The following is a 139,679-nucleotide window of genomic DNA, read 5'->3' as shown; positions in this document are numbered from 1 at the left end:
GATCAGGCTTCTTTGGTAGAGTCGGTGCTGGTTTTTGGTGCAAATTTTCAGATTTTTAAGGTATATGTTTTGTAGCATATGGCTGGCAATACGTGTGAACCAAATTTCTGCATCAGAACAGCATTTTCTTTTCATTAATCCATCTGTAGACCACGTCAGAGCCTGATGCTAATGAGTGGTTTTTCTTTTTATTTTTTCGTCTGAGATCGTAGCCTGTTCTTTGTGGGCATTTTTTTTATTAAGTAAGATACCAGTGGAAGGGACAGTGAATCCAACACTTGTTGAGAGGGTGGTGGTGGTGGTCTGCTTTTTGTGGGTGGCTTGTTTTGAAATTCTCCTAATAAATCTGTTCTGTTAGAAGTTGTCTGTCCTTAACAGAAACGTCCTGAGCTGTAAAATGTTATGAGCAATATAGTTTGAGCTTCCTCTCGCGTGTAATCTGTCCCAAAGTTGGGTATACTTAATCTGTTTTCCTAAATTTATAAAGCACAAAGGTTTTGTAAATTGCTCGCTTAGAAATTTCAAATGAGTTCAGCATTTTTACATTGTCCTGGCAAGATGAAAGATATTTTTTCTATGAAAAAATGAAGTTTGGGCATCAGCATTCTCCCGGTTTAAACAGGAATTTGAAAGGATTTTAAGATTTTATGACAAACTGTGAGACACGTTGGGGTAAAAATTGTGGAAGATGCTAGTATGTAAAAACAGGGTGGATGCAGGAGTGTATTGCAAAGAATTGGGCATTTTGAAGTACAGGAATAGCACAGTTACTTATAAAACACTTCTGCAAAAGTACCATTATCTTTAATGTCGTGTTTCTGGTGCTGTAGCAAGGCTTCCAGTTGCTGAATATGGTTTTGGAGACCCCTAGGAAAAATCTGGACGCTTTTGAGATGCGTAGTGAATATCGTAACTTCTCAATTCTGCAGTGGGCTGGCTGGATGAATCCACCTTTTGTCCTTTTTTTATGACTGGGATTTGTTGGAAATTGTCTGCAGCAGTCCAGGACAGAGAAATCCACAGCGTAGCTGTTTGGTTAAAGGGAAAGATTCAGCAGAAATAAACAGAAACGAGGTACGGCTTACGCTGCTGGACCTGTGCTCGGTGCATGGGACAAGCCGCATGCGACAGCAGAACTGACACCCTGAAAGCTGGGCCAAACAAGTTAGGGCCCTAATCAGCAAATTAAACATCAAAGCTGATAAATTCGGTGTTAAATACCAGCTGGCCTGCCGTGGGGTTTTCCTTATTAACAAAGTGCTAAGGAAGGAACTGGATTTGTGCATTTAGTGGCTATCGAGGGGTGAGCTGTGGGTTTTGTCTTTTACTTCAGAAGCCATTTCATACCCCACCAAAAGATGTGCAGAAGCTGTTACTACTATGCCATGGTGTAGGGGGACTTCTTACCTTATAGTGTCAAGTATGAGATTTCTGGTTTCCTCCTGACCCTTGCCAGTATATACCAGTAAACCAGCCAGTCCTATACTGGGGTACAGAGATCCAAAGGCGAGTTTGTAGTCAGAGGAGTATTGCACACCGGTTTTGTTCTCACTGGCTTGTAAATGCTGTCGTGGAACAGTTAAAAGAGACTTTAATTCCAAGAGTGGGTTGTGTTGTAGTGCTGGATCATTAACGAACTAGTTCTGGCTAACCAGTGAGTAATTAATGCCAGGCAGATCACCGTGTGATGGTCCGTGCGCTAGTTACCGAATCCAGTGGGTGTGTGCCACGCTGAGTCAGGTGAACCTCCCCGGCCAGGGTCCCTGGCAGCCGAAAGCAAAACAGGGTGACGAAATTGCTGTTGACAATCCTAATCTGCAAAGTCATTGCTCTGATCATCGGGATCTTCTTGAGCAAACTAAGGCTGAGTTCTTGAGAAAGGTAGGAGCCAGCTTCCTGGTTTTATCCGTCTCCGGAGCGGGACAGGTCGCTCTCCGTTGGTACCCCAGTCGAATGGGTCTGTTTGGACTTCTCTTCCTGGTGTTTGTCCTAAAAACTCCCCATTTAACGTCACTTCTGCATCTTTCAGTCATTTCTAGCGTTCCCCGCACGTACACGAGAGATCCAGGGAGACTTGAGCCTTATAAAACCAGGGCACAACGTCTCCAGAGCTCTGGGAGTGCTTGCCTACTATTTTTGGAACCCGCTCTATTGCTTCTATAATAGGAAGGCTTCTGGAAGCTTTCTCCTTCCCCTCGCCCCAAGAAAAGTAGCCTTTCAGCCGAGCTTTCATTAATTCCCCATCTGCATAGCAAAACAAATCGAGTTTTACATGCTAAAGAACTCAGACCTGGCTCACCCATCACACGGCCCCCAAATGCGGGGCATGGCAGCCTTTTCCCGGACCCTATAACCCAAGAGCCCGGCAGCTGCAGCCCCGCTGGGGGACGTTCAGCCACCCCCTGCTTATCATTCGGGGCACACCACACGCTCTGCGGGGACAGCAAGTGCCAAAGGGGGTGGCAGCTCTCGAGAAAGCGGAGTAATGTGGGATCTCTGCCTGTTTGTCACCCACACCACAGCAGCGCTGGCACCTACCGGGTTCCCCGGTTTTGTTTTCCTCTTGGATCAAGCAGAACGGATTGAATGAGCCAGCTCTCAGCTTCCCCCCCTGGTTGAACAACAGGTGATGTCCTTAAGCGAATTGGGCAGGGCAGCTGAAGCCTTTCAGGAATAGTGGAGCAAGGGAAGCGTTTTCTTGTCGTCTCCAGTAATAAAGTAGAGGGTCAGCAAGGGGCAGCAGAGCTGATCTTTCCCTTTTTGTCCCTTTTGAGATTTTCCTTTTGAGGGGAAAGGGGACAGCATTATCGTTCCAACACTCACCACACCTAAAGGAGAGAGAACACGAGAGCTACAAATCGGAAACCTTTCATTATTTATTGACTTGGTCTTGGAGGAGAAGACGGGCTCTCCCTGTAGAGCTTCGTTAGGACGAGCACTTCATGTGCTTATTGCTCCGACAGGTAGTGATGTTTGGTGGTGGCGAGCAGTCAAATGTTGCTTTGGAGCCCAGACACTTCCCCTCTTCCAAAGCTCTCTATTTTGCGTTCAAAACTTTATTTCCATTGACTGGAAAAAATATAGAAACCCTTTTTGTGGCGGATGCTTCTCCCAGCGTGATTCAAGGTGTGGATTTGATAGGGTTGAACCCAGCCTCAGCTACTGAGGACCTCATCCTGCTGTGCTACTGCCTGCTGGGCACAGGGAGCCTGCCTCTTGGGGTTAATTTCCTCCTCGTTTGGCCCCTGGAGCTGCTTCAGGTGGGAATGGGACAGCCCTGATACAAGTGTTGGGAGGAAGAGGAGGACGAGAGCCTGGCATGGCAGGAATTAGGGTGAGTAAAATGGCTGTGAGGCCGTGCTGTGTTCCCCAATACCCTGCCTGATTCAAATACAGGTGGGAATCCTCACATTTTGGTTAAATTTTGGTCATTTTGGTTAAATAAACACTCTTTCTGGTGTGATCTGGGGAAAGGAATGTGGGCAGGAGCTTGGAGGAGAGCTGGGGTGAATTTTGTGGGGAGCAGACCCGAGGGCAGAGGTACTGAGAGCCTGCCACTGGGGCTGCTCTGGCTTTTAGTAAGGAGAAGCAGCGGTAGCAGCAGGTTTTAGTGTGCAAATAGACAGGAGGCTGCACCTGGAAACACAAATGTGAGGTCACTGTAAAACTTGTAAGACGTTTTTAGCTAAAACACGCTTGTTTTCTCTGCTTAAAACTGTTCTGTTAACTAAATAAAACCCAGCTGATGAACTCGGTGTTAAAAAGTCCTTCTCTAAGGTGCCTACAATAGGTCGGTATTAGCGTGCCTTTCTTTTTAGCTGTGTTTTAATATGGTTTTCCCCAAGCCGTCTTCTTTTCAGACTTCTGCTGTGGGGTTGGGTTTTGGTATTTTTTTTTCCCCTTCCATTTTTTGCTTTGTTTTTAGCTTGCAGGGAACCAGGCTGGGAAACAAACTGGTTGAATAAGCTGGGAGAGTGGTTCTTCCTGCCCCTGCTGGAACAGCAACGCTTTGGTTTGACGTCAAATAAAACACGGCATTGAATCCACCCTGTGAAATCCCAAATCCTTGCTGCATTTGACTAGAAAGCAACAGGGTTTGGGTGCAGGGGCTGCCACGGGCTGTTTGGTGTTGGCCAGACATAGCTGTGTGTTACAAGGCCTCAGCACTGGTTAAGTCCCTTCCAGTGACTGTATTTCAGTATTAATTCATCTGAGTTTCCCCTAAAAATTCTTTCCTTTGCTTTCTTCTGCATCCTGGCTGTGGTGGAGGGCTCAGCCCTCGGTCCTACACCGCTGGAGGGCATCCCAAAGCTGGTCCCTGTCCCCTCAGGCGGGCAGAGGCCGCTCTGCTTCTACCAGCAGTGGGATTTCTCCTCCAAACTGCAGCCCAATATCCCTTATTCCATCTCGGTGAGCGCATTTCTTCTCCCAGCAGCACTTCCAAACTGATGATAAAACGGGGAGCTCGGTGGAGCCGCTCCGTGCATCGCCGTCCATCGCTGCGGGAGCGTGATGCTGCCCGCTGCCAAAATCCCCGTCCTTCCCACATCTCAGGCATTAAGGCATATGTTTGGGGGTGGCTTCGGAAAGGGAGAACAGCGAGATTAGGTTCTTATTTTCCTCGTCTGCTCTGTTCCTCTGTGCATTTCGATTTTCAGGCTGTGCCCAACTCTGCAAAACTAAAGCAAACGACTGAAGCACCTCCTGCAAAGGATCAGCCTCGGTTCAGAAATGCTGTGGTAGTTAAAAGGCAGTGAGTATCTCTGGGCTAGCTTGGAAGCTGTTGCTTTTTTTATTTATTCTTTTAATTTTTTATTCACAGGCACAGCTTTTTGCCGCTCACACAGTAGGAATTTGTCAGGCTGGCATTAATAGCCCGTTTCAGCTCTGCTCTGCAGACCAGCAGCTAGAGGAGGGGGGGAAAAAGCCTGCTTTGTATAGAGCTGTGCTGGTGCTGCAGTGCCCGGGCGAATCTTTCTGTGCCTGTTTTTGTCAGCTTTTGCTTTCCTCTAGTAGGTGCTGCTCCTTTCTTAAACACATGGCATCCTGCAGCGTGATGCCTGTGCTCGGACTGAGCTCGTGGCTGCCCAAACCCGAACGAGTTTGGTGGTTTTGCTTCTCAAACTGCTGCAAATGAGATCTTTGTTTGCTTTTTCCTGGCTTTTTATCGCTCATTTTTCAGCTTCTCATTATTATTATATTTTTTTTTCATTCTGATCTGCAAAGGGATAGGACTGAGGCAAAACATCTGATGTGCTTAGCCAGGAATACATCGGGAGTTTTAACCAGTTGGAAAGTGCCTGGCATTCCCGGCGTGGTATGGCTGCATTTATTTGGGTGTGGATGTTTCTGTGATACAGTTCCTGCTGGGTCTGAAATGCTAGTGTCAGTAAAGCCAGAAGGAGAAGCCAGACAAAAGCTTGGATAGAAGTCAGAATCTCAATGCCTCTTGCTGGTGGTTGATGGGAAAGTAACGATTTTGTGTTTAACTTTGGGGTTTTCATAAAGCACATGCTTTTTCCTGTGGATTTCTGTTAGTAAATATCCATTTGTCAGCCTACAAAACGTCCCCAATGAGTGATTTTTGTGCCTAGGTTTCATTCTTGCGGGTCAGTTCTTGGTTTAGGCTCTGGGCAGCCTAACAAAGGGGGCGTTTAACCGCAAAGCCTTGAGTTTTGGTGTCAGCCTAACGTCTTGTCCTCCTGAATTCGTGGAGCAGGGGGCACGCTCCCGTCCTCCAGCTCTGCCAGGGCACCACCTCGGTCTGCTCAGCTCACTTTGCGTCGTGCGGAGCTCAGCAGGGACTTCTGCACGCAGCCTGGAATGCGTTTATACGATATTTTCGGTATTATTTTAGGCTCCTGCCTGCTCAAACGCGGGCAAATGATTAACCTCTCGTTCCCCATCGCTAGAGGAATTGTGAAACCGCTTCAGCAGGCGGAAGGTCGGCTGGATCGAAACCAATTCCTGCCGCCCTGCTGGGGAAGCCGTCCGGAATCGCTTTCTCAGCACGTGTGGCTAACGAGTTGGAGAGGGTTTCCCAGGCCAGGAGAGCTTAGTGGCAGCCCTGAGCTGTAAAGCACCAGGGCCAGGCAGTAACCGAGCTGTGCACAGGTCCGTGCTCCCCTGCAGGGCAGATTTTTCTCAGGCAGATGTTGCTAAAAGAGGGGAGACGTGAGAGGCTCCATCTCTGTGCCCCTGCAATGCCAGGTTGCGGAGATGCTGCTGCAGGAGTGGGCAGCACTAAGAGCAAAAGCTGCTGACAAGGAGAACCACCTGCTGCCCTAAATCCCAAATGCTGTGGGGTCAGAGCTCTGCAGTTAGCATCTTCAGGCAGCGTGCCTTTATTTTGGCATCGCTGCGCTTGGACCTCCGGAGGGAAGGAAGCGAGCAACCTTTAAAACAATTTACCGGCAACTCAGGCTTGAATATCTGAGTTTTTCCAGGGCTCTTTTGCTGTGTCACTTGTTCCTTTTGTGTTCCAACGCGTTGCTTGTTGTTCTTTCACCGTCAAAGGCCGTCACAGCGCCGGTAAGAGTTGGCTGTGCCAAGGACAAGGCGTAGAATGCGGCAGCCCAGTGTGAGTGAGAGATATTGCAGCACAGCCGTGTTCTGCTGAAATCCTCTCTCTTATCTGCGTGTGATGCAAAGGCAGGGCAGCCTCCCTGAGCTTTGGAGGCTGCGTGGTGGCACGTTTTTTTTTTAAATTTGAGGAAATCAGCCACACTGTTGGGACGAGAAGGCTAACCTAACTCCTGGCCAGCATCAAATCGTGCCGCTAGTTGCCCTCCAAAGCCTGGCGCCGTGCTAATGAGCAGGGAGATCTTAACGAGCCCAGTTTGCTGGGAAGACAGCACATCCTGGGGGGGCTGTGGTCACATTTAAGGGGAAGCACAGTGCAGGCAGGTGGTGTTGGGGGCGTCCAACTCCAGCTGCACTAATGGCATGATGTTAAGTATAAGATGTTTAAGTTGTTTTACATTTATATACGTGGATGTGAGCGTATTTATATATGTATAAATGGGTGTGCACATCTATATGTGTGCTATGCATATAGATATTTAGGTTTTATATCTTCCCCCCCACTTATTTGGGAAGGGGTCCTTGTCCTGATCATCCGTGCCTCAAATCGCTGCCGTCCTCCAACCCATTCTCCTTGTTTCTCTCCTCTTTTTTCAGTTCCTAGGTGGGAGAGACACGGTGAGGCTCTGTGCGGGGCAAGGAGCGCTGATGAGGGAGCCTTGCATGTGAACCAGGATGGACTGGCTGTGACGGCGTGCCTTAGCTGGAGAGGTGGTTACGATGAAGAGTTCCTGCAGAGCTGGCCTCCACAGGGAACCGCTGAATTCCTCCTCTTCCACCTTCCATCAAGTCAAACGGTACGAGGAGACCAGCTGGTCCGCCTATAATTAAATACTTAGTACCCATTTGGCCTTCTGCTTACTTTCTTGTCGTCTCGCGTGTCACTTTGTTGGTCTCAATTCTTCCTTTTGGATGCTCTTTAAGTGAAACCTCATAATGGCCTAAGGGCAGAAGTGGTTTTTGACACTTTCATTTGATAATGACAGCTACAGGCTAACTACAGCTGGTGCTGCGCTTGGTTTGTACTTGATATTTTCTAGCAACAGCTGTAAATTAGTTTGGGAATATGGCTTTGAAGTAAAACTCACTTGGAGGATGGCTTGTCCTGGTAGGCTTTGATACATGCAGTCAGCTTACAGCAAGTGGAAACGCTGGCGATCGTTTTTGTGGTTTGTCTCACTCCGGAGTAAGTAATTGCATTAGTTTAAGCTTAATTTTTTGTATCGCTGGCTCTCCTGTGTCTCTTATTCAGAAGAAGCGCACGATTGATTTCAAACACTTGTGCTTATGTGACAATGAAGCGAACGCCTCTCACTGTGTCTCGTTATAGGAACACCGTGCAGAACAACTTGTGCTTATGCAAATGCAAGGACGTGCTAGTTTGGTTGAGTTCAGGCTACTTGGAGAGAGGGAAAAAAAAAAAAAAAAGTATTTTTTGAAACCAAGACTCTTCAACTTCCTCAATCCGGAGGAGGAGAGCCAGCTTTCTCGTTTCCAAAATTTGTGTGGTTTTAAAGTAAACTTTAACCTTTGTTCCTTGTGGTTATGCAGACAACATATACTTGCTGTGTTAGCCTTGTAGTAATTTAGTGCTGGAAAAGACTGCCTGGGTTGCTCAGCGCCTTGCTTTCCCAAGCAGTATCTCATAATCCCTTCTGTAAACTCAGAATTCCAGCCTAAAAACAATGACACCTCTTCTTCTCCCATAGATCAGCCGTTACTGAAGATGACAGATCTAACTGGGATCCTTCTTCGGATTCCCAGACTGGACATTCATGCCAGCTTATAGATTTGTTTGAGCTTGCGTTGTCTTTATTTTATTTTACTTTTCTGCATAAGGACCACTTATTTTCAGTGGTTTATCTCCTTTGCTGCAGTCAGGGAAATGCAGTTGTATTCCCTCACCTCTGGTTTTGCTGCATGAAATGACCCCAGTGTTTTCAAGGAGCTCCTTGAACAGTGACTGCTGCTCTTCTCAGCCTGGGTGAGTCTCCTCTGAGTCAGAAACTGTGCTGAACTCCAGAGGAGCCCTTGTAGGAGGGCTTTGAAGTGATGCCTTGAATGTATCACAGGTTTGCCTCGGTGCCGTAGTGCAAATCCAAACAAACCCAAATCGTTCCCCAGGCTGATTCTGGAGGCATGGCTTTGCTTTCCAGGCTGGTATTTTATTATTCAGCATCACCTGGGACTGTCTGCTGTTAAGCCAGCTTCTTGGTTTGTTTTACCTTTTCTTTCTCAGTCTGTTTTAACCAGTAACTCTCCTCGTGCCCCCTGAACCCCGTATCAATAAACCACAATATGTGGCATTGTTCAAGAGAGATCTTTTTTGGAGAACCTTCAGGTTAGTCTTGCATATTGAACTCTTCCTTCCCCCCCCTGCTTATCTGTGGCTTTGTAATCCTCTTTTCTTGCAGAACACCTTTTTGTGTTGAAGTCAGCCTCGCAGGCCTGGAGGTGCCGTGATCTCTCTCCCTTCTCTTTCTCCCCTGCAGCACCATGTTTTATTAACACTGAATGTTGCCTTTCAAGAGCTTTATAAATCTTGCTCCTGGCCCTGCGGTTTACGGATCTGTTTTGGAATCTAAAATTGAAAGGAGCCATTCCTTGCAATTTTCATGATGCTTCTTAATCTTCTCACCCTGCCGTCTCCCAGTGTTCTTCTTCAAATCGACCCCCTGGCTTGTGGCCTCGTGATCATCCTCAGCACCCCTCTTGAAAAGAATATAAACTCAAATTTAGTGCTTTGTGCTGAACCTGGAGTCCTCTTGACCTCTGCCCTGACCTTGCTTGCAGCCCTGTTTCTCTCCCTACCCTTTCTCACAAACTGGAGAACCTTCATTATCTATATAATAATGGTTATATATTTTATATATCCATATAAATATGTCTATATAATATATAATTGCATATATATAAAATATATAATCATTATCTATAGTAGGTTTACTATTTCTTTGCCTATATGTTTGCAGGGACTAACCCTGCACCAGTTCTTAAGCTTATTCCTAGACGTTTTGATTTCTCAAGTCTTAACTTTCCGGGTGATCCTGACCTGGCGATTTGAAACTTGTGGTTGTTTCTTGTATCCTTCTGGGAGAGGGAATGTGTTCAAGTGGAGTTTCTTTAGTTCTTATTTGGGATGTGTTCCTTATAATGAAAACACCTTTTGGTTCCTGGAGAATGCCTCCTGGGCTGCTCTGTCTGCAGTGAAATCCTCCCTACCGCAGCGTGGCCCCCTTTGTGAACCAGCTCCTTCAGGTCTTGAGTTTCAAAAGAACAAATTGGTGACTTGCCTTCAGGTCTCCTTCGGCTTATTCTGTCCTCTGAGCTCTGAGTTTCTCACTGATGGCGCAATCCAAGGTTAATTCCTACAACCTTTCACGTGTCCTCATTATGTGCGCACAAAACCGAAGACTCAGTAGCATCCCTTGGTGTTGAAGTGTTCGAAGAATTCTGTTGTGCCATCATACCCAGAAGGATCTTGGTCCTGTAGCAGCAATAAATAAGAGAACAAGGCTTATATCAAGAAAGGTAACGTTTCCAGGAGGAAACGTGACTATTTCTGGAGAATTGGGGAATGTCTGTGCTGCTCTGAGCAGCTTTCAGCAGAAGCCTGATAAAGCCAACACTTTTTTTTCCTTACAAATGACTCCACCTCTGTGATTCCTTCTTTGTCCTTGTCTGTTGCACCACAGGCACGCGTGCTATCCCATCATCTTTGAGCTAAATGTTTTTGGCCCAGCTTTGAGTAACTTTGAACACCAGATCTTTCACTTGGCTTTGTTTCCCTCCGCTTGGTCATCCCTGTGTCATCTGTAGTGTGGCTGGGAAGTAGGGGACGTGCACTTGAGCTTCTTGAGGCTCAGCAAAAATTGGTTCTACATCACTCAAGTGATGGGAAGAGCTTTTATACGAAGGACTGGCAAAGAAATGTCACTTTTTTCGTGTCTATAATGTTGGAAGCAGTGGAGTACACCACGGTTCGTGTGAACCTGCTTACTCGGAAGTCTGTTCCCACCTTATCGATGGGTGGGAGCCCTCAAACCTGAGCTGCCTGCGCATCAGGCTGGGACGTGCAATCTGTCACCCGCAACTTCTTGCTGAGGAAGACATTTTTTGCAAGACTCTTATCTCGTGCGTGTAGCTAATATTGGAGTGGCGTCACCCCACGAGTTATTTGATCTCCTGCAGCGGCTGAACACGCTGTGGGGGACCCAGGGTTAAGAATTGGGCATTTACTTGGCGTTTAGCTCCTCTGCTGTCTCGGGCCAACCTTGATCCGTGTGTGCATGCCTTGCTCGTGCTCCTCACTTCAGCCTTTTGTCTACCTGCAAAGCCTGCAGCAATCCTCTGGCTGATGCAGGAGGCAGTTAGACAGGCACGGGGGGATGCTGAGCTTCAGCCTTTCAGCTTGAGCATGAAGTTAGCGTGGCAAAGGAGTGGGTTTTCGAGAAATAAAATACTTCCACAGCTGCTGAGGTTGAACCAGCCCCGTTTTGGAGCATCGAGCTTCCCAACACGACTCTCCCCAAGCTTGGACGTTCGCCACGCGCCAGAACGAGCTGCAGTGAGTAGCAGAGCATCGTCCAGCCTGGCTGCTACGCTGCTGGGACTTTCCCGGCCCGGCAGAATCCCTGGAATGCCTTTGAAGCAGCTCTCCGTCTGCTCTGCCTGCCCCAGCAGCGCCAAGGGGATGGAAACGGTGCTGGAGAGTGAGCCCAGAGGACCCCCGGAGCCCTTCCAGAAACAACAAGTGGTTGACCATGGTTGAACTCGGTGCTCCGTCCTCCCTAATCTGCGCTGAGGAGCTCAGCTTTATGTCAGGATAAAAAAAAAAAGGGATGCCAGGGAGGAGACGTGCCCTGCCAGAGGTTATGCTTGGTGTGGCTTTTCATTGTTGTTGGCTTCTTCTTTCTCGTCTTTTTTTGGCCCGTGCCTCGTGCTAGCGTGTCCTGAGGGTTTTTTCGGAGCTGGAGTTGGCACGGCGCGTGCAGTTAGCAGCCCTGGGAGCTCTTGCCTACTGCAGTTAGTGTTTACAGAGAGAGATTCACAGGAAACTTTGGGGTTTTGATGGAAATTTTCGCCTTAATAAAACCTTCCGGTGCTTTGCCCAGAAAACCCAGTGTGAATGTGCTGCTGGAGTGGGTTCTGTTGTTCTTCTTCTTGCTGGCCAGAGGAAACCTTTTGGCTTCATGGGGCGCTGTGGGAGCCCAGCCCGAGGTGCAGGACAGGACATGTAGGTTCCCTGTGCTCCCAGGAAGCTGGGAAAATTGAGTTTTCCCCCATTGGAGCTTCTACTGAAGGCAAGATTTTATTTTTAGGCTGCTGTGAATTAGAAGAGAAATACAAAGGCAGGAGGATGCAGAAGGATTCTGCTCAACTTGGCGCAGTAGCTGATGGATCTCCCCTTCGGTAGGGAGAGGAGAGGTGTGTGTGCATGAATAAAGGTGTATATAGAAATAAATATATATTTTATATATATTTATGTATCAGTCCAGTGTGGGAACCAGCAAGCTGTAGTGAAAATGAGCTGGAGTTACAGCTTGTAAAAACAGCGGTGTCGTTCCAGAGCTGTAAGTATCCTGTTTTCCTGCGTGCCTAAGGCGCTGCTGATTAGAAATTAAAACAAAAAAAAGCTGTGTCCCTTTTTATTCCGCTGGCTTAGGGATGGAATAACAGAGGAGAAGGCAGTTGGTTCGGTGCTGATGCTTCCTGGCAGAATTATCTCTTATCAGCGATGCAAAACGGCACGCTTGGGATTGGAAACCTTTCATGCTGCCTCGGTGAAGTGCTGAGGAGTCGCTGTCTCTAAAGATAAAATTAGCAAGCTCGGTAAGTTGAAGGGTGGAGGAAAGCAAACAGAATCACGCTGAAGCATCAGAGGGAATTGTCAGCGACTTCGCCTTTTAACAACTATTTTTGGTGGTGTTAAAATATTTAAAAACTTCACCTGCAGCTGCCACAACTATCTGCTTGCCAGCACTGGAGTGGTGCAGAAATCAGGTAGGCTGGGGGGGGGAACACACCGCGCTCTGCCTTCAGATTGCTTCGAATTGCTCTTCAAAGCAATTTCTGCTGGGGATCCGTGCTCTAATCCTGGGAGCTAGAAAGGAAACGTGCTGCTGGCACGCGGGGAAGGAGTTCTGCATGTTTCAAAGTCCCAACTTTTTAATGTTTGCAGCAAAGAGCGTGAGTGGTGGTGGGGGCGAGGCTTTGTTTTTTTTTCGGAGCAATGCTTTCAGGTAAAGTTTGTAACCAAAATCCCTTTTCGGGCAGCAGGGAAGGGAAAAATTTGTAAAACTGTAAATTTTGTAAAATTTGGAGGAGGTGGCACTGGTGTTTGGCTGGTTGGAGGGAGTCAGCAGCCCTCGTGTAGCTGTCTGAGGCTGCTCCATGTAGGTTTTCTTTAAATCCGGATCCATTAAAGCGCTGCAAGGAGCGCTGAATTCGAATGAGGCAATTACCCTGGCAGGAAAATTTCTGACTAAGGCGGAATTTTGTGATGTAAATCGTAACTTCTAAACCTTAAAAGGTATTGTTGGCCTAGCCGGGGACTAACTGCAAGGCAGGAGGAACCAGAGCCTTAAAGGAGCGATGCGCAGGAGGTGAGGCGTAGCTCTCTGCCCTTTGTCTTTCTCCACAGAGCAGAACTAGCTCTGAGCAGCTGAACCAACTCTGCAGGCTGAACGTGTCCTCTGAGCACGTTGGGGTAACCAGGTTAGTCCTGTTCTGGTTCGGGGAGCACCTTGAATCTCACCTTCATCTGCAGCTCCTCTTAACGAAGGGTGCCGAGCTGATTGGTAAGGCCGGATTCCTGAAAGTGGCTCCGAGAAAGCCCTTTTTAACCCAGAATCGGGCTCATCATCAACACCCTGGCACGAAAACTTGGGACTGGAACCTGACCTTCCCTTCCTGAGGTCAGACCCAAACCCATCGGTGGCCTGACCCCAACCAGCCCTGAGGTGCAGCAGAGATGACACAGCCCCTCCAGCAAACTCATGGCAGCCTCGAGTTCCCCTTCTCTCTTTCAGCACCCTGACGCTCCAATTTTAGGCCATGATTTCAGTTTTTAGCATCCAACCAAAACCAGAACAGCTCCGTTGCATGTCGCAGAGGAGCCTAAATCGGGAAGTGCCCCAATTCCTGCGAGGGGCAGGGGCCAGGTCGGTGCACCCACGGTGACGGGAGCTCTCTTGTCCCCGTGGCTGAGATGAAGCTGGCTTTGTTAACGTAACGATTCCCAGATTGCCATGGAAACCTAACCTATAGTTAGTTCTGAAACGTGCTTACGTGGGGGCTCTGGGGGAAGAGCCTGAAGCCTCCTGGTGCTGGGATTCGAGGCGGCGGGGCCCTGGGCTCCTGTGTTTTTGTGAGCTTTGCCTTGGAGATGAGCACGGGGGCGTAGCAGAAATTAGGAATGGAGAGCCCGGGGCTGTCCATGAGTGGTGCCAGCAGCTTGTAGGGTCCTGACCATCAGGGAGCTCACTTGGAAGGGGTTCTCCATCCGTACCTGATGCTCCTGCCACTTTTCTGGAGCAGGCATCGTACGGATAGCACAGGAACCCTGATGGGCGAGCACCCCCCTCCTGATGGGCTAAAGGAATTAGTTTCAGGTGGTATTAGGAATATGGACACCGACCAGGCTCGCTGTTAATCAATATAATTGCACTTACTGACTTCCCTTTTCAGCTTTCACTGTGCTTTAGGATTTCTCCTTGGAGAAACAAATTTCTCTAGCGGGGAGATCTCTGCCACCCTTCAGATGTTAATCCCCTTGCGAGCCGTGAGTGGAAGCTCTCCGAGGGTGAACGTCGCAGCCCGGCTGCTGCTGCTCCTGTTTCATGTGGTTTCGTTTGAGGTGTGGGCTGCTTGATGTAGGGCTGGAGACATGCTGGTGCCTACTCGGGGCCTTCTCCTCTAATTCCAGGCAGGCGTATTTTGCAACTATAATTTCTTCCCTTTCTGTTCTTCTTTTTTTTTTTCTTTCTAGGGTTTCTGGTATGCACTTAAAGCCATATCTCAAGTTACAGAAGAAAGAGCGATCTCCAGAAATCAGCCAGGATTCCCTGAGAGGCCCACCTGGGAGCCGCCAGAGAGCAGCACCCGAAGAAAAATACAGCAACGACCGCACCTTCCCCAAACCCTCCCTCCTGGCTCCCTCGCGAAAGCTCCTGGGGGTTTTGTATCCCAATAACATGTGCAATATGAGCGGGAAGTGTCCGGCGGACGGCCCGAGCGCCAGGGAGAAGAAAAACGCCACCATCCACCAGGGGGAAGAAGGGGAAGGGCCTCTGGACGTCTGGGCCGTGGTGAAGCCCGGCAACACCAAGGAGAAGATCGCCTTCTTCGCCGCCCAGCAGTGCAGCGGCAGCAACCGCCTGGGCTCCATGAAGATCAAGAGCACGTGGGACATCGACGGGAGGACGGCCAAACGCCGGAAAAAATCCTTGGATCTGAAAAAGGCCAAGATCCAGCTGGAGCGCGTGCGGGAGGCCGGCGCCCGCTGCGCTCCTCCGGAGCCCTTCGCCTGCGGCATCGAGCACTGCTCCGTGCACAACGATGGTGGTGAGGGAGCCTTCCCGGGCCGCTCGCTGTCGGTCATCGAGATGGTCGCCTTCCTGGAGCAACGAGCCAGTGCTCTGCTGGTGGACTGCGCGAAAACCTGCTCCCCGGCGCCCTCCGCGAGGCCGAAGGGAGCGCTGCCCGGCTCGGACGCTTTCCCCTCCGCCGGGGCGTGCGAGGTGCACGAGAGAGGGGTTTGTGGTGAGCAGCAGCAGCAGCAGGGAGAGCCGGTGCGTGTGCTGGACATGGTGGCCAGGCTGGAGTCGGAGTGCCTGCGGCGTCAGAGCGAGCGGGAGGCCGGCGGGCTGTCCCGCAACAACAGCTTCCGCAGGAACGTGGGGAGGGTGCTCCTGGCCAGCGGCACGCAGCCCGGCGGCGAGGCAGGCAGAGCCTCCTCCTCCTCCTCCTCTTCCTCCTCTTCTTCTGTCCTCGGGCAGGGCGAGGGGCTGGGAGGTGCTGGGGTGGCCGAGGCCGGGTGTGAGGCCACGGAGCCGTTCCCTGCTGTGCTGGAGGCTCGCGTGGGGAGTGCGGGCTCGGGACTTGCTCAGGCGGTGTTGGCTTTGACGGCGAGCAGGAGCGATGCCGACAGGCGGGGGGAGCTTCCCCAACCCCTGCCGGCCACCACCAGGGTGCCTGAGGATGCCTCGCAGAGCAAAAGTGGTGAGTGTGCATCGAAGGAGGCCGGGATTGTCCCGAAACAGAGCCCGCGCCCTGCCAGGAAGGAGCCCTTGTGCATCAGCATCTCAGTCACCAAGACCGAGAAGGGCTGCAGGAAGGAGAAGCTCTCTCGCTCCGGTGAAGACCAGCTCCCGGGGAGGTTGTTCTTCCTCCAGCCCAGCCAGCCTGCCCCGCACGAGCAGCAGCCGCTGCGGGAAAGCCCCCGAGAAAAGGCAGGAGGAGAAGCAGCCCGAAACGAGGATGAGGATGCTTTGGGGTCTGACCGAGCACACATCAAAAACCACCTCTCCCCGGAGCCGCTTGCCCTCTCCGCTCCCCAGCCTGAAGGCGCTTTGCAAGCGCTCGACGCCTCCTGCCTGAAGAGGCAGGTCTCGCATGACTTTTTGGAGACCCGGTTTAAGATCCAGCAGCTCCTGGAGCCCCAGCAGTACATGGCCTTCCTGCCGCACCACATCATCGTCAAGATCTTCGGCTTGCTCCCCACCCGCAGCCTGGTGGCCCTGAAGTGCACGTGCTACTACTTCAAATTCCTCATCGAGTACTACAACATTCGGCCGGCGGACTCGCGCTGGGTCCGCGACCCCCGCTACAGGGAGGACCCCTGCAAGCAGTGCAAGAAGAAATACGTCAAAGGGGACGTGTCCCTGTGCCGCTGGCACCCCAAACCCTACTGTCAGGCTTTACCTTACGGCCCCGGGTACTGGATGTGCTGCCACAGGTCTCAGAAGGGCATCCCGGGCTGTAAGCTGGGTCTGCATGACAATCACTGGGTTCCCGCCTGCCACAGCTTTAACCGGGCTCTCCACAAGAAGAGCAGAGGGGCCGGAGGCGAAGGGGAAGAGGAATATTAGTGCACAAACACTTTTCCTGTGAGATTGTTTGGGGGAGGAGGAGATTCTCATGCCTTGTGCTGTTTACAGTGTACATAATTGTCATGTTATTTTTTTTTTTTCACAGGGCTATGAAACTGCACATCCTTAAACACAAGAGCCTTTACCTGTTAGATGAGAGAGAGCTTTTAGTCCATCTCTGTAAATAACGCTATAAAAAAAACCCTAATTGTACATACCGAGTCTCCAGCTGGCTGAACAACGTCCTCACTACAATGCAGCTCCGATAGTGTTGCGGCTATAGTTGTGTGTGTTTTTAAGTGTCTCGTTTCGAAATCTGTATATCCTGTATAATATATGAATGTTCCCGAGAGGAAACTCTAAATAGGTAAAGGCCACCTTGTTTAAAGACCCTTCAAACAATTTAACTGGACGACCTTACAAATTAGCCTAGAGCAGATCCATTATAGTAGCCTTGGCAGTGAATAAAAAGAGATGAATATTATTGTATAGTCAGAATATAAAAAGTTCTTGCCTACCTTACCCATGTTGTCTGTTTTTTTTTTGTTTTGTTTTGTTTTGATTTTTTTTTCTTTTTTTTTGATTTTTTTTTTTTTACTTAAATAAAACGTGCATTCCAGATCTGCCTTACCTGCCTTTGTCTTGTGAAACTTCTACCCCAAACTCAAAATCCTGTAACCCATGAGCAAAATCCTCCTCCTGTACCACCGAGCAGCTGCTTTATGGCGAGATCTCCCTGCTGTGACCTTCAGCTTCCAGCTTTTTCCTCTCCCTCCTGTTGGCTTCTCCCTCTGCAGTCCCATTTCTCACCCACCTGAAGCGGCAGCACCCTCGGCTTGAGGACGGAGCCTGGGGCAGGAGGGATGCAGGTGAACTCCTGGGGCTTGCTGGAAGTTGGCTGCCCTCTGACTTTTTCCTGTGTGCAAGGAATCCTTGCAGCGTTTTGCTCTGGCTTCTGGTGCCAGCATCAGCGCTTTCAGCAGGGACAGGGGAAGATTTGGGGCAGAAGTGCTGCTGAACGGTGACTGATGGAAGCTGAGCGTGGCACCTCGGAGTATTTCCACCAAAACCTTCCTCCTGCCAGCAGCAGCCGCCTCGTGCTCAGCTCCCAGAGGCTTTACAGAGGTGAGCGATGAGGCTGGTGCCTTTGCCTCGAGTCCTTCCTCTCCCTGCAGGCTGTGCCCTCACCCTTTCTCTGCCCTGTCCGAGCAAGGATGGACTCATGGAAGCGCTCACCATGCCTGGAGCAACTCCTGCCACAGCCTGCGGTTCCCTGACCTCGGGTGCGAGCCCACGCGGAGCAATGGGTGAGGAGCGCTGGCTGGAGAGGTGCCCGTGTCCCCGCTTCACCTGTACTGGCAGGATGAATCAGCTCGTTTTAAGGGCCTGGAGTTGTTTTGTTTCTCAAGGAACGTGCTTTAATTCTTGCTGTTAGCAGGGTACGGGGAAGAAAACCGAGCCCCTGCTGCCTGAAAGGTGTTGGGGTGAGCGCAGTGTGCTCGGGGGCTGCTCCTTCGCCTGCCCTCCCTGCTGTACCCAGCGCCTGGCTCCCTCCCCGCGCTGCTCAGCCCTGCCTGCAATGCAGCAGACGTGCTGAGAAGCAGGAGGAATGAAATTAGAAAGCTGGAAGGAGGGCGCGGCCGCCTCGCCATCAGCCGGGAGGGGAACAGCGAGATCCCCTGCTCGCCTTCGTTTCCTCGCAGGCTGCACCGGGACGAGCAGAAAAACCAAACCGAAACCAAAAAAAACAAACCTGGAAGGAGCCGGATTGCCCAAACCAGCAGGACCAAAGCCCTTCAGCTTCGTTTCGATGAAGGAAGAAGGGGAAGAGGCAGCTTTCCTGCCCCCCACCCAAGACTCTGGAAAACTTGAGCTAACCCGCGCGGCGCTGAGGAAAGTCCCCGGCGGGCTGCAATAGAAGCAGCCGAGGAAAATATTTTGTAACTAGATAAGGGGCGAGTGAGGTCATTTTTTTTTTTTTTTTTTGGCCCGGGGTTGTGAGATTCTGGTCACCTTCGCTGACCACGGCTGCCAGAAGGGAAACCAGAGAATAAAACAGTGGCACGGGGAGCTTTTAGTCCCTCAAAGTTCAAGGCAGAGGACACTTTGCTGGCTTCCCCGCCCTGCCCCCGGGCTGGTTGAGGAGCGTGGGCTGTGTTATAATCGCTGGGGATGCTGGTTGCAGAATGATCGAATCGCTCCGCAGAACAAACTTTTGCATCCAGCAGTGGGCTGTGCTGAAGGTGGCTTTGCTTTAAAAAAATAATAATTTAAAAGCAGCGACGTCAAGGGAAGGTTTCTGGTTCTTCAGAGGCCGTTCAGGGAGCCCCTGATGTGGGATGAGCACTTCCAAAAAACAAAAACAAAAACAAAAAAACAAAAACAAAACCAAAAAAGGTGATACTAAAAAATGTTCAGCGTTGGCTTTGGAGGACTCACTCAGTAGATTTGACTTCCCTGCCCGCAGCGCTTGGAGCTGGGGCTGGTTTCCAGCTCTGCCTGTGAAGAAACGTCCCTAACACACCTCTGTCATTCCCAAGTGGTCGTCAAGCTCCAGGGGGCTCTGAGCACCAGCAAATCTGCCCCCGGCTGAGGTTTGTTGCTGGTTTCTCGCTCCATCCTGCCTCCTTCTGCAGCGTTTTCCCCTTTCCTTGCTGTGTTTCTGCTCCCTGGAGCTGGGCTCTTCGGCACCCCGCAGCTCCCCATCACCGCTCAGCTGAGTGATCTGTGGGCTCACAGGGATCCGTCCTCCCTGGAGGGTCACTGGCCCCAAAACGTGTGCACCAACAACCTAATGACTGAAATAACAAGTAACTAAAATAACAAATAACCAAAACAACACGTAACCAAAATATCAAATTAACCCCCTACCTGCATTTGGCAACGTACAAAAAATTGGCACCCAGCCTTGGAGGTGGCGATGTCTCAGTTCACACGTACAGAGGTGTGTGCTCTGCAGGACCTCTCTGCCTGCCCCCATGGAGATGCAGTTATTTTACATAAGATTGTTATTATTTTTTTAACTCATATCAAATATTTTAGTGCTTTACAATCGCCCTGTAACAGGTCTGGTGCCCAGGAGGCTTTGAAGGCTGGAAATTGTTCTGTATTTCCCCAGCATGTCTACGAACAAACCGCACAGGAGTAACGATTACAAACATACAACTTTAAAAAAGAAAAATCCTGTTAAAGATTTATTGCAATAATACAATAAAATTTAGAAAAAAAAAAATCGTGTTTAGTTACATCGAGTTTGGAAGTCGCAGAGAGAGGCCCCGAGTTCTGCCAGCCCCGCACCTCCCGTCCCAAACCTACCGAAGGCGCCCGATTTCGGCCGAGGGCTGGGATCCCAAAACTGTCTCTTCCTTGGCAGCTCGTGTGGGCCACGGCCTGGGATGAGATCCCTGCACTCGTGCTACGCAAATTGTTTTGTAAACTCTCAGCTGGCCGTCTCCAACTATCTCTAATTACAGATATCGCCTCCCTCCCTCCCTCCCTCCCTCGCCCCCCCCAAAACAAGCTGGAAAACTAATCCTGTCGATTGCACTCAAGGTTTGGACACACACAATTAATTCTTCCTTAGCTACACATGTGCAAAACACTTTAAAAAAAAAACAAACAACAAAGCCCACAATCTGTTCTGTTAAAAAACCTCTCTCGAAAGGAGCTCTCTCGATGCATCTGAACGCCCTCACAGTGCCGCTGTGCACCTCCAGAGCATGACATGGTTGTAAATAAATTATTTGGAGAACATGATGGGTAGGAAGGATATGGCTTAAAAGGTTCTGGGGGTGGTGGTTGTGTTTTCCCCTAAATAAGTCAAGGACAGCACACAAAGCTGAATCGCGGCCTGGCCTTTAGGGTTCTACGCAGCGCGAAGGTAGCGATGAAAGAGCGACTGAAATGTGTCTTAAAAAAGGAAAAGAAAAAAAAAGGAGGGAAGATATCGATATGGTGGGGTCCAGTGCAAAATAAATGAGGATCCAAAACGGGCTGTGCAATGCTGAGAGCCCCCCATGCAGTACTGCTATGTGCTGGCTGCTCAGAGCTGCGACGGGTTCCTAAAGTGCTGGCAGCTGAGCAGTGACCGAGGCCTCCTCTCCCTGTCCCTGTCCCTGTCCCTGCTCAGACCATGGTAGCCAACAGCATTTTGGCTGATTTCTCATCTGTTTCCCAACACGAACCTACCTTGGGCTCAGAACAACCAACTGGCAGCACCGAGGGGGCCCCCGCCTTGCCACACGCACGCTGTGGGTGCGGAGTTGAGGGTCTTTGGTTTAAAAAACCCAAGAAACAGCCACCACCAGCAAAAAAAAATACCAAAAATGGATCCCCGCTGCCAAAGAGAAAGGGCTGGGAGGCACAGTACTCAGCTGGTGTCCCTGGTGCAGAGCTCACCGGGGCGTTAGCACTAGTGCTGCTCTTCCACCCACTCGGTGGAGCCAGGTGGCAGCACTGGCTGGCCTAAAGAGGACCCACAGCATCCCAAAACCGTCCCAAAATGTCCCCAAAAACTCGACAGAGAACGGGAGGGCCGGGTAAGGCAGCCTGCAGCTGGGGTTTCCACCAGGCAGGAGGACGCTGCCTCGGATGTGCCAGCACGCCAGGCTGAAATCTTCCATCTCGGAGGGGTGGGAGGATGCTTCTACACGAGTCTGCCCCGCGGAGAAGTCAAAACGTCCCAGCTCTGTAAAATGTAAACCGTAAATGGGAAGCCTCGCTGAGCAGAGCCACCTTGAAGTCGTACGTACCGCGGGGCAGAGGGAGCGAGGAGCTCTGGTCAGCGAAGGCAGCGGTCAGCATCACGCCTCCCGTGGCTTTGCAAGCAGGCCAGCCGCCCTCAGAGCGCTTCTGCAGTGAAATGAAATCAACTTCTTGGCATCCAGGAACCAAGGGAAGAGCAAAGCCCACCAGAAACGTCAAACGCGACAGGGTTCACAACGCACGTAGTGTGGAGGACGCGGGACTTCGTCAAACGAGCCTGAAATGAGGTTTTCCTACGATTAAAAAGTGGCAACGTGGTGTAGCTGATGGGTATTATTGCAATCCTGTATCGGCGTCAATGTGGGTCTAGCTAAGAGAATGTCCAGTGTTTCTTTGGTGTATGATACTAGGAGTAAAGAGCCTGTGTGCTTCGGGCAGCACGACACGAAACTTTCCGACTACCTACCAGTGGAACCAGCATGAAACCAGCCAGTTTGCCATGGCGAAACTGGGCCAAGATCCACAGCCAAACCTAAAGTAAAAGAGCGATTTGTTGTGTGACTTCCTGCCCATGCTGATTCTTTGTATTAAAAATATGGCAACGGAGATTAGAAAACATGTTAAAAATGCATAATTTTCATGTCCTGAATGAAAAAAATTTAGAAATATGCATTTCTGTGCTACGCAAGACAGATTTAAAACACGCAAACATAAACCCTGCAAGGAGTTAAGAAAACGTGAACTGCATCTGCACCACTGTCCAGCCTGAACACCGAGCAGCCTTCCCTCTGTGCTCGTTCAGATCCACACACTCCAAAATCTGTTTCTTCTTTAGGAAGCAGAGCTGGAGCCTGCTGGGTCCTTCTTCTTCGCCACTCAACAATGCAGACAGAACCGAGACACCAAGTGCCCTGACAGAACCCGTCGGGAGGATGGAGCGAGCCAATTTACAAAACAGGGGGACCCCACGGGCATCGCGGGTAAAGAAAAAGGTTCTTCGGGTTTACAAAACGTGAAGTCCGACCTTTTCTTTGTTCCAGGCACTACTTAACTGAATACGTAAGGTTTACTACAGCATTGTTGGGGAGGGATTCCTTCCTCGCATCCTGTGATCCACGGATCCTCGCTAGCGGTGTCCAGTGTACGCCTTGAACCACGAGGTCACCGAGGCAGCAGCGGAGGAGATCATGCCTCCAGCGCTGCTGCTGGCGATGGGCTGAGACGCCTGCGTGCTCTGGCTCTGCAGCATCTCCACCTGCTGCGAGGGGATGTCGCAGAACCTGGGGCTCGGCAGGTTCTCCCAGTCTGTCCCCAGGTCCGTCTCTTCGTCGCTGACGTGCTCGTCCCCGCTCTCGTCTGTCTCGCCGGCGGCGCTGGGGTCCACGAACTCCATGGAGTCTTCGAGATCAGCGCTGATTTCGAAAGGCCCAGACCTGTGAACAGGGGCAGAACGCTGTCAGCTCAGTGGGTACCATGCAGGAGAATTAAAACACCTCTGTCTTTATCAGCTGGCTAAGAGAAAACTCAGTGGTTACTGGGATAACTACGCTATGACCATGATAAAAGGACAGCAGCTCAACAAGGGACTTACAGCTGGGTTCCAGTCCACAAAGCAGGGAAAACGGGAGAGCTCCTTCACCTGGGCAGTAGATGGTGAAGCACACAGAAGAAAAAGCTGTGGGTAATAACTCACAGCTCCACTGCTGGGAATCTCGGCTCGATGCGGAACAGCTTTTATTTTTCACGCCAGCTCTGCCAGCCAGGGCAGGGTGTAGGTTGCAGCCTGCAGCCGGCACAGCTCGCTAACACGCTGCCCCCAGCAGCACCTCGCCCCCAGCAAGATCTCGAGATCTTTTTTTTTTTTTTTCCAGGGCTCTCCAGCTCTCCAGAGGTCCTGCCCAAACTCATCTCCTCCTCACTGACTCCGAGTTCCCTGCTGCCACTGCCTGGTTGGAGAGGCAACTGCATCCTGCCCAGGCGCTCAGCCTTGTGCCAGGGAACAGGGAGACCAAATCCAAAATATCTTTACCGAGCATCTCCAGACACTTTCAGAGGCCTGTGGGCAGCCAGAGGGGTTCACGGAGGCAGTGAAAAGCTGATTCCCCACGGCCAGCAGGTCCCTGTCAAACAAATTTCAGCCCAGAGCACAAAGCTCTTACAGATTCTCAGCATAACAGGAGCAGGAATTTGATGTGGGTAACGGGGTTTCTCCACTGTGGTTCTCCAGCCTTATCTAGAAGCCTGAGGCAGCAATTTAGCATGGAAATTTTTAATCCAAACAATTAAAGCTTGATAAAATTATATGCATGCGAAAATAGTAGTTTATAAAGGAGGCTATCAGGCAACTGTAGGCTTGGAAGTCTGAAGGAAAATAAAACCAGCCGATTGCTGCAAACTTTGCAGGCAGCTGGGAAATTGAAGGTAAACGCTCCTCTTTCATCACACAGGAGGGAAGGAGAGCGCTGCCCTCTGGCAGTGGGAATTGATGTTCCCACTTTTCTCTAACCTCTCCTGTTACCACGTGGACCCAACTGATGCGAAGCGAGACCCATCTCTCTGCTCAGGCCTTTTACTTCCCACCCTAAGGAGCCATCAGGTTTAGGTTTTTGTCCACTGTGGCACTTCTCTCCTTTACAGCAGCTGCTTTCCAGGACTCTTCACTCTCTGGGTGTTTCCTGCCCTCTCCTTGTTTCCAGACAAGCAGCAGCAAGCACATCATTTTTTCCAATCTGAGCTAAGCTGGCTCCCCACAGCTTTGGGCTGACTAAGTAGGGATGGACTTGAACATAAGGTAAGTTTGCAGAGGCATGAATTCAGCTCCTCTTAGTGAGATTTTTAAATAAAACCAGTCCTGTACACCAGAACAAAGTGGAAAAGTAGATGTCAGAACACTCGTGTGTTTGAGGGGGAATAAAGCAGTAGAATAAACAAATATTTGCAGAGTGTCTCGGGCACAAGTGACTGGATTACCCCAAGAGGAAATCAATGTTGACTTTCTTACACTTAAGTTGTAAAAAGAAAGGGAGAATATTGAGCCTGGCGTGTGCAGCCTACAGAAACTGATGTTCATCACATGCTAAGTTAACAGGAAAGCTGTCTTTAATCTTAACGTACACAGAAATTAGTATAATTTGAGCGTGGACTTTGGCCTAAGGTGCTCATTGACTGAAAATATTTCGGGAAAGCCTGGGATGTGTGCTGCTGTCCTCTGGAGGGAAGGAGTTCCTGCAGTTCAGCCCAGGAGAAACAAGCCCACACAATCGTAACGCCACCAGCTGAGCCTGCTACATGCAGAACCACAGCATACAGATGTCTCTGAAATATAATTTCCTTCTCAGACCCCCCTTTTTCTGCCTTTTCCTGCCTCCTCCTTATAACCAGCCTGATGTGCTGAGGACTCAACCATACATAGAGCAGAATAAAAGCAGAAAAAACATATTTCCCTCATGAATAACAACACAAACACAACCCCACAAGGGATTCAGTTACAGGTGTGTTCACAAACTGCTTTTCTTACCTGCCCAAGTTCTCAGTGTCTGGGCTCACCAGGTACATAAGGTTCCTGAGCGTATGCAGTGGGTGCAACAGATCTAAATTTACATGCTACCATGGAGAAGGTAAGAAAAAAAAAGACACGATCAGTTACTGGAGGAAACCTGCAGGCACAGTTGCTGTTTTACAAGCTGTTTGAAGAATCCATACGTTCATTCCCCCTACCTGAGAGAAGCAAAGGTGAAGGATGTTGGCATTCAGCTTCTTCACTGCTCGCGTGAACCTGTGTTTGCTGAGATTCTCGCCGCAGAACTCGCTGTTGGAAGACCACAAACACACGTATGCACAAAGCAAAAGGCTGTGACAATACACGTACTGGAGCACCAGCATTCTGTACCCTGGCTTCCTAACAAACCCTGGAGTAAATATCCTCACAGTAAGCACTTGTTTAAGCTGTACAACCAGCTACAGAGTGCTCAGGAGATTGCTTTTTCACCTTGTGAGACCTTTAGAATTTTATCAACAAGCACAGCTTGCCCAAGTCTCACTGGTTTCAACAGGACAGGTGGTGTGAACCATACACAAACTCAAAGATCCACTGTGGCCAAGCCATTTTGGTTCTCCTTTTAAATCCTGCCTCATTTCCTGTTCCCAACCTTTTCTTCCTGCGATGACTGAGCAACCAAATAATAGCATAAAAAACTGCAGAGGTCCCACACAATGTGTGCCCTCACTTTGGCCATTGCTATTTTAAACACTTAAAAGAATCTCAGCAGCATAGCTGAGACCCCTGGAAGCTGAACCAAACCCACAGCTTTCCCAGAATTACTTCTGTACATCACAACTGGGGTTTATACAAGCACATGCTCCCAAACGTCTGGCTACATTCCCCATCAGTGTTTTAGTCCAGAGAAAATTACACCGCTGTCATGCCGTATTATAAGGCCTCATTCTACATCTCTTAATGCAGTGGAGCTATTCAGGATGACTAAGAGCTGCTGAGTTTGTAAAGCACAGTAGGGTCTCATAAAACAAGAAGTGCTATTCATGCACTGTCATATTTCACTCCAGTGTGAGGACGCTGAATAAATTGCTTAGCAAGTTGTCATTCTGAACTATGATGGCTGGGCTGTGCTCTCAGGACACAGAAAGAGAGGATGGGAGGGAGGATTAACTGTGGTCTAGATTCTAGACTTCCCTGTGAAATTAAATTGCACCAAAAAAAAGGGGGGGAGCCATCGACTATTGTCATAAAAGCTGTTCCAAATAATGACTTTGTTCAGAAAACCAAACTGAGCTAAGATCATTCAGAAGTGGTCACTGATCCACCTTCTCAGAGGCTTGGGTCTACTTGCCTGTTGCAGAGCTTCTTGGGAAGATTTACATCAAGTATGAGAGACAAAGTGTTAACAAGCTGGGTTGCATAGCACAATGCAGCACTGATGGTGTAAGCAGGGTTGTTATGTTCCATATCTGAAAGAAATAAAAACATCGTGAAAGTCACATTATAAATGAAGCCTCAGTGGGTGTGTTAATGTGTTACTGAAGTCTACTCTGGAAAATGTCATTTGTCAGTGCCGAGAACTGCTTGAATCCAGCAATCATTTACAGTGAAATCTGTCAGAAGCCGGTAGAAAATAGTAATTCTTGGAATTCCTGTTAAATCGACAGCATGTGAACCATGTCAAAACTGTGAATAATTAACTTTATCTCTCTTTCGCTCTGCACTGGGTCCCAACGAGCATTTCCTGCAGAAGAGGCTTTCAGTGGACTAATCTCTGTAGTGGTGTTCCTTTAATTCTGACCTGGCTCCTTACCTGGTCCTTGTGTAGTCTTCTTCTCTTCCACCCAGTTGTAATAAGCTGAGTAGTCTCCGTTATTCGGAAGGGTTATCCAAGGCCCTGTGATACTGATGCTGGTGTCCCCGTTGTGGTCATCACACACCCATCTCCCAGAGAGATACGTGGTTCTCCTGGCTTCTGCAAGCTTGCTCACAGTGCTAGAGGTCATGGCATTGTCGCTCTCAGAAGACACATCTGCAGGATCTCTGGAGCAGCCAGAGAAGAACAGGGTGTTTTTAAAAGAAGTTCAAAAATATGTACCTGGCAGGCACTTAATCAGATTTCACAGAGCAAAATGCTTGTAGAAACACTCCTGCTAAACTCCTCGTTCCCCGAACTACTTTGTTCTGGGATTTTTAATGATGTTTTTTAAGGTTAACAGTGGACACATACCTCAGATCTCTAAATGGGGAGATGCTAGCACCTCCACATTCTTCTGCTCTGGACTTCTACCTCTAGGTCAGATGCTTCGCCTTTGGAAACCACCTCCTTCTCCCCACAGATGCCAAGGGAGCCAGAGTGTCTAGCTTAGACTTACATGACTCACCTCTGAGTGTCTAAAGCTTGGAAAAACGAGTCCAAAAGGATAAGCCTCCCCTACCTCATGCTTGTCTTTACTTCTTCGATGGGAAATATGACTGATGTTAGCTCCAGGATATGCGTCCGCCGAAGGTTTGCCAGATGCTCGTGCTGGGTTTTCAAGTCGTAGGTTTTTTTCTCGACCAAGTCTCCCAGCCTGCGGTTGTGCCTCTGGATCTTCTCCTTCTTCTCCTGATGCCGCTGAGCCCTGCGATAATGCTTCTGGTTCTCCTCTTTGATTCTCAGAAGCCCTTCTGCATCTGTGAAGGCAGCAGAAGGTGTTAGCCTTGGAAAACGAGCTGTGAGGTACTTGTAGCGAGCCTGAGAAAGGCTTGATTAATATTTATAGAAAACAAGATCTACAGCAGCTTAAAACAGAAAACCCTGCCTCACCACTGACGCTTTCCAGCTGCTAAGTGGTACAATTTCTTAATCTTTTCTGAACATCGCAAAAGGGACTGAAATCGGAATTAATCTCTCCCTATCTTTCACCCAGCTATTTTTGGATCTGGAGCAGAAAAGCCAAGATTTCACAGTTTAATTAAACTTCTGGGGTAATCACCATGACAGAAATAGTTTGACTGTACATGCTCGCACGACGCTGGCCAAAAAGGCACGCATTGCTTGCAGCCAAAATCTAGTGCAGATAGCATCTCCATTCACAATTTCTGGCACCACTGCTTCCATTAGCTTGTGTTATTCGGGCTTTTGCTAACGTACGTCCTCTTGAAGCACTTGGATCCCAGTGGCACAGGCTTCTCCTTACCACGAGGGAAAGCTCCCTTTCCAGTCACAAAATGGCCAATGTGGTTACGCTTCTGAAAAGCTGCAACTGCCTGAATTTCCTCCGTGCATCAGGCACGCTAAGAGTCGGAAGAAAAATCCTTCAAGAGCATCTGCTGATTCTCCTATAAAATAATTCACTGCAGGAACGCTCCTGCAAACATATGGTGCTGCAGAGGGCGAGTTAACTGCCTCGGTCTTTCAAAAGCACGGGAAAACGTCTCTGAATGCACATTTAAAAATTGTAATGTACCCTAGTTTGAATAAGAGCCCCCATATACTCGTCGCTCCATTTCAGTTTTTATGGCTGAGGAGAAACAGCATTAGTCATGCTCTCCTAGAGCACAGCAGCCTACTCGCTTTCCTGTAATCAAGAAATGGGCTAACTGCCCCTTGCACAGAAGGCAGGCAGTAAGCCTGACATCATTTGTCTGATGGATTTGGATTGCGAGGCGCAGATGAGACCAGAGCTACAATAGCAATGTTCCGTGGCATCTGCTACTCCACGAAGCCACGTTACAGACTATTAAAACATCAGCTTTCCCAGAGGGGAAGCACAAAAATTGAAGTTACATAAAAAAAAAATGGGATCCACGACTGGTTCCCATCCCCTGGTACGTGCCCAGCCGTGCTCGGTCAGCACAGGACATCCCTGCTCCTCCTGGTTGTCACCTGTGCAGTTGGAACTGCAAGCTCAGGACTGCTGAAATAGCTATTATATATTGAAATTATATATTAAAACAGCCATTATATTATTATAATAGCTTATTACCATTAATAAGTCATTAGAAATAACTTAGCAGAAGTTATTTCTACTCATTTATCTGATCAGCGTTTGGTAGGAAGGATGATCTCATCCGTGGGAGACGGAAAGACCCAAATCAAAGCTGGTGAGACTGGCTTCCCCAGGCAGGTAGGAACTAATAATCCTCAGGTCCATAAAATAAGGAACCCCCTGTAGGAGGAACTGCAGGAGAATTTTTCTCTCAACAGCACCAAAAATTTCTACGTGCCAGCCTGCACTTCAGTTTCTTTTAAGCACTCCTGTAGTATCAACAGCAAATCAATTAATGCCTGCATTCGTATTCCCAAACCCTCCCTTTGCCCAGAGAATACGAAACAAAGAAGGAATAAAACATTAATTTGTTCCGTTTTCATTCATGTTCTACTTGCAAGGCTACTTTTTGCGCCGAGCGAGCTCCCTTATCTGCAGGGCCAACAGCAATTATCTGAGAACACTGCGAACACGTTTCCTCTTCAGCAGCCCTGCTGCAGAAACAACTGTCCTTTTTTTCAGCGCAGCAATTCTGCTTTATGACCCAGTTTACGAGGCAATTAAAATTTGTCCCCAGAAGTATTTCAGGACACCATCAAGCCCCACACATTCCCATTGCCTGCCCAGCAGCGAGCCACGCCAGGCATTCACAAGATCACCTCCTCAAATTGCTCTCTGCAGGCAGAAGGCAAAACACACACGTTTTAAAAGCTTATTTTCAGAAACACCAATTCTTGAAGTACCCAGGAGAGCCAGCTGAAAGAGCAGGAGCCCAGCGATCTAGAAATGTTTCCTATTTCAGTAAAGCCACCTACGCCACATCCAAGAGAAGAGAAAGAAGCCATTTACGTTTTGTAACGTGGTCTCCTCCCTAAGAGTGAGCCAGGTTGAGCTCCTGATGTACTGGCTACGTAGTAAAGCTGCAGGTTATAACTATTTAAGTATTAATTCATTTCACAGAATAACAGAAAAGTGGAGGAGCTCCACGCCCCAGCTGGTTCTAACGTTTTGCCACCTTCAGAGCTGCACTTTGAGAAAAGGTGGTTAAATTCCTCATGCAAAGTCACATTGACTTCCTCTTCTCCTTTCTCTACAGGCTAAAAAGAACAATTAGTTATTATTCCCTTCATAATAATCTTCTATCTACTGAAAAAATGCTCTTCTTCTTCATCTTTTTTTTTTTTTAAACTAAGCCCAACTGCAATTTTCTTGGCCACTCCTTGCGTTTTATTCCTAACGTTCCCTTCTGGACTTTCTCCAGTTGATTTGTATCTTACTTAAATTGCTCAAAATGGGCTCCAGACTCCCACTGAGGCAACGCCACTGCTGAGCACAGCAGGATAATCGCTTCCTTCTTAAATACAACGCCCGTGTTAGTATAACCCTGACTGAGGTCTGAACCTTTCTGGAGCAGCACTAGCTTGTTATTTGGTATTTAATTTGCAATTCCCCAGGTCCCACCCTGTCAAATCTTGCCAGCATTCCTCACCAGAGGTTTACGTGGTTCTCTTTCCTAAACAACGTGCACTGAACTTTGTTCGTTTCAGACGATGCAGACAATTTACCTGCACAGTTTTGAATTTGATCCTGTTCTCCACTGAGCTCGTATCGTCATCCACCTTCGGTTCCTCCACTCCACTTTCTGTTCTACCATGCGAGCTATTATGGAAAATAGCAAACAGAACTGGGCTCCACCTGCCTCACCTCCTCTGTTGGGCAAGTATCACTGCTCTCTGAATGTAGCCCTGCTAGAATTCTGTGGCATCCTTGCAGTGATTACACCCAGAACTGATTTATTTGCTTGCTCGTGAGACATCTTGGGGTAGATAGAGCCCAAAGGCAAGGTATCTTGCACCTTCTGCTTCTCCCTCCACTCGACCCACAGAGAAGGGTTGATCTGACGTGACCTACTCTTAACAAAAAGTGATGACTGTTTTTAATTATCTTCTAGGTACCTCAGGTACCTACAAGGTGGTCAGAAGCTGTGTCATCGGTGTAAGACTCCTGCAAACAGCTGCTGCTTCCACTCTGTTCCCTGGGACATCCTCTCTCCCTCATGTGTTCTCAGGTGCTCCGCTGCTGGCTCCTTAAGCTCCCTGGGGTGAATCTGATAAGGCCCTACAGACACAATCAAAATAATATTTAACTGGCTGCTTTCTTTCCTTGGCCTGAAGTCCTCTCTCAATCTCAAATTTAATCTGGCTAAACACCTGATCGCATTTTCTTTGTTAGAGGATGAAGCAAAGAAGGCACTGAATATTTTAGACTTCTCTGCAGTTACTCACCCCTCTTTCCTCTTAACTAGCCTGCTTGCCTTCTCCTTCATCTTTTTTTATTATACATTTCATACTGTGCTAGCCATCCTCCCTACTAAATGAAAATCATTTTGCACCTCAGCGTTTTTGATGTTATCACTGCAAGCCTGTGCTACTCCTTTATAACTATTCTCAGTTACACGCCTGTGCTTCCACTTTTTGTATGGCTCCTCTTGAATCTCAAGTCATTAAAATGCTTCAAATTCAGTCAACACAATCCTGCACATGCTTCCTATCTCCGTAGGTTGTAAGGAGTGCTGCTTATTCTTTTCTGAAAAATGACTCTACACATCTCCTGCGTGTAAAATATTTAATGAGTTTCAAAACCGAAGCTGCTGAACGTTAGCAACTCAGCAGCCTATGCCATATTTTGGTGATGGTCTTGCTCCAACAGGATTTTTAGGATTTCTAGACAGGTGTGGGTTAAAATTCAGCACTTAGATGAAATCCGTAGCAGCTGCAGAGCTGTTTGCTCCTTTTTATCAAGGGGAAGCGATCAGAGACGCTACACTGAATAAAGCCATCTCCAGGGACAAAGCCAAATTCATAGGCTGCTAAGCATTTACTTTTTAAGCTGTTGCAAAATTATATCCATCCAGCTGAATAATGTCTACTGTTTTCTAATTAAAACGCAAGCATAAAAGGGGTAAAGTCCATTCAGTGATTTGCCTCGGAAATCCACTATTTTCAAAAACATATCTCCTGTGATTGACTTTTCCCTCTTTAAGGCACAGTTTGACACGTTACAAAGGCACAGGCATTACTCACGTCTTGTCATTTCATCATTTTCTTTGCAAATGGTCTGTTTCAGCTGCTCGATCCTCATCTTGCAAGACATTATTTTCCATCTCTGCAAAAGAACATTCGGCAAGCGTAGGGCACAAACCATTTCCAACACACTGACTAATGATTAACAACAAAGCCAGCAGCTTTCGTGCAAAAGGAGCAGGATGTTCTGAACTGAATCAGACCAATAAATAAATATTTCATACACCGGTTTGTGCACAGAAGAATGCCACAAAGAAACAGAATATTTCGTATAAAGTCAATTGGTACAATAAGTTATTGAACAAATACCTAGTAGGAAATTAAAAATATTGAGGGTTTGGAGTGCTCAGCTTGCAGAGCCCATTTTGCCTTTGCTTACAACAGGTTTTTTAGGAAAGCAATGCAATGCCCTCAAGGTAAAATATAACTTTAAACAATACGATCTGGCGATTCAGAGAGTTCAAAAATGATGGGATGCTTTGAATAACTCACCAGCTGATCAGTTATCTCTTTGCCTTCCATGGCCTTCAAAACACTAGAGGAAAAACATGAATGAAAGTTTTTTGACTTATCTTGACTACATCTGTCTCCAGCAACAGCGTGTCAGAGAGATTTTTTTTTAAGAATCAGAATTTTTATTCATTTAATGACTACGACTTACTGTTTTTGGAATTCTCTCTGTTTGGTTTTAAGATGCATCAGCCTTTCTTTCTTGTCTGAGAACCTGGAAGAGATTAAACGCTTTTATTGCTATTTTGCACACAGGTATTGTAAGTTGTCTGAAACAATAAAAAGGCTGAAGCTTGTGGGAGTCTCCAAACCTCAACTATCTGTCTTAATCTTTGTGAGCAATGGCTCAATATATGAAATTCTTGCCGAATTCTAGAGCACCTGTCTCCCAGGAACAGCAACAGACCCTCTAAGCTGAGGAAACACCCGCACGTTGTATTATCAAACTTGTAGGCATTACCCTTAATTACCTTCTATTTCTCTAGGATTTGCAGCTTAGAAACATCAATATTTTGTGTACAAAGAAACACATACACTGCTTGAAAAGCTTTTAATCACCGGAGAAATTAACAGTATCATGGGGAGCCTGTGATGGCATTAGGTGGTATTAGTGATACTACCCACTCTGGTACCAAGAAGTGCAGGTTTTTACACGCTGAGCTTTGCATTTTTCTCACTTCTCACCTGGAAGGGTCTCAGATTTTACTCAGCGATGGTTCCAGACAGGACAGTACTCTCTCAAGGCTTTTACATGACATTCAAATCCTTCTTATATTATTATTAGCAGCCATAAGCTGCATTTTCTTCTACTTGTTTCTACCAGGCACGTGTAGGTGTCACAAGTGCCCAACCCAAATGCCTGCTTGAGGTCTGCCCCAGTGGATGGGAGGTGTGGGAACTGCCAAAAAAAGTGATCAGAAGGGAATTTTTTCGGGTTCATCATCCTGCATTTCCATCCTCTGAGTACAAATAGCCACGTTCTGCTCACCTGCATGCTCCTCACCACGCTGAGAAATACTTTTAAAGCAAACAGTGTCTGAACAATGTATATTGAGAGACTACAGCGAAGCACAAAGTGACAAAAGAGACAGCCAAGGGATGTAGACAACCTAAAAACAGCAAGTGTGTGCTGTGTTCTGCCAGTGCATGGCCTCCCAATTTTCCTTTGTGCTTGCCATGCCACAGCACCATCCTGATCCACACCTCAAATGTGTGTCTTGGGGTTAAATCCATGCAAGGAGAAATAATTCAGTGTATTTTGCTCCAGAACTTGTAGAATTCACTATTTCATCCTAACAGTTTCATGTAGAACCCACCAAGTTCTTTATTTCAGGGCTATCTAAGCTTTATTTAGAGAGAATCACAGAGTAAGCAAGCCTTGACAGGATGGCAGCTGGGGCCTCTGTCTGCTCAGCCCTCTGGATTTGATGTCCCATAAAACCAAAAAGCTTCATTTCTTCCCTTGAAGAGCTGGAACCTGAAAGCTCGGAGACTGGCTTCGGTTTTACCAAGTGTGTAATCGCCCTTCCAGATGACAGCAGCGTGAAAACAACCACAAAACTTCTGCCTGCTGCCTTCGCAGACGACCAAAACTCTCTCTTTTCCTTCCAAAGCAGCTCAATCCCCAACGTAGGTGCTGCTCTAAAAGCCAGAGGCCACGCGTGCGCCTGAGGAATGCGGTGCAACCGGAGCCTGGCTGCTCGGTGTCTGTCTGTCCGTCTGTCCCGCGTGTCTTCACCCACCAGTCATCGTGGAAATTGCACAAGCGTGCTGTTTACGACGCCGTACCACGCACCTCCTGCACCTCTGACCTCGGGCACATCCCGAAATAACTCGGCCAGGCTGGGCAGCCACACGGGGAGCGCCGCAGAAATTTGGGGATTCTTCATTTCCAAGCTGGGTTAATTAACGGGCACGGAGGCTGATTTCCCAAATCGTGTCCGGCACACTAGTGGGAAGTCGATCTGTCAAGGGCCTGGGACTAAATTAAGTTCTCTCTGGTGAAGGAAGGCAGGAATGTTTGGGAGAGCCTGCAAGAATTACAGCTCGCCACGCGCTTCAGCAACTGTGTCAGCCAGCTCCTACCAACTTCTTCAGCAGCTCTCCCCGAAGCAGACATTTCCATCTCCTTATACAGCCCCTTTTGTAATTGCATTGCATCCTGTAACTCATTTTATTCTGTATATCCACAGCCCTTCAACCTGGTGAAGAAACAAAGCTCTGAATGGACTCTTAGAGCAACTCCCGTGAAATGTAAACTGAGAGAAGGGGAGGACTCTGCATCTAAAATTATCCATCAGATGCTTCTTTTTCCTCCAGTCTGGATTAACCTGAGATTTCCTATGGTTCCCTGGCTTATTTCTATGTGTACATAATCAGAGAGGAAAAAAAAAAGGGAAAAAGGGAAAAAAAGACTCCCTAATCTATAGGAATCGATTAACACTGCAGGAGCTGAGGATAGCAACAGGAACATCCACTGCTGGGCCTGTTCACCACGAGAAAACTCCAGTGTGTCAAAAAGCCACTGAGTATGAACTGAGAATTTCTCTCTGTGACAGGCTGGGGTAAACTCCTGGGAGGAAGAAGAGTGTCCTGAAATGAACAACAAGATGCTCTGAACACACAACACGTTACTAATGAAAAGAAGAACGTTGGTAATCATTCTACTGCAGGATTTCCGGACTACTCATCTTTAATTGTAGCTGTGTTTCACTAATTAATCCTGACAGCTCCTCAGTTGGTGCCCCTCACAGGTACAGGCTGTGATTTTTGTTAGATGTGAACAATCTTCCTGCAGCTTTTACGGCAACTGGCACATAAAATAGTCCTGTGAAAATCTGAAATAATTCTTCACGTTGAAATGTTAAAGTATTTATTGTTTTATGAGGAAATAAAAACAAGAAAAGAGTAGAACATCACTGGATACAACGGGTAACCCCCTTTGACTTCTCACAAGTGAGAGGTACCAACATTTTCCTCCAGCCTGTAACACTTCCAAAAGACAACTGGGAGCCCTGTGCATCCCAGGGCTGGATTTCTCACACCGCTCCCTCAGCAAAGCCCTTCTCGTGACCCTGCCGGGCTCCTCCAGGCCCGATCTAAAATTAACCCAGGTGCTACTAGAAGGCATAAAGTAACCAACTAAATACCGCCGACAGTAAACACAGCCTGAGCTCCAGCCAGCTCTCTGCACCTGTCCCTGCACGACCATGCCATGATTTTAAAGGTTGCTCCCTCCCTCGCCGCGCTCACGTCGCAAGAAATTCACGGAAACCCCTCGCTGCTGACAGAGAGGAAACAATAAAAACTGACCTGAGATGCCGGGCTGTTTCTCTCTCACTTTCCTATTAGTCACTCGAAGGATTAATTACACAACGCAGATAAAACACCTCAAGCACACTTTCAGGCTGTCAGTAATTCTGTTATCTTTGAAAGAAGCAGAAACCTGAGTTTTATGAAGCTTTGTCCCTACACTGAACTTTTCCTGCTGCCATCGATCACGCTGACGCTGTTCTCGTTTTGTTAGTCCATGACTCCAGGAACATGGAGCTGCTGTAGGAGAGTTTTGAGCAGCAGGAGATGCAAAGCTCAGGGAAAAGCAGCGTCCAGGGGGGCTGCCTGAGCGGAGGCTGGAGAACAGAAGAGAGGATTACACAGACAGCGAGCCCAAGGTCCTGAACAAGGGGAAAAAAGGGAGGAGAAAAACAAAAAGGGACTTTTCCTACAGTCAAGAAATGCAGCTTAATCATCACAATGTTTTCTATCCAAAGGTGAACGGAACACTTAACGCATCCTTGTGAGGATGCAGTGACAGCAGTCACTGATATGAGGAAGGGAAGAGATTGTTTTAAACAAGCTGTTGCCTCTGGTGCTTGAAGACTTTTAAGACTGCTTCTTCATGGTTGCGTTTTTCCAATGCGTAGAGAAACTTCTTGAGCCTTGGTTATACAGGAGGAGAGTGGCTCCACTATAAGGGATGCTGCAGTTGGATTTCTGTAACGAAGCCTGATGGTTAGCCAAAATCTTCAGGCTGCAGAAAGGGCAGGAGAAAATACTTGGCTTACGTTCCAAATTCCCAAACCAATTTTTTTTTCATGGAAACGGCAGATAACCCTGAGCAGTCTCACACAAAGACGGGTTTTTCATCTATTTTAGACGGGCTAAAATCCAATTTGTGGTTCCACACCACAGCCTCTGAGGCAAAAGAAGAAAACCCATCACAGTGGCAGGCTCAGGCCTCATTTTTGCCGGCTGATTCATGCTGGCTGCCACCTCGTGCCCACTCCCATCAACTTTAATGAAACTTGGCAGGGGTGAAGGGTCCGCTCACCCAGATAGAGATCTGGGCGCGAGCTGGCTTTCTGTATCTGGGTTATGCTTGAGAAGGTCAATTTGCTTAAATGTAAGACAAGCACATCATTGTCCAGTCATGCATCCTGTTGTGCAAACACCCACAGAAAGAGTTTATGGCAGGAAAACACCGTCCTGCCATCAAAAGCTGCCTGGAGCTGTTGCAGAGAACCAAGGTAGGAAGAAAGACACCGCTGTTTCCCTGCCTATTCTTATGTTTGGCAAAGGGTGTTCGGTGCGAGGACCCTTCCACACAACACACCGCTCACTGCCTTCCCAAAATAGTTGGAGAAATCACTCTCAGCAGCTGTTAACGAAGCTACAAATCGAGGACCACAAAGACAGCCAAAAATTAGGGCTATTCTTGAGACAGCGCTAGGCAGGCTTTTGAAGAATCCGGGATGGACGTGCTGGAAATGACGGCTTCTCTTCCAGTTGAAAATGAGCTACAGAGGGGAAACGAGCATCTGAAGCATGTAACAGGGCTACCTGCTTCTTGATCGACTTCAGCAGCCCTCCTGCCGAGCCAGCTCCTTGCACAAAAGGGCAGGAAGGGGCGTGATCAACTCAAGTGAAATATTTCTGGGGGCCCATGATCAGGGCCCACGATCAGGACTAGTTATATGAACAGGAATGAGAAGAAGAGGTACTGTTTGCTTGTGTACTTCCCTGATTTCGGTAAACAATTTTGGAAAATTACTGTTTTAACTACTGTTTTGGTATACTTCTGAGAACAGAGACGTATTTCAAGTGTCCCACTGTTTTTGCCCTTAGTTGTCTGGAGTTATCTCCGGTTCACTGGTTGCACCCATATGGCCATATCACCACCCAAACCCTTCACAATTATAATTATTTGACACATTTTTACCCCTCACCAGACGAGTACCACTCACAAAGCCAGCACAGCCCCCTGGGCTGCCCCCAGCCCCCTTTCCTCGCTCTCTCTCACCACCTCCGGGCTCAGGGAGCCGAGGACCCCCCCAAACAAACCCCAGCAGCTCCCCAGGACCCCATTACCTGGGGGGAGCGACCCCCGGGACCCCCCAGCGAACCCAAGGGGCCTCCCCCACCCCATGGGGGCGCGTGAGGAGCATCCCCACGGCCTCCCCCGCGGGACCCAGCGGCGGGGCAGGCCCGAGGCCCCCTCCCTGTCCCCCCCCCGGTACCTCTCCGAGTCGCGGCCGTCGAAGAAGACGAAATCGCCGCCCCGGACGCACTTAGCGCAGGTGAGGCGGCGGCGGGTGGTGTTGCAGAGCGGGCAGCGCTCCACCGCCACGTACAAGCCCTCGGCGTCCTCCTCGGGACCCCTCAACGCCGCCGGCCCTGCCCCGGGGCCGGGTCCCGGTCCCGGTCCCGCCCCGGTTCCCCCCTGCCCGCCGGGCTGCGGCCGGCAGCCGCTGGGAGCCGCCATCTTGGGCGCCCCGGTCACGTGGGGCCGTGTTGTGGCGCCGGGCATTGTGGGAACAGGGCGCTGAGGGCCCGGCCCCTCAGGGGGGGGTGTGTGTGTGTGAGGGGGGGTCCCCTCAGCGGTGTGAAGCGATAAATAAATAAAATTATGTGTCTAAAGGCTGTTTTATGGGTGTTTTTCTCAGCCCAGGTTATACAGGCAGTGCTGGTGCAGAGGGTTAGGGAAGGGAATGGGGCAAGTGGAGGGAAAATTAGGAGTAAAGGGTGTAGGGCAGCATCCAGCACACATCCCTCATGGCACCTAAACACCCCTGGGGTGAAGGGGGTTACTTGTACCTCACAGCCCTGTACCCCAAGAGAAGCTATGACTACCCAAAATTAAATAATTTAGGTAGTACTTATTGTTTGGGTAATTATTTGAGTAGTTCTTATAGTATCAGGAATCAGCCTTTATGTAAAAGGGGTCAAAATGATTAATACACATCCTTAGAAACAACAGGCTAGCAGATTTCCTTGCCCCGGTCCCTGTATGGAACCACAAGTCAAGATTTGTCAAGATTGAGATGGGTGTTGTCAGCCTGTGTCCAGAATCAGAGAGCCAGTGCTCTGCAGGAGGCTAGGGAGAAAAGTGGGAATTCAAAGTAAAGAAACCCCAAATGAGGACTCATAGCACTACTGTCACAACCTGGGACATGAGTTCTTTGTAAAAAGTAAAAAAGCCAGCCTTTCTTTTTTTCCCCTTCTTTTTGTATTTAAGTACTACAAAATACTAGCATGAGCGGCACTGCACGGAAGGAACCCAGATACTTGTTTTTAAGACAAGTTACCATAGCAAACAAAGTTATCAGTAGCTCTGAAAAAGCACAGAGACCATTTCTTATCTTTAAAGCTTTATCCACACTTTTAAAGAGCATTGACTTCTCTGGTGAAATTATTCAGCTAGCTCTTAATGAAAAAGCAGATTTGTTCCTTGAAGGAGGCTCATCTTAGATAAACTTTCTCCCAACACCCCAATAAGAACAGGTTGTTGCTTTTCACTTGCAAGGATTCTGGTAACTCAAGCTTATCAGCTTTTACAGCTACAGTGCAAATAAAAGTTCAGCCCATAGCTGTGGAAAGTCTGCAGGGTTAGAAAACAAACAGAAAAGCCAGCCTCTGTTTAGAATAGATTTGAGTTTGGAAATACACAGTTTGATTGTGACAAAGAAGCTGATAACATAGTTAAGACCGGTTTATCACAAGGAAGTGCATGAAGTTTTTCAAGCTTTCTTTCCAGGGGAGCAAAGGGACAGTTATGAAAGCACATGTGAGACATCACAGACAAGTTGGGGTCACACCCGCACCAAATCAGAAGTGAACTGGTGACAGCAAAACTAAGCCCATGACGCCCTGTCCTGTGTTAAGCTGTTGCCTGTATTGTGGGTATTTATCGGAAGGGCAGGCAGCCTTTAGCATGGGTTACGCTTAAGTCATCAAATAGCAACCTCTAGTGGCTCAGGGAGCTTCCTGACAGATCTATCCCACCTTTGGTAGAAAACAAGGGGAGGAAACAACACGAACACCAGCAGCCCTGTTCTGGAATAAAAAAAAAAAAAAAAAAAAAACTTTGCTTTTTTGGAATCATAGGAGGTACCAGAACAGTCAAGGGATCATCTTCACCCTCTTCCTTGTCATGTTACCCACCTGAGCATGACAGCTTCAGCAAAGGAAGCCTTGAGTTCCCTTGTAGATGAGAGAAAAAATTAAATTACCAAATGCTTTCATGTAGTGCCATTGCCTGAGCTCAGATTAAATAACCTAGATAATTAAGCCTTGAACATCCAAGACTTTATATTTTCTTCAAGTCCACTTTAAAGGTAGTTCCTAATTAACAGGTTTGCTTTTCAGGCCAAGCAAGCCTCCCATCATCTGAGAGGATTTCAGTAATGCAAGTGGGTACCACTTTGTTAACCCATGTGAGACAAATTACAGAATTTGCTTCATTCTCCCCCACCCCAGTTCTCCTTTCCACATATGTTCCAACACTGCCAGGGTCCTTGAATATCTTCTCTGTAAAGAGTATCAGCACCATTATATAATAGTTTATCCAACCTGTGGGATTAGAGGGAGTCAGTAGATGTCCTCTACATTCATTGTCTGTCTTCAAAACATTGCAATCAAGTCATACTGGATTTTGTAAGCTGTGTTGTAGACAAAAATATATTTTGAGTTTGAACATGAAAGTACTTCATTACAGGAGCTAACCTTCAGTACTTAAAGCTGAGAATTTTGATGAAGCTAGTTTGAAGTACACTGTTGATTCATCTGTTTAACAGGGATGAGGCACAAGGCCTCCGTTACAAAATAAGTGCAACCTTAATATGCTTTATATTAAAAGTACATTTGTTTGGCAAATTTCTCAGCTTGACAGAAGTTGTCAGAACTCAAGTGGATTACAGACAGCAAATCTTCATGAAAAAACTTTTCACAAACTATAGCAAAGCATCAGCACTTACAGCATTCATGTGTCATTTGCTTAATAATCCACAACTGTACAAGTGGGTCCAGGAATACCCTTGGCTTCTGTTCCATGCCTTTTATTACAAACTGGTATATTATTGCTAATTTCTTTACGGGCCATGTTATGACGCTTTCTTGAAACCTTTTAGGATGGGATAGATGTTCTCAAATGCCTCATAGATTTCAGAACGCTCTTTTGCCCCTGTAAAGACATTCAAAAAATAAAACCAACACATTAAGAATTAGAGCATTGAGAATAACTGAATGCACCTCAAATCTAATGATGAGATTAGAATCCATAAAAAAATGCAGGAGTTTAAAAGCAAATTTAAGAACTCTTGTCAAATGTTAGTTTAAGGCAGAATTTCTGTCATGTTACTTCTGTACCTCAAAGAACAATTTATAGCTTGCTTTGCTTTAAGACTAGTTTAATGTTGTAGCACCAAAACAGCAGTTAGTTCCTCCTGACAGACGCCAAACACTGTCTGTCAAATAAAGCCAGTCAGAGGAATCAGAGTTTTATCTGCTTAACCATAACAGCTCTTTCTCTTGATAAGTAGAAAGATGGAAACATGAAATGAAGGGCATTTATCCCTTTCATTCAGTTTGATAATTCCTCTCTCCCAGTTCCAAGAAGCTTTAAGCTTTGTTAGGTCACCTGTGATTTCTAAGCCATCCTTATCCACATTACTGCAAGCAAATCTTTAATACCAGTATTGCATGCCAACTGTACTGCAGCAGGGAGGAACAGTCCTTGCCAGTGATACTTGTCTACCACACGAGTGTAATAGGCATTAACGACAGGCAAACTGCATTTAGATGGACTGACAATTGGACTAAGTTGCACTCAGGACAGATGTGTAAACTCTTCCCCTTCCATGAACATAGGATATGGTTAGACATGGCTAAATCATCTGAGTTACCACAAGAACATTTTGGGATTAGGGAAGAAATTCAGCTTCACAGATTTAGTTTTGTCATTACAGTTAGGGCCCAGTGTTCACAGGCAAGGACTAGCTTTAGTCCTTCTGGGCATGCTTTGCATTCTAGGGTGTTAGCATATCCCCAGACGTGTTCTGTTTGGAGGTAGCCAGTATGATTTCAGTGGGCCCAGAAGAAAGGTGGTGGGGCATTAGAGGGGGAAGCATTTAAACTTCATCCTGACTGCTCTACAGTTCAATTAGCTCATGATCTATGATTTTGAGAAACTCGAAGGCTTCTCTTGCTGTTCACATACCTCAAAGCTCTGTCATGAATATACATGTAACATTAGGTTCCTCTGGGAACCACAAGTACCCATTTACCTTCCTGTACAGCTGTGTAAAGGCATTTTCATAAGCTTTACAACAGAATGTGCTAGAAACATGCACTCACACTTCAGCTTTTTTTTTGCTATGGAATCCAAGGTACAGATATTTGCTGAGCACACTTACTCATAAGGCTTTTTCTCATGAGTTTGCCAAACTGTCTGGAACAGACTCTTACGTCTCCACCCTTTCCTCTAATAATCCTTAGTACATGTTGTCAGTGAAGTGTTTTAAGAAGTTTGCTTCCTGTCCAATTTTAAATTGCTTATTGTGATATTCATATTGAAGCAATTGTGAGTGGTTACTGGCATGACAGCCTCCTGTTGGGATTCAGTACGCTGGCACAAAGCATTACGCTTTGAATAAAATAAAGATACTCAAGTTTAATGACATGGAAAGCTGAGACACTATATGAAGCAATATAAGGTTCTAGTGCAACAATACCGGTGTTATTATCCACAGAAAACACAGATAAGCAGCAGTAGGCATGACAAAGATTGCTAAGTGGCTTTACTGCAGCAAGATATCAGTTTAGTAATGCTCAATTTAAACACTTCCTTGGAAGATGTGGCAGCACTTGGTTACAGATAATAGAGCAAGAGACCGCTTACCAGTCAGTACAACTTTTCCAGACACAAAGATAAGCAACACTATCCTTGGTTTGACCATCCTATAAATAAGGCCAGGAAATAGTTCAGGTTCATAGCTGTTTCAAAATAAGCAGGTAAGATTAGTAAAATGCAAATACTGATTCAGTGTCATATGCACAAAGTACTCTTTAGCCATGCTGACAGCTGAGTAATTAAATCTACAGATTTTAGCTAGCTAGCTAGAGAAAGGTTGGTCAGGGTCTAAATGTCTTGGAGAGAAACCTAGTAAACCCAACTAGAGCTGGTAGTTCTCTGTGCCTACTTTTAAATGCATATGAGCCATTTCTGAATCTGATTTTCCATAGATCCAAGTAGCTTCAGAGCTGCTTCAATTAAATCTGAGCTATTTAATCTTTTTTTTTTTCCCCTATTCAGTCTACAGTGAAGAAATATACTACCTATGCTTTGACATTGCACTTGGCAATGATAGGAGACCTGTAGAACTCTGATCCCCAGTACTACTGGGATTAAACAAAAGTTCCTGCTGTACATTTCTCCCTACGTAGCTGATACACTGCAACACAGGACTGTCAAACAATATTCATGGACAAAGAAAGCTTTTACAGAATAGGTTCTTTGTTAACCAAAGCAGCAGTTAGCTTCTTGCTATTTGCAAATCCTTCATCTTAACCAGCTCTGGTGTACCTCCCATTTACCCCAAAGTGCTCAAACGCATGGGGTATGCTCTCTGTTAAGAGATTTCCAAAGCTGCTGCTAACAGCATCCCTGCAAGGAGGAAGCAGTGAGCACCACAGGGAGGGAAGTTCCGCAGAGCCCATCCCTGTTGCATTGCACCAGTTTCAGGCTCTGGAAGCTTTACTGCCAGCTGCAGTACGTCACTGTAGCAATTAAGCAGAGGGTCATTTTGGCCTGTGCCCCACTCGGAACAGGAGTTATTGCAAAAAAATATAATAAGCCCTACTATCTGTATTTTAACATATTACCTACAGCCACTTCTTGTCCACTGAACCAGTTTTGGTGAGCAAAAGATGTGCTTGATATTCCGTACCCAGTTAATTATTACATTCATTTTGCCAGGCTTGTACGATTTCAGAATTTGAGTTTCTGTACAGCTTGCAAAGACAATGCTCCAAGCTACGTGGTGCCATACCTGTCCCTCCCACGTACCTGCTGAACTGCTGGTGAGTGAGAACCAACCCCTCCAGCCGGATGGGGAACCTCACATCACAGCTCCCAACCATGTTCTGGATCTTGAAGTCCAGGAACTTGGCAGGGAACCCCAGCTTCTGCACCACGCGTGCATACTTCCTCGCTGCGAGCCGTGACTGCTCTTCACTGAGGGAAGAGCAGAAGGGGGAAGCAGCTGTGCTGAGTGCTTTCTTCTGCTCTGAAGCTGGAATCCAGGTTAGAGCCACCACCATGCTAATCTGTACTCCAGAAAAAGATACGCTAATACTCCAAATAGTGAGATTCTATCCCCAAAACCACTTCAGTGAGCTAAAAGGAATGACACACTTTGGTGTTCGTTTTCCTGCAGTTTAACTGAGCACACTGGAGCATGCTATGTTACACAGTTTCTCCTGTCCAAGAATTGCACAGCAGTGTCTCATCCCTCAGATTAAAGCTGATCCAGGAGAGACACTGCAGTTATCAGTGCAGTCTTCTAGCTAGGTGAGGGCCAGAGAAGAAGCTTTCTAAGCTGTAAGTTAAGACCCAATCAATGAGATGATGCATTGAAAATAAATACACCAAGTATTTATTAAGCTGCTGAACTTGAGGACAAAACCTTTAGAGTACAGAAATCTTTGATTTTCTCCAGCTCCCATTTTATCTGGAGGCAGATGTGTTGACTAGTGAAGCCAGACACCAAAGAGAGACTTGACAGACACAAGCTATGTCCCAACTCACTTTAAAGTCAGTGAGAAATGCAAATAACCCCTTAACAACTCCTGGGCATTTTAGCAGCTTTTTTGCTAATGTCTGGCTCAGCTCAATCTATATTCAAGGACAGAAGCATGTAGTTCAGTAATTACTGAACCCCTGTCATGGAAAAAAATAAAAATAGACTTTTCAAGACTAGTGCTTCATTTTTTTCTGTAGTTAATAGCAAGCTTTTTGCTAGATAATTTAAACAAGGCTTTTGGTCAGCTGTATGACCTTAGAGGATAGAAATGCAAACAAAACAAAAACCCACCAACCCACCTTTTTGCTCCTGTGCAGACCATTTTTCCTGAACTGAAGATAAGGGCTGTTGTTCGTGGGTCCCTGATTCTCATGATCACCGCAGCAAATCTCTACAAATTCAAAGGAAAAGCTCACAGTCAGAGATATTCAGCTGGTACCACACATCGATTCATTCTCTCAAGAATTATCACTTCCACAAAGCTCAGCACAACATGTATTTACTTTGCAGAAGTGTTGTTTTATATATATTTCAGGGTGGTAAGTACTTCCCTACAACCTGTGGGCTTGAGACAGCCATCACAGGACCACTCTTTGTTGCCTTACATTTTGTGGAGCAGTCTGAAGTCATTTACAGAAACTCCCACCTATTCCCAGTAAATTTCTGCAGTATAAGTCACTTGCTAGAAACATGCAATACCAGCCCAGCTCCAGTGTTGCTCTTTCCTATAGAAAATAGCTTTTGGGCAGATCTTTCCTCCCTCAGTCAGGGCTGCTTGAGCCATCTCAGCTGGCTCAAGCTGAAAGGAGAGTCACCTCCTTTTTTAAACAGCTTGGTAACATCTCATTGCAAGGGCTTTATTAAAAAAAAATGAATAAGTCTCCTTGGGATCCCCTGAATTTCTTTAAGAGACCCAAGTTGCAGAATTTGTTAGGACTTTTCCCTATGGGAAAAGACAGAAAAGGTACAGAGCTCAGGGTGAATCTGTATGGTAGAGTCCAGCAGCACTGAGAGCTGGGAACAAAGCCTAGCACTCAAGATTTACCTTTGGGTTATACTCTGCATTTCTGGCATGCAGAGCTATGTTCTTCAGATCCAGTTTGCAAGCCAAGTTCACAGTCGACACTATATTCCTAAGGAATGAGAAGGGAATTGAATGAGAAGGGAATTTTCTTATTACAAAAGCAAGGCATTACAGAGCAAAACCCCAACATTATTAGCTAACACAAAGTCACAGCCCAATTAATAGTTGCCATCAGCTAGTTTCCTGCCTTCCTCTTTCCCACTCCAGTACTAAGCTGATTCTGGCAGAATTTAAGTAATTCAATATCAAAATTAGTTTTTCATGGGAGAAAATATAACAAGGTACAAAATTATTAGTCCCTGCATACTAGATTTGTGCGTCTTCCAATAACTACATCACTGATTTATTTTTTTTTAAACTGCTTTGAATTGCACCATTACTGAGAATTACAGAGTTATTACTGCACTAGTAAGGTAGGTAAGGGTATGTTAGACTCTAGAGGTGTAAGTTCTCTATATTTGCTCTAGTCCAAACAGGATCAGATCTTTTTAAAGGTCAGGATCTCTCACTTCTTTTCATGTCCCTTTCCCTTGCTCAGTTCAGACTCTTCCTTCTCTCAGGAGAAGAGACAGATCTTTAAACCCTTGGAGTCTATTGTCATCCTTAGCATTCTCCTTGCTGGACTGAGACCTTTAAAAGTGTTTTCTGTCTTGTCCTGCAGACCGAAGTAACTAGCAATGCATACTATATAGTAAATCCTTCTACCAAATGCTTCTCCTATGGAGAGACTTCTCTTGTCTCCCAGGAGAGTCTTCCCCCTTCAGAAGCCAGAGGCATTTCAGATGCTTACTCAACCAGCATGTTTATCAAGTCCACTCTCCTCTGCTTTGCTAAGCTGTTTTGTTCCATGCCATTTCTATTTTGCATTGTTCAGCACAGTATCTAGTTGCCTTCCAATATTGTCTGTTCATTTGCTCCACCTCTCAAAAAAAAAACAAAAAAAAAAACAAACAACCATGCCCACCCTTTTCCCCCTCCCTAGTTTTATGGGTGGGCTTATTTACGACCAAACCACACTTGCTACATTCTCCAGTAAGTGAGAAGTCAGAGCAATATGTTACTCTTCAAGAGAAAGTCAGCTAATTTTCAGCGAGATTGGCCTTCAATGAAGGTGGTACTGTTCCTGTAACTTATATATGCTGCAGAAACTTACTGTAACTGAGGAACTATGCCAGAGCTTTCTGAAGCAGAAGCAGGTGTCACTGGGGTCATAGGAGTCATTGGTGTCAGAGGGGGGCACACACCGGACTCTTCAGGGGATGGCTGAGTTGCATCTGGGCATGACAAGCTGCTTTCATTCGCGAAGGTACCACTGTCCTCATCTCTTAATACTGACCCATCGAGCTTCTCTTGCATTTCATGGCCATCTTCAGATAGGTTTTGTTCTTTATCTTGAGTAATATCTGGAAGAAAGCTGAGGTCCACTGAGGAGAAGTCCGCAGGAAGCTCCTTGGGCTGATTAAATTGAGAACCAAACAATCCATCTCCGGTTTGAATTGGAAGGTCCACATCATAAGGGCTCATGGCAGTAAACAGCTGAGGACTAGCTGAGAGGTCATCCTTGAATTGAGAAAAAAAGTGTGTCACTAAGTATCCTGTATCAAAAATTTACTTCAGCTGGGAGACTACATTAAGGTACATTTTCTATTCAATCAAGAAGTTTCAATCATTTTTCCCCATAAGTATTACAGCAAAGAATAGTCTTAAGATTTGAAAGGATGTCATTGGCTTGTCTGTCAGCATATAGAAACAGATAACTTTTCCCCCAAATGATTTTTATAGTGGATACGCTCATTTTCCCACCACACTTTAAAGACAGTCTAGAATACATCAGATTTGATGCCACAAATTGAGAAGTCAGGTATCTACCAGCAGTAATTGGAGGGACAATGCTGGCTCTTTGCCCTTCACAGCCTTCAGCGTGCCTCAGTTACATACATAACCAACATAACTGTTCGTGAGTTTTTCCAAGGAAGACAGCTGGCATTTTCTGGCTGGCTTTCACTCCACTATACTGATATTGCTATTTCCTCTCGCTGCTACCAGGGGACGGTGTCAGCGTTGTGTTAGATTTGTGCAATAGAGGGCAGCAGTTCACAGACGCACGAGCGAATTAAGCATTCAGCTGCAGGAGGTTACCAGACTAATTCAAGCGAGACGCAGTCAGCAAAGCCAGCATCCTTCCCAGATCAAGCGATTAAGGCATTCAACATATCTGCAAGCAAGTTCTTGCATACTAATGCCCTCCTTTATCAGCATCACTTAAAAAGGAATTAAAAGTGTTTTAAAGGCATTGTGGTATTGAGAAGGCAAGAGTTTAGGAATTTATTCCCTTATTCATGTGGGCACAAGCCTCTAGTTAGTGGAAAGCTTCTTCCAAGAAAGAGATTGCTGCTGCTACCCACAGCAGGTGACAGCTTGGAGTAGATGATCCGTACAAGAGGTTTTGTGTGCATTTAGGCATTTTAGCACCGAGGACTTAAACTGAAGCACAAATCAGAACAGAGAACTGCACACAAGACAGAGGCCCTCAAGTTGGCAGCGACTGCCTGAGCTCCGGAGGGAGCAGGGTTTCCAGATCAATGCTCTGCAGCCCTGAGCTAGTGCTGCTCTATGCTCTGTGCTAATCAGCTCAGTTAACACAGCCGTGCATGCTCTGCACACGAGGAGGTCTCTGCACCTAGTTACTCTGCAGTATGTCTGCCTGGAGAAAGCACTGGCAGCTTGGAAAACTCTTGTGACAAATCATTGCAGAGAACCCTTCATGTAAATATGGATACAAGCTGGTCTAGCTGTAAAGTATGAATACCTGGGGGGTTCAAAACTGTTTGTAAAGCTGGCTTCTAGATGCAGAGCCCCATAAGAGATCTGGGGCAGAGCGCTACTGAATGAAACCTCAGCTCTTTGGAGAGCAGGACCCAGGAACTGGCAAGTCCGATCCACATCTTAAGCCACCTGAGTCAGACACAAATTATTTTAAAACAGTAGATGGTTACTTACAATAGCAAAATATTATGGGATAATTATTTAAAGTTTTATTTATTTATTTTGTTAGGGGAAGGAAAGTACAGTCTCTTTAAGACCTCCAATAAACCAAGACCTATCCATACAGGACTCAGCTAGGAAAGTTTTCTGCCAACCGTGATGTGCAGAAGATGGTACAAAAAAGCCTTGTCACTGCAAGCTTGCAAGACTATTAATGTATCATACTAAGAGGCATCAGACAACTTAAAAATAATGGTCAAAAAACAATAGCAAAGCAGTTTATGGTATTGCTTAAAGAAAGAAGCTAATAGATGAATGGTACAAGAGACAAGAAGCTTTAGACCACTGAAAAAAAAAATAAAAAAACAGGTAAAGTGCTTAAAGTAGATAGAAACAGAAAGCAAGTCTTCCTTTCTCAGAAGAATTGCATGGAAAGCTGGTGAGAAAAAGCTCTTATAGGGTTAAGTGCTGGGGAAGATTGCCCTCTTGTTAGACAGATGCTCAGGGGCTTCCAAAGGGGGGGCACAAGACCATGTTTATCTTGGGCTGGCTGCCAAGGGTTATTACTGTAGACTCCAGGTTAATTAACTTCACTGAAGGCCCCATCAGCTGCATTGCTTCAGACACTTCCCAGCAGCTCCAGAAAGGAGATTTTATGCACAGATCCTGCCTGAGATCACCAGGTTTGGGGAGGAAACAGCAGTTTTGGTTCCACTGCAGTAGTCCATGAGACCCAGATATATATAAATCAAATCCAGCTGTTTTAGCGACAGCTCTTGCCTTTTTTAATGGCACCCTGTTCATCTTCTACTATCAGCTACCCTGACAAATCTGAAATAGCAAATTCAGCTGCATACTATTTGTAACACCCTGTTATACTTCACCATGTTAAACACCTCATGGGGCAAGTTCAGAGGGCTTTGCTGACTACCACCAGTAGATCTCCGGATTTAAGCAGCTTGAATTGCACTTACTTTCTGGGTTGTAAAAGAGTTTAAGATAGGAGGCAGCAAGCCAGTGAGAAGTATACACAGCTGAAGAAGTTGTGTCCCTTGGGCAAACACAAGGCTCAGCTGAGGAGCCCAGCCCTCTCCCAGTTATCTCTACAACCACCTGCAGCAGTCCCTTCCACCAGAGGGACGTTTTTAATAGATAAAAAAAAGATTTTTGCAACAATTTGCCAGCCAGCATGAAGAGATCTGAGTCTCCTACCCCTTCCGAGCACTGCTCCCTCAGCCTGTCCCCACAGCAGAGGAGCTCCAGCCTCTGAGCACCCTCTGGACAGGCTCCAACAGCTCCACATCCGTATAAACAAATCACTTGGGGGCTTAAGGATACGAAAAAAAAACTCAGAGAAAGGCAAAAAACACTGTAGTACCACAAAGAAACAGGGGAGGGCCCAGAGGAGAAGTTTTACTTCAGAGGTGGGCGGGAAACTCTCTTCATCGCGGCGTTGGTGGTATAGTGGTGAGCATAGCTGCCTTCCAAGCAGTTGACCCGGGTTCGATTCCCGGCCAACGCAACTCTATTTTTGTTTTAAATCCCTTTATTTATTTATTTTTCCCCTTCTCCCAGCCCGGTACCTGCCCGCTGCAGTTCTCCAGGTACCTCTCCAGCGGCGAAACGCCATCCATGGGCACAAGCCCCTACCACAGGCTCCCGGCCCCAGCTTTAAGGCAGGGGGTGGCAGCAGGGGCCAGGTGCAGCTTGTTGGGAGCAGGGCCTGCCCCAAAACCTGTGGGTTGTGATTCCCCCCGAGGGGACACAAGCAGCCTTTTGGGGTGTGTTTCACTCTGGGGAGATGCTGGAGATTTCGGGGCTCTGCTTTGTGTTTGCCATCAGCCTGTGAGCAGAGCTGGAGTCTGGGCTTCCCCCCTTCAGGGCTGCAGGAAAACAGGGGTCTAATGCTTAGACTGTGTAAAGATAAAGCTTGTTGTGATCCACAGGCCCTTAATTTCTCCCACCTGCCTCATTAAGTGCAATAAACCACAGCTGGTCTTGCAGCAAGAGCTGGCTCCCCTCTGACTGTGAGAGCAGCCCCAAATTACAAACCTGGGTCTGGAGGCATTGCACCAAGGTTGCCCATCCCCAGCTGGGCCAGGGCTGCCAACGCTTCCCAAAAACTCAGGAAGGGCCTAGGTGCAATGTGGCTGCCAACACAGCTTCTTTTGGGAGCTTCTCGACGCGATGTTTGCTGCCCAACTTGTTCCTCCTGTCCCGTCCCGTTGCTGTGTGCTGATGGATGGATGGGTTTCTGCAGAGGCACAGCTAGGGACAGGTCCTTTTCCCTGTCTGGGCTGGTGTAGGGGGTGACAACTGCTGCTCTGCTTACAGGTCTGCTCACCGGTGTGAGATTTGCTTGCAAACATCTGTCTGGGCTGAAGAAACCTTTCAGAAGAAGATACCAAGGTCTGCATGTGCAGAGGGTCTTCAGGAGGTGCTGCCAGTCTCTTCTCGCCACCCCAGGGGTGTGGAGGATGGGGTTTGGATCCTATATCCACAAAGCAGAGCGTACGTGGCTGCCGAGCATCCCTCCCTCCTCAGCACAGCCTGCTGGGCTGGTTTCATGGTGCTTTTGGGACTCGCCTTGCCCTGATGCTTTGCAGATGCCAAATCCCCCTGGCTCCAGAACAATTCAGCCTCAGGCAGGTTGCTCGATGTTACGCAGCCTGTCCTGCAGCGGCCAGGAAGCCAAGCGAGGAGAGGACTCTCCAAGAGGCTGCATGGGGTGTTACAGAGGCTGGTGGAGCTGGCTCAGACCAGCTGACGATGGTCAGATCTAAAACATCCCCTTTGGGGATGACTGGCGGTTGAAGTGGTTGCAGACAGCTCCGCAGGACAGTGTTTGGCACTCCCCCAGCATGTGGACACAATTGCTGTGCTTAAATTAGGAAACCGGAGTACTGTGGTGGCTGTGGTGTTCCCTGGTTGCACTGCAGCCATAGTACTAAATCTCTAATCAGTCTATTTATTCCTTTGATGCACGGCCAATATCAGCATTTATACACAATATCAGGTGTATAGGCAACTGCAGAAGCCCCTGGAGATACGTTCATCCTTCAGCACTGGGGTCTGACCTGTCTGCATGACATGAAGTGGAGATAGGGACGTCAAACCATGGCATTTAAGTGACGGAGAGAGGCTACGTCAGAGGTGAACACAAATACGAGTCTCTAAATGTCGCTGTTGCTTCTTGCCTGGGATAGGGGCATCCTGTAGATGGCAAGGGCACCAGTGGGAAGTGACGCCTGCTGCAGAGCCCCTGCGATTTTGGGTAAGTCACAGGGCTTCGTGCCCCCTCTGTTCAGTGGGTTGACGATCATCCTGTAGGTGGAGGAGAAGGAAAGAGCCTGCTGTGAAACTGTGCTCTGCCTTCTACAGCGGGAGACTCTGCCCCTGCCATGACTTGGCCGGATGCTAATTTCAGATGCATCACTTGGCACTCGTGAGACTCATCTGCTGGGTTTCTGATCATCCAGGTCAAACAACGTTAGAAAGCACAGCTATTTTTTCCCCATCTCAACATAGACAAGATTCTCTCTGTCTCAAGCCTCATTTATTTTACTTTTGCCCCCTCTGGGAAGCAGCAGGCGCCCCGAGACAGGGCCGAGGTGACTCAGGAGCAGCCGCTGCTCGGCCCCAAACGGCGCAGCCAGCTTCGGGCTGGGTGAGTCACCTGAAGCACAGCGTTACTGTAATGATGAGGCGTCACGAGTTCTCAGTTAGCAAATTGCTTAATTTTCCTGAGCAAGTTGGTGATTGTAACAACAATAAGAGCTTTGCGCATCCTCTTGAAGAGCGGTTCGGCATTGTTCTTCCTCAGATAACTGATTGGAGAAGGCTATTCCGCAGAGCTTCTCTAACTTTCCTGTATCAGTCCCTTAGCTGTTTCTGTAGCGCACATTCCTGCATTATCTGGATGCTACAATCTGGTTAGCAGACAGTACTAATCACGGGAGGCTTCCAAAAGCCTTGAAGGGCCAAGGAACAGATCAGTGAGGAAGCTCTACCTGTTTTATTCATTAATGCTCCCGACAGACGCCTTCTATTCCAGCACCCTGTAAATGCTTTGCTGCTTGCTTTGAAGTTACTTAATCTGGTTGGACTCTATCTTATCTTTTTCAGGAGCCACTTTGGGAATTAAAAGCCCGTGGCTGGCAGCATTCTGCTATTGCTCACCTGAGCTTTATGCTAAACTTTTATAGCGGTAATTGTCCCCAAAGAGCGTGGTGTCTCTTGTATAGCTTGCATCTGCAGGTGCCCTCGCTGCCTACAGAATTAAAGCCATGCCTTTGGAGGAGATAAAAGAGCAGCTGAGAGCGGGATCACCTTCCAAGAAAAGACTCGTTTATTAAGTACAAGTTATCTCTAAATGCAGCATCTTCCAATTACCCCATTGCTCTAGGCTTTCGTGCCAACGGCAGAATCAGTCCGGTTGCAGAGCAGATTCCTTCTGTCTGATTTTGCTGTGTTTTGGTCCCTGTGCCAGGGATGTAGGTGCAGCGGGGTGCTGCACAGGACCCCAAAGGGGGTCAGGGAGGGTGGCAGGAGAGATGCAGCGAGGTCCATGGGCTGTGCAGGAGCTGGCAAGGCTCACCAGAGGCAGCTGGAGCCCAAAAAGGAGCTCAGAGGGAGCACATCAGTCTCTGACAAGTATGACCATCGTGTTCTCATACCTACCTGTCCCATAACACTCCATCCTAGGCCTGGCCAACACCTGCCAGTGAGAGTAGATATTAGACTTATTGCCAGGGAAGGAGAGAAAACACCGTGACTATTCAATGAGTAATAGTGAGCAATTTGACATTTAATTGTGAGTAATTAAGTGTGTCATCATTGGGCTATGCCGGTGTAAATAGGAACAGAATCAGGCCCATTAGATTTGACATTTGGTCCTGGCTTGCCCTGTGTCGATTGGGAGTGATCCCCTTACAGGACTGTGCTCAGGAGGATTTGAAATTGGGCCAGAATCCAGTTTAATTTTCCAGATTCACAGGGTGACGGGAAGAAGGGCTGTAACCTCTCCTTTATCACCCTGTGCTCTCTTTCCATCCCTGCACCAGATGATGCAGCCCAGGTTGCACAGTGGTAAGAACACCTCGTCTTTGTCCCAGCCAAACTGGGGCTCTCCTATTCCCTGCGAATGACGGCGATGGGGGATTTGGCACTCTTTGCAAACACCGGTTTATTCTCAGTGTTCATCAGCTAAAGCGAGCATCTCCCTTGCTTGCTGGTAGAGACCAACGTGAGGCCAACATTTGGTGTGCATTGACTGCTGGACCAGTGAAGAAAGGCACTTCTGCCAAAAGGAAAAGGGGTAAAGTGGCTGGAAAAGAGCTTTTTTTTCTTTTTTTTCTGGCTTCTGCAGTTCCATGGAGCATTATGTGCAATGAAGGCACTGACTGCCCCCACGTCAGGCTTGCTGAGAACCAGACCCAGAAAGGATTGCCAAAACCTCCTCTGAATGCCAGAGGAAGCAACATCAGTAAAAGCCATCTGTCTCAGCTGAGGGGCTGAATGGTGACTTTAGAACTGTGCAGTTATCTTCACTTCATTTTCCTATTTGCCCAGAGCAACTGAGTGATTAAGCAGAGGCATTCGGTGTGTGGTTTGCATAGAAATCCACTCCTGGCCCAGCCGTGCTCTTAAGGGTTCACGCTTGGTCTGCGGTGCGGGGGAGAGCACTTTGCTCTATTTTTATTTATTTTTTTTTTCATTGTGTTGCTTTTAAAATGGCCAGGGAAGGCAGGGGAGAGCTTTAAACATTGGCTGACACCTTAATTGCTACCTAGCAATTAATGGCTACAGGCTTCCTTGGACAGCTCCCCCCCAAGTGTCACACACACATATATCTGACACCGGGTTTCAGAAGTGCTTTTGTTAAGTCATCTTTCTAATTTTTGTGCCAAATGGCCTGTCTAGATTGAATTGCATTTAAATGAGGTGAGTGTGCAATGGATCATCTGACTGCTGATGTTTTCCCTCCGCGTTTTGTGACAAATTGCCCTAATGCAAACACCATGTCTCATACCCTGAACTTACTGCTCCAATTAAATACTGATCCTTTAAGCTTTATCTGGAGCAACAACACAGTAATGGCACTCAAGTGTGTTTGCACAGAAAAGCAGAGAGGCGTGCAGATGGCAGGTGTTAACAGACCTCTATTAATTTAGTTTGCAGGGGTCGCAGCAACACTGAAGACATGAGCGATGGTGCTAGGATGCTCTGGGACCTCCAGTCCAAGCTCTCCAGGAATTAGAGCACAGCCTGCGATGCCTTCGCTGCTGTGTCAGCTGAAATATACCACCACAAGAGTTTTTCCTGGCTTATCACGCAGAGGAGGACGGATGAATATTGTTCAAACACCACGAGCCAAGGAAGGGTGCTAACGGGTCGCTGAAATCCCAGTAAAACTTACTTTTGTCTGGCTGCTCAGCACGGTGCAATGACTGACACTGGAATGAGTCCTCGGGGCGCGCAGCTCAGTGATTAGTCAGTTCTCATTACCACTTCCTCCGATTAACGGCGAGCAAATCAGCATGCTTGAGTCAACAGGGACCTCGGGAGAAACCCAACTTCCCCAAAACGCTGCCAGATGTCAGCAGATGCTCCAATCCCCCTGCCTTGACCTTTTTGTGCCTTAACACGTAATTAACTGTTAAGGCAGTGATGTTGCTGTCTCTCTACCCCTTCTGCTGTAGCCTGCCAATGAACATCGTTAGCGGTAACGAAGCAGTACGGGCACAGCTCGGCGGGCACATGCTGCTGCAGAGCATTGCAGAAACCCAACCTTAAATCATTTTGGGCTTTTTTGTTTGGGTTTTCCTCGTTCTCACTTGCTGCTTCTGCAGTTTCTGTTAACGAGAGCATGTTTGATTGGGTTGTGGCACTCGCCTACCGACTCCACGCTTTCTTACACCTTAGCTTCTGTGCTCAATGTATTGAAGAGGAATGCAAGTTATTTTTTCCCCTACAATCCAATATATGATTATGGAAAGCCTTAATATCTTTACATGTTTTTGGTGTCTGCATGCTGTAGAAGCAGCTGACTGGTCGCAGCGCCCTGCCTGATGAAGGTGTTATTTTTTCCTCATTTTTTTTTTTCTTCAGCCCACTTATCTGTGGCTTGTCAGAAATAATTAAATGCTCTGATTGCTTTGGCCTCCCTTCAGTGGGTATTTGCCCAAGTCAATAATACAGGAGCAGCTCTGCTGAGATCTGTTTGCACTCAGCACATTCAGCAGGGCTCAGGTAGAGCTAAGGTATTCTCAGCAAAGTTTTCAGGAAAATTGGGAACCCAGATGGGCTTGTGTTGGGGAGGGTCCAAAGCTGGCTGCTTTCTAAACACAAATCATGTCAGAACCATTGGGTTTTGTGTATTATCATTAAAAAGTGCTCACATTTATCCCCAGGTATTTTCACAGTCCCCTTACCCTCGGAGTGGCGTGGGCAGTGCTGTGACCCCAAACAAATGGAGTGTACGAAGACAGATGGCTTAAACACATTCCTAAATGCAGCTGGCGTAGACCTCTTGCACCTCTCCCAGCTCTCACCCAATTTGTTAATGGCTGTGTTTTTCCCTGTAAGTCAGTAATGCTTTTCTCTGTGACTTTTTATAAAGGAACTTCTAGGCCTTCTTTAGGCCCCTTGGGTGAAAACAAAAAATCGGCCTCTTTTCTGGTGCCTTTCTATCTTCCCCTGAGCACCTGAGATGCTTCTTAACCCTTCCTTTCCCCCAGGACTTACAAACAGTGTGATTTTCGGGTGTCTGAGTTGAGACACAGCATGGGAGGGTGCTGAGCTCACTAGGGAGAAACCTGCCACCACCTAAAAGATCAGCTACAGAGGCAAAGAAAAGAATCCACGTTCATTTTAAGCATGAGGAGCTAAAACAGCATTTCACAGCAGGAAGTACGGTGAGCTCTGGCACCACTAGGAATTGTTGCTTGATCTCACAGGTGATCCTTCTGCCATTCATGGGCTGTCTGCTCAGACCAGGCATTTACGAACAATTCAGCCAGCCTTGGGAGGCAGGTGCCTGTTACCACCAGCGGAGGCAATCTGGGGACCAGAGAGCAAAGTCCCCCTGCAGCGTGACACTCGTGGCACCAGGCAGATGACCACATCCCTTGTGTAGCTGCAGACAGGATATTTCAATATTAACAAACCCCAAAATGGGTCTTCTTCTTTCTTTATTTATTTATATTTATTGTTGTTTTGATTTTTGTTTTCAAAGAAAAACATCTTCATTCCTTAGGCACTGATGAAGAGTATTAATTTAAAACCTATAGTTCACACACACACACACATATATATATTTCATATATAGCTATAGTTCAATGTGGGACAGTGTAAACAGCACCTGTAAACCTGAACTTTGAATGGAAGAAAAGATGTAAACTGTTACTGGGTTACACCAAGTGAAGTGTTTTACAGCAGGAGAGGTACTTTAGGTACTTTCTGTGTCATTTCTTCATTTGCTTTGCTTAATGATGCCCGGCTCTTAAAAAATCTTCTTCTGCTACAATGCTACCAAGAAAGAGGCAGAAAGAAGAGGAATATTTTAAAACTGCTTTGAAACAGAACTCCTGATGTTAATTCAGAGGTTAATCTTGCGTTGCTTGGAAAGCTGCTTTTCTGCCCAGCCTCCCTGTGATCCCTTTAGCTATATCTGATACTGAGGGTTTGAAAACTCCAGATTAGAAATTAAATTCCACCTCTGTGGCCCAGCCCTGATGACCCATGGAGTCACAGAAAATAGGGTTTCCTTTACAGCGAGCTCTTCCAGGGAAAGCTGTTGCTTTTTTTAATTTTTCTTTTTGAAAATGAGTGGGGATTATTCAGTGAAGGCTGATTGCAGGCCCTGGTCTTGCAAGGATTTGGGTGCTTGTTTTATTTTGCTCATACGTGTTAGCACAGAGGAGAGTCTGATGGGCTCCAGCGTGGCTTAGGGTGGACGAGGCATGTTAGCTGTGGCAGGCACCAAGTGCTGCTGCCAGGCTGGGTGTAGGATCTGTGCTGCAGGAGCCAACATGCATGCTGGTCAGGTGTCTCCTATGGGAACAGCAGCCGTGGCAGGGGAGGAAAGGGGTTTCCCAAAGGGATTTCCCATTGGGACTTCCTTTTTTATCTTTTGCAAATGTGAAAAAATTGAGCAGCAGTATCTTAGCCTTTTTTTTTTTTTTTTTTTTAAGTGAGCTCTGAGGCAGCTTCTAACCATTCACTTTATTAGCTGGCTTTTCTGTAATACAAAATGTGTCCTTGGCCATCTCAGCTCCATTAAAAAAAAAATATATATGTATATATATATACACACACTGAGATAACATGTGGATTATGTGGATTTGTATTAGCCTTGTTGATTTTGGGTCATGTACAATGCCATGTTTGAGTCTATTCTTTTTTATTAGGAGTTTTTATGCTTATTACAGGAGTTCCCAGAGTTGTTTCTTCTGACAAATGCTGCTTAGGACAGATGTGTTTTTATTCCCTTACAGCTGGATTGAATCAAATGTCTTTTTCTGCATAGCTCGAATTTCTGCAGTGGGGTTATTTCTCATCTACTACTCTGAGAACAAAGTTGTAGCAAGCTCTGTGACTTTCTTTAAGCAGAAGTTGAAATCTTTTTGGTGCACGTGCACGTGATATATTAATTTTCACTTCCCACCAAGTGTGGGAATTCACGCTTGTAAACAGTGCAATGAAAATAATGCAAATAAGCAGAGGCAAAGAGAAAAATTTGGTCATCATTGTTTTTCCCTAGCCAGGAAAGAGAGGCTGAATCAGCGAGGTGTTGAGACTTGCAGGGTGCTCATTTCTGGCATCGATAAGGATCTCTCATGCTCTCCTATAAAATGCTAAATTAGCAATACTCAGCCTCTCTGACTTCCAGCCCCACTGAGCACGCAGCTTGTCGTCCTCCTGGGCCTGCCCTGAGTCCACAGGTCTGAAGTACTTTCCCCGCGATCTGAGGAAGCAAAAATCCCGACAAAACCAATGACTTGGGGCTCCTGCGGCATTTCAAAACCCTTTTCTTTTTCCCCATGAGTGGTTGCCTAATGTGGCTGGGATTTCAGCGATGATTTGCATTATTTCCTCCCTGCAGTTGGGGTAGGCAGCATCGTTAGCCTCGCCGGCTGATTTGCACAGCGGTCACTCTCCAGTGAGTTTTGCCACCGGGTTTCTCAGCCTGCAGTAATCTGAACAGTTTATTGCCTTACGCACCGGGCGATGATACACAACGTGTGGTTTACAAGCATTCTCCAGTCGGCACCACGATTGCCTGCATGTTGCTAAAAGCAGAAGAAAATAATAAAAAAAATGCACCTCCTGCAGCTGAAGCACCTGGCTCTGCACTTTTTGACTGCAGTGGCTGCCTGAGCGATGCCAAGGAGCAAGGTTTTGCCTTAAACTTGCACCTTGCAAGCGGGCGGCGTGGATGCTGCCAAAAAGAGTGAATTTCCCTGTGCACACAGGGCTGATTTATTCCCTGTTCACGTTTGGGGCTGTGACGTTGAAGGTGAGAGAAACCTGCTGTGTGAGCACTATGGGACAGGCATACGTGAGGGTGAAGGAAAAGCCGGGACTTTCACAAGTCTGACCCCACAAAATCTCTGGAAGGTTTTTGCTGACTGCAGCCCTGACACATCCTGGTGCATGCTGCGCGCAGGGCTGCTTCTTGGGGGGATTTACATTACAGATCCAGGTAATTTTGAGGCAATTATGATAAATTTAAGGTCAATGGGCTTATGTTGATAACTACAGAGGAGCAAGAGGGCACAGCCAGCCTGCACACCGATGTGTTGGCCGCTCTCCACAAGCACCAAGGCTGAAGGGTGTCAGAGCCCGGCTTCCCCTGCACCCTCCCTGCTTTCCCCATCTGTAAAATGGGCACAAAAGGCCCTTTTTGGAGCTTGCTGTCCACAAAGTGGGAGGCCGTTTTGTGCCTTATGCCATCCCCAACCTGGGGGTGTCTGCGTGAGGGGATCTGCGTGAGGGGACCCTCAGCGCGCCCCACACGAGTGGGGGACCCCATGGGGGGGCAGTGGGATGCATTTGGGGACCCCCAGGAGTGGAAGGGGAGCGGCGATGCCGCTCCTTTAACAGGAGGGGAGCCGGGAAATGCTGAGGACGTGCGGCACCGCCTCCTCCTCCTCCTCCTCCTCCTCCTCGTTCCCCGCCCGCTCCCTTCCTGCCAGCCAGCGCCGCGCAGGCACCGGCCCCGGCTCCACCGCCCCGGCTCAGGCCCGGCCCCGGCTCCACGGCCCCGGCCTGACGGTGAGTCCGGGGCTGGGGGGTGAGGAAGGGGGAACCCGGCCCCGGCTGCTCGGGGCTGGGAACATGGCCGGGGCCGGGCCCTGCCCGCGGCCTGCAGGGCGGGCCTAGGCCTCGGCAGGGGCTGCGGGGCAGGTGCGAGGCCGGGCTGAGGCCTCAGGGAGCCGGGGGGGGGGTTTGGGGTGTGACTGCGGCAGGGTGGGAGGGAAGGAGAGCGGTTATCTGTCCGGTTATCTGTCCGGCTGTCCTTCTGTCTGTCCGTCAGTGTTTGCACTAAATCACCGAGACCCACCCGGGGCTGTGGGTGCAGAGATTTGCCTCAAAAACCCGCTCCGGGGGTCGCCCCCCGTTTCCCTGCTGTGGTATCAGGCAAGGAAGCTGGAAGGGAGGCAGCCCTGTGGAGCCTGTTTTCCGTCAGGCATCCGAAATTATCCCCGCTGGAATGGTCCTTGGGGTGCTGATGACCCAGTGGGGTGCTTGGGGTGCTCCCCAGGCTCTCCCCCGTTGGTCCCAGCCATGGGTTTTGGGGCTGCCCCACAGCCCCGCGCTCCTTTATGGCACTAATTCCAGCCGGGTAAAACGCTTTAATTAACTCGGTGCCTATTAGGAATAACGTAGCGTCAGGCCTGGTCCGTGTGAGGCAATTTTAAGTGCTACTTTCTAGCGATCTGCTTCTGGCTTCTCGGTTTAACCTTTTTTTCAAGGCTGTGCTGTTTGAGATTACAGACGGAAAAACCTCAGGAAAAGCATTTCTTGCTCTCTGGAAGCGAGTAGCGGGAGAGGAGTTAAGTTGATACTTTGCTGTAGTCATTTGCTGTTTAAAATCCTCTTTTTTTTCCCTTTCTTTTTAGTATCTCCGTTGCCGCCTCTGCCCAACAATGCCCATATGGTGTTTAGCAGACATAACTGACAGGTCCCATTTAACATCTCCTCGTGTATGACAAGGCAGAAATCCCTGGCTAGAAACTCAGAGTGCTGGGGAAGCAAAGAGGGTTTTTTTGGTTCGTGCACTCCACATTCTCGTGGATACTTCTCCTACCCCTTCCCTGTGGGGCTGGCGAGTGTCCTGGTGCCTGCTTTGGGCTGGAAGCACCTCTGTGCTGTGCGGCCCTGCTGCCCGTAACTGCGCTGTAATTCCCGTCCACGAGCAGGCTATGCAACTCGCTTTGCCACATATTTTTTCTCTTGCCTCATGTGCTGATGCTGCTTTCTGCGTACTGTGATTAAAATAACTTTTGTGTGTCGCTGCAGCGGGGAAACGTTGGGGTTTGGATGGAAATGCTAGTGCTCTGTTAGAGTTATTACTGAAAAGCCTTTTTTTTTGTTAGATTTTTTCCCCCCTTCCTTATCTAGCCAGTCTCAAGGAGATGCTTTCTGCTGTCAGAAATAGCAGGAGTAGGAGGATTTGAAGTATACAATTAGTTTTTAATTTGATCCTTTATACCCCGCTGTCATAAAACCCCTATTTCAGCTAAATTAGCTTGCTAATGACTTTGTTTCTCCAACACCTTAAAGGAAAAGGAAAGGCTTGATTAAGCCTGTGTAAAAACTGTGGTGTTACTTTGGTTGAGTGTGGAACAGCCTTCACTTGCTTCATCTTTCTGTCTGAGATGAGGTGATTCTGGCTCATCTGGCTCAAAATTGTCTAATCATTGTGTGAACATCAGTACTGTAAACCAAAGGGTTAACTGAATCCTTCAGGAACCGAAATTCCCTGCGAATTTCAGAGGTTATGGACCCAGATTAAGTGTGTTGCTGGCCGAGACCCTTACTCATAAGGACATGGGGGGGAGAGGACATTTGTTTTATTTTAAGCATCGAGCTTGGTTGCTCCTAATCCCTTCCCCCTTCGCTGCCAAGACACCCACCTCTCGCCATCGACTGCGCTGAGAGCTTCAGCTCCCAAGTTTCATTCCCTGGCCGTGCCCAGATGATGTGCCTGGTAGGTCGAGTGCCATCCCCTGAAGTAGTCTGGGGGAGAAGAAACGAGATAAAATTGCAGGAGGAAGGTAATCCCTGCTATCTGCTCCAAAAATGGAGCCAGCAGGCAGCCGGGCACGAAGCTGGGAGCAGAAGAAAGCCCCTGATCGAGTTTAGTTTCTGAGTTTACAGCAAACATCCGTGTTGTGAGTGCCGCTCGTAACATAACTGCTTCTAAGGGGCAACGTGATCGGTTTATTCCTCGCCGCCGTCGCTGCAGGAAAGCTGCTCCAGAGCCTCCTCCAGGTCTCAGAACAATCACGGCGTTTCCAGCCTAACGTAGTTTATGGCCAGTTTGTATAATCTGTGTGTGTTCCAGCACTGCCGTTTGGTTTAAGCAGTTGTTTTCCCTCCCTGAGGTAATTAGAGGGAGCAGTTGTATCCCCTTGCAGCCACTTGTTTTGATAGGTTAAACAAGTCAAAGTCTTTATATCTCCTCCTGCTGTTCCCTCGGTGCTCTCCTCGTTTACTTTTACCATTCAAAACCTTTTTACTAGAAAAGGGAGTTTTAGGGATCTCTGTTTATTTCTTAAGCTTCCTCCTCGGTTATGTTGGCAACTCAGCAGGACTGGACTGTTCTTCAAAATGAATGGTTTGGGGGCTCTGCTCCCTGTGCTAACCTCTCCAACTCCTTAATATTCTCCAGGTGAAGGCTTCAGACCCATGAGACAGGCAGGTGCTGGGCAAAATCTGTCCCAGGCAAATCAGCTCTTGCTAATGACTCTGCATAAACTACGGAGGTGAGAGACTGGAGAATTACCAGGCCGTGACGCTTGGGAAGCTGTTTCTCCTCTCGTCATTATACAAGATGTCCAAAAGAATGAAACACACCATGCCTTTAAAAAAAAAAAAAAACAAACACAAAACACAACTATTTATTTATATTTTTAGAAGCTTAAATGCTTCTTCCTGTTCACGTGCCTGAACTACAGCTGGTTGCAGAGAGGTGGCTGCTCCTGAGCTTTGAAAGCTTTCCATTTCTCGCCAGAACGACGCCTTTACAGTAATTTTTATAAGATGCAGACTTGTTGACGCTTTCTGAAGGTTGTCTGTGCTCTCTGATTTGGGAACGCTTCTCTGCCTGCCAGTGCGGGCATTGTCTGAGCACGGGAGGCTTCCCCCCACGGCGCTTAATTGTGGCTTTTATTTCCAATTAGTTTGGAGCAGGAACAGCAGCGGCTGCGTCGATACGTGCTGCGTGCTGAACCGGGCTCCTGCTTCTTCCTGCGAATCGAAGAGCCAGGATTTAGCAGCCCAGGGGGCTCGGAGAGCAGATCCAGGTGTTGCTGGATGAGGTGAGGCAGGGTGCAGGCATCTGCAATTGCTCCACAAGCTTTTTTTTTTTTTTCCCCACACGAGAACAGAAGCAGCTCCTGTCCCAGGTTCCCTGCCTCTGAGCTCGTCCTCTCCTGGTTGCTGCTACCGCCCGCGTGTGGGAGTGCTGCACCCTAATTAGATTATATTAGAGTGAATAAGTGAATCTGAACAAATGAGCTTATGGGGGCACTGTCAGGTCAGCTGCGGCCCTAAAAATAGGTACTGAGCGCAGGACAGGCTTGGTGCAGTGTCTGTCGGTACAGCAAAATTGGATGGAGATTGCCTGTGAATGCAGAAATTCTGCTGCCTTGCTGTCTCTTTGGCCAGGGTGGCCAACTTTTGTTGGTCCAAGAAATGTCAAAAAGCCCTGAAATTTGGGCGTTCTTTAGTCGAAGCTTGGTGGGATGTCGGAAGGGGAAAACTATGGCTGTGGAAACTGTAATCATCTGAGGTGCTAAAGAACGCAAATCTCATGATCCTTTTTAATGCTTCCTGGCTAACTAAAGGTGATTTTTTTAGCAAGGCTCTTATACTGTGAAAAAACAGGGAAAAAGGAAGAGCTTTCTGCAGTAGCTATGCCTCTGGAGACTCTGGAAGGTTTCTTCTGACTCTTTCTAACAGGAATCTGAAGGATGTTGGTTCTATCAGATGCAGAAAAGTACTTCAGGAATGCCAAGCCTGAAATTTTGCTGTGCAATGTGCGGGGGAGGGACAGGAACAGCAAGGTGTGGGGTTAATCAGGAGGAAAATAACAACTTTCCTGCAGCTCTCCCCCTTGTTCTCTGTAACACGCTTTGTTTTCCTTGGTGCTTTGTGTCAAAATTCACAGCTCTACGTTCCTGTTACCGAACAGAAGTAGGTGAAGCTCCTTCCCCTTTTCTCCCCGAGAAGACTTACAAATAGCAGCTTCCTTTTCCAACTCAGCCTCATCCCGGCTTGCTCTGAGGCTGCGTTAGGACTCGGGGAAAGTATCTGTAAAATTAGTGGTGGCGAGCTGCTCCTTTCCTCGCCCTAATCAGCCCTGTTGCAAGTAGCGTTGCCCTCCGCCAGCATTAGCAGCTAACTGCTGCTGTCACTGTCAGGCGTGCAGGGATTTCAGTGCTCCTGAGCTGCTGATCTAAAATTTAAGATTACAGGATGGGAAAAATGCCCCGTGCTAACCCTCTGGGAGGAGACGGAGCCTGCTGCCCGACAGCTCCACACCCTCTTATGCCGTAGAATTGAGGATACAGAGCAAAACTTCTCGTTTTCTTCAAGGTGTAGCCGACTGAGGACTTGAGCATCGAGGAGGGCTTTTTTTTTTTTTTTTATTGCTGTGTCAGGAGGAGGTGCCCAGCAAAACGTGAGTCCTCGTTTTCGGATCGCAGGTGTTAACCGGCGAGCTGACCTTCTCGGGCTGGCTGCTGGCTGGCTCGCTGAGCGTTTACTGGCTGACCTGGGGAGAATGACGCCTGCCTGCAGGATCCCCCGGGTGTTGAAGGCGTTTAAGGGCTGGCATATTTATGCCCGTGATTCATGGTGCTTCCAAAACCTCTCCAGCCCTCGTCCTGCAGAGGGGAAGTGAGCGGCCGTGTGCGTAGCCTCTCGCTTAGGGGTGCCACCCAGCAGAGCAGCATGAGCTCAGCCTGCCTAATTTTGGGCTCGTTCTCTCACTTCCAAATTCTTCCTGCTTAATTCTGCATTGCTGGCTGATAGCATTTACTCTCTCCCACGTGGACTTAGAGTGGGGTGTTTTATTTTGGGGGAGGGACAAATTTAGCACTTCCTGCTCCTTTTTGCGATGCTCAGAGGTGTCTTTTTGTCTCCCTGCGACCACATAGGAAGGAAGCTGTCGAGCTGAAGAGATAAAAAAGCATCCTCTCCTCTAGCCCTCATCCAGCCACGGGGAAAAGCTGCCTCCCCTATGACAAGCAGTCCTGCTGCTGGCCCTCCCTGGGGGGGTGTTGCAGGGATGCTGCTGCTCGCAGGAAAATATGAGTGGCCTCGTAATCCATTTGCAAGTGCGTGGCTGTCGAGGCAGATGATGACTAAGCTCTTGCACAAGGTTCAGCTCTTTGGGGAGAGTGCCAGGATTGGACCAAATCATGACTGACTGATAAGGGAGCCTGTAATGCGAGGCAGCTGATAATTGTGTTGTTCCTGGTATAATCTGACCACTGGCTATGACTTTTTTTTTTTCCCTCCCCTCCCCTCCCAGCCCGTTTGTTGGGGAGTTTCGAGTTGAAAAACCTTCATTCAGAGAGAACAACAACAACAAAAAAAAAAAAGAGACCAACCCAGTTTGTCGGAGGAAGTGAGCAGCTCCCAAGCCTCTCGTGGCGAGCGCCCGGTGGCAGAGGTATTTCAAGGCTCTGACTCAGCCCTGCTGCACGTCGGCTCTCCTCGTTTTCGGGTCGGGTGGATTTCTTCCTGCTGGGAGCCTGCCCTCTGCCCCCTCCGTACCGCTGCCAGCTCTCCGGGGCGTTTATCTGTGCGCCCTGGCGTGTGAGGAGGGTGGAGGTGCCTCCCTTCCCATTTCACTGAAGGGAAAGCTGAGGCAGGTGCGTGTTTTAAGCTGAAAATGAATCCCAGCGTGGCTTTTATTTGAGGATTATCTTTTTTTTAATGGTACAAGGAGCACAGACCCACAGACAGGTTCGTGAGCCGGCTGCAGCATCGCTTCTGCCCTTCTCTGTCCCAGCTGAGAGCAGCACGAGGGCGATCCCCAGCCTCTCCAGGAGCAGCTCCAAACCTGAAAAAATGCTCTGGGTTTAGCAGTGCTCTGGTAAAAGCCTCCACCGGGGCCAGGAGGGGACTTTTCTGCCTCGTTTAACTCGATGTATGTGGGGAGGAGGGCTCAGCACGTCCTTCTGCGGGACCAGGAGGTCTCTCGGTGGGTGTGATGCTGGGAAGCTGGGGAAAAACAGAGCTGGTGAGCAGTGTCCTGTGTCATACCTCCTGACCTTTGCTGCTGGGAGCAGGTGTGGCTTTGGCTGCTGATTTGATTTCTTGAAAGCTCTGCTGCTGCTTTGCATCACCTGCACCGCCTCGTTTTGTGTCCCCAGCCCTGGTGGCCAAGGTCCTTCAAATCTGCGCTTCTCCACGTTCAGACTGGGACCGGAAAGGAGGAGTTTGCCCTAAAAATGTTTGCTGAGAAGGTGTCCTCGCCAAGCGTGGACAAATAAAAAGCATTGTCCAGGTGGCAGCTGAAAATCCTGGGACTACAGAGTTTCAGGGGGGTTGTGTTGGGTGCCGTGGGCTTTCCAGGATCAGCTGCAGGGGAGCACTTCTGGTCCTCGCTTGTTACCTCCACTTAAGGTCACTTCCCCGTCTACAGCCTGTGCTGCACCGCTGCCAGGATTGGGTTGCCTGCTAAATTTAGTAAACCTCTTTACAGCTTAGTGTGTATGCAAAAATGGATTTTTTTTTTCAAGCAGCTCCTAATGGGTTACAGCCTGCTACGAAGCGAGGCTGCCCCGGCACGGCCGGCAGAGCACCGGAGCAGTTGTGGGGTGAACAGGTAAACTTGTTTTCCCCACCTCGGTGTGTTTCAGCACGTGGATTTGGTGAGCTGAGGGTGACCTGAGGCACGATTACACCTTGCCTAATGCAGGCTGAGCCAGTTATGGGGTCACTGATGAGTTACTCAAAAGTTTTAGAACCTTGAGAAGGTTCTGGGGGAGGCGTTTCCCTGCCTCGACCCCCTGGCTTCCCCCTTTTTTCCCCTGCTGTTTGTGTGTCAAAGGAAGAATTTCTTGGTTTCTGGTGTGCCTATTTCTAAGGTGATTTCTTAATCTCCCCTCCCTGTTGCAGGCCACGGGAGCAAGAGAGGTGCAAGCTGAATTGCTTCCAATCGCTTACATCTGGGTGGTTGCAATGAAATGTTAAATCCTCGCATGCCAGAGGAGGAGCAGAGTGTGGGACAGTAAAGCGAGGGGAGGGAGAACGCAGGGAAGCATGAAAGAAATGACCTAAATTACTCCGCATTCCTTCTGCTGAGCGTTTTTAGGTGTTTTTAAAGCAACCTGCCATGGTCTTAACCCTATGTTTTAAGGAAAGCTGCGGTTCAAATGTGGATGTGCTGCTTGTTTTGGGGGAGATGTTGGGGTATTGATTTGAATTCAATACTCTGAAAACAACTAAATGTGTCTTTGAAGCCACTGTAAGAAACTTTTATGGGGCTGGCTGTTATGGCCAGAAGTGGAGGCAGCCAGAAAGCCCTCAGAGATGCACTCTGCACGCATCTTTTGGGGAATTTGTTGTCACCAAGTCCCCGATGTTATGCTGAGTGTAGGATTAGGACCAGTAGGGCTGTCTGAGGGCTGCTCAGGGTGTGCTGGGCTCAGGGGAATGGCAGTGAGCCTCAGCACGGCTCACCTGGGGAACCAGCAGCTACAGGAGCAAAGTGGTTAACAAAAGCTCCTTCACAGCACAGCTCAGGTGTAATTAAACTGCGTTAGGAAACACTTTGGAGGAGCTGTGCTGGAGAGACTCATATGTTGCCAGTGCTGTGTGCAGGGATTGCTTCTGAAGCCTCTTCTGCTCACCAGCCATCCTGAAACTTTTAGCTAATATTTCCAAGATTATCGACAGCATTAAAGGATGTAGCCTGGCTATGGAAGTACTTTCTTGTTTGCTGTGTAACGCCTTACTTCAGGATAAATTTGGAGTTACGGCTTTGCCACTGCCTCGTATCTGATGTGGAAGTCTTGGTGATGGGATCCTGTTCATCCTTTGGGCAAATTCCTGCAAATTTCTGCTGGATCAAAGTCACCAGGTTGGTGCTGTAGGAAGTCCAACAGCTGCTGCGGTCCAGGTTCTGTCCTGACCGTATCTCCACCCATCCCCTGTCTCTGAAGGGTTTTATAAATGTAGCAAGAGCAGTGCTTTAACCCGGCAGTTGATTATAAATGTAATGCAGGTGTAATAAAATCCAACCCTCTCTTGCAGGTGTTGTTCTTAACAGTGTGACAGGGACTTAAAACCCCCTGATTGCTGCTGGCACAAGACTTGCATCAGTCCCAACGTGTTCCCTGCGATCCCAGGGCTCAGGTTTGCCCCGTAGCTGAGCGGCAGGAGCTGTGAGCAGCCGTGTGGCCAGGTGAATTCAACCACGGAGCTCTGCAGGGTGGCTGTAGGTACCCCACGGCCACGTCGAGCAGCTCGTTGTGTTGAGGGCTGAGTGCTTTTTTCCAACTTGCAGTCAAAAATGCATTCATGGCTTAGTACGTGGTTGTTCCCATGCCAGCATTGTCCTCTGGCCTCAACCCCACCCTGCAAGGTACGAGCTGGAGGAAGCTGATGGGCTGGGTACGGCCCCTTTTTACTGGGGTGAGGAGTTCAGAGCAGGGGAACACCATGAGAGCGAGCGGTGCCAGCTCGGCCACGGCTCCTTGGATCTTTTTTTTTGCCTCTTCCTGAACCATGACTAGGGTGGATGATAGCACTGAGGGCAAAAATAGCCGTGCTGATGGAGTGCTTACCCAGCTGTGTGGGCAGCAGAGGGGCACTGCCGGGCTGGGGGGGCTGACAAACCCTACTTGGTAGCTGTGCACGTTGAGGAGATCTCTATTTATGATGCCTGTGTCAACCCAGAGGAACTTTGACTTCTCTATGGCAGGTCCGCGTTCCTCCTCTCGTCTAGCCTCAGCTGAAGTTGTCCTTTCTCAATCCTGGGGTTGAGAACCTACTGTACACCCCTGAGTGTCAAACCCTGGACTCATCTGAAAACTTTTTACCATTCTGAACTTCGTTCAAGCGATGGAAACTTTTTTCCCCAGTTTTTTCATTATGCTACAAGCGGTGAGAAGGGCAAAAAATCTTCACTGCTGATTTCCTCTGCCTTTTGAGGTGAAGAATTATCAAGACTTGAGCCAGAGGTTTAGCCTGGGACTGAGGTATGGTGGTCTCGTTTCACGTGCTGCTTTGTGATGCTCTAATTTAGCTAAATCTGTGCCAGGTTTACAGTAAGTTTGATGCAGCAGTCACACTTGGTTTCCCTTTAGAGAAAACTGAAATCACTCAGCTGCTTCGCCATAATCTGGGCCATAAATAATAATATCTTCTAACTCGAGGTAGTTAGGAGAAACCACATGAAAGCAGCTGTGTCTGATATGATTCACAATCACTTAGAAGCCTTGATTTCCCTGTGTGAGTTGTTCACAGCTCTCCTTTAACTTGTTGCCTCTTCCCAAGGCAGGGCAATCGGCCTGCTGCAGGAATCCAAACAGAGGGAGCATCGCTCTGCTGTCACTTCTCCTCTCATCCTCTGCTGTTTAACAAAGGGATTGTTGAGTCACAGAAAGGTTAACGAAGCACTTTCTTTTTTGTCTGTGGTCCAGTCGCTTTGCAGAGCCGTGCCGAGCAGCAGACTGAACAGAAATAATGGGGAAATCTTGGTGAGGGAGTGACTGGGGCTGTCATTTTGCAACGCCAGGGTGAAGACCTGCTGCAGCTTCGTGCTTCCAGCTGCCCGTAGGGTGGCTGATGGCAAAGCTCGTTGCAGGAAGGTTAAATATCAATTTTCTCTGCGTCTTTTACATTTAAGTATCAGAGCTGGGGGCAGCTGAACCATCACAGTTGGTCTGACAGTGGCTTCCCATTTAGGACTTGAAATGGTTTTTATTATAATGAGTCTTTTGGGCTTTGGCATCAGAAGAAGGGCGGATTGTAGTCCTTAATTACGAAACAGGGGAACAAATTGCGGTCGGACGGCCAGGCAGTGCTCCAGCAGCGTTTGTGCCGGGCCATCCCAGTGCACAAAGGACCGTCGCGGGCTGTTGCTGAGCTGATTATTTTGGGTTGCTTTAGGTAAGGATTGGGAAGTTCTCTTTTTGAGTTCATCACAAGAGTCCTTCAGGCTCCTTGAGCAAACGCTGAGCAAATCTGTCCCCAAAAAGCCTCCAGTGGAGGCAGGGAGCGTGGGGAACGTAGCATGGAGAAGGAAAAAAAAAATAAAATTAAATCTTTCTGTATTGGGACACCGGTTTGTGCAGGTGCTGTGGCAAAATAACCACGAGGGAAGGTTTGAAGGCGAGGTGCTTTGGTGCAGCCCGGCACCTTCGCCTCGTCCCTTCTCAGCCACCTTCCTGCGGGGCTCCCCCTGCCCTTGCAGCCAGCTCAGGTCCCCAAATCGCCGAGGCATTTGCTGTGCAGCAGCAGGTGGGTGTACACGTATTTCACATCGCCGTGCACCAAGGCAGGGCCCCAGGTGGGTGTTTGGGTTGTGCAGGACGGAGGGAGGTGGAAAATCCAAAACTCCTCCGCTGGCCTGAGGCTCGCTTTGTTTTTTTTTCCTCTTCCCTAGAGCTGCCGAGGCTACGTGGTGGCTGGCATACGCATGGGAGCGCATTCTCCTGTTGGGAATGTTAAAAATACACGCTACAATTTTCCCTTTCCACATACCAAAATATATTAATGTGCTGGTGCTTTGATTAGTCATTTCCTTTTTCCTTTGTTCCTCTTGCAACGGGGCAGAGGACTGCAGGCACATGCTTGAGTGAAATCTTTGTATGGTTAGGAAATCTTGTGCTGAATAGATTCTCCTGGGCTAATACCTGCCTTGGCAGAGGATGATTTCTGCTCTCGTCCGTCAAACGCACGCTTAAAAATAAGTCTGGATGAAGTTGTTTTTAACGGTATTCACACTAAAAACGTCTTTTGATTTATTTTTATAGGGAAAAGAAATTCTAGGATGAACCAAGTTGATACTTTTTGCTAGGAATGTGATTTATTCTCGCAGGAAAATGGTGTTGGGTTGGGTTTTTAGAGGAAAACTTGCAGATTGGCTCCTTGTCTGCCTCCTGTCGCGTTGCCTCCCCCTCCCCACGTTCACCGTGGGTGGAAGCTTTGCAAAAAGCCCTAATGGGACACTGTTAGGGCTGACTGTGGGACTGCCCTGTGCCTTTGGGGCGTGGAGGTACGAAGGTTAATCAATTCTGCATTGCCCCGAGCCGCCTGCCAGCCCTTCAAGGTCGGAGCCTTTCAGCTTCTCAGTTGTCCCCGCTGCTCGCAGGACTTATTTTCTGGTGCTTTGGCGAGGAATTTGGCAAAACGCTGTGCTGCTGGAGATGTGCAGGACATGTGGTAGGTTTAAAATGGCATTTCTTGTGCTTCTGGAGGGATCCTAGGGAGCAGGTGAACACATCACTGACCGAACCGGCTGAGGGCTGGGTTAGGAAGCCGCTCGGAGAAGCAAGCAGCAAACGAGGACAATTTTGTGCAGGTATGTGCAAACTTCAGCAGTGCGTCCCCCAAACTAACTGCTGCTATGTAGAGCTTCCTCGTTAGCAATCTGTCGTGGTTTTCCTGTCTCTGAGGACGTCTGCCTTGCCCTCACTTCAAGCCGAAGGCTGGTTTGTGCCTCCCAGGAGCATAAAATCAGAGAATATCCCAACTTGGAAGGGACCCATAAGGAAGGATCATCAAGTCCAACTCCTGGCACCACTCAGCAGGCACAGGCTGCGGTGCTGTGACCACGAGGAGCTCGTCCCAGCCAGAAACTGGGGTGCAGGAGGCTCTGCTGGGACGTGGCAGCCTGATGGAGAGGCCGATAACACGCTTGGGGCTTTTCCTTGACTGGTTGCAGCTCTGGTGTATAAAAAACCTGTTTTGTTTTTTAAATGAGCCTCCCAGTTCTTGGATTCCATTCATAGTTTCACAGCAATCTGCAGAGGGAAAAAAAAAAAAAGAAAAGCTGGGCTAAGGCATTTTCCTCTTTTGTTTCTGTCTCCTTCTCTTCCATTTATTTTTTTTTAAATATAAACAAGAGAATATAATAGAGAAATGTATGTTTGTGTAGCCATATTTACTGTATACACTGGAAGGGGGAAAAGCTTTGGTTCCAGCTGTTGTTCTTTGCAGCTCACTGTGAAAGCACGAGTGGAATTTGAGTACTGAGAAGCTGCTGCTGCTTGTACCTGCTCTGCTGTCCTTGTGGAGGTTGAGTTGTGCCTGGAGATGATAGGAGTGAAGCAAACCCAAATTCATCAGAAGAGCTGCCCTCCTGGCTGAGCATTTCCCTACCTTTTTTTTTTTTGGCAGAGCTGTGCTCCAGGGCTGCCTGTGCAGCCCAGGTGAGAGCAGGCTGGGAATAGGGAGTCAGACACCTATTTATTCACCAGGCAGATAGCAAAAGGCCTTTCTTGGGGCTCATAGTGGCTTTAACGTGTGGAAGTGGCTTGTGCAGACCACTATGAACTTCCCAGGTGATTAACCACAATAAAACCAGGTGTGGCCTGGTTCTTGCCTCCCATCCAGACACATAATTTGTGTGTCTCTGCCTTGCTGACCTCCAAATCCCGGCTGAAACCTGTGCCTGGCTCGCGCTGCTGGGCAGCTTGGGGCTGCAGGGGACCCCTGGATGTTGAGCAGCCACATGGCACGCAAAGCTGCTCTTCAGGCTGGTAATCCAACCTCAGCCAGCTATTAATCTGCTAGCTTTGTCTCTTATTTTTAGGAGGTAATCCTGCTATGGCCTTGCATGATGTGCCAGCACCAGAGAAAAGGCAACCCCACGGCTCGGTGTTCCTGCAGAGTTACAAAGCCACTTCATGGTGGCTGCCCATTGCAAATCAGCTGAGCGGCGCCGTGGTGAGAAGAGCGAGGTTTATAGGTTTATTTTCGAGCAAATCGGTATTTTGAGAGCGTTAGAAATGCAAACTTGAGCGTTTCCTATATTGTGGTTAAAAGATGCAGCTGGTCCGTGGGGCTGAGCGGTGCGCGGCCGGCTCCCCTTGCCTTAACATCAGCAGAGCAGCTCCTGCTGCTGCATTCGTGTGGCTGTTTTTTTTTTATTTTCTTTTGCTGTTAAGCCTTACTTTCTGATGTAACACGGCAGACAGAGAGCGAGAGACACAGCAGGGGATATTTTGGCTGTTGGGAGCTCCTTGCTGTAGTGACCTTGGCGGCTATCGCTGCCGGCGGACCAAATCGGAGTCTGTTAATCTCCACTTGCAGGTTTCTCCGTCTGCGCGGTCGCAGTGAGTATTTTTCCTCCTTAGCTTGAGAAGTTTCACTTCCCAGTTCCCCGTACGGAGATGTGAGCAAGAAAATGAAGAGCTGGTGAGGATCTGGTCCTGGCTTGCAGCAGAAGGAAACGCGTGCCTCAAATCCTGCCTGCTCGTGCTGGGTGTGCACAGCTCAGCTCAGGCGGTGGGCACAGCACGTCCCGGCAGGAGCTGGGAGGGAAGGAAGCCTCAGGGGCTCCCTGGAAGCAGTGATGGGAAGAAGCAGACGTGCTGGGTGATGCCCAGAGCCTGCTTCAGGTGGAAACCACAACTTTTGGTCCTGTACAGGCAGCTGGGGAGAAGGTAAAGAGGTCTCCGAAGGCAGAGGACAGCGCGTTAGTGGGTGTGTGTGTTAGGATGTAGTGGTTTCAGGGGGAAACCTGCAGTCTGGTGGGGGTGAGGACGCTTTGCTCTGGCCCTGATGGCATTTCTCAGAGCTGTTTTTGATCCAAAATAACTTCCTCTTGCAAGAAATATTTCGTTTTCTGAAGACTCTTCAGTCCGGATTGATACCGATATCTTTATGCTCTTGTTTCTTTGCACCAACAGCCCCGGGAGGCTTCACTGAAGGGGTCTGTGTGGTTTTGGGGTGAGCTGCAGGGATGGAGGAGGGAGTGTTTATCCCCAGGTAAATGCAAGGTTGCACACTCTGCTTTTGCTGAAGTTAATTCTGGCTCTGGGTTTTATCCCATTGGCAGCTGCTGCGTTTTTCCAAGGTGTTGACTGGAAAAATGCATTTAAAAAGGGAAGAGGGGAAAAAAAAAAAAAGCAAAGGCTTCTGCTGAAGCAAAGTTACTCTTTTCTGGAGTATAATAAATAGTGTGTCTCTGTTAACTAACATCAAGCAGAGCCCAACAGATGGTACAAACAGCGGCACGTTTGGAATGGAAAATATTTACCTAGAGGGTATTTGCAGCGCCGAGATTGTGCTCTGCAAATGGCTTAATTGTATCAGCCTAATCAAGTGAAGAGTGGAAAGATTTATTGACAAGCCTCCCCTTCTTGCTGCGAACAGTTTAGAGGGGATTTCGAGCACTGTTAAGCTTGACTTGAACAGGTCTCCTTCCTAAATCAGGGTTACTTTAGGATGTGGCAGGTTTAGCTTGTAAATTCAAGTGGCTGAAGCTTTCCTCTTGCTGTATAAATCGTGCTGTCGGGGCGAGGGTTTAATTGCAGACCTCACCTTGCATTGCTGGTCGCTGTGCTCCCCCCCAGGTGGGAGTTTTGGGAGGGCTTCTGCCAGCAGAGCGTGGAAGGGCAGCTCCAAAGGAGTCTGAAAAGCATCTAAAAACGTACAAAAAAAAATGGGTTAGAGTTTGGCATCTGGGTCAAAACTGGCAGGGCGACAGATCTCGGTTTTGGGTGCCTCGTGCGTGCCTCTAAATTGTGCCAGCTTTAACAGTGAGCTGTAAGCAGATGGTGTGAGCTTCCTGGGAGCTGTGCTCCTCCTGCCACAGGTGAGATGCGTGCAATATCTCAGTGCCCTGTCTTAAAACGGGGTTCGGGTGCAGTCCGTCCTTTGCAGGGCAGTTTTTGGGAACGTGTGACCCTTGCGCAGGAAGGTGGAGGTGGTTGGGTCGTGCTGGCTCCCACTGTTCCCATCGCTGATTACCTGCAGGGGTTGGCCAGGTGTTAACGAGCTTGGAGCAGGTTTGATGAGCTGAAATCCCTGCCTGCTGTGACAGCTTTCACTCCCTGCCTCTCGCAAAGTCACATTGCAGGGGCTCTGCTGCCTTCAGCGTCTCGTCTCGGGGCCCGAGGAGCACACCTTGTGTTTTTCTGTGCCATCATAGCACTGCTTTAAATAGTGTCTCTTAATAATTAAGTTCTAATTCTGCAGACTTTGCTAATCTCGTAGCAATGCTGTTAATAAATGGGGTTAACCCCATCTTTAGGGTTTCTGGCAGCCCTTCGTCCTAGGGCTTGAGCCCTGCAGCACTTTAGGTCGATGCTCAGGGGTTCCTGGAGCTGGTTCCAGCCGCCGTGTGGATGCAGAGCTGCTGTGCAGTGGCTGAACTTGTTGGATTTTAAAATCTCGTTCCCTTTTGTTACCAAACCCTGATTTCCCACAGGTTCCCTCTTGTAGTGCCCAAGTTGCTGGATGTCTTCACCAGGAGCCCTGCAGGGAGATCAGTTTGGGAGCGAAGCTGTTCCCAGGATGACCCTCTTAGGCAGCTGACTAGTAGGAGCTGTGCTGCTAACTGTGCAGATGAAGGGGAAAACAGCGTTCGTGTTGTCTCCTCGAGGAATTTATTCAACGCAAATACTCCTCTGAGGCTTTTTGCTGTGCTCCCAGTGCCTTGAACACGAGGGGTTTTATTTAGTCCCCTTGCTGGCCAGGTGCCTGTGTCGTGAGCTGGGTGTTAAGCCCAGTATCACGGGGAAGGCTGTGCAGAGGCTGCCCCAATACCTGTTTTTTTCCCCCTGATTTAACATTATTTTATTTCAGAAGCACAAATCCCCGGCGGTTACACACATCTCGAGAGCCAGGCGTTTAGAGAAGCGGTGCTGGTACCGTGCTGGGGCTGAGCTCCGAGTGACTCATTAGCCAGATGGAGCCCTAATTTATTTCTGTCTTCTCAAATAAGTGAATCCCCTGGACCCAAACTGAACGAATATCCCGTGAAATGTGCTTTCTGTGCCGAGTGAGACTCGAGAGGTAAATGCAGAAAGCTGGGGGTGTGTGGGGAAACCCAGGCCAGCGTTAACTAGCGGGGCAGTCAGGTGCAGGCACTGACGCTGCGCTGGAGTTCAGAAGCAGTTTTTGTGGCACGGGCTCTGTTTGGGGGAACAAAAGTGCAATTCTTTTGTTAAAATGTTGGACTGAACGTGAACAGAGTCTGTGTGTGTACTGGGACAGATGTGGCTTGTTCCCAAGGGACCGGTCCTGTGTGGCATGAGAGGTGTAAGGGCATCTCGTGTGTCTGCAGCTAGCAGGAATATGGGGAGTGGTGGAACCGAGTCCTGGCGAGCATTTAAACTCACGTGGGAAGGTTTTTAACTTCATGTAGTGTTTTCTTTCTTCTGGTTTAATAGGAGGAGCTTCTCTGTCCTGTTTCTCATAGGGCAGCATATGATTTTTTTCCCTTATAGACTGCTTCTCTCTTCCTAGACGATTTCTCAAGGCAATATAGAAGGATAAATGGGAATGGAGAAATTCCTCTGCAGGTTGTCAGAGGACAGCCCTGTGTGAGGCAAACCCCTGCCTCTTTGCCCCGTGGCGAGGGTGTCACTTGGTGAGGACCTTGTGGCACCTGCCCACAGACCCCAAGGGTGATGCTTAAACACCCTTGTTCGTGCCGGGCTGGGAAACTTCAGTATTTCTACCAGGTCACAGCTTTATCCCAGCCATCCCCTACCTGATGCTCCCTTTGGGGGTGACTCAGCCACGCTACAAACCTTTCTGTAGCTTTTTCTGTTTGCGTTCAGATCATCAGAAAGATTGGAGCTTTCCCCAGCTTCGTGCACACCCCTTTGACAAACAAAACACAGGTTTTCCGGGAGCAGGCTTGCTTTAATTCCAACTTTGAAAGACTTTTTGGGTTCTGGTTAAAACATAAAGACAAACTCTCTTGCCTTTATTTTCTTAACGGGGTGCTGGGAGGTATTTCAGGGCTTAAGCAACCGGGAACCTGATCTTGCTGAGTGGTCGGGCTGTGATCATGCCTGATGCCACGTTTCGTGCTTTTCCATGTCAAAATGACAGCAGCTGTGTACGTCTTGGTCCTGCCTTGGTGGCCATCCCATCACTCGGTGCCTCCGTCCTTTACAACATGTAAAAGGGTCAGTGCATGGCCGGCTGCGTGCCCCGGTGTCGGTGGGGCAGAGCTGGGCACGTTGGGGGCTCCTTGTGGTTCGGTGTTGTAACTGGGGCAGTAAGGTCCTGTAATGATCAACCTCATCACGTTTGTGAGAAATCTGCTTCGTTACACATTTTCTTTGGGGCTTAGCTTCTCCTGTAAGCACTCAATATTGACTTTGGCTGCGGCAAATTTTCCAGATCTGTTTCCTTCAAGCGATAACTAATATTAGATCACTTCGTACAGCAGGCTGGTTTTATGAATCACTTTGAAGGCTCCAGCTCAGTTTCATGCATCCGTGCTTTTTCTCCCCAAAAGCAGAGCTTTCCCTCCCTCGCAGCCCTTGCAAAACCCCGTGCCTGATTCCAGCTGCGAGCCCTTCCAGCGAGCTGGGCACACGGAAAATAAAACACAAAACCTGGGAGGAGACAGCGTTAAGACAACTGATGAATAATTAGTGCATTGAAAGGTTAGCCATTTATTTTGATAACTTAATAGCCAAATTAGAGTTCCCACTCCTTGCTCTTTGTACTGCTCAGTGCCCTGTACAAATAAATTGTCTCCCAACAGGGCAGGATGGCAAGCTGACTTAAAGAGCAGCTTCTAGCACAGCCATGAGATGGTTTTTTTTCTTTTTGAGGCTGAAGTGTGATACTAGAAGGTATTTAAAGAGTAACCCTCTGCTCAGAAGCAAGAACCTGTCCTTTCCTTGTGCTGCACAATGTCTCTGCCAACTGCAGTCCCTGGGCATTCAGTGTACACGTCTATTTTCTTCTAAGCAGTGGTGGAAATACCCCAGGCAATATAAGGAGGAAATTCTTTGCTCGGAGGCTGGTGAGGCACTGGAATGAGCTGCCCGGAGGAGCTGTGGCTGCCCCATCCCTGGAGGTGCTCAAGGCCAGGCTGGATGGGGCTTTGGGCAACCTGGGCTGGTGGAAGGTGTCCCTGCTCGTGGCACGGGGTTGGAACTGGGTGGGCTTTAAGATCCCTTCCAACCCAAACATTTCAACAAATATAATTTAGAAGTGTGGGGCAGTTCCCCCTACCCTTTTTTGGGGTCATTGTGCTGTGTGAACTCTTGTGATGGGAGACACAAGTTGGGTTTCATCCCTTGCCTTTCATTCCCAAGGGAATGGGTTTCCCAAGGAGCACTTGAGTTGGAGTGTCCTCTTCTTGGTGTGGAGGAAAATATGGTTGAAGCGTGTTTGCTGTGGCATTTTTCAAACTGAGTTGGTGAATCAGCAATTGTGTGTGCTTAGTTGGAATTTTGATTGCGTTTTTCAAGGATCAATGCCTTTTTTTCCTTGGAACAGTCTGGTTTGAATTCTTCCTGCAAAAATCCAGGTGTGTTCATAGTGACCAGAGTTGTGAAGTGGGGAAATCAGTCTTATCTTGGCCCTAAAACTGTTTTTTTTTTTTTAAATAAACCTTAATTCTCACTTTCTTTTAAATTCTGTGGTTCCTGCTTTTTTGTTTTATTCATTTAATGCTCTGAGCCGTGCTGTTACATGCACAAAATAAGAAACAGATCTCGCTGTTTTCCCATAAACGTGTGGAATTTTCATGAGTTTAAAGCTGGTTTAGACTTCAAAAAGCAGTTCTGAAAAAAAAACCCTGATTCCTTATGGTTGACTAACATTTAGGCCTTTCTCCCTTCTCCTTGCTCCGCTTCTGAGCGTTTCATAAAACTGGGAGCAAAAGTTGAGATTTAACTCCCGCTTGACAAGATAAAAAAACTGACATCACGATGTTTGATTTATGGGGGAGAAAAAAGGTTAAAAAAAGAGTTCCTCTAAACGTATGGGTCTGTATTTCACAGCCTCTGGAACTGCTGTCTCATGTAGTTCTGATGTCAAAAGCTTTCACTTACTGAATTGCACTTCAGAAGGGAGAATGAGGAAGATGAGTGAAAGAAAGGGAACTGCTCTTGTCCAGGCTCAGCCCAGCAGCTACAGTTCCTTTCTATGCAGGTTAGCAGCTTTGAAGCAAATGGTGAAAGCCTTCAAAGTTCTTCCATGCTTGATATTAGTTTGGTAACTTTATTAAAAGCAAATTTTAAGGCTTCTCTAGGGCAATGTCAAAGCTTTTTATCAATATTATTGGCAGGAGGAAAAAAGTGTCAAAACCTGTTCAAAAAACTAATTCTTGTTTCTTTTTCTTTCCCCTATAGATTTTTTATAAATACAGCTAAGAAGAAGCACAATGGAGTTTTACGAGTCTACCTACTTCATCATCCTCATTCCTTCTGTGGTTATTACGGTTATCTTCCTCTTCTTCTGGCTTTTCATGAAAGAAACATTATACGACGAAGTCCTTGCAAAACAGAAAAGGGACCTAAAGTTTCCGCCTGCCAAGAGCGATAAAAAGAAAACAGAGAAGAAGAAGAACAAGAAGAAAGAAGCTCAGAACGGGAACATCCATGAATCTGACTCCGAAAGTACCCCTCGGGACTTCAAGCTCTCTGATGCCCTGGGTACGGATGAAGAGCACGTCGTTCCTGTTCCCTTGAGCATGGCCGAAGCATCGAGCGGCGTCAGGGAACGGAAGAAGAAGGAGAAGAAGCAGAAGGCACCTCAAGATGATCATGTAACTAAGGAGTCGGAAGGATCCAAGTCTTCAGGCAAGAAAGTAGAACCAGTCCCTGTTACAAAACAGCCCACTCCACCATCTGAATCAGCCGCATCTAAGAAGAAGCCTGGGCAGAAGAAGCAGAAAAATGGCATGGGTACCTTACGTTGCATATGCTTCTTGCACAGAACGCCAAAACTGTGCTCTGCTTCCTGCGAGGCCACAGAGCGTCTCTCTCAGAACTGTTCTGCCTGATCTCTGTGGGGCAAAGCTCACTTCTAACCTTTTCCTTTTTACGAGCTATTGCTTTTTTTTTCCCCCCCTTGTTTTCCATCTGGTGGCAATGCTCTGGTTTTCCTCCTCCCGTCCTTGCTTTCCTCTATTAGAGATCGTTGAGGGAAACAGAATAGCCTGTGTCTCTGCTTTGCTCTATGGCTTGGCTCCTTTGCTCTCAAGCTGTCAAAATGTTAATTACCTGAAAGAAGTCATTAAGTGTTTGCTGTGTGCACTCTGATGTCAAGCCATGAAAAAGCAGAGCCCTAAGAGCACTTGCTCTAATAGGGAAGGACGTCTAGGGAACCCCCGTAGCTGAGTGTGCAAAATAAATCACTGCTTAAGTGCAGGCCTAATGTACCAGAAGGTGTTTGGTGGCTGATTCATGGGAAGAAAGAAGCACGTAAAGTCACTTCCCACCCGTTTCACCTTTATAATGGGATGGAACAGAAACAAAAATACTGATCCAGCCATTGCAGCTGAAGCATCCAACCTAGACTAGACTGAAAAATTGTAAAGTTGTTTGCAAATATGTGGATGGCCGTTCATGGAAGCTTAAAAAAAAAAAAAAATCCAGTTTCAAAAATAAGTGAAAACCAAAATATTTGCAGATAATATAAGGAGTAGTTAACAGGTTTGCTACAGGGAGGGAGGAAAAAGAACGACACTGCTGCTTGATGTGATTTTTTTCCTGAAAAAGGGAGAAGGAAGACCTGCCCACTACCAGCAAAAACAACATCAAATCTTATTTGTGGGTGCTCTGAAAATCTCTGTGGCGTGATGAAAATGTGGTCTGCAAAGGCTGTTCCGAGGGCAGCCACAACTAACTTTTATCCTTGCTTGCATGAGCTAACGCCGTAACCCTGCGTGGTGTGTCAGCTCTGACAAGCATATCCTATAGCACAAGCTGTCCCAAAAGAATAAAAACCACAAAAAAACAACAAAAAAAGCACCCCTCTCTAGAAACAACTTTTACAAAGAACAGTTCCCTAATGCAAAACACTTATTTTCTGCTTCTCACAGTCCCAGTAGCTGTTGGGTGTGTGTGTGTGTGTGTAAAAGGCACGAGGGGGTTCACGGTGGGGATGGGGTTGGGGGAAATACATCCTACAAACGAGAACCTGGTACGGTAACACATGCTGTGTGCTCTGTTGCAGTAAAAGCTGCATTGGATTTCTTAAAAGGTCACTTTAATCGCCTGTGTTCTGCTCGCAGTTGAAAGTCCTGTCTGTCAAAACACTCGGTGCTGTGGCCCTTCACTCTGCTAAACCTTTCTCTTGCTTTGGGGTCTCATCTGGTCTGGGAAATGCGTTTTTGTCTGTGTGTATAACTTCATAACTTCTCATTTCAAATACATGATTTTTTTTTTTTTTTCTGGGCTTAGATCTCAGTGATTAGAGGTCACTGATTTAAAAATGAGAATGTGCTCTTCATTGTCTCAATTGTCTGTTACAGATGATCAAGATTCTAAGACTGATTCTGTTGCATCTCCTGCCAAAAAGCAAGACCCTGTCCTGCTCCACCAAGAGATAAAGCCAGAAAATGTATCAGGAAAGAAGAAAGTCTCTGCAAAGAAGCAGAAGGTTGATAATGGTGAGAATACCAAGCGTTTCTTAGCTCAGACGTGCCTGACAACTCAACCTTTTTCTTTCTTTCACCTTCTTTTTGGGAAAGAAACCTGTAGATTAACTTCCTTAATTTGGAAAAAGCAGGGATTAAAGGTAGGAAAAATCCTATGGACTGCTCTTTATTTTATGAACAACGAGTACCACTGAACATGGCATGCCTCCGTGAACCTTTCACCTTTCTGAGTCTTTTGGATCCACACATCCCCACTTGAATTGAGGAGCAAAGTATTGACATAGAGTGTAAGCTGCCCAGACTCTGAGCAAGGCACGTCTCTAACGGCTGCAGTCATCTGCCCCAAACAAGACTGCAGTTTTTTGTTTTTGTTTTTAGCCAATTGCTTTTTCCTCTCTTATTGTCCTTTTGTTAGCTAGCTGTTGCTCCAACATAAACTGCTCATCTTCGCTGTCAAGGCCTTTACTGTTCGTCATCCCTCGCTCCCTGCCAAGATGCTGGTTCTCGTCTCTTGGCTCAGTCTGCCTCTTGTGTTTCAGTTTTTTTACAATGAGTGCTGTTGTGTTTGTGGCATTTGGGAAGAGCGTGACCACGGAGTCCTCTGAGGCCACCTTGTTAGCTTCTCAAAACTCTTCCTCGCTGGGACAGCGATGAAGAAGCTGGTGGACTGCTCCTGGAGTAGATGGTGTTGGTCTCTGTGCTTCCTTTACATTTTGGTCAGGTCAGACTGGCAGCAGAGTGTCTCACAGATATTAGACAGGCTTTTTGACAGGAAGGGAATGAAACAAGGGGAAGATAAGGAGAGGAAGTAAAATAAAAAAAAATGAGGATGCTAACTGAATTAGATGTTGGGTATTTCTTCTAGAGGAAACCTCTCTTCACTTCAGTGCTTGCCATGCATGTGCAGGTGTTTGCTTGCTGCTTAAGATGAGAGGCTCTGGCAGGTTATGTGGAAGGTCCATCTGGCCTGTTTTCCTCCTTAAGGGCAGGCAGAATGTGGAAGCATTTTCCAGCTGGCTCTCTGGCAGCCAGGAAGCCACGTTTGTGCTGCACTGATGCCTGAAATCTTCTCTCCCACCCATTTCCCTTTGCTCTCCAGCCCACTGCATGGCATCTGTTCCCCATCAGCCCTTCAGCTGGGCTGGGTGGATCAGGAGCTTCCCTGCTGCGTGGTGGCTCTGTGCAGGATGCCTCGCATGCTTCAGGCAGCGTGCACTGGGCAAACCCCCAAATCCACCTCTGTCACTGACTGCTTCTGTTGTCCCTGCTTTATCATTCTTCCTCTCCCCTCCCCTGCTTCTACCTCAGCAGTGCAGACTGAGCAGTTCCTTGGGCAGAGGCTGTTTCTCACCACGTCGATTCAGTGCTGTGTGAACAGAGACTGAGGTCGGCCAGCACCTCTGGGTGTCTCTCTGAATATTAATGGTGCCTGAAGCCTGCTCTGACAGACGAGAGGTCTTTATTAAGTGCAGCTGAGTCTGCCTGCGGAATAAGATGGGTTGCTGCCCTTACCACATGTTCTGCCGAAGTGGTTTAGGTTGCTGGTGATGTAATCTGGGTGCAAATGCTGGCAGTAAGGTACCAGCCTTTAACAGAACAGGAACAAAAGATTTACTGTATGCATGTTTCAGGGATGCTGCATGCATTTTGTACACAGCCTGAAGTAAACCAGTCTCACGGATGCTGTATGCAACTTAAATGAAAACATGAAATTGAAATCAAAATGTGAAGGTTCTTCTCTGCTACTTCTTAAAATGCTAACAGGCAGCTTTGAAAATATAAGTTTAATTGGAGCTACTCAGTTCTTATGCATTAGAGAAGTTTGTGTAATGAATTTACCTGAAGAGCTTTAATGAGTTAAGCTTTGAAGGTTATTAATATAACTAATTATTGAGATTAGAGATGCTGTAAGCCATCTCACCGATGTGTTATGCACCTTTTCTATACATTGAATTTAATTATTAAAAAGCTTTAACCCACCCTGTGGACTCTTGGTTACAGTTTTGGTGGATGAACCTCTTATTCAAGCAACCACGTATATTCCTTTGATGGATAATTCTGATGCTGGCGCTTTAGAGAAGAGAGAAGTGGTTGAAGTGGTGAAACAAAACATGAATGAGGGGATCCAGAAGAGCAGTGGCAAGAAAATGAAGAATGAAACTGATAAAGGTAAGAAAATAACGCAGATAACTGCTTTGGGCATCAAACTGTGAGCAGGGAGGGAGTGTGCTGTGCGTGTGGGGAGGGGAATCTTTTATTTTGTTAGGAAGAAAGGATTTGAGGAGAACATTTGTGGCTGCAGGACACTGTTCTTGTCTGTGCTCACTTATGCCCTGTTTTTGGCACTGCTGAAAGGGCTTTGCTTTATCTGAACCCTTTTAGTGCTGACTGTAGGCTTTTGTGTCCGAGCAGTGAGCAAACGGGTGATCACAGACCACACAGATGCATGAGAGGGTGTGCTAGAATTTCTCAGTGCTTTTCCCCCATCTCCCTGGACTATTCTCTAATTTATGTTCAATGATTTCTCTTAGGGGCTTAGTACTGCCAGCATTTTGTTTCCTGTTCCCTAGCTGCACAGTGGCTGGGTTAGGTATTGGTATCAGCACTGGAATCCCAAGCATGGGAGTCTGCTTGTGCCTGGGGGTGCAGCCTGCATGCTCCAGTGCTGTTCTAAAGCTGCTTTGGGCTAGTCAGCTAGCAAGTATGTGAGCAGCACGGGGTTACCTGATGGAAACTGCCCCTGGAGTTTGTCTGGTGGCTTCCACCAAGATGCTGACTTTTCCTTTTAATGCAGTTGGGATTAGTTAGGAGAGGGAAGCTTCCTTCCTGCTTTCCTAAGGAGGCCTGATGTGACTTCTGAGCGCTGTGTCCCAACCTGAGACCTCAAAATAGGTCACTGACCTGCTCCAAGGATGCCAGGCCTCCTGAGCTACGGGGTGAGATCCTTCAATTTGTAGGCAGGCAGAGACAGGCAAGTGACTGAGCAGCGATTCCCGTGTTCGGGTCTGTTCAGAGGGCTGGCTCTTCACATTGTCTGCTTGGTGATTCACTGCACTCTCTGTTTTTAGACTTAAATTCTAAAATGCACGCTCGAAAACTTCCTGGCAGCTCTCTCTGGTACCTATGTTGGATTCCCACTTGCCTGAGGCTCCTCTTGTGCTTCCAGCTCAGCGGCTGCGCATTAATCGCTGTGGGGCATCAGAGCCTCCCGTGTGCACCCGTCCCTTCTCATTTCCTTCGCAAGCTGTAACCTTCTATGTGAGCTTCTAATTCTTCTGTGTCAGCTGGGATTTGCCCTCCCGATATAGAAATCTTCCTGTATTTTAACTGTAAGCTTCTTGGGTGCAAGGGCAAGGCTCCTGCTGTGTTCAGGGAGCGCGGGGCTCAGCCTGCTCCGAGCCAAGCAGGCTCCCAGCAAACCAGGCTCTGCTCTCAGGGTTTTGGCATATTCCTGGCAACAGTGTCATTGGTGTCAGTGCAGCAGGGACGTGATCTGAAGTCTGTGGCCAAGGCAAAGTTGGATTTACGACTAGGAGAAGATGTGCTAGAATTCCTCAGGGCTTCTCCCCACCTCTCTGGACTGCTGTTCAATAGTTTATGCTCAATAATTTCTCTTAGGGGCTTTGTATCATCAGTATTTTGTTTCCTGATTTTTTTTTTTTTCATTCATGTTTTAATCTCTGGAGAGGTTTGGGTTTGCCTTGTGGCTTGGTTTCAGTGGCACATTTAGCAGTACCTGTGGTGAGGAAGCTGGACCCTTCTCTGTGCTCTGTGGGATGTTCTCTGAACCAAGCACTATTTGTAGGCTTTTTCTGGTGCTTTTTTTTCCTGCCAATCCCTTGACAGACTTCAGTGCAGCAGTGAACACTTGACAGATCCTGGGTGCCTCAGTCTTGTACTTCCATTTCCTTAAGTTAGGGGGCCACCTAAAGACTTCTGTGTGTGCATCCTGCTTGTTAATGAAAAATGATTTTGTTTCTGGAAGAGCGTAACTGATTTGAAATACGCTTGCCTGCTTGTGTCTTTTTAAACACTTCTGGAATCTGCGATTAAGATGGATCTTACTGGCTTGTCTGCTGCTGCACAAGTTCATTTCTAAACTTAGACCGATGGGATATTTCTCTGGTTTCCATGCATTGTAATCAGAAATATGCCGCTTCTTAAATTCATTACGCTGTCATCTGCATGTTGCTTTTGGAGCCAGGCTGCCCTCTCAATTGGGAGCTCAGTTTGAATTACTGTCATAATACACTGGGAAGAACTCTACAAGTTCTCACATTCGTGCTATTTTTTCCCCCCCAAAATCTGTGTTATGCTTTGTCTTCCTGGTAGTGACACTATAAATGTTACCAACTGAACAAACAAAGCGGAGGGATTCTTTTCCCAAAACTGTCAGCTGGCAGATTGTTATCAGATTTAAATGGGAGATGTTTTTGCTGAATGCTCGTGACCTTTTGCTTCTTGGCATTTCAGACTGAAATTAAATATAATGCGTAATGATACCCCATCACATGCTGTTTCAAGGCAAAATAAATAATTCGCTGCGGAGTCCAAAGTAAACATATCCTCCCCTCTGTGTTGCAGAAAATGCTGAAGTGAAATTTAAAGACTTCGTAATGGCCATGAAGAACATGATCTTCACTGAAGACGAGGCCCGTTGTGTAGTAGAGGTGTTGAAGGAGAAGTCCGGTGCGATTCACGATGTCTTACAAAAGGTGAATGTCCACAGGCGTGGGGGGGAGAAAGCTGTGAAATGCTCAAATCGGAGAGATGCTGTGAAATCAGCTGTATTGGTGATTTCATTGTGACTTCTGTGTTGTCGTTGGAGGATTGTTTTCCAGTTGGTCTGAGCTCGCTTTGCAGGTGGAAAGCAGTTGTGGGATAGCTGCGTGCTGCCATCCCGTGGGCTGCCTCGCCAGGCTGGTGGCTTCTGGCTGCTCCTAAAGGGTAGGCACAGCCATGAAGTGTAGGGTAGATAGCATAGGGCTGCTGTTGCTGCTCGCTCCAGTGTACTGACATTGGGAAAGGCTGTCTGGTGACTTTACGAGAAATCTTTCCCAAATGTGTAAACAGGATAAACTATAGTAGAAATTAAGGGAAAAAAAAAAAGTGTGACTGGGCATTGTACCAGCTAATTCTGTGTTTTGTAGGATTTCATCTTGTAAGCTTATATATTCTAGTACTCTGACTCTGGATGTTTTTCATAGGATTTTAGGATGCTTCAGATTAGAAGGGACCTCGCTAGGTCTGCAGTCCAGCCTTCTGCTCAAAGCAGGGCCGTCCCCAAGGTCAGCCTGGGCTGCTCAGGGCTTTATCCAGTCTACCCTTAAACCCTCAAGGACTGGGATTGAACAACTTCTCTGGGCAACCTGTTGCAGTACTTGGTGGTTCTTTATTTTTTGGCTTTGATCTTTGTATCTATCAAGACACAAGACAACAGTGACCACCAATACCTTGCATATATCTACTCCTCTCTTCCATGACACGTTCCTAAATTGTCACTTTGTGCTTGTAACATCCTGTTTGTCACACTTCTGTTTTTCTGCAGATGTGGTGCCAGGAGAGAAATGCAGAACTGGATGTGTCAGTTCAATTAAGGCAATGCAGTAGCATATTACAGAGTAACTCAGGTTGGAAGGGAATTTAGGAATGTAATCTCATGTAATCTGTCCAACCTCCCATTCAAAAAAAGATCAGCGCTGTGTTCTTACCAAGTTCCTTAGGGGTTTGTCCAGCTGGGTCCTGGAAACCTTCAGGGATGGATACTTCACAGTTTCTCTAGGCCCCTGTTTTCATTGCTTGTCTGAAAATCTGCTTGTAGTGGAATCACCTGTTTTATTCGGAAAAGCAGACAGCTTGCTTGCTGTTTTTATTTCCTTTAAAGAAAGGTTTGGTGTTAAAACTAAACCTTTGTGACCCAAGTGGGTTCCTTGTTTTGTATAAAACCAATAAACGTTAATTTCTGTAGGTGAAAATGTGAATATTTTCCTCTCTCTGGCTCATGCAAGGCATTTTCAGTGTGTTTTGTGTATGTATGCAGTGCAGAAGGTTTTTGCAGTGCATGGTTTCAGGTACCTCCTATCGAGGTTATTGCCTGACCCCTCAGACTTCGTGGAAAGAAGGCTAAGTTCAGAGTTTTCCCTGTATACTGAGGAAAACACTTGACTAGTTCATGAACTGAGCTTGGATAAAATAATTTTCTCAGTATTTATTTAACCTTTCCCTTCCACCACAAGTACACAGCAGAAACAGTGCCGTTAAAGGAGAGCTTCCAAGTAAATTCAGGGTGGGTTTGTGGCACCGAGGTTCCTCTCTGCTTCTTCCATGACCAGACTTTGAGTGGAGTCTGAGTGCAAACACTTGGGTTTGCTCCCCATGGCAGTCAGTCCATTTTCAGGGTGGGGAATAAATGGCAGGGCTGCAGGGATCGTTCCCCTGCTTTGGTTTCCTGCAGCATCTCTAAACTCACTGCAGTTCTCCCCAGCAGAGATGTGATCGCATCAACTGGAGGCTCTCCTGCTAAGAGGAAGGAGAGCAGATCAATGTTCCCTCTTCGCTTTGTAGTGAGGCTTCAGGAGATTGTTTGTAGTCCTAATCCAGTTGGATTATATCTGCTTTAAGCGTGGGTTGGACCAGGTGATTTTGGAAGTCCTTTCCAAGCTCAATTATTGAATGATTCAGCATCTCGGTGTTGTTCTCCTTTATTTCTCTTAATGGCTCTTCTTTGTTTTCCCCAGTGCCACCAAAGCGGCTGTCTTCCAACGCGGAAGCACCTTAAGAGCCCATTTATCCTCTTAATTGGTTTCAGTGCAGTGGCAAATGCATTTCCTGGTCTCATGAAATCGGTGCTGCAGGATCCATTAGCAGCAGGGTTGGGTGCCCGTGCCACGTATGCCGTGCGGATGAACTGTTCTGGGGGCAGGAGAGGGTGTTTCTTCCTCTCGGGCTCGTTCTGCTGCCTGCTGGGGTGCTGTGCAGGTACTCCTGCCATGTATGACCATTTGTGTGTGCTTCTCCTGCAGGCTAGCAAGGCAGAGTCGGCTGCAGCCATACATCAGCTGCAAGACAAAGAGAAAATGCTCGCTGCGGTGAAGGAGGAGGCAGCCGTCGCAAAGGAACAGTGCAAGCAGCTCAGCCAGGTAAATGTGAAGAGGTTCTTGCGTACAGAGCCATGGGATAGGAGCAGGGGCTTGGAGAATGAGCAGCAGGCAGATGCTGGCTTGCTGAGTTTAAATACTAAAAGGTAAAATCTCTTATATTGGGAAAACTTACCAAGACTTTGTTTTTATGATGCTGTTAATGTATTTAGGCAGAGTTGTCTTCCAGTAGTTTTTTCCAGATAGGTCATACACAGAGACTTTTAAACTGAGATTATTTTCCTTCTCAAAAGATTACTAAAAGCAAACGCTCCCTTCGTGAGCATAACATGGTTTTGTGGACACAAATAGAAACCACCCCTTTGCAGTGCAGTTTTTAATTTGGTACGTGTTCTAGTATTTGCATGCTTGTGTGTTTCTAGGCACAATACTCATCAGTTTCTTCATGAAGGAAGCTGCATAAAGTTGAAATTCTGCTTAGCAGAGTTGCAGCTCTGCTAATTTTAGACATATTTACAGATGCACCACTCTCCAGACCAGTTTATGAAACTTTATTTTGATTATGAAGGCTTTAAAGGGAAGTAGTTAGTGTAGAATGAGATAGCTGTGCAGATGTTGGAGTAAATCAGACTTGTTGGGGGGAAAGATCCTTGTGTTTTGGGTAAGCTGGAAGCAGGCTGGCACTGGAACCAGGAAGGTTGTGGGACAGAAGTGAGGCACGGAAAGCTGGCTGAGAAGCAGAGGGAGTGTGAGAAGGAGCCTGGGTGTGGGAGAAGCTGATGAAGGAAGGTGTGGGGGGAAAATCTGCGAAGTGGTGCTTGTGAAGGCAAGGCAGGACCTGCATGCAAGCAGGGAACGTTGTTAGCTTTTGCAATTTGGGCTGTGGGAGGGAAGGGAGAAGGAGAAATAAATGAGCATTCCTGGAAGCTGGGAGGAAGCAGGTAAAAGCAAAGCTGCTGCAGTGCTGAATCGTGAGGGTAAACAAGGGACAAAGCTCAGCTCAAGTGACACAAAGCTCTTATTTTCTAATCAACACATTCCTCTGAACACACTCAAAAGCTATGGAGGGACTTTGAGGGGAAGGTGCAGAGGTGTTCTTGAGGGGTGTTGATACAAATGAAAACTGGAGAGGATGAATGAGAGCAAGAGGTGCCTGACTTCTGCAGTATTTGGCAAAACATGAGCTAGGTGAAAGCTAATCTTGGCAGCATCTCTGGCACCGCCTTGGCAGGTTGCATGGATTTCTGAGGACTGTAGATGGATGGTGGAAATCAGTGGAGAAGGAAGCTAGAAAATGCCCTGGTGCCCTTCCTCTTGTTGCATCTTAGTGGGTGCAAATACCACGACACTAACATCTGAGAAGGCTTTGTGTCAAGCTGTTTAAGGTGTATTTTCAGAAGTGACTTGAAACTTTTGGGGTGACTTAAATTCCCAAATACCTCTGTGAACATGGGCATGGGAACTCATCTTGCTTATTTCATTCTGGGAGAAACAGCTTCCTGAATCTAGCTTGTTCATCCAAAAAAAAAAAAAAAGCTTTTATTTAAATAAAAATGTGTAAAAAGCTGTGAAGAGATGGGAGGTATTCAGGCATCATTTAAGTGCTTAAAATTGTGAGAAGAGAGGCTGACTCCTAATGCAGGCACTTTGAATCTCCTCTGGAAAAACATCTGGCGCTGCGTGGAGCTGGAAGCACCTGAAACTGAGGTGCTGCAAATGCCTCATTCAGTGATTGGGGCTTGCTGAAAGCTGCATTTAATGTTTTTGCTTACTACAGCAAGTGCACTTACATCACAGAGCAGCAGCTCTATGGGCTTCTCAGGTGTCCAGGTTGAATTCCTGGCTAATAAATGATTAATCCAGATGGAAATGTGTATTTTCATTTTGAAAGCTGTAATGTGGCATCATGCTGGTGGGATTCAGGACTTCTGTTTGGCTATTGCTGGGCACTAATAGCCCCTCTCCTCCGGCAAAACTGTTTCCAACGTTGCCTTTCAACCTGCTACAAAGCAATCGTGCTCTGAAATGCTTTGTAGTTTCACTGTAGCTTATCTGACTTGTTCCATTTTGCTGTACTTGGGAGGAAAATCTAAGGTTTGCTCTGTGTAGTATCTCTGGCTTTTATTCTTAGGACTCTGCATGTATAAACTCGCCAAACTCAGTAGATATAAGACAACAGAAGACTGCTGTTTAAATTGGCAAACCTCTTTTAATGTAAAATTATGCTGACCTGAAATCCTCATGAAGGTACTGAAAGCTTTGTCAGGGGTAATGCTGTAATTTCAGATTAAATGATGCTGACTGTGGTTTGTATACTTGATACATTTCTAAACATAAAACATCATGTCTGTTGGAGTAGGTGACTTCTTACCCTTTTCCTTTGATTTCCCACCCAAGGAGCTGGTTGCAGAAAAGGAGAGGAACGGCTTGCTTACAGCAAAAATGAGGGAACGCATCAACACGCTGGAAAAGGAGCACGGCACGTTTCAGAGTAAAATCCACGTTAGCTACCAAGAATCCCAGCAGATGAAGATGAAGGTAAACTTCCCCAGAAACTGGCTTCACTTCTTACCCCAAGCCTTGAGTGCAGAGTGCTAACTGATTGTGTGACCCACCTGCAAGAGGGTGGAAAAATTCATGGCAGTTTCATGGCTTAAAGGAAAGACAAGGTCTTTTTGTAGGTGACTGTATCATAGTCTGTGAAAGACCACTGCTAGTCAGCCTGTCTCAGGTCCAGTTCTTTCTGCTGAAATGTTAAGCAATTAAGTGTGAAATCTCATTGAAATATTCAACTCCAGAGAGACACTAATCCTGATGATCGTGTAGCAGCTGATAAATCTTACTTTAAAATCGTAGTACAGAGTGATTAGACAAGTCAATATACAAGAAATACCATTGATTGGGAAAGTGCTTTGCTGAAAATATTTGAGGGCACGCTCTTGCATTCTTCTTGGTTTTAGACCCTTGTTACCCTCTCCTGAAGTTGCATTATAACAGAGTAACCTCTCCAGAGTTCTTCACGGGATTAAAAAATTTGACTTCTTTTTCTAAGAAAAATGTCCCTTCCTATACCTACTGACAGGAGCTTAGATAGGACATTTTAGTATTTTTTTCTACATACATGTCACAGCGTCAAGCCTAGCATGTGAGCTTTCCAGCCTCAACACTGCTTCTTCTGTTGCATCTCGGCAACCTGGAGAGTGCCATCTCTGCAGTTTTGGAGCAGAACCACAATCTCCAGAGCAGATACTGTTTGAAGGAGGTCTGGGCACCAAGGTGTGACTTCTGTAAATGTGCCTGCAGCATTCAGAGCTGGAGAAGGATGTGCAGAGGGATTGGTGTTCTGGTTCTGCTCCCCCTGCTGCCGCTTCATAACGTTGCATAGAAGCTGAACCTTAATTATCAAAGCTTCCAGTTATGCAGGGCATGCACCCCTGCTTCTGTTGGGATCATCTGTATATGTGTGGCTTTTTTTAAAACCCACAAACCAAACATTAAAAAGCCTGTAGGTGCCCAAGGGACAGCTTTTTACATGTGTTGGTGCTGAACTGGATGCGGCTGCCCTACAAGGGCCTGCTGTCTCCTGCTGTGGTTGTTATGCAAACGTTTGTTTGGGCTTCTTTGTGTACGAGATCCTCGTTGATGAGTCAGTCATGAAGAAACTAGGTCTTGGAAATGATGTCAGCTGTATCTGCAAATTGGCACTGGTAGAAGAACAAAGTATTACATGCTACATGCGCTTGAAGATTTTCAGAGCAGGTTGTTGGGTTTTAAGACCAGCTGTGTTGTCATCTGCATATGCAAAGTCCGTTCTTTTTTCCTTTGTACCCTGTCTTTTAATCGTGTTTGAACTATTCTAAAGCAGTTTTAGGTTATTGGGGCTTCTCCCTGCCTCAAATTGTGCTAGAAAAACGCAGTCGAAGCATATTGCCTAAAGATCTATTTCACAGTCTTGACTGCAGGGTATTAGTTGAAGACTTAGCTTTTGTGGTTCACATGCTATAACCTGCGTATTTTTAGTTATTTAAAACTTTTCTGATTTATTTCAAGATGTTGACTTCTAATGTTAATTCACAGTGGGTTTATTTTCTTTCCCTCAGGAAAAGGGAAACTGATAACCAGTTATATCTAAAGTTACGCAGTCAAGTAATCAGTACCCTAGGTAATGTTTGTGTACCACTTAAAACAAATGTCTCGATACACTGGTATAAAAGAAAACTGCTTTTATTCAAGCAAGAGGGGCTGATTTGCATAGTTTAATTGAGGAGTGGGTGTGTGTGGAAGGAGGTAAAACTGTCCCTCTCCCCAAAAAACACTTGGTGTTATTTACTTAAAGTACTGCGTAGTTATATCTGCGGTGATAAGTTGTTTTTTTTCCTTCAGTGAATTGATCTTTCTTCCCTTCAGTTCCAGCAACTCCGTGAGCAGATGGAGGCAGAAATAAGCCACCTGAAGCAGGAAAATGGTATCCTGAGAGATGCTGTCAGTACTTCTACCAATCAAATGGAGAGCAAGTATGTTAGCAGCTACTTGGAGCTCTGTGTGTTTTTAAGTTTTCCCTGTAGAGTTCTGGCTTCTGCTCCTTCTGTTTCCATTTTCTTGGCTGTCTGAATTTGTGGTTAAACTAGGAAACACAGCTGTTTTGGACTGGGCAGGTACCTGTTTGTATTTGCATCGAGCCAGGACTTTCAAAACTAATCAGTGTCTCCTATCAGTTTGAAGGCAGAGCAGGTGCTGAGGTCCAACAGGAAGGCTAGCACAAGTGTTCAGCCTGTTTTGTAGGGTGTCTGTTCTTCTCCGTGTAGCTTTAGGGGAGGAGCTATTGCTGGGCTCCTGGAAGGACAGCAGCTCTGAACTTAAATCAGTCTTGTAATAAGAAAAAAAAATACCAACACGCTGCAGTTAATGGTGTGACTGGGTGACAGCTGGATTTATCCACTGGTGTTTGGAGAAACAGAAGTCAGAAAAACATCTCAAGGTTTCATCTCTGGTTCTTCCTGAGCTGACAGAGGACAAACTCACAATGTGCTGTGATAAATCTGAGTGCCCAGCAAGAGATGTAGCCAGACAGGTGAACTGCTGCTGGTGGGCTCCTGCCTATAGAAAGCAAAAACCACTCTTCGCAGGCTCTCAGATAACTGATTTGTAACATTTGGGGACTTGAGTGTCAAAACAGTGTCAGGACTTGGAAATGGCACTGTAACTTCATTTTCTGGCCGTGGTGTTTGCACCAAGATGCTGCTTCTGTACGGACCTTTCTGTTAACTCTTCCTGAACTGTGGAGCAGTACTTGGTGGAGGCATGTTCTGCTCCCTGCATGCGTGATAAGTGCTAGGAGAGGGTACCTGGTTTTAGAGGTACTCTTTTTGTAGAAATGAAGCGTTGTGATCACCAAATTACCTTGAAAAATGCTTAATTTGAGCAAATATAAAAACAAAATGCATTTTACTTGCTTATATACAAAGGGGAGCCTTTCAAAACACTTATCTTGGGCTATACAAATACATCATCTCTCCCAAAGTGGGAGAGTGCATTATATACCTTATACACCTTCACAAGTTGATAATGAGCCAAGCCTACAAGGTGGTGTGTAATCCAAAGAGATGCATGCAGTTAGCAGTCCAGAAGGAACAGTCTCAAGTAAATTATAGATCAATAATCCTTCATGGGAAAAGGAACAGACCATGCATTTCAGTGAGACCTTTCCTTCAGCTGAACCTCTTTACATAAAGCTATCCAAATTATGCTTATCAGCTTGCATCAGTTCCTTTAAAACGTTTGCTTGTGGCTTCTTGCTGACCTTCGTTTCTGACTCAGTGGGTTGTAGCTGCTGTGTGTGCTGATAGCTGGTGCTTCCGACCCTCATCCTTCTAGGATGAAGCAGTGTGGTTAAAACCCAGTACAGCCCTCTGGCTGAAAATATGTTCCTAATGCTGGTATTTGAGTAGCTGTGATTATTGCCTGCTTCTTGGAGAAAGGAAGGGGGGTGAAAAAAGCGGTAAAAATGTTTATTTTTAGGCAGTCGGCTGAACTGAACAAACTACGCCAGGATTATGCCAGGCTGGTGAATGAGCTGGGAGAGAAGAGCAGCAAGTTGCAGCAAGAAGAGCTCCAGAAGAAGAACGCAGAGCAGGCAGTCGCTCAGCTAAAGGTGACTTTGGTTTTTCTCTGCCTTGCTGAGTTGGGCTTGAGGGTTTATCTGCGCCAAGTCCTGAGATGAGCCAGATGCGAGGCGTGTGGGAATCACTTCAGCTGTTTTCCTGGTCACTTAATCTGCTTTCTTTTTATGCACAAGTACCTGAAAATAGATAATTGCTGAGCCATCCCATGGGCTTACTTAACACTTGCATTCAGTACTACATATTTTCAGTGGTTACAAGCTATGAAGTGAAACTTACCCTCCCAAGTAAATACATTTGCAAAGTGTAATTGGTGACATTGAACTTTTTTCTATGGGTGTGAATTTGAGCAAGATTGGGTTTTTTTGGAAACTAAGTACTTTGGCTTCAATGAACTTCTAAATTTTAAAAGAAATGTATTTCTAAAGACTTCAAAAAAACAGCCTGCCAATGTTTTGATGTATCTTCTTCATTTTCTTTGGAAGAAAAGGTCTCTTTGTATTCATGCTTCTTTTCTTTTCAGAAGAAAAATATGGCTTCTTCAGTTGAGAATGCTGATTCAGAGCTCATTACTTCTTTTTGTATCTGCAATTAAATCTTGGTCACCAGAAGTTCTATTGGCCTCACCTGCCCTTGCAGGTGAAGAATTGGTATCTGCGGCTGAGACATCTTTTAATTAAAAGATGTGGATTTGTGTGATACGTAGCTAGTCTGGCTTCTAGTGTTAATTCTGAACTTGCAGAGCAAAAATGCTACACTTTCATATTACAGAAGTCATCCTGTTAAAAGCCCATGATGAAATCCTGTTCACAATTTGCCTTTCAAATTAATAGGATAAACTGTCCTAGGAGGAGGATTACAGGGCACTCTGTCTCTCTGATGTGCTCTAATGGAAACAAGGAACAACTTTTCTTCCTTGCCATATGTTTTGGGAATAGCACTGAAGTGATGAACTCTGAATATTTCAAAAATAAATTAAAGGTTAGACTTCTTTTCATCAACTCTGTCTTCAATATAAAGGTCCAGCAGCAGGAAGCAGAAAGAAGATGGGAAGAAATCCAGGCTTATCTCAGGAAAAGAACAGCAGAACATGAAGCAGCACAACAAGGCATGTATGAAATAATTCCCAGATAATGTTAACTGCAGTGATCTTGCTGTTGCCATTTGTGTGTTGTTTTTTTTTTTTTTTTTTATAAGGCATTGTTGAGTAAATGGCTTGAATAAAGCTCAAGTGAAGCCAGTACTGCTTCAGCACCTTGGGGAAATAGTGTGCTGTGATACAAGCTAGTTAAATGCTGATGAGCAGAACTTTGGCTTGCTGGAACGAGGCTTCTAATCAGCTTCCCTGTTGGCAGTAAAAGTTATTTCCCCCAGAGTTCAAATATTTACTTCTGAATTAAAACCCTGATGTTTCTGCTGCAGATGTGCAGAATAAGCTTGTGGCCAAAGACAATGAAATCCAGAGCTTGCACAGTAAACTTACTGATACAATGGTGTCAAAACAGCAGCTGGAGCAGAGGATGTTGCAGCTGATGGAGAATGAGCAAAAGAGAGCTACTAAGGAGGACTCCATGCAAATGCGGGTGCAGGTAGTGCTCACAGATCTTATTTTTTTCCCCCTTTGTGTCTGTCAAAGCAGCATTTCAGGTTTTCACAAAGCTTTCCCACTGAATAAAGAATGAGGCCTGTGTGCCAGGCTGTCATCTAGCAGCTCATAGAATGAGAACTTGCGTGGAGTGCTGTGAGAAGGTCTCAGGTCCAAGATGACCCCAGATGTAGCCTTTGCTTTAGGGAAACCAGTGGGTGTGTGGTGGCAGGGAATCCTTGTGACACACAGCAGGCTGCTACTCTTCCCTGCAAACCACTTGATCCTAGTGGGGGAGAAAAATAGCATCTCCAAGGAATGTGACATTTAAATGTTGAACTGTTCTTACTAACATAATCACAGCTAGGAGCTAATGCTAGCAAAATTGACTAGCTACAGATCTCAACCTGCTTTTTTTTTTTCTTGTGCTTTCTTACAAGGAACTGATGGAGCAGAAAGATACTTTGAACGCTCAGCTTCAGAAGCTTCATTCACAAATGGCTGCCCAGGTACAGCTTGTTCTTGGACTCTTCCCTTTCTTTTGTAGTCTTGAATTGTAAACTTTCTGTAAAAAGGCAGACTTTTTTTCTTTGTAGTTGGATGCGAGATGTGTAATGATGAAAGTGAAGACTTGTTAGCATCCTCTTTTTGTAGTGCTTCTTAACCTGGCTTAAAACTTAAGCTTCTGCTGTCTTTCTGGGGTGGAAAAAAATCCACCTATCTCCTCCTGCCGTGGCTTTCATTTATAATCAAGGGTGGAATACCATTTAAAATGTTTTTTTCTCCATAGCTTTGCATGTATATGTATTCTGTCTCATGTGGTACTTTGGTCTTTTTTGCACTCCTTGTGTGAACCACCTGATAATGCCTTTCCCTTGTGCATCAGGTGGAGAAGTAGTGACTTGTGGCAGCTATTAGATAAAGCTTTGTTCAGTCCAGTGCTGGTTCCAGTGGTGACAGAAAACAAACAAGGACAAAAAACCCCACACAGTGCACAAAGCCTCTTATTTCTCGTTTTAATCTCTACAATTTTATTTTTCCTGATTTCTTTAAGAAAATATAAGTGTGTAAAACTTCAGAGAGCTCATCTGAGTCTCTGAAGTTGAGTTCCATGTTGAGCTACATCACAGAAATCAGCTCAGAAAAACTCAACTCCTCTGGGTACAACTGGACGCAGTCATAAGCTCCCTGTTCATATGCAATCGGGTGCTGACTTTTTAATTACAGATACGCTTGATGTAGTTTGAATAAATTCAACATCAGGCTGAAAATGTGTCATTAGGCTTTGTTTGAAGAGCTTGGTTTTAACCTTTTGAGTTGGGACAGTAGTGAAGAAAGAGGCACTCTGGATTTACGGTTTCTTCTTGACCTAGTCCCCTTATCCCAGTCCTTTTAAAGGATTTTGAAAATGAATCCCTAGGGAAACTTAATTATTTTTTTTGGTCTGGGTTACCCAAGGAAGAACAAGCCTTTCCCCTGGTAGCCTGTCTGGCTGTGAAAGCACAGAGCTATTTTTCTCCCATGGGCAGTGTGTGTGAAAATCCCACTCTGGGGAAACGGGGACGGACTTGGATACTTCTGTGGATGTGAGGGCTGATGAAATAGTTTAGGTCATTCAGGAGACAGATCAGGGACTGGAACTGTTTGTTCCCTTCTGACTGTGCCTGTTGCTGTTCTGTGGCACAAGCTGGATGAGGGAGTGCAGGAATCCCAGTGCTGTAGGGTGCCACGGGGACGAGCTCTGTGAGAGGATCCAGGGTTTTTGGACAGAGGTGAGGCTGGGCAGGGATAAGCAGTTGTTTGAAGCATAAAGAAGATGAAGTTCTGCTGTAGCTGCTACCAAATTGGGCATGAGGCAGCCTGCAGAGGTTCTTAGATGCCTCCTAATAACCTGTGTGCCAGCTCTCTCCTGCCCTGTTCTGGAGTGCAGATCCAGTGGAGGGTTTGTCCAGACCACGGTGCCCACACGTGTGTGTGACCATATAGGAATTAGGCTCTTACCAGAGAGGAAAAGATGCCACTTGCTGTTCTTATGCTGCTGTTTTTGTTCCTAACACAAGTCTTGATGCACTGTGCAGGGTTTTTTGCTCGTAGTTCTTTGAGTGGTTTGACAGCAGTGTCCCATAGAGCGTTTAGTCCTTGGGAGACAAGTGCTGCTTTGATTCTGTTGAAGAGCAAAATGGCAAATAGGATAGTTCATCTTTCTCTTATGTTGCCTTAAGCAGAAAGGGAAGGGATGTTAATATGTGCTGAGATTCTTCCAGTGTTCCTTAGCCAGGAAATACTTGAAATCTGCCTGTGCCAGTTTAAAATAACAAGGCAAATCTTAAAAAATGCTATTCCTGGCTCACTGAAAAAGATGATTCTTTGACTTGCTTTACTCAGTTGCTTTTTTTTTTTTTTTTTTTCCTTCTGCAGACCTCAGCTTCAGTCCTGGCAGAAGAACTCCACAAAGTGTGAGCATTCATTTCCCCTGGTATTTGGAAGGTGTCACTGGCTTCTAACACACACCACCTTTTCAGAGTGTGCTCAGTGCATACGGGAGGGACTGGCCAAGGAAATGTTGTTGTCTGTGCTTCTAACTTTCTAGCTGCAAGATTCACTTAGGAGCTGGGAAAACGCTTCCTGCGGATATCCCTTCTCTGTCTGGCTTCTGAATTGTAGCCCATTGTACGTGTCCCTGCTGCATGGAAAGCAGCGACTCTTCTTGTTTGCTGCTGCCTGTGTGCAGGGATCTACAGTGAGCAGGAATGTGCGTGACCATGAGAACGTTTGTGTTCGGGCTGTGTTGCTGTGCCAGGAGATTTCTCCCTTTGGGAGATGGGGTAGCTGTGTTTCAGAGCTAGAGAACATCCCATAAATTTTTGGCAAGCAAAAGGCATTTAAAAAGCATGGAAAAGCTTTTGGACCAAAAGTATACAGTCAGCAGGAATGAGAGTAGGAGCTGGACCGAAGGGCCAGCATGTACTTTGTGTTTAGCCTGATGCTTCACGCGGAGCTTCCATCCAAGGCCTTTTAGTACTGATAAGTCATCACTTCTCATTTGTGCAGGATTGCAGAAAAGGACAAACAGCTAAAGCAGATGGAGGACTCATTAGGCAACGAACACGCCAATTTAACCAGCAAGGAGGAAGAGCTCAAGGTATAATAAAAGAATGTGTAAATGCCAGCTGGTAGAGGGACAGGCTCGCTGGATGTGCATATGAAATGAAGCCTGCGAGGCTGCTGCTGTCTGGATCTAGAACCAGCTCCTTTGGCTGCAAGTCTGCTGATCTTTGCTCTTCCAGGCAAGACCAATGCATGATGCTGGAAAGTCATTCATAACAAAGGTTGAGGCTTTTCCTTGTTATTACCTCTAGACTATCACAAGAAGCAGCCAGGGATATTTTGCACTGAAGAGTGGACGTGCTTGAAAGACCATCTGTATGAAAAATGCAAGTGTTTCTTCTTCCTTCCTTTCTTCCTTCAGGTATTGCAGAATATGAACCTGTCCTTGAAATCAGAAGTACAGAAGTTACAGGCTCTGACAAATGAGCAGGTAAAATAGCTGCTTGATTCATTAAAGACTTCATTTAAGTCTCTTCCCGCTGTCTACTTTGTCATAAAAGCAAGGGCAGATCTGCTGTTCTGAGTGAGCTGTGCTTAAGCCCATTAAGGGTGTGAAGTTACAGAATAGGGTTAATATGTGATTTCCTGGAGTTCTTGTAGCTGGTCAGAAGCATGCTTCTTGTCCTCCCTTCTTCACCAGCTACATCTGTTTCTTGCTTGGACAGCCAAGTTAGGGAAGCATTTTGCTCGTTAGGTTTATCAAGATTTGCAGGGTGCAAAGTGCAGGATGTTGCACAGGAGCAGACACAACTGTGGTTGATTATACAGACCTGGCAATTGCACGAAGGGCTTGTAAGCATTCATCTGAAAAAGCAAAAACCAAGACTACACAATGCAAACCTTCCCTGACAACAAGCGTTTTTAGAACCAAACAAAATGCCTTTCCCCAGCTACTGCTGTGTGGCCTGTGCGTTACGGAGGTGGAAATGTTGTGTTTAATTAGAGAAAATCCTGGCTGTTAAACGAATCCTTTCCAGATCTTCTCCCCTTTCATAATTGCATGCTTGCCTGGTATGTATTGGTGGTGTAAAAGTGCGTAACGACAAGCTCACCCCTTTCACTTGCTGGTGAGTCATGTGCTGAGAGGCCAAATGACTTGTTCTAGCTTTTTAATACTGTGGAATGAAAGGTTGATTGAATCATGTGATGTATCCTAAGTCTGTGTTAATCCTCTTTATATCTAGGCTGCTGCTGCACATGAGCTAGAAAGGATGCAGAAAAGGTAAATAAATGGCTCTGGCATTTGATAAACAATTTTTATCAGTTTTTTATGTTCTTTTGAATTGATGCTTTCTCTAAGACGTATTTAACTGTTCTGCTGTGTCTCAGCATTCACATCAAAGATGACAAAATAAGAACTCTTGAAGAGCAGCTTCGAGAAGAACTTGCGCAGACTGCAAACACAAAAGAAGAATTCAAGGTAAGATGCAGAGTAACTACCCTTGTGCTTATTGACAGCAAGTTTTCCAGACTTGTGAGGTTGTGAAGCAGTTCATACGATGTTGATTTGTGACACAGAGCTGACTTTCAGGTGTTAAGCTGTGTTACAGCATTCTTTTTACATGGCAGGAGCACTGTGGGATATCAGAGTAGTAGCAACAGACTGTGCAGCTGAGTGAGAGACGTAATTCAAGTCAAATGTAGTTGTGAAGTGAGGTCTTAGAAACGTTCAATAAAAACTATTGCATTTTTTCTGCATTCTACCCCCTAATGCAACTTCCAAGTCCTTGGTGGGAGCTTTTATTGCTTGGGTTTTCGTGCTGTCAGATCTTTTTTTTTGTAATTTTTTTCCCGTCAAGGTAGGTGTAAAAATGCTTATTTTCTTCCTGCCGGTTTCCAAATTGTTTCTCATAAGGTAGCAGCTAAATTGCCAAAGCTTTTAGTTCTGCCATCTGGGGTCTGCAAAGCAGAGCTGCTACTTGTTCCTAAGCGGTGTACACAAAGATCAACTTAACTCTTCCTTGCTCTCTGCCACCTTAGGCTTTTTCTTCTGAACTTTAGCTTTAGACCCACTTTCTGTGAAAGTTGGTGCCTCAGTTGTCTTAACTCCTTTAAAACCCACGTTGGGCAGCACTGTTTTTCTGCTGCTTTTGGTGAAAAAGCTCACTGTCTGAATCTTATACCATGTTGGGAGGTTTGCTGGTGATGAACAGAGCAGGTGGATAGGGGCCAAGGCTTTTCTAAAAGTCGTGCCTCATGGATCTCCTAGAGGTCTTTGAAGCTGTTAGCAGGCAAGTAGTGAACTTGGTTCACATATCGAAGTTGCATTTTGGAAGATGTTTTGATGTGAGTCCCTTGCAAGGCGTGTAGTTTCTCTAGGTTGTCAGAGAGTAAGAGGGGAAACTGTTTCCACAGTTCATAGCTGGTCAAAGAATAGGTAACAAAATAGGACTTCAGATGGTTGGTTTTCACAATAAAACTATCATCTGAACCTTCAGGGAGATATGTGCTGGGTGTGTAAGCAATTGAGAAAGGGGAGTGGGAAGAAGTGGCAGGTTTATTAATAATGTTTGATTACCTTGTGTTGACTCCCAGGAGTTGCAGGGGGCTTTCAAGGTGGTGCAGTGTTTCAAAATGGCAGGTGAAGTGCTGAAAACGAATATGATGAGGAATAACCTGAACTTTCCTCGTGGAAAAAGACCTGAGAGGTGTTGTGGGTGGTTATGTGCTGAAATGAGCTTGGTGCTCTGTAATGGCCAAAAATCAGCTGGCAGAAATTTGGTCACTTCTTAGGAAGTGAGCAGGGACCTGAGTGCAGATGGTGGTTGTTAGGATACTCTGCAAACCTATAGTGTACTCTGTGTGAATGTTCTATGCACTTCTAGTCTCTTCTCCCTGTCTTTGATCCCAAACAGAAGTCTGCCCTGGATGCTTCTGCCTGAGCAAGTGTTCCTTTCTTTCCACATACACAAGAGGGGAAAAAATGAGCTCAAAACAGCAATTTGTTAATCCTCACCTTTGCTGTCCCTTCCTGCATGTGTTGTCCTTGTAAGGCTTTGGGTCTGAGCGTTTCCTCTTGTGAGCAGAGGGCTTTACTGCAGGCTGAATGAATTCTTCACAAGAAGGCTCCTGATGAGAGCACCGACCGGTGATATTAAATGGCACGACCTCTCCGGTGTTTTGTGTACTAGAGGCTGATTTTTCCTTCTGGCACCTTGTGCAGTGATCAGTTGGTGCCACAGAGTGTTGCAAGTTGTATGATGTCCGCTGGGTGAATTGCTGCAAAGAACCATGCTGTTTCCTGGAACCCCTTTTCCCAGGAGCAGCAATTGTACATCTGAGTTGTCAGCCTTTTTGCTAAGGGTTGCTTCATTTGTTGGTCTGAGAGGGGATGCTGCAGGGAGGCAAGGGCTGTGGTACAGCTGCTCCTCTTCCTGAGCTCACGCTCAGACCGAAGTGTGGGAGCTGTGCAAATCTCTGCTGCCAGTTCTTTGCTGTGCTTCATAAATGTTAAGGCAGCTGAAGAGAACCAGGGAGGTGATCCTAGACCATTGGATTTGCCGGATGAGTGCTTCATAAAAAGCAGCTATCAAATCTGGAGATGCTGCTGATGCTGCTTCAGGAGGAAAATGCAGTTTCTCTTGTCTCTTGTGCTTGGTACTGTCTGATCCTCTGCCAGGGAATAAAGATGGTAACAGCTGAATTCCTTATGGGAACATAAGGACAGAAGTATTAATACAGAAAGGCAAGGAAGATGGGGAAAGGACTCTTTGTAGTCTTGTAGCTTCCAAAGAACTCACTGTAACAACTTCTGTGTTATTTAATTACCTCGTTGCCATTATGAAAATGTAGCTTGGGCATGCAGTTCTGAACTGATACGTTTAAATTTCAGGTTCTCAAGGATCAAAACCAAACTCTGCAAGCTGAAGTTCAGAAGCTGCAGACTCTCCTGTCTGAGCCTGTGCAGCCAGTGCATGCTGAGGTTGTATCAAATATCCTCTGTTCTTTTCAAGTTCTTAAATGTTTTCTTGCTAAGCTGGCCAGAGGGTGAGCTGGTTGATGTGCAAAGTCTGCATTTTAGGCATGCATGGGAAGTCCACGTTGGACAGCTGTGGCTGTCTTCTAAATCTAGTCAAGAGTAAGCAAACAAAATGCAGACTTTTCCCTCCCCTGAAGAATGCTAGCTTAAAATAAGGAAGGACTTCTTTCTGCAGCCTCTCCCAGTTTTAATGTCGATTTTGTGGAATACAAAAACCCCATGAGCAACCAACCCTCCTGGGAAGAAGGGTTCTTGGTCTGTAAGGAGACCAGAGTAAGATCTTAACACTGTCTGTGTTCTTCCATCCCAGACTGAATTCTCAAACTAGTAGTAACCAACGAATGGACCCATGGAATGGAAGAAAACTCACTGTGGTGTATTCCACCCCCCTGCCTTGTCTTCCATCTTTTTCCCCATGGTGCTTGGGAGAGCCCTGAACACCCGTGACTTCATACCACTGTGGAATGAGCTTCCTGAAACACAGTAGAAAGACTTGCAGGGCAGGAGACTTGTTTCCTTTTCAGCCCCATGTTGGTATCTGCCAGTCTGCAGTAACCTGTCTGGAGTGCTTCCCTGTCTTCTGGCAGATAACCAGATTTGCAGCCCTTATTCCCCTGGGACTGGCTGGCTTAGTATCATGTCTGAAAGCTGATTTTTTTTTTTTCCTGGGAGCTGGTCTACATTTCTTGTGTGGTCTCTTGCAAAGCATCGCTGTTGGTCTCTGAGAAGTCATAAATGCTCTGTTGGGTGAGCCCCAAGTGGAGCTTGTGACTTTGGGAAATGCTTAAAGGAGGTAGATCTTTTGGGTGCATGTTTGGGCTGGATCTGTGCCTCTCCTGAAAGACTGACATCTTTCCAACCTTGGTATTAGACCCCCATGCTATGAAGATATCCTCCCCCTCTTCTGTTTTCCTTGCTGGATTGCAGTTCAGTAACTAAATTTATGGGGAAGTTGATACTCATAGCTCTTTTAGTTGTTAAAATCCCAAACCAATTGGTCCAATTAGTGATCACCCTTCTATTTTGTTTAATAGGCAAACAAGGACTTGATAGAGCAGATGGAGAGAAGGTAAGAAACTATTTTTTTTTTTTTATTTTGAATCAGAGGATAAAACAGGGATCCAGCTCTGCTGGCTGCAAGGTTACTGTTGATAGCTAAACTGCCTTTAGAGGTTAACTCTGTTTTCCTAATACTCACTTTTGATTTCTCAGCATAAGAGAGAAGGATGATAAAATCAAGACAGTTGAAGAGCTGCTTGAGGCAGGACTCATACAGGTGGCTAATAAAGAGGAGGATCTGAAGGTAAAATCCCTCATATTATCTTTTTATGGGGAAATACACTTTGCACAAGAGCTCTTAATCTGCATGTTTGAGCATTCATAGCGCAGTCTGAGATCATTCCCTGCGAGTAGGAGAGGCATATCCCAGAGACAAGGTTAAAATCTATTTGGTAACAGAAGCTAAGCTGATGGTATACAGTAAGCGTTTGTCTCTGCCTAGTCTAGAGTAGATTTTACTGGTGTCTTTACCTGATGTCTTTTGGAATAAATTTTGCCCTGCATCTCCAGAACGGTTTGATGTAACCTGTGACAAATCTGTCCTTAGAAAAGGGGTATTTATAAAACTTGGCACTGTGGGACTATTGCATCTTTTTACTGAATAATCTGAAGGGCTAAACGAATTGTAAACAAGTGGCAATTTGGGATGATGCTGAAGGTGTTTCCATACTCTTATTTGTTTAAAAAAAAAAAAAAAAAGCTAGCGATGAGAAATCTGGGAAGCAGTACAAAAATCCCTGTTTGTTTTCAGCAGTGTTTTTGCTGGAATGCTATGTCCTGTCTGTCTGGACACAGTAAGACAATTTTCTCTTAGTGTTCCTAAATTCCAGGTGCATTGCTGAGGCCCCTGGGAGAAGTTGCACGCTAGCAACCTGTCAGGCTACCAAACAGCCAAAAACGCGAGCACATCATCTAGATGTTTCCCTCCACTTGCTATAGGTTGAAGTGTTCCTATAGATTGAAGAATAATTGAATAATTATTCCACTGAATAATTTGGCTCCAACTGCTGCAGAGGGGGGTCTCTTTCAGGCTTTCAAATAGTCTTTCACTTGCTCCAAAATAAATTATTTTTCTGTCAAGCTTAACACTTTTTTCCCCAATAAATGAGTCGTTCATTATCTGTGTGTCTGCTTTCAAAGGCACTGCATACGGAAAATTCATCCTTGAGAAAAGAACTTCAAAGTCTGCAAATTCAGCTATCAGAGCAGGTAATACTTTTCATCTAAAACTTTGATTACACCTAAACTTAAATCTAAAAGGATCTTGCTGTGGTTGCAAAAGTCAAGGGAAAAAGGTGAAGATGTCTTTGAAGCCTGTTGGCAAAGCATCCTGTTTTCCTCTAGTGTTGGCCTGCAAGCTGATATTTCTGTCAAACGCTTCCTTTGCATAAGTGTCAGAAGTGTGGTGGATCCAAAAGTTCCAGTTCAGCGGCAGCTCTGAGTTGATTTTGTGCTACGTACTGAAAGGCTGTAGGCTGTGTTTTTCCAGAAGCCTAGTGCAACAAGCATGGCTGGTAGGAAGCTCATGCTGCGTTGCGTTTGTATATTTGGGCTTTCTAATGTCCATCTGTAGTTGTATGGATGTGACTTAGCCCACTTCTCTTTGTCTCTGTTCAGTGACTATCATAGTATTCCATTTTTTGATATGCACTCAACACTTATCAGAAGTGCTTTTCCTTGATGTCCAGCTGTGCTTGGACAGCTCAGGAGAGCACTTCTCAAAATGGTTTTCTAGAGAGCAAAAAAAACGTATGAATGAATAGAATTACCATGGAGAGGTGTGTACAGTGTCAGTATGAAAAGGTTAGCTGGGCAGATGCAGGTCCTGAACCTCAGCCTCTGCTGGAAAAGATGGGGTGGGCGTTTTGTTTTGTTTTGCTGGAACTTGTCGCAGACCCAAAAGTATTGGCTTGCTGGATACCAGAGACCAACAGCTAATTTTGTAGGATAAAAGGTAGATAAAATCTTTTTTGGCTGCTACGTAGTTTACCTGGTGCCAAAGAGCCCAGGCTCTTTAATGCTTTATGCCTTAGCACTTGTGCATTGTTTTGCTTTCTTCAGTTTTTCTAAGTTAAAGATCTGTTTCAAACAGGTTTCCTTCCAGTCACTGGTGGAAGAACTCCAGAAAGTGTAAGTTACTGCGCCAATTTACTTTCTGATCGTTACTTCTGTGTGGTTTTATTTCATGACTGTGTTTTGCTTTCCTGAAAGAATTTGCTTTTAACTGGGTGAAGTGTGCGTGTATGCAGCAGGAAGCATCAGGGCTTTGGAAACATGTCAAGTCAGATCAATACCTTCTGAAAATCCAGTTGTTCCTCTGCTAAGCAATTAAATTCATAAGTCTAACTTAGACTAGGCAAGGGATTGCTCTGAATTGTCAGATAATTGTTTTTCTGCAGTAGGTACTCTAAAAGACTGAGCTTGTTTGTGCTTTGTGTGTGTGCATTTGAAGTTAATAAATTGCTGGAACATCGAGTGAAGGCTGAAGCTGTGTGTGTGTCATTCCAGAGATGATAAAATTTTTGTCTAAAAATGCAAATTAAGGTATCTATTAGTATGCGAGCTACTAGTTATGTAATCTAGTATGTTCTGTGCTATTTCCATCTTATTTCTCTTGCTTTTTTCTCCTGCTTCTTGCTTCTGGTGTTGGGACTGCAGTGAGATGTAACTGCAATAGTGGGAAGTCCCACGATGGTTTCCAGAGGCTGGCAGTGTGATGTGATGGCAGAACCAAATCTAGTGTTTTTATGCTCATGTAGCACACTTGTTCGTCCACCTAATGTTGTTCCTCTGTTCTTGTTCAGGATCCATGAGAAGGATGGAAAAATAAAATCAGTGGAAGAACTACTACAAGCTGAAATCCTTAAAGTAGCAAGCAAGGAGAAGACTGTTCAGGTATCTGTCTCGATACCTTGCGATACTTTTCCTCCTTTCTGTGTCTATGCCATTAACTACCATTTATTCGTTACTGCATGGCATTCTGTAGTGACGAACTTGTAGCATCCATTTTTTTTGGTGGTTTTGTTTCCATTGTCCAATCCTGTCTGTTTTGTCATTGAAAAGGCTTTGACACAGAAAATAGAGGCTCTGAAAGAAGAAGTAGGAAATTCCCAGCTTGAGATGGAAAAACAGGTAAAATGCCTTAGTGCCAGAAGCGTGGAAAAGACTTGCCTTGGATGCACTGCTCACTCATTTCTGTTCTAGTTTTTGTTTACTGGTGAATGTCATTGGATACGGGAACTTTTTAATGTAGAGCTATACTTTTCCTTGGACGTGAAGCTGTAAATATGTAGTGTAACTGCTACTGCCCTGCAGAAACCACCTTCCTATGGATGCCCGAGCTTTTTGGACTTTTATTGTGAGATTTGGCTATTCTTGCCAAATAATTGACAAAGCACTTAAAACACTGTAGCATTAGCTCTGTCCGGGTATGGTGTATACTGGATGTACTGTCCCAGCAGTAAACACGAAACCCCAGGACATCCTTTGGGGCTGAGACTTTAGAAATTTCCACTACTGACAGCGCTTCCCCTCTTGTTGGTCTTTTTCTCTGTTGCTAGAATACCACTGACCTAAATTTTATTTGGTTTCTGGGTAAACCTAAGCCCATTATCTTTCCAGTGTCCAAAGAAAGCCTGTCTTGGCAGAGGGAGTTTTTACTCTAGCTATCAGGAATTCAGAAATGGAGGACTATTGGCTTTTTTGGCATGCCTGCTGTCTAGCATCTGAAGCTACAGGAACCCATGTTTCCTTAGGGAGCCCATTCTGCAGGCAGCTTAATCCATCGTGCTGGCAGGAAGCTTGCTTGCTTGTTTGTCCGGGGGTGCGTGGCTTTTTTGGTCTGTGCTTTTTTCATTTTTTCTAGCTGCATTCCAACATGTCACCCACTTTCTGTTTTCCTTAGCGTTAAAGTTTTGTCCTTTTTTAGGCAAAGTTTCATTGAAAGTGTTTCCGTCTTGGGCCTCTTTTTTAAGACAGATTCCCAGGAACTGGAGGAATTATTTGTGTGTTTTTTTTCCTTTCCTGGAACTGACTCAGAGCCCAAAACAAAATGCATTTTGGAGTTGCTGTCCCTGGAAAGCTGCATATAAGGGATGTCTCCTCCAGAGGTGGTGTATACGCACCTCTGGGTGTTCTGTGAGCAGAACAGTGTTTTCTGGGAATGTTTAAGAGCTTGTAGAAGAGGACTAAACCAAATGTGCTTCTTTGCACCATCAGTATCTACACAGATAGCCAGTCTCCAGTTTGTTAGGCTTCTGTACAAAATTCAGAGGGAATATTCCCACTCAATCTTGTTTCTTCGATTCACATCCAATCTTACAATGGAAACTTAAAAGGGGCACTGACATTGCAGAGTGTGTCTAAAAAGCTCTTGCTTCTATAAAGATCTAAATGACCAGAGGTGATCTCTGACTTGAGCTGCAGTTTGTAGTGAGATGGTTGTCACCAGTGTCCACTTTTTCCTTTGTTGCCTGCAGTGGAACGGTGCTATGGTTGGCCTGCTTGCGTTCCCATTTGCACTGTTTTCCTTTCTGCTGTGGAATTCCCGTTTTAAATGTGATGAAAGTAAATAGTGGAGACGTTTGGCTTCTCATAATTTATTTTTCCACAAAGAATGTGTGTTTATGCTTACATTACTGCAGTGAATTGTGCCTATTTCAATAATATTTATCGTTCTTCCCCTATTTCTGTCTAAAGTTTGTAGCATTTGTGTCTCTTTCAATGTATATTGAACTGAAGTACTGATTGTTTTCTTTAGGTGTCGATTACATCACAAGTTAAAGAACTTCAGACTCTGTAAGTACAGTTGTTAACGTTTCATCTGCCCTGTGTGCACCCCTCGCTTCCCTGCTCCAGTTTATTTTAAGTTAAAATGTTCGTGAAATGAGCCAGGCTGGTCACACCAATTTTAGTAGACATGCATCCTTAGTACATTTGCCTGATCCTGTCTGAGACAGCTAACAAGGTGAAGTATTGTGTGGCTTTCTGGGCCCAAATTAACCTACGTGGGATTAAATTCAAGTCAGAATAGAAGCATATTGGCAAGGTACTGTGGCAAGCTTGCTTTAGTAATGCCTGTACTGTAGCTGGGTGGATAAATAAGAATTGAATTGCCAGGGTCATCAGTCCCTCACGTCCCTAGCTGGGGAGGAGGATGGAATTATTTTTAGGTGAAGAGAGCACATGTAAGATCCCTGCGGTGTATGTTGGTGCAAAATCTGCCTGCTTTCACTGATCAGTACCATTGATTAATGGCATCTCCTGCTAAAACTGAAGTGAAAGCCTCACATTCATTTTCAGCAGGCGAAATGTGGTTGTACCTTTGATCACACAGGCTGCTGTGATTTGTTACAAGCTGCAATGAGTAAAAGAGCAGAGGTTTATTCTGTGTCTGTGTGTATGTATTGGTACAGGTTGAAGGGGAAGGAAAATCAGGTGAAAACCATGGAGGCCTTACTGGAAGAGAAGGAGAAAGAGATTGTTAAGAAAGGAGAATGGCTGAAGGTAAGCTTTCTTGGTATCCTAGGGAAATAAATTCTGTCGCAGTATTTCTTCTTGTGGAAGGACTACGTTTACACTTCTTGCTGCTTTTTTTTTTTTTATGTCCAAAGGGTCAACAAGATACAATTGCACAGTTAACCAGTAAAGTTCAGGAGTTAGAACAACAGAACCTGCAACAGCTCCAACAGGTATGGCCTGCAGAGGGGATGGGATTGAGGGGGCTGCTTGGATGAACGGGAAGATGCTTGTTCTTTATCCTCTACTGTTCTTATAGGGTTTGTGGTAATTGTACAGAGCTATTTTAAATTCTACTTGACTAAATTGGTAGAGTCTACAGCATTGAAAGCCTAATAGTTCAACTGTGTTTATCCAAAGCAGGTGTTGCACAGTTACTGAGTTCTGAGAGCTTTTCTTTAACTCGGATGATGCTGTCCTTAAAGAGTAGCCCTGGTCTGGAGACATTAAAGCTCACAGATGTAGGCATAGCTGTGTCCTAGGTACCTTCTTGACACACTGAAGTAGTGTCCCTGCAGGGTTATGGGTCATGGTGGAGCTCTTGCTGTTTGTGTGCATAGCAGCTTACATGGAAGTGGCTAAGCTTTGCTCTGATTTCTTCCTGTCTTTGCCTGTTCCAGAAGTTGCAATTGGCTGGGATATTTTGGTTCTTGATTTTCTGCACTGGACTTGAGAACAGTTGATTGGATGTTCTCAAAGCCAGGTGTAATTGGAGAAATCCTTCCAATAAGGTGGTATTCCCACTCAGTTTGGGTTTTGGTGGTGATACAGGGGAGAAGCTGAGCTACACTCTTATTCTGCGTGGATGTCTAGACAGGCCTTTATCCCAGGGGAAAGGTGGAATGGAAAGAAACTGGCTGGTGCAAAGTTTGTGATGCTTGGTGTAAGCTGTGCTTCTGAAATCCATGTGTTTAGATATTCTTGGAGCAACGTGTGTTTTGTTATGACGCAAATTTGCCAGTATTTCCTTGGCAAGTGTCTTGCAAGCTGTGTGGCGCCCCTGCAAAGCGTTGCTGTTAATTTGAAGACTTCACTGGCGCTGTTTGTGCAGTCAAAATGAGATTGGGATTTGCTTTGTTTTTCAGGTGCCTGCTGCATCCCATGTCCAGGACCTGGAGAGTCTGTGAGTATGCTTAGTAGCAGTTCCCCAAGCACCTATTGATAACATGCACGCAGTGCTGGCATTTATATTAAATTGGAATGTACGAGAGTTTCAAGGATTTTATGGGCTTTGCTAAAATGAGGTGTTAGTGCTGATGGACGCACGCTAGCCAGCACGTCTGCTGCTGTGTATTAGAGCAAGTGTCTGGCGTCCCTGCCTGGTGTAAGTAGCAGTGTTCATACGCTTTGTAAAAGTGAGTGATTGCTCAGGACTCTACTACCCAGTGAAACTGCTGCTCCTTTTTGCATCCAGCAATAATTTCTCCTTCTGTTTAGCAAGTTTTTAAAAAGAGTGTGGATTTAAGTACCTGAGGGTTGGTAAAAAGCAATGAATAGTTTGCTGGTTTCAGTCTGAGATGCGATGACCAGCTTTCCAGCTCCTGTTTTATAAAGAAATGCAGCACGAGTTCCCTCTGTTTTGACTCTGCTTTGTCCGGCTGCTCTAAGTTGCAGAGAGCCTGTATGTGATTGTGCCAAAAGAGACTCTGTCTTCAGAGCAGCTCTTGTAAAGCACTGCCCTCCAAGCAGGGCTCTTGTACAGCCTGCTTATGGTGCCTAAGGCAGCCTCACCTTTGGGAGCCTGTGCCTGGCACCTCCTTCAGAGCCAGCTGGCTTGGAGGACTCGCCTGGGGAATCAATTGCTCCTCTCCCACTACTGCTCTGACTGAGATCAGTCATGACTAAGCCCATTTGCTGATTGACGCATGAAATGACTGGCTTGCTTCACTCCAGTTCTTAGCAGGTAAGTGTTTGCCATACACATTCCTGCAGCTGGCACATATTTTGGATAGTTTTTTTGATTTAGAGCCATACTCTAATGGCTGCTTCTCCATGTGGCAGCTGATTATACATAGCATATGAAGCTTAGTTGTTTTCTGCTGTTGAAAACTTTGTCCCAGCTAGCGTCTGTCTCTTAGTATCAATTTGTATTTTAACTCTTTTTTCTTTCTTTCCAAAACACCTCTGTAGTTTGAAAGAGGAAAAAGAACAAATGCAGAAATTGAAAGTCGTACTGGAAGAAAAAGAGAGAGAAATTGCAAGCCAAGTAAAACAATTGCAGGTAAAGTTTTGGTGAAGTACCTTGTGATGTAAGGGGGAGTGCATGTACTCTGTGTGTGTGTATAGTTATCTGTATACATATATATAAAACATTGTGTCTCTCCTTTAAATAGGACGTGCAAAAGGAAAATGAATCTTTCAAAGCTCAAATTCAAGAATTAAAACAGGAGAACTGCAAACAGGTACGGCTTCTAATTGCATTGTTAATTGAGTGAAGTCAACGGGCTGCGGTAGCCTGCGTGGATTCATGGAAAACCAGTAGTTGCATTAACCATGCAAATCCAGGGACAACTGCAGCGTTGACTTGCAGTAAGCCAGCTTTTCTGGCTGTTGCATATCTGTCCCTGTTTCCCTTTAATGTGTGGGTTTGCAGCCTTGTGCTGTTTCTTATGCCTCCTGTGTTCTTGTCTAGCTTTCTACCCTGTCTTTACACACTGTAGCACAGCCAGGGTTCTCCTGGCCAAAGGAGGCTGGGCAGGACTCCCTTGAAGGGGAGCTGAATGCTGCAGCAGTGCTTGATTAACGAGGCAGAGCATGCTCTCTGCATCACTCTTTGCTGCTGATCTGCTCCTAATGAGTTTCTGATCTGTTTGTAGGCATCTCTGGCTGTCCAAAGCGAGGAGCTTCTGCAAGTGTGAGTACTGCCAGAAGTTGAATGCAGTAATTAGTGCTTCATTTCACTTATTGCGTGGAGAATTTAGAGTATGAAATACATGCCAACTATATGATAGACTTAGGTGAGAAATGGCAAGCTAAACAAACAAAAACAAGCAAAAAATCAGCTCATGTCTTTAACATCTAATAAGAATTGAACATAAAGATTCTGCTCATATTAATAATCTGCGGCTGCAGTCTTCTGCAAGCAGTGCTTGCTGTATGTGTTACGGTCACAATGTAAGCAAGCCACGATTGATTTAATTTGAGATGCATGCTAACTCAGCTGTATGTCTGAAGAGTTAAATGTTGGTGTTTCAAGTAAGTGACAAGCTTTTTTTTTGTTAGACCCTCAGCCACGGAGAGGGCTCTTGTTCATATCGTGAAATCACCTGGTAGAAATTTGTTCCCAAGGAAGGTCTTGGGGTAAAAGGATGCTATAACGTCAAGATGAAGTGCATTAAAGCACTGTGTGGAAGCTAATACCACGCCAGCTTATACTGTGCTACACAAATTGCCACTGTCATGCTTTCTTTGCTGGCTGAATTATTTTTCTTTTAAGTTAAGTGACTTATAAATTGCGGGCTAGGTGCTTGAAAAGGAATGCTTTTATTCAGCAGGCAATGCCTGTTTTGTGGCATTGTGTTAGCGTGGGCTGGCTGAGTTATCCTCGTCTAATGTGTTGCCTTTCCATGGCCTTGATAAATGTGTGCAGATGCCTGTTGTAAGCAAACAACAGGTTTACAATGGGCTTTGCTCCGACAGCCCACAGTTCACAGAGCAGTAGGAAGCAAACAGTGTTGCCAAGTGGTGAGAGCAGTTTTTCAAAGGGGGTATGTTGCTAGAAGAGAAGGCAAGTTAGCATATGTGAAAGGGCAGCGCTGCTTCACTTGAAGTGTCTGAAATGTCTCCTGACTTGTTTGATTCTTTTTTTTTGCCAATTCAGAGTTGCAGGGAAAGAGAAGGAAATCACCAGTCTGCAAAACGAGCTCGCCTGTCAGAGAAATGCTTTTGAGCAACAGAGGAAGAAGAACAACGTAAGAAAACTCTTCCCCCCCCTTTCCCTTCAGAAAAGAAAACGGCAACCTTCCCCCAAACCTTCATGCACAACACTTCTCTCAATGCCTAGGGTGCTCTGCTAAGAAATTTCTGACGATTGTCTGCCATACTGTGTCCTCTGGACACTCCTCGTTTTTCTTGGGAGTGAATAAGCATCCCGTAGTGCTCCAAGTTTTGCCAGCTCCATGACATCTTGCTGAATTGATGAGAGGGAGGGGACTGGCTGGAGGACACATCCTGCAGCAAGTTCTCAGCCTTGGATTCTGCCTCGTCAGCCCTGTTCAGAAACGTGTCCTTTCCCAGGGGAAGGAGAGGGGGTTAGGGGAGGGAGGGTGGGAGGATGAAAGGGCTGTGCTCTGCCCGACTTGTGTTTGTCGTGCGGGTACAAGGGAGGAGGCGCTACCTTCAGGGCTCTCAGATCTGCCTCTCCCCACTCCTGGGAGTGGATGATCCTGCTCTTCTGTGGGAGGCAGTGGGCAGTCAGCCTTCCTTTGCAGCAGCCACCGACGGTGCAATACGGGTTGTTGGTGGGTGAAATAGAGAGGGTATCTTCCACTAGAGATCTCTGAAGTACCTCCATGTAACACATTACCTGTGGAGGGCAGGAGAATGGCATCTTTAAATTAGATGGAAGAAAGCTGTTAGAATACAGGGGTTTGGCTCACTTCTCTCTCTCTCCTTGATAGCCTATAAAACCCGCTGAATACCACGCAATGTGCCTTATTGCTTAAAAGTGAGATGATATAAGTAATGCACACAAGGAAAACACTGAGATTGTGTGTTGCTTTTGAGCAAGTAGCATTGCTTAAGAGCTGAAAGAAAGTAGGGGGAAGGTGGCTGGGTCTTAAAAAAAGAGGTGAGCTGGAAAGGTGGAAGTTGTGTGCTTCCTATGGGCTCCTTTCCAGAGGAGCTGCAAGGTCGCAGTGCCCTTCGTGGTGCAAGCACAAACCTGGTTACTGACAAAGGCACACCATGTTTATAGGTCCCAGCTTGCCACACTGCAATTTTATCCAATTTTGGTTTTTTAGCCTGTGAAACAGCTCTTAGGACAGGCAGGTGGGACAAGGAAGTGGTTAAGAAAAGCCAGCGTAGATATGTGCTAGGATTCGGATGCCTCTCAGAAACAGTCCCTCGCTGAGGCAGGTTGCTCTGAGGGTTTGGAGGAAGAGGAAAAAAAAAATCCAAGTCCCAAACACTGTAATCTCCTCCCCACGAGGCCCACGGTCCTTCCTAGAGAAGAGCTGTAAGGCATTTACTTTTCGTGAGAGCTCTCAGCCCTATAACTGCGCTGCCTTGTGGAGTACACGTTTGATGACCTTGCCAAGAAAGACGCAGCACGGTGCTGCCTTGCTTCCCTGCTGGTCTGGTGAAAAACCCCAAAGCCTTCCAGGAGGGCACTGGTGAGCCACCCAGGGTTTTCTCTGGGCACAGCTGTGTGGGTAGGTGCTGCGAGCAGAGGGCCCTGAGCTTTGTGTTCCTGCAGTCAGCCCTGGCTTAGTAGGTTCGTTCTCAGGCATCAGGATCTGCACGGGCAGATCCGGCTGCACCATCAGGGGCATAAATGTGTACACCTCCATGTGTATTCGGGTTCACGCTGGGTTCTGCAATGCGACATGCCTAACACTCTGTCGTGTAATCTGTGGTTTGGTGTCTGTGTTTCTCACTACTTTTGGAAACTTCCCTCTCTCTTCTTACAAGTGCAGTCAAAGTGTGGGGTCGCTAGCAGGGTAGCTCTGCAGCCCAGTAGCACTGGGATCGATTTTGGATGTGGGGGCAGGTTGGGGAGAAATTGGCACTATTTCATTGGACCTCTTTGAACATGACACTTGTTTTTTGCTCGTGTATGTCATCCTACCCAGCAAAACCATCCCGCAGTAACCAGCATTTAAATGCAAATGGTGGAGTGTGATGCAAAATATATCTCTGAAGTAAAAGTGGAAACGGTTTCAATATTGGCTGAACTGAAATCATTCTTTCTAAAAATGATTAGGACCTTCGGGAGAAAAACTGGAAAGCAATGGAGGCATTGGCATCAACTGAAAAATTGCTGCAGGACAAAGTGAACAAGACTGCCAAGGTTGTAATGTTAACTGCTAGAAACGATACGTTAAGCTAGAAGCAGCTCTGCAGCTGTTTATTTTAAGTGGAATGGAGGCATTTTAACTTTTACTGCAGTTTAAATACAGTCTGTTCTGAGTGATCATTCATATACTCTCACCTCTGCTTCTCCCTGTCGTCTTCAGGTTTCTTTTTATTTTTTTTAATCCTTAATTTGTGGGCATGCTGACTTTTGATTTGTTTGCATAATTGTTAGAGCTGTCGTGAATCACTTTGTGAGGAGTTCTGGAATAAAAACCGCTGGTGAGCAGCCTGCTTTCATCTGTTGGGCTTTCTCTGTGCTTGAATAAATTTATTGGCCCCACGTAGAATTAGAAGTAGATTATTATTTCAAAACCTGGGAACTCCTCAGGAAAACTTATGTCACCGCAGTTGTGAATTTCCTCCTTGAAACTATTTGAAGCTTGACAGGTCCCGTCAAACCCAATGCTAAAAATGACACGGGGCACGGATTGCTCTGGAAGGAGCTTGCATTAGTTATGAGCATGACTTTGTGCTAATTGTCACCGTGCAGAATTCACTGTGCATCAAAGTAATTTTAAAAACAGGAGGCAGGTAGCCAGGAGCAGACGAGCTCTAGTTTGGGGCTGCGTGTCTGTGTTTGGGAGACGTCTCTGCTCTTTGCTCAGCCCTGTGTTCGGGGAGTTTGTGTACCTGCTTTTGCTGTGTGCTAACGCTTGCCTGCTTTCTCTTGCAGTCCGAAGACTTCATTAAGCAGCCATTTGCCACTTACTGGTGGCTTCTGAATTGCTGAAAACTAACGCACCTCGCGCAGCGTCACAACCTAATGTGTCTCCTGTCCGTTTTTGTCTCTGGATCCCAACCTACTAATGCCACCGATCTCTTGCAGCAGAGGAACTCAGAGCAGTAACACTGTCAAAGGAAAAGAAAAACAAACACTAGCAATGGATGCTTGCTGGAAGCTGCCTTTGAGCAGGGGTTAGGTTTTCTGCACTTAAACTCACGCAGGAGCCTGGCTGAGCAGTGGGGTATGCCTAAATAAACCCACCAGCCACAAGCACAGCAAGCAAGTGTCCTGTGGCTGCTCTGCTCTTAATGCTAGATAAATTGTAAAGGAGCAAGGGATATGTGGTGCCCCTTGGCTCTGTGTATGTCCATTTGCAGAGCAATGACAAAAAAAAACAGAAGATTTTCACACAGCTCTAATAATTATTTCCCATATCATCCAGCTTGGAGGAGGAGGATGTAAGGGTCTCCCTGTTAAGCACTTAGAAGTAATTACAAGTAATATTTAGAAGATAGTCTTGCTTTCTTGGCCTGGTTCAAATGTGCATTAACACAAAGTTTACTTTTGACTTAGTAATTCTCCATTTTTTATGTGGTGATGTTAATTTATGGTGACTTTTCCTCCTAAAATAGTTCCTAAAAGTGTGTTGTTTTTTTTTAAAATACTGATTGACCCAACTTGCTTTTGAGGTTGCTCGACCAAAGTGGAAGTGTTGGTGTGATCTGTGGGTACAGTCACTCAGCACCCTGTAGTTTGTGTTGTGCTGTGAACAAGTGAACAATGGTGTAAGTGCTGTACGAGCAGGCTAGATTGGAGGAGATCTTAATGAAAAAAAGCTTAAAAGCGTGAACAAATGCGAAGGCCAAATTCTGAAGCAATTTGCTGTCAATTTTGGAAGTAATTTAGTGGCAATTTTAGAGCCTATAGAGCCTTTCCTCAGTTCAAACCACCTTTCTGGGTTAAACAGGTTTACTGTAGGTGTAGAAGAGGCTGTTGCCTTGTCAGTGCAGCATGTTGCCCAGTTTCATGTGAGCTGTTTTCTTGCTTTAGGAGAGGCAGCAGCATCTGGAAGCTGCCGAAGTGGAGACCAGAGAGCTACTCCAGAAGCTGTTCCCGAACGTCTCGCTTCCTACTAATGTGGTAAGAGAAGTCTCTTCATCCTATACAGCTGGGGAGCTGGGGTCCCACTGTGCTGGCAGCCTGCACCACATCCCTGTGGTCGTCTGCTCCCCAAGGGTTTTCCAGTGGGAGGCGAATGCTTTCTGCTGCTGATACCCATAACTGCCAGCAGAAGAGAGGCAGAGCTTAACTACTTTGAGAAAAATGTTAGTTTTTCTTATTTTCTTTAACCTCCCTAACATCTGTCTCACCTGTCTGTGTTACCGTGTCTCTGAGATGATAAATTTTCAGGGCAGATAAAGTCTGCTGTGTGTTTGCTCGCTGTCTGATGGGATGGGTATCAGTCTTCTTTGCCTGACAGGTAGATCTTTGCTGGCCTCTCTTTTCTGAGGGGCTGCGCTGCCTTGCTGCCAGCTGATACAATTCAGAAGGCTTTGTGTTGTTCCCAGAGTTTCTTTGAAAGCCACTACCTTCCAATTTTATGCTCTCAATGGCTTTCAGTTGTTTGCAAACAAAGTGCAGTGGGTTTGTGTGGGTTAGACTGTGTGAATGAGGTAAAGCAAGGCTAGAAAGTGGGGGTCTGTGTGATTTGTAACATTTAGAGGTTTTATATATTAATTTTTAAAAGTATTATCAAATGAATACTTTTATATCCTGAAGTTAGTCTTGTGATGAACTAGAAAGTCCTTTAAAATGGCTGTTTGTGTAAGGTTATAAAGCAGTCTCTGTAGTGAGGTTTCAAGAATTACACGGCAAGCGTCTGTTTTAATGGTTCAGAGACTTTTGGAAAAAGTTTGAGTGTTGAAATAGTTATCAGAGAGCCCTGACAATTGCAGGGAGACCTCAGTGACCCAGCTGGATTTTAGTGCTTCCAGGCCCCTGTGAACTGTGTCTGCCTCATAACTCTGTGCTCCTGGATTGCTGCCCATTGACTGTCTGCTGCGTACAGTAATAGCTGAACAACTGCTGTCAGGCTGCTGCTTAGCTCATGGGAACTGGGGGACTGAAACACTGCTCCGTAAGCCTGCAGCTGGGAGACAAATGTCCTCCAGATAAATGGATTGAGGTTACTTGGAGCTCTGACTGAATGCGTTTCCCAACAGAGTCACAGTGAATGGATATGTGGATTTGAAAAGATGGCTAAGGAGTATTTGCGAGGGGCTTCGGGATCCGAAGATGTCAAGGTAAGCACAAACAGTGGACATCTTGTGTGTGACATTGCATGTTCTCTGGTACAAATCTCACAAATTGTGCTCAGGAATGAAGTTCAAATTGGTGAACAGGCGATGAGATAATTGTTTTACAGCTACTTGCATAATGTATATTGGAAATACATTTGCATTTTTGAAAAGGACCTTTTGGAGTTGTGAAAACATTAATCACATTTCAAATGCCTGGTCACTCTTTCAAGTAACTGGGGTGGTTTTAGGCAATGTGGAGTTACTGCAGTAACTTGTGGTGAACATTGCACTTGCTTTTGGCATCCTTGTACAGGCTGGAAAGAAAAACCTGCCAATGGGAATGCCATCAGCTTGCTATTTGAAATAAATAATAGGACTTAAATCTTCAGCTGAGATTAAACTCTTCTGGTCCCCTTTCTGCTTTTTCAGGCTATGGAGCAGAAGTTGAAGGAGGCTGAGGAGATGCACATACTGTTGCAACTGGAGTGTGAGAAATACAAATCAGTTCTGGCAGAGACGGTAAGCAGAATGCCTGGTCACCTGTGCCTTGTGATGTTGTAAGCTGCCTTTATTCTGCTGTAAGCTTTCAAACCACACTCTTTTTAGGAGGGGATTTTACAAAGGCTACAGAGGAGTGTGGAAGAGGAAGAAAGCAAATGGAAGATAAAAGTGGAAGAATCACAGAAGGAACTTAAACAGGTATTTCTGAAGACCTGTTTTTTTTCAGTAGCCAGGCAGTTTCTGCTTGAAGTAGCAGAAGGTGTTTGAGAGCCACAAAGGCTGGTGTAGAACAGTGCTGGCTGCCTGGTTTGATGTGTGCATGACCAGCAGATGAAAAGGGTGAAGTCTGCAACCAGTATAATAGGAACTACTCCTCCTTATAGCAGAAGAATTTTTCTGCTGCAATACTTTGTTTCATGCTAAGAGTGTCCATTAATGTGCCCAAGAATATAATTTTATCATCCTGGCAGCTCAAATTGTATTTCTGTTAGGCATCTGTTTTTTTTTTCAAGTCCATTTGTGAACAGATACAGATTCTTTGTACTAAGGTTTAAGTATCATATAATCATAACTTTTTTTTTTGAAGCTGTTAAAATAGCACTTAATCCATTATGGTCAACTAATTACACTTGAAATTGCTTGCAAAGCTTTCCTTTTTAGGAGGGCTCTGTTGCTAGCACAAGTAGCAAGAAAAAAGACTTTTATGTTTCTTTCCTCATCTGGAGTTAAAGTAGGTCAAACTGTGTTTGTGAAAAAAAATATTTCTGAAGTACTTCTGCTTAGCAAATTTGATTGCTGGAGCATGAGCCTGAAGCGAACATACAGATGATTTATAAACCTCTTGTTTGAGGGTCTTATAAAAGTCTCTCAGCTCGTGAACTATAGATGTGCTACCATCTGCTGTACTTGCACAGTCTGTAATAAGGCAAAATATGCTGGGTTTAGCTACGTGTAGTTCATGAATGGAAATATCTTTCCTAGTCACTTAACAGGGAAGGCTATTTCCTACCATGACTGAAGGACAGCTGGCTTTAGTCCTTATATCCCAAATCTTTTGGGCATCTAGGCTCTAAATACATGTCAGAACTTCTCATGTTGGGATGAAGTACGAAAAGTGTCATAATGGAGACTCAGTATGTTAAATTATTTGAGTGAGCATCTTATTTTATTCAGTCACTGGTTTTTATCATCCCTAATATTTTTTTGAATCGTAGAAGCAAGTCTATGTGTATATGGAGAGTTTGTTTTACACCAACTAAATGATGTCTTTATCTTGCTTGAAAACTGCAGATGCGCTCTTCAGTCCTTTCCTTGGAGCACGAGGTAGAGAGGTTAAGAGAAGAAATCAAAGAAGTCGAAACTGTACGTGCAGGTGTTTTTCTCTTTGAAGCTTTTTGTTATTCAAAACATGATTTAATCTTGAGCTGTGAATCTGCACTTACTGGGCCTTCTTTCATGCAAGTAGCGCAGCCTGTGTTGTAGTTCAAGCTGAACCTTTTGGCCAGTGTTTTTAAGAAGCATAGATGCAGAGTACTGGAAATTATCCTGTTTTTACTTCAGTACTCATCCACTGGATTGCTGTTTCTGGAAAGTGGGGCCCTTTCTTTGGGATGAGACAGAGCAGTTTACCAACAAGCAGATATATCAAAGTAATTTGGGGCTTGATTCTTTTTTATGATTCTTTCTATATTTATCTTTTTGAAGTCTAACAGTTTAAATTGGTGTTGTGCAGTCATTGGATTTGAAAAGTTCTCTAAAAGTCATCTATTATTTGATAGAAATTCATAGCTAATAATAAATAAAGAAAATGGTACTGCAAGGAAGACATTGAAAATGTCTGTTTTAACTCTGTTTTTCTGTTTCTAGCTTAAAAAAGAGAGAGAACATTTGGAAAGTGAACTAGAAAAGGCAGAAATAGAGCGATCTACTTATGTTTCAGAAGTCAGAGAGGTAAACATAATTGACCAAACTGTTCTTTTTCTTTCGTTTGGTTACCAGTTGGCTGGCAAACTAATCTAACGCTTAGCCCCTGCGGCTGAGGGGTTTATATGCTTGTGACCTTAGGGTAGAGCAACACACTAATAACTGAGCAGAAGAAAAGCGGGCATCCTAAGGAGACAAATCCTAAAACTCTAAACTTCATTTCAGCTCAAAGATCTGTTGACTGAGTTGCAGAAAAAACTTGATGATTCATATTCTGAAGCAGTAAGACAGAATGAAGAGTTAAATTTGGTAAGAAGCTTGTTCTCCGCTGGGCAAAAACTAGACACCCAGCATACTTACGAAGCGGAGACTTTATTCCAAATCCTGTCTGTTCTGCTAACCTCTTCAGCTTGATATTTTTGTCCATTGCAATCATTTATGTAGTCTGACTTTTACAATTTGTCTCTTTCTCTGCTCCTAACAATAGCATGTCTGGTTCTTAAGACTTTGGAAAAAGTCTTCAGGACTTTCATACCTGAAACTTCTTGAGAATCAACAGTGTAGGCGTAAGGAACTGCAAATGTAATGCCCTCGGAGCAGCAAAAGTTGTGCTCTCATCAGTTGAATTTGAGGATTATTCTCTGGTTGTTCTTCCCAAAGCTTTGGAGGATGCACCAGTGATAACCATGCTCTGACTGCATGGAGGCTTTTCCATCCTTCTCTGTACATGCAGCAATGGGTCCAAAACAACATTAGATTAATTCAGAGTACCCAGCCATTTGGCAGCTGGCATTCTGCTGTGGCTGAATAGCTGTTCTGGCTTGTGGCATGCACCACGTAAGCATGCTTGGCTAGAAATGCTCTCCAGCCAATAATGCTCATGCTCCAGGTTTTCTCAAGAAGCAGTTGGATTAACTGAGGCCAGACCTATAGCCCCCCAAATGCATGGTTTTCCAATTTGAGTCTTTTCACTTCTCGTTTGCTTCAGTGGCTTTTTTTCTGAGGCTGCAGCAGTCAGGTCCTTCCTCTGCTTGTGCTTGAACAGTGCTTTCATTGTGCTTTTGAGACGGAATCAGGGAAGGTTGTTTGTCACCGTGTCTTTGGGTTTTAGGGTAGTTGATGGGATAACCTGTCACTGCAGGCTGAGCTGCTGATCTCACCAGGGCACCGCTGCTAATGTAACTGGGTTAAAATAGTTGATATAAAAAACCAAAAACCACAACCCTAACACAATCTACTTAAGTTTAATCGTATGCTTGGCAAGTCTAGTACAGCACTGATTAGCATCCTTCCTCAGCAACCAAAGCCTCTCGTTTTGAAAGCAAGGGAAATGGGAATTGAATGCATATCTTAAAGTTAATCAGTAAACGCCAACCTCTCGAATATAAGAGGCAACAATCTATTATGCCTGTAACAACAAAAGCTTAAAAAGCTGAGCTCCCTGCTAGGGCAGCTTGACTCTGCAATCTGATGCTGCTGTGCTGGCTGGAGAGTGAGGAGGTGGCAAACGAGTACCTCTGTGCAAATGGCTTGGGAATGCTGTCCAGTGTATGAGTTTGTGTTTTTTTTCAGTAGGCAGGAGGCTGGGAGATAGAAATTTGGGAAATATATTTTGAAATCCCATCTAACTTATGAAGTGAGCAAGGAGAGAGAAACAGATGCTGCAGAGGAGCTCAGCGGTGCTTCTCCAAATGTAGAAAACCAGCACCCGTTAGTACAGGTGCTCCAGAAGGGGAAACCTTCCGTGCATGAGACAAATGTAATGCAGAGGTTGGGAACTAGTGAGAATTTGGTACTCTGAGTAGCCTATTGTTCACTTCTGTAATCCCCTGCTGGCTCCCAAGAAGATTGACAGCAGGAAGAGTGAACATTAGCGCAGTGCACTTCAGAGTCACAAATCCAACAGAATTGGCACTCAAGCTTCTTGTTAGTGTTCCTATTTGAGGCTCACGCCTTAAGTGCTGTGGCTCATTCTGTGTGCTGTGTTGAAGAGCAATCGAAATATTCTTTTTTAAAAAAAAAATGTTTATATCCTTTCTTTGCAAAGCTGTATTTTAAGGGCAGCCGGTAGAAAGTATTTGTCCCACTTGACTGAAATAGTTTCACTTCTTGGGCTGAATCTAAACACGATCGACAACTTAATATACCCCTGTCAGTGATTCATTCCTTCATGTGACATTAGCAGACTGGTTAAGTCAACGGAGTTGTAACAAGTGGTGCTTCATTAAGATGACAAGTAGAGGGGTGGCTGTTGTTGTTGTTGTTTTTAATTTATTTGGCAGTAAGGTGACTGTTTAGCTTGAATTAATAAGATGACAGTCTACGTTTTGGCATATTTACCAAGAATTAAGTTGAAGTCTTGACTGACTTGTGATAGGAGTGCTTGGAGAGGCTTACATACACGCAGTACTGCTAATAGTTTTACTGGCAATATAGCCTCAAAGTTGAGACCAGTTGTAATAAAGCTGATTCCAACCATGTCTTTTCTTCTGTAGTTTCCATTCTTTACATTTGTCTGCACAGATGGAATCTCTCTTCCTTGACTGTCCTTGTAAACCTCATCATATATGTTGACTAATCAAGTGCGTGCAGTAATTTTTAGTAATCTCGCTCCCTTTGCAGTCCATGTGCACTGGGTTAATCCAGGGGAAAGACAAATTAAATCTGCGTGTGTGTAAAACTGATTTTTTTGTTACTATTTTGCAGCTGAAAACACAGTTAAATGAAACACTATCAAAACTCAAAGTTGATCAAAATGAGAGGCAGAAGGTGGCTGGTGACTTGCCAAAGGTAAGCAGAGACCCTTATGAGATGCAGATCTTCAGTGTTACTTGAGTCATCAGGATCTCTAGTTTTTAAAATGCTGGGAAACTTTTCTTGAAAATGCCTCTTGTTTGTGATACTTGTATGCCAGCAGGAACAAGTGGTGATTTGGGGCTGACAAATAATTCTTTAAAGAAACCCAGCCTAACAAATATCCCATCCCACAGCCCTCCACCCACATCAGAGCCTGAAGGTTTTAAATCCCGACTGGAATGGCAGTGGTTACAAGTTGGCTAACAAACCACCTGCCCATTTGCACATGGTTGCCATCTCCTGGGCTACAGCCAGTTGGTAGATCTTTAACGTTAGCTCTACGGAAGCTCGATGGGACAAGCACGTGGGGTTACCTCTGCTTTTCCTCAACAACTGCTCTTGGAAAATGGAATGGAGTTGGAAGTCTATAAGCATATGAGGTCTCAGTGCTGTCACCCCAGAAATGAGCCTCTCATGGGAGAATTGATATACAGAGACAAGAATAGGCTGCAGAGAAGCTGAGGTCTGGCTTCAGCATCTACACCACCTTGTTCCTTCAGTGAGGCTGCTTTCTTAGCCACAAGTATGACATGAAACTGGGAAGGAATCAGTGGGCCAGTGGGGTGGTTGGCAGGATGTTCCTGGTGCCCTGGTGATGTGTTTGCTCGTGGAAGCTGGGCTGTTGTCACGGGGCAGCTTGAAGAATGGTTAGTGGGACATAAAACACCTCTGTTGCCATCTCCTGGTATTTGGAGATGAGAAGAGGATGTGAAGCAGAGGTTGGAGGTGAGTTTCTCCTTAAAGGTGAGAATAAAGTCCTGGAAGGAGGAGAGCACTCTGCTTGTGATGGGAAGCAGAGGAAGAAAGCAAAACAAGGTTTACTCTGACCAAACTGTCAAGCAAGGGGGAGATTCCTGTAGTGCTTTGAGATGTGATTCCACAAAGTTAGTTTGTGTTCGTCAAAAACAATGGCTGGATGAGAAATTCAGCTGTGTAGCTCAGCAAGGCAAGGGGACAAAAAAAAAGGAAGGGGGAAGCTGATGCACTGCAAGGAAATGGGGCTGGGCTCTTGCAGGGCTGGAGGGGGAGAGCTGTTGCTGGGCTAGGAGGCAGGCTGTCTGATAAGGACGGGGACAGATATGATCACAAGCTCTGCAGGAAGTGAAGACAAAGGAGATCTGCTGTGATAGCATTGAAAACACTTTGCTCAGGACAGTTATGCTGGATGTTGACATATGAAGCGAGCAGCGCTGATGTCCCTGGTACAGGGTGTGCTTTGTGTAAATGAAAATCTGCAATCCGGCTTCTAGAGACCTGCCTGTGCTGCTGCTCTCACGTGGAAAAAAAATGTGCAATTTTTTACCTAATAACCTGACACGAGACTATTAGAGCTTCCCCACAGAATTGCTTTTAAAATGCAGGCAGGCTGACACTCGGCGCACTGATTGTAAGGAGACATGTCAATCTTGGCAAATGTGTTGGTCCCCTGAGCAAATTTGGCATGAAACACATTTCCTACTGAACAATGATTTCCTGTCTCTAGCATTGCTCCTAGAGAGTTGGGGGTTCGCTTCTCAGCCTTTGCTAATTGTTCTCTCCCTTGTTCTTTTTCTCTTTTCCCACCCTACAGGCCCAGGAGTCCTTGGCATCTCTTGAGAGAGAAATTGGCAAAGTGGTTGGGGATGCCAACGTTATTGAAAACAGCGACGTTCGCACAGACTCGGTGAGTGTTTCTCTTGAGACCGTACTCAGGGGCAGCACAAATTTCATGCTAAGAGTGAGCTTTGGGAAGTCACGTCTTGCTTAGAAACGTGCTGCTGATGGGAAGATTGAGGCTTGATGAAGTTTCCTGTCCTGGAGCTGTATCCCAGGGATGCTGACCTTGTTCTAAGCACCGGGAGTTTTGCTGTCGTCTGGATTGTGACTTCCTGCCACGGCTCAAATTTGCAAGGAGGAGGGGGAGAGGTTCTGGACGTGAGATCTGCACTGCCAAGGGTTGTTGGTTTGGTTTGGGCAAAAGTGGGAAGAGTTCAGGGAAGATACCCAAATTCCTTCCTTCAAGAAAGGAGGCTAAAAATAGATCTGATTACTAACTAAGCTTAAAATACTAACTGTTGGGTTGACATGTGTAAAGGGGTTGCAGGATCTGGAACTGGGGGAACTCTGTCTATGGTGGTTTCTTCCTCATGCTAGTGGGTAACCACCTGTCCCTGTGGGTTACTCCCAGAGTGCTGGCCCTAAAAAGACACCACCTGTACGAGCGGCTGAGTCCTGGCTTTGTAGCAGGGCTTCCCCATCCCTGGAAACAAGAGCTTTCACGTCAGCTTCAGAACAGCTTTGCAGAAGGCAGCTGGGGAGGCTGAAGCAGATGTCTTCCCAGCACATTTTGCACAGCTAAGTGGTGTCAATGGAACTCATTACCCGCTTCCTTCTGATGGATCGAGTGGAAGGAAACGCTGTCATTTGAGGGGGAGACGAGTGCTTGCTGGTAGGACAAATAATTTATATCGACTGCTTTAGCCACTGAAAATAAGTAGTTTCATCAGCTGGAAGAGGAAGCCAGGAGTCCTCTAAGGAGCACTGTAGAAAAGCCTTTGCCTTTGTAGTCGTTAGCAGAAATGAAATGTCTTTCCCAGAGCGATCAGTCACGGATGCTGATCGACCTCTGTGTTGTGGGCTGACCACATCAGAGCCAGAGACGCAGCTGGGCTTGTGAAACCGCTCACGTCCCAGCCCTGGGAGCTGGTTTCCTGGAAGGGAGGTGAGGTATTTGTGGCCAGCAGAAGGTCAGACGGTGCCAGTTGGGTGCTCGGGGTCTGGCTGCAGCAGGACGGAGAGGAAAAGCCCTCCTCACGTTGGTGACAAACTGCTGGCCCTCTGCTCTGCCTTCCTGGTGGCCTGCCTTTGGGACTGATGCTACGGATGGATGGAGGTGCTAAAAAGGCAGGTGCAAGGTTTGGGGCAGGGTAATAACACAACCAACCATGAGGGAAATCCCTTGTCCTGCCCATTCTCCCTCTTCGTGGAGCTCTCCCAGCTCAGTGCAACCTGTTTGGATGCTCACCCACTGTAAACAAGCAGCGAGCACATCTCAAAGCTCCTCAAACATCCCTGGGCTGTCCCCCAACAACCATCACAGCTGGAAATAAACCCCCAGGAGTGTGGTGGTACAGCCTCAGCCATGGCATTTCACAGCTGGAGGTGCTGGCAGACCCTCAGCTAGGCGCTGTTAGATCTGCCCTGCTGTGGCTGGAGCTGGTTTTAATCCCTTGAGCCTTGCACAACCCCCCTGGATTCTGGATTGCTCCCCTATAGCAGCGTGGGAGCCCCATCCAGGCTCCCCCTCCAGAATATCTATTGCTTTATTCTGGGAAATGTGGAAAAAACACTCCTAATAAACCTGTAATTAAGCCTTCATTAGTAGAAATCTTAATTGTCTAAACAGGTAGCCATCGGCAGAGGCTGAAATTAGAACATTCTCTCCTTCTCTAAACCCATTTTGCTGCTTTTTTTTTTTTTTTTTAAAAAAAAAAAAAAAAAGCTGTCTCCCCGGAAGCCTAAAAACCTAGCTTAAAATAGCTCGCCGATTAAAAAAGAAAGTCTTCCAGCCACTTCCACCTAGCAACAGTGCCTTTTTTTTCTCCTGAAGGACCTGAAAACACATGCTCGCAAACGAGCATATTAGTTCCTTCTGGGGACTAGACCCAGCCCCCAAAATTCAGAAATGATGCTTGCGTAAACCCTCAGACACTCGGTGTTTTCTTTTAGATTCCTTTTCTTTCTATTTAAAAATAGAGCATTTGGGTTTTCTAATCAGCCTCCTTGTCACTTGTGGGACTGGCTGATGACTAAAGGCTGCCTTTCAGTGTGCTGTAAGGAGGTCGTTTATATTCAGCAGCTCTCCTCGGTGGCGAACTTATTTTGAGGATTATGTGCCATCTAACGTGCTTTTTCCCCCAAATCTGTGTGAAACACCCCATCCTCGGAAATGGGAGGTGCTGTACATGGAGAGCGTGGCAGGGCTGAATCTGTCAGCTCAATGCTTGGCAGGAGGGACATGGGAATTGCAGAGGACCCCAGGAGATCTTGCAGACCCCAGGAGATCTTCCAGACCTCTGCTTATCCAGGGGATTTGGGGCAGTGTGTGCAAACATCAGGCAGCTTAACCAGAGAGGGCAAATGATGCTTCAGCACTGGCCCCATAAGGCAGCCTCACAGCCCTGGGTTAACAGAAGCTGCTGTGTGTGTGTTTTTGGCCCAAATCCATCGATTGCTGGTTGGGATCGGATCCCAGGAGGGCTGGGGATGTGCCTGTAACTCACGGGTAAACACCGAGCGGTATTAATGGAGCCACAAAATAGAGGGGAGGAAGAGGAAGGAGCGAGGAAAGGAGAGGAGGGGAGGGCTGAGGGTGAACGGAAAGGCTCCTTCATCGCTTGTGCTCGTGCTGGTTCCTCTAACACACACAGTCCTATTGCCAGCACCATCGGCCAGTGCCACGACTCAGTCATTTGCTGCGATGCTAATTGCGTTTTCCTCCGCTTTCATCAACCTGCAGGAGACTGTTAAGCAAATTCTCAGCCTTAACAGCCCTGCTTTCCTACCTTAATAAGGGTGAAATGGGTTAAAGCTACTCTGATACAGATTCCCAATGATTTTTAGGGCAGAAAAATGTTTAGCAGTGGCGTGCGAGCGAGAGCTTGGCGACGCATCGCTCTGTTCTCCTGCCTGAGCCCGCAGCGGTCTCTGTAATGGGGCAGGTGCTTGGGTTTGATTTACTGCCCTGTGCCTTGCAGCAGCTCTGCAGAAGTGGGAGCTGGGGAAGTGGCTCTCCGTGAACTCCCTCTAATTTCCCTTAAACCCCAGGGAGAGATTGGCACCAGCGTGTTTGCATCGGTCTCGTTCTGGCAGGCTGCTCTCAGCTGGTGCTGAGCGCTCGCGAAAACGTCTGTGCTCACACGGAGAGCTGGGATCTTCTGCATCGCTGGCACCGAGGCAGATCTGCTGATCTGTGGCTGCCGGATTGCAGAAGGAAGCTCTCCTGCAGGTGTATCTGAACGTGGAGCCCTTTGTGTGGCTCTGGAGGAGGTAATCAATGAGGGTAATAAAGCGAGGATTAGATCAGCGTTAGCGCAGCAAGAGCGGCTTTGGGGAGAAGGGCAGGCAGGAAGGGAAGTCTGTTTAGAGTTGTAGTGCCTCCCTATTAATATTAAACCGATGAGCTCCTTGTTTTTAAAGGAAAAAACGGCAAGCTTGGTGTCTTCATTTCAGGAAACCGGGCTTCTAGCTCTGGGCAGCCCTTTTTTTTGTGTCTCCATGCTGACTGGTGCTTACACTGCTCTGCCAGGTCCTTCCCCAAGCCTGGGTGCCCCTGGCAAGCAGGAATCTGCTGGGGGCTCGGAGCAGAGCAGGAACCCATGGGAGGCCAAGGGGCAGAGCCAGTGTCCGAGGTGCTGAGCCTGAACGGGAGCGCTGGTGCTGCAGTGTGGGCAGGGGAAGGTGTCAGCACTCACAGCTGGAGCTGCCTCGTGCTCGGTTATTACGTCCTGCTGAGGACAGGATCCCACAGAGGGCAGTAGGCCTACAGATGAAAGGTTTCAGTGGCTCCTTCGGCTCCTTGAAAAGGGCACTGGACAAAAAAAATAAAATCAAAATGCAGGGACACCAGCCAGCCGTGGCTCCTGCTGACTTCAGCCAGGGATACACGCCTGCAGCATGTGCCAGCCTGCTGAAATAACCACTATCCACCTCTCCCCCGAGCTGCCTGCCTGCTCCCCCTGTCCAAACCAAACCTTTGGTGGTCCCACAGCCATGTTGGTACAGCTGTGGGCTCCAACCATCCTCCCTATGGGGCCACCACCGCCGTGGTCAGCCACCTGCCTGATAACCCATGCGCTCTCCTCAGCCTGGGGTTTGGAGCACAGCTTGCAGGGACGCGTGGTGGTCACTTGGCATGGATTTGAGGCTGGATGAGCTGTGGTTAGGAGCACAATTCCTGGAAGCAGTGAGTCAGTGCAGCCCTAGGGAGGGCAGGAGCAGGGGATCAGCGATGCTCTTACCGGTGTGTGCAGTGTGCAGGTAATCCCTTGGAATGGGAGATGGCTTCTTGCCTGTGAACAATGTTCTCCTTAAATGTGGCCATAACCCTCTGACTTACACGAATTGTTCCCATCTGTGCGAGGAGTTGTAATTTTATATGGAGGAGCTAATTCTAGACTTTCTTGGTAATTAGATTGTAAATGAGTTTTTAATGATTTTTCTTCTTCCAGGAATTGACTGATAAAAGACTAAATGTGGCGGTGAATCTTAACCAGGATGTAGGTCATCTCAAGAAGCTGCTCGTGTCAGTAAGCCAAATGCTGTCAAAGGGACGGGAACACTACCAGCTAGTAGGTAGGTGCTGCTGGTCCGCGATGGCTTTGTCCAGGTTTAATGAGCCAGGCGTTAAAACCTGAAACTGCCTACGTGCACTGCATCTAAAGCTGCTAGTACACACCAGATTTATCCCTCTCTGGATCCAGACTTCATTTAGGTGGGACTAATTTCACACCCCATGTCCCTTTCTGGACATGTAGCTCTTTATCCATCCCTTTCCACTGCTCACCACTCCATGCAGCAGGCTTCCCAAAGTTTTATTTCCTGCAAAACACAACGCCTGTGCCTTGTTTCCTTCTTCCCAGTTATGTGAGCAAAGCACCTGTGCTTCCATGCTCTGCTTGCTTTGGGATGGAGGATATCAAGTAACCCCACTGGGCTCCACTGAGTTAGCAGCAGTGGCTTGCTGTGGTCACGGCGATAATGAATATCTAAAGCAGCAGCCTGGCATGAACTCTTGATCCAATTACAGGCACACGAGCAAGGCTTTTATTTTAATATCCAGCCAGCTTTGAAACCTGGGCCTCAGTGGTTGACTTACATCATGCTGGTAAACTTCTGAAAGGGCCCCAAGTTAGCTAAGCTGGGATGGTGAACTTTGTCAGGAATCTGTGAGCAAGCCCTGTGAGATGAGCTGGAAGCAGCTCTGAAGGTGGGTTGCGAACTGCTCAATATGGGAAGCAGCAAAGTCTTGGCAGTGAGCGTGCAAGACATGTCAGAACTCCCTCTTAAACTTACTGAGGATGGTGGCTTGCTTTTTCCTTAACCTAAGGATTTTTTCTGCTCCTGCCTCTAAGACAGCATGGGCAGCTAGTACTAGAATGCTCATAGTGGATGAGGCTGGTTTTGTAGGGCTGCCTCGGGGTTGTGGGAGGTAGGTGCTGCCTGCATCTTGGCTTCTGTGGGGCTGCTTTTGTTCAGCCTCCCATCAGTGCCAGGTTCATCACTGACCAATGCTAACGAAGCTGCGGGTGTGAGCTGCTGAACTGCTGGGTGTGGATTTGCTTGAGTGCTCCCTCCGGGAAGTGCTGGGCTCACGTTGTGTTCTCTCTCTCTTTTGCAGAATGAAGTCACGGGGGAATCGCTGATTTGAGGATAGCAGAAGGCATTGTATTATATTTTGCCAAATTAAAGCCTTATTTATGTTTTCACCCTTTCTACTTCGTCAGAAACACTGAACAGAGTTTTGTCTTTTCTAATCCTTGTTAGACTACTGATTTAAAGAAAAAACCCAACTCTGTAGACACCTCCAGAGTTTAGTTTTATAATAAAAAGAAAACCTGTTTGGATAATTTGACCGTTACATTCCTGGAGAGACAGTAAACACGTAATCTTCTATCTTATTTTGCTCAATAAAACTTGTTCAGAAATCTCCAACACGGTAAAGTCACCAATGGGCTATAACATTTTAATACTGATGTTGTACACTGTTTTACTTAAATACATTTTTTGGGATTAGTTGCCTCTGACTTCAACCTCAAGTAAACACTCCTCTTTTTTTTTTTTTTTGGTTGCTAATGTAATCAGTTTTTGTAATGGTGTCAGCAAATAAAGGGATGCTATTATTCGAGGTGTTTCTGTTCTTTTCATTGAGCTCGGAGGAAGCCTTCGGTTCTGCGTGAGGTTCTTAAATAAGCAGAATGAGATGCTCGTGCTGAGTTTTGGATAACACTCGAGGACGCGATTGTCTGAGGGAAGGCAACAAAACAGTTGGGGGCCAAAGCGAATTAATTGTAGAGGTAGAACGGTTCAAACTGCTCACCCTGAGCTTTTCATGCTCTTGCTTTTGTGTTCTTTTTGTTAATATTTTGTTCTTCTGGCACACAGCCCCCTTGACCAGACAGAAGGCTGAGATGTTTCATCCTGACAAGGACTCGGTGGTTTCCTGGATGATGCAAATCCTGTTGAGAGCTAAGGAACAGCTCAGAAGAGGGAAAGAGAACTCTAAAACATGGTTTTGTACAAAAAACATGTACAAAAGCTACCTTTCACTGACTGCAGCTGAAACTTAAGTGAACAGTCAGTTCCTTAGAGATGTTATTTCACAGAGTAAAACACAAAGGCCTTTAGCCGAACTGTTTCATGGGTGCTTTGGAGCAGGAAAAGCATTTCTGATGCCAGGGCTCTCCCTTACAACTTGACCTAAGGGAAACCCAAGGCCTGCAGTGCTCCACAGTTGCCCAGGTTATGGTCAGGTGCTGGTCCTTCAGCAGGCATCAGGCTGCCTGTTTTGTTGGTGGGCAGCAGCTTAGTGGATTCATGCAGGCTTGATCTGAAACTACTTCTGGATGTATTCCGTGAGTGTCAGTGGGGTTATTCAGAGCTGGGGGTGTTGTGGTGCTTTGGTTTTACCCATCCAGAATCCCCATGAGCACCGCAGCTAGAAAGTTCCTCCACTTTAAAGCAGCTTCATGTGGTTAAACAAGTCACAAGGAAGCAGATACTGGCTGGGGTGTTTGTGCAGGACAGCAGACCTGCATTTTGTGGCACTGAGACAGAGAAGTGAGGCTGGGAAATGCACCCACTTGATGGTTCTCAGGGCAGCGCTGGCCTGGAGTCTGTGGTACAAATCCTTCCAGGGCAAGGAAGGAATTGGAGGGGGGCTCTCTGTTATGGAGCAATTGATTTGTGGCCTTGGTTATCCTCCTGGCTGTCCTGTTTGCTTTCTAACATGCATTGGGATGGAAATCTGGGTTAGATGCTCTCCTTTGGCTGGTCTGGGTCTTGGCTTTCTTTGCTCCTCTGCTTGTGGATGCCCGTGTGGATGGGCACCAGTGAATTCCTTCCATCGTGGTCTTCTCTGTCTTCAGGTCGGGGCAGCTGCTTTGCAAGAGCCTGTTGGATGTGGAAAAAGTGATGGTAAGTAAGAAACAGGTTGCACAGACAGCAACTGGAGCAGGGTCCATTTGCCTGCATCTTTCAGGAGACAGCCTGCTCCTCCTAGGTGCTGAGCCATGAATGCAGAGCGGGTTGAGGAGCCTCCTGGTCCTTCATCTCCAACAGCTTGGCTGGAGCTTGGCACTGTCCCACTGAAAACGGGTCTCCAGGTGATGTGAGGGCTCCTCTTTCTCAAAGATTGTTTTGCAGGTGCTTATGGTGCCTCAGGTAAGGAAGAAATGTTCCTGGAAGTGATGGAGGTGCCTGGAGGGCCTCTGGGTGCAGCGTTTGAAGGAGTAAAGGTGATCCACCTGTGGAAATGGAAACCAAATGGAAACCTGGTGGTGTTTCGAGGTCCTCAGTTCTGTTAGGTTAAGCTGCAGAGCGGGGGGTTAAGTGGTGCTGCAGAGCTTAGTTTAAAAGGAGAGACAATTGTGGCATCATTCACATCTCTCTTGGCAGAAATCCTCCCAGGAGACGATGCAAGACATCTTTTTTTTCTTCAAATTCCAGTACAGGCTTTCTGTTCTGCTTTAGGAGATGTACAGAGGTGTTAAAGGCAGCTGGAAGCCCTGCTGAGCAAACCCCATTCCCCTCTCTGGAGGACGAAGCTGAAAAATCAGGGGGTGCAGGGGGAGCTGATGCTTTGCCCGTGTTCCCAGCCCTCTCCCCAGGGCTTTGGCTGCAGGTGCCCCCGGGGCCGAGCACCCCTGGCCCCGAGCGGAGCCGCTGGTGCGCGCCCGCGCTAGAGGGAGACAATAGCTAATGGATGCAGAGATGCTTTTGTTGGAAAAAGGCCAAGCGTTGGGTGTTCAGATGTTAGCAGTAGATTTTATTTTTTTTTAATAATTGTGGTGCCGGGGCGATTTGCTGCCGGAGAAGCCGCACGCCGCCAGCCACGTGCGGCGCTGAGCGCTCCCCGGCTTCGAGCTGGATCCGCAGCGAGTGGCATCCCTCGCTCTGCTCCTCGAAATGGGAATGAGAAAAGCAGCTGAAAAACAGCTCCGAGCCTTCCCCTGCCCGATCTCACAGCAGCTCTGGAGCTGTGCTGCCTCCTCTTCCTCCCCTTGCCCAGCAGTGAGCAGCCCCCTTCGTCTCGTAGCCGCCGCTGGCTTCTCCCGGGCCGTGACTCACTCAGCGTTTTGTCATCGTGATTAAAAAAAGAAATTTCATGCAACTTTAATTCAAGCCCAAATAATTTTGCTGTAAAAGCAATTTTGCAGCGGTGCTGCTGTCGTCTCTCCCCAAGGCTGCTGGTGCCACGGGGGTGCTGGTGCCACCAGGGTCCCCTGCATCCCCCTCGCTCAGCGCATGGCCTTGGCCCTTTTCTGCAGCCCTCGTGGTGCCTCCTGCAGCCAGCTGTGGATTTCCTTGAATCGTTTGCTGGTCACCGAGGCTCTCATCAGGATAAGGCTCTTTTTTTTTTTTTTTTTTTTTTTTTTTTAAACAAAAAAAAAAAAGTCAATGGAAAACAACAGTAAATGAAAAATGACCCTGCCAAAAAAACAAAACCGCCCCTGCCCTTCAAAAAATTGAATTCCTGTGAGGAGGGAAAAAGTTATTGTTTTATTTTCCTCCTTCCCATCTGATATTCTTTCTAGGAAAGAAAACAAAATACCTCCCTTCCGAAATGCTTCCAACCATGATTTATAAGAGCTTGGGCCTGGTTTTGCCCATCTCTCTGGGAGAAACACTATCAGGCGTGGTGTCACCTGGAGCTGGGAAAAAGGCTTTTAAAATTATTTTTATTTTTATTTTCAGGCCTAGCCCTGTTTGGGATGCCCCCCTGGCCCCTGCTCAGAGGCCGTGTGCTTTGGTCTCCCCCCTGCTCGGCTGCTCCCAGGTTTGCTCTTGGCTCGTGCCTCTGCAGCACAACCTGTGCGTGGGCTCCTCGCAGCCTTTTCTTGGCTTTCCTGCAGGGCTGCTTCTATTTTTGGAGCCTTCGCACCTAAAAATACATTTTGAGGCTCCGGGGGAAGGCAGACTCTGCCTTTGTGTCGATGAAGCACTAATTAAACTGGGGGGGAAAGGCAGGCTTTGTCACTGGGCCTGTTCCCTAGTGCTGAAGCTGCCGCTTTCCTCCTTTTTGCATTTCTTCCCTGTTGAAGCTTCAGCCTCAGTTTGCTGCAACCCCCTTCCTGCTGGGCTGGGGCTGAAAAAGGGCATCCTATTAATGTGGGATCTGGAGTTAACATCCTCCTTGGATGTGTTGAGGGACCTGGTGGGTGTTTTCTCTCCAGGCTGCCCACCAGCAATCAAATGCGGGGGTGACTTTGCCAACACAAATAGCCACGGGACCAAAGCCAGGAGATGGACGGGGACCTGGGGAGGTTTTTCAGGGATTCTGCCCTTGGGCTGCTCTCTTGTTGGGTTAAAACACCCATCACATCCTCAGCCAAGCTTAAAGCCTAGAGAAAAAGCAGCTTGAGCCCATTTCGGAGCTCTCATTCAGGGCCAGCTGCCTTTCCGTGGTACATTTGGGCTGCCTGGGGACAGCCTTGGAGCTCTGATCTCTTGCTTAAGCAAATAGACTTGTCCTAATCCAACCCTACTGAGAACAACCTGAGCTGCGCGGGGCGCTGGGCTGTTGTTCTTTAAAATCGATAAATATTTCAGGAGCCGCGCGAGCGGCTTCGTAGCAGCGACGCCAGTCCCAGCTGATCATTATTAATTCAATGGATGCGGTTGTAAATAGGCTGAGGACGTGCAGCAGCCGAAATTACAACTGCTGCTTCCCCGCAGCCTTGCTGAGATGCTTTGCAGGGGAATTGTTGCCTTTCATTTGTTGGGTGTTCCTCTTTTTTTTCTGCTCTTTTAAAGCAATGCTTGGCCCAAAGATGTTTTTGTCTGCACAGGGAAGGGTTTTGGGGAAAACCGTGGCTTTGCTGGCTCTTCAGCAAGGCTGAATGGGACCAGCAGCCTTCAGCAAGATGCAAAAAATGGAGCTGGTTTGTAGGATGTCTGCTTTTTATCCCTGGCTTTTTAAAGCCTCGTGCAGCAAGACTTGACTCCTGGACGGTAACATAGTTCCTATGTGGTGTTTTTCCAGCTCCTGGGCTTGCGTAGCAGTGACAGCACTGGGTGAAGAAGGCTGAGTAGCAGTGGTGTGCGGGCATTTTGTGGACACCATCGTCACAATTCCCATCTGGAGGGTGTTGATGGTGGCACTTCTCCCCTCTCAAGCCACTTTTGCAACCTGCTGGGGAAAGCCAGCGAGATCAACCTGTTATTGTTGCAGGGGAGAAGCCAGCTCCTTGGTTTCACAAGTGTTTGTAAGGAAATAAAAGAGCCTGAAAACGTGACTCCTGGGGAAAGTGAGCCACACAGGTGTACTTCTCCGTGTGCATAGCCATAAATACGTGACATGAAATCGTCCCAGAGCTTCCCTTCCTCTTGGATTCCTCCTGCTGCCGGTCTCGGCAAGTTTATCGTAAATCTTGCGGCGTTCAACAGCTTTTGGCAAGTCTCTTGGTGGAGTTGTGCAACCAGTGTCACGGCTTCTTTCGGCAGCTGAAGGTGCAGGGATGAGTCCTGCAGGGCTGATCCCAAAGGCAGCCCCACTGCTACGGTGTGAGGCACAGCTTGTCCCAGCGAGGGCTCTGAAATATATAACACACACGTATACAACACATTTATATGTGTGTGCATCTATTTGTGTGTGTGTATATATATTTAACCCATAAGGCTACGGGTGTTAGGTTCATGCTTTGCAGTTAACGTTGCCCAAGGATGGATAAATCAAAGCAGGAACAACGCGCTGCCATACGAGCACTCGGCGTTAATGCAAGGGCTACTTTTAATTACAGGAGCCACCGCTCATCTCTGCGGCTCTGCTGCTGCCAAAAGCCAGCTCAGGAGGGGGTCTCTGGCTAATAAGCTGCGTGTGTGCCACAGCAGTGATATATTGATGTATTTTTAATAAATATTCGCTCTGAAAGGGACACATATGTATTCTGTGCTAATCCACTCATTACAAGATCGCAGGGAGGCTCGCGAGGTTCACCGATGCCCGCCTTGCAACGTCGTTCTTCATGCTCGTGGCTGGTGTGTTAGATCTTGTACTTCCTGAAGGGGAGAGATGATTGCGGTAATAAAGGCTAGCTGTGCTAATTACTGTCATCCTTGAAGTTTTGAGGATGGAGGTGCGTCGCGTCAATTAGGAAAAACAGGGAGCGCTAACCCGGTAACAGGGAGATCCTGCCTTAATCTGTCCCTCTGGAGACGGGAGGCTCCTCCTCCATGTCCCTGTGTCCCCCACCACCAGGCAGATGCCTTCAGCGGGGAGGAACAGCAGGTAGAGAGGGGGTGGCACGAGGCTCGGAGCCAGGATGGATGTGACAGTGGGGACGCAGGTGACGTCTCCTTCCCCAGCTGGAAGGCCTGGTGGGTGTTGCTGGAGTTGCTCTCCTAGTAGACACCCAAGAGCTGTGATGGCCATCGGCCCCTGGCCAACCCCTCTCCTCGTGTCCTGCTCACACCATGACTTTATTCCTATTTTTCCAGCTGGAAAATTGCTGCTTTCCCCATGCAATCATCCCAGTGTGTGGCTCAGTGAGCCCAGCCCGGTAGCTAGGTTGGTACCCCCGTGGTGGGGCTGTCAGTAGGGGTGGAGAAGGCTGTCTTCAGGGACAGCATCTTTTCCCCAGGATGGTTTCTGCCCATCCTCAGCCATCCTTGGCATCAATACCTGCTGAGTGCTGAAGCTCAGACCAACGTGGCACTGCCATCCGTGCTGGACCAGGATGAACGCCGCTCATCCCCGTAGCAGCTCTGAGGTTCACGAGACAGAAAGTCGAGCTAAGCCTTCCTTTCTGGTGTTTGCCTTACTCTCCTGCTTGGGTGCATGGACGTGAATTTTGTTTAAACCTGATTAAAATATTCCATTACCATTTGCTCACCGGCTGCATAACAAACACACTGTGTACCTTGTGAGTAGAGCAACGGGCATCTTATGAAAGTGAGATGATGGATCAGATTAAAGCAGCTAAGCTTACATGGATCAACAGCCACAGAGACTTTGAAATGCTGCATCCTGACATTATTCAGTGTTTTCCACTCATTTATTTTTCTCCCCCTTCCATTACTTTTCTTCCACAATAAAAAACACAGCCCCAAACTCTTTAATGTGAAACCCTGGGGTCTCTTCTTGCTGCTGCTGACTGGTGAGGATGAGGTATCCTGGAGGTAGGAAGACTAAAAATGCTTTGTTACTTGACAGAAGGCAATGTTCTTGACTCGGTGTGTGCAATTTCTCTTCCCGTGCTGGCAGACGATAGATCCCATGTGCTGGTGGCTGAAAACGCAGCAGCACGATTGCACCCTGCGTTTCCTACCCCATGTCATCTCCCAGAGCAGCAGCACCAATGCTTAGCCAAGAGCCCCTTGATTCATTTCCCTCTTGCATTTGGAGTGCTTGCAGTTGCATGGATCAAAGGTGTGGCCAGTTTTGTCCATCCTCCTAATTTTAAGATGGTTTGGAAGATTCTTTTCTCTTCCTATCCCATTAAATTTGCCCAGTCACTAGCTGTGAGCAGCGAGGGCAGTGTTGGCTCTGCAGGAGCCTCCTGCCTGCAGCCCCTGCTGCGTGTTGGGAGAAGCTGGAGGGGATTTTGGGGCTGGGGCCTGCTGCTGATCACAGGCAGGGTTATCCCCATGTCCTCTTGGTTTGGGACACTGCTGCTGGCAGTGTGGGAAGCCCTCAGCTGGGAAATCACCTCCGTGGGGTTGCTGCTTGGTTGCTGCTGTGGGCAAAGCCTGGTCCAAGCCTGCTGCTGTGGGCAATGCTGATGGGTGAGGGTGATGCTCTGAGGGTTTTCACCCCCTCACAGTGAAGCTGCTGCCCTGGGGGCTGCAGGGTTGGGGCCTGGGGGCTGCAGCTCTGCGTTGTGTCCTCCTGCAGGCAAAGCAGGAGCCTGAAAGGGAAGAGTTGCCTCCAGTGCTCCTCTTCCAAGGGTGCCAGGCTCTGGAGGAGGAGGTGGCGATGGAAATGAGTCATCCGTCTCGCAGGTCGCTTCTGCCCTTCAGCGCTGCTCCCACACAGGAGGGTGGTTTTCCTCCTTCCTGAGCAGGGGAAGCGATAAATCTGCCATGCCTTCTCCTGCAGCCTGAAGCTCCGGCTGCTTTGGGGGATGCCTCCAGCACAAGCAGATCAGGACCCTTGCCCTGTGCCACTGCACAGCTCCAGACCCCAGGGATCTTTGTAGTTCTGTGCTTCACCAAGGAGAAAAGGACTTTTTGGGTGGCAGGGTGACATCCTGAGCTCCCCAAACCCCTTACCCC

At 46.8% G+C, this 139,679-nt stretch overlaps 4 protein-coding genes across 17 annotated transcripts in view; 2 read left to right on the top strand and 2 right to left on the bottom strand.

Moving 5' to 3' along the window:
• FBXO34 (F-box protein 34) overlaps nucleotides 1-17,014 on the top strand; it is a 35,414-nt gene extending 18,400 nt beyond the window's left edge. For 2 of the 10 annotated variants that reach the window (XM_084287488.1, XM_084287490.1), the window contains 2 exons: nucleotides 7,180-7,379; nucleotides 14,573-17,014. In XM_084287488.1, the coding sequence (XP_084143614.1) occupies nucleotides 7,303-7,379; nucleotides 14,573-16,673 (2,178 nt within the window). In that variant the 5' untranslated portion in view covers nucleotides 7,180-7,302 and the 3' untranslated portion in view covers nucleotides 16,674-17,014. Of the gene's footprint in view, nucleotides 1-4,658; nucleotides 4,754-7,179; nucleotides 7,380-9,235 lie in introns of those variants that run through there. The other 8 variants (XM_084287489.1, XM_084287485.1, XM_084287484.1 and 5 more) reach the window with 8 other exon arrangements.
• A 2,377-nt stretch (nucleotides 17,015-19,391) lies between these two features.
• Nucleotides 19,392-38,207, bottom strand: ATG14 (autophagy related 14). 2 transcript variants are annotated; one of them, XR_014618520.1, is made up of 11 exons: nucleotides 37,957-38,207; nucleotides 32,592-32,654; nucleotides 32,423-32,465; nucleotides 31,931-32,012; nucleotides 27,312-27,549; nucleotides 26,687-26,916; nucleotides 26,221-26,342; nucleotides 25,095-25,181; nucleotides 24,895-24,980; nucleotides 21,425-22,810; nucleotides 19,392-19,471 (listed from the first exon to the last, which is right to left on the bottom strand). XR_014618520.1 is itself a non-coding variant. In XM_084288227.1 (10 exons), exons 1-10 carry the CDS (start codon nucleotides 38,199-38,201, stop codon nucleotides 22,504-22,506), a joined length of 1,503 nt encoding a protein of 500 aa, XP_084144353.1. In that variant the 5' UTR covers nucleotides 38,202-38,207; the 3' UTR covers nucleotides 20,213-22,503. The 2 variants fall into 2 exon arrangements, 1 of the variants encoding a protein (XP_084144353.1); XM_084288227.1 differs by lacking the exon at nucleotides 19,392-19,471 and having other exon boundaries at nucleotides 20,213-22,810.
• A 2,611-nt stretch (nucleotides 38,208-40,818) lies between these two features.
• On the bottom strand, nucleotides 40,819-50,220 carry TBPL2 (TATA-box binding protein like 2; the record flags this gene model as incomplete). Its single annotated transcript, XM_084287333.1, has 7 exons — nucleotides 40,819-40,898; nucleotides 42,615-42,709; nucleotides 43,782-43,949; nucleotides 44,817-44,908; nucleotides 45,563-45,650; nucleotides 46,755-47,167; nucleotides 50,170-50,220. The coding sequence occupies 7 exons, from the start codon at nucleotides 50,218-50,220 to the stop codon at nucleotides 40,819-40,821; spliced, it is 987 nt and encodes a 328-aa protein (XP_084143459.1).
• Nucleotides 50,221-59,753: 9,533 nt separating this feature from the next.
• Nucleotides 59,754-132,093, top strand: KTN1 (kinectin 1). Of its 4 annotated transcripts, none has more exons than XM_084287281.1 (44): nucleotides 59,754-59,863; nucleotides 79,114-79,662; nucleotides 81,240-81,377; nucleotides 83,367-83,534; nucleotides 85,950-86,080; nucleotides 88,388-88,504; nucleotides 90,860-91,000; nucleotides 92,870-92,976; nucleotides 94,481-94,613; nucleotides 95,602-95,689; nucleotides 96,004-96,170; nucleotides 96,607-96,675; nucleotides 98,585-98,622; nucleotides 99,218-99,308; nucleotides 99,636-99,704; nucleotides 100,459-100,496; nucleotides 100,604-100,694; nucleotides 103,107-103,196; nucleotides 104,288-104,322; nucleotides 104,466-104,556; nucleotides 105,453-105,521; nucleotides 106,405-106,442; nucleotides 107,117-107,207; nucleotides 107,376-107,444; nucleotides 109,072-109,109; nucleotides 109,727-109,817; nucleotides 109,925-110,002; nucleotides 110,915-110,952; nucleotides 111,960-112,050; nucleotides 112,163-112,231; nucleotides 112,646-112,683; nucleotides 113,650-113,740; nucleotides 115,753-115,839; nucleotides 117,679-117,768; nucleotides 118,851-118,931; nucleotides 119,358-119,447; nucleotides 119,535-119,627; nucleotides 120,720-120,791; nucleotides 121,296-121,379; nucleotides 121,578-121,661; nucleotides 124,059-124,142; nucleotides 125,779-125,871; nucleotides 130,418-130,541; nucleotides 131,587-132,093. In XM_084287281.1, exons 2-44 carry the CDS (start codon nucleotides 79,146-79,148, stop codon nucleotides 131,589-131,591), a joined length of 4,107 nt encoding a protein of 1,368 aa, XP_084143407.1. In that variant the 5' UTR covers nucleotides 59,754-59,863; nucleotides 79,114-79,145; the 3' UTR covers nucleotides 131,592-132,093. The 4 variants fall into 4 exon arrangements, with proteins under 4 accessions (XP_084143407.1, XP_084143406.1, XP_084143409.1 ...); XM_084287280.1 differs by having other exon boundaries at nucleotides 79,114-79,668; XM_084287283.1 differs by lacking the exon at nucleotides 115,753-115,839 and having other exon boundaries at nucleotides 79,114-79,668.
• The last annotated feature ends 7,586 nt before the right edge of the window (nucleotides 132,094-139,679 follow it).

Source organism: Netta rufina, assembly GCF_964035555.1.
Source record: "Netta rufina genome assembly, chromosome: 5".
Taxonomy (NCBI): Eukaryota; Metazoa; Chordata; class Aves; order Anseriformes; family Anatidae; genus Netta; species Netta rufina.
Note: the sequence above shows the minus strand (reverse complement) of the source record. Positions and strands in the feature narration are given on the sequence as shown.

Excerpts from the sequence above, each read along its gene's own strand:
- ATG14 (XM_084288227.1), bottom strand. The coding sequence starts at position 38,201 with ATGGCGGCTCCCAGCGGCTGCCGGCCGCAGCCCGGCGGGCAGGGGGGA. Across the intron at positions 27,550-31,930 it reads AAATGATGAAATGACAAGAC|ATGCAGAAGGGCTTCTGAGA; the intron begins GTGAGTAATGCC and ends CTGCCTTCACAG. Across the intron at positions 24,981-25,094 it reads TTCACCTTTGCTTCTCTCAG|CATGTAAATTTAGATCTGTT; the intron begins GTAGGGGGAATG and ends TCTCCATGGTAG.
- KTN1 (XM_084287280.1), top strand. The coding sequence starts at position 79,146 with ATGGAGTTTTACGAGTCTACCTACTTCATCATCCTCATTCCTTCTGTG. Across the intron at positions 95,690-96,003 it reads ACATGAAGCAGCACAACAAG|ATGTGCAGAATAAGCTTGTG; the intron begins GCATGTATGAAA and ends TTTCTGCTGCAG. Across the intron at positions 107,208-107,375 it reads GCAAGGAGAAGACTGTTCAG|GCTTTGACACAGAAAATAGA; the intron begins GTATCTGTCTCG and ends GTCATTGAAAAG.